Source organism: Canis lupus, chromosome 13 (assembly GCF_048164855.1).
Source record: "Canis lupus baileyi chromosome 13, mCanLup2.hap1, whole genome shotgun sequence".
Lineage (NCBI taxonomy): Eukaryota > Metazoa > Chordata > Mammalia > Carnivora > Canidae > Canis > Canis lupus.
The window spans coordinates 41,549,002-41,693,180 of record NC_132850.1 but is presented as its reverse complement, the minus strand read 5'-3'; the positions used below and the strand labels follow the sequence as shown (position 1 = coordinate 41,693,180).

Sequence of the window (144,179 nt, the reverse complement as noted above, 5' to 3'; positions counted from 1 at the left end):
CAGGCAGAGGGAGAAGCAGGCTCCCTGCCGGAAGCCTGATGTGGGACTGGATCCCAGGACCCTGGGGTCATGCCTGTCCTGAGCCAAAGGCAGACACTCAACCAGCCACTCAGGTGTCCCTATTCAATGAAATGTTATGTAGCTATTACAATGAGGTACTTTTTATATCAATATGGAATTCTAAGATATAAAATTAAAAGATGCACAATGCTGGTGTACATCAAAGAATTTGATAGTATTTAAAAGGCAATGTTAAATATTATATATGTTTACATACACATAGAATACCCTGGAAGGATGCATAGGATACATAAGAAAATATTAAAAAAAAATAAGTGTCTTGGGGAACTAACTAGGGGTTGGGCACCAGAGAAGGAAGACTTGCTTTTCACTATGTAGTGTTTGATACTCTTTGAATTTCTTTTTTATCATATATATCACCTAGTTAAAAAAATATAAAACCTTTTCAAAAATGAGAGGCTGGCATTTTTATCAGATAACACATGTTTAATATATATCTTCCTCCTTTATTCAGAAGAAATTTTTCACAATTTGTGATAAAAGAGGGGTTGGGTAAGAGTATACTTATTGTGATGAGCACTGAGTAATGGATAGAATTGCTGAATCACTATTGTACACCTGAAACTAATGCAGCACTATATTAACTATACTGGAATTTTTTAAAAAGGTACTGTGAAAAGAGGTAAGAATATTCCATTAACACATAGTCTCCATAGAATAGATACTCTTAGACGTTGACAAAACAAAAGAAAAATGAAAATCTTCTTTCTATATTCAAAAACTTGTTGGGTGTGGCCTTTAAAGGTTACATTTTTTAACAGAATTACCTCTTGCCCCAGGTTTATTGTTCGTATTCCAGAAGAGTATAGTTCTTTTGAAAAGGAGAGTTCAGTTGACAAAAGTTAAAATATAGCAAAAAATAAAAATAAAAAGTCTAAGAGACAAGAATCCATCAAAATCCTAGAGGAGAATAGAGGCAACACCCTTTTTGAACTTGGCCACAGCAACTTCTTGCAAGATACATCTATGAAGGCAAGGGAAACAAAAGCAAAAATGAACCATTGGGACTTAAGATAAGAAGCTTCTGCACAGCAAAAGAAACAGTCAACAAAACTAAAAGACAACCTACAGAATGGGAGGAGATATTTGCAAATGACCTATCAGATAAAGGGCTAGTATCCAAGATCTATAAAGAACTTATTAAACTCAACACCAAAGAAACAAACAATCCAATCATGAAATGGGCAAAAGACATGAAGAGAAATTTCACAGAGGAAGACATAGACATGACCAACACGCACATGAGAAAATGCTCCGCATCACTTGCCATCGGGGAAATACAAATCAAAACCACAATGAGATACCACCTCACACCTCACACCAGAATGGTGAAAATTAATAAGACAGGAAACAACAAATGTTGGAGAGGATGTGGAGAAAGGGGAACCCTCTTTCACTGTTGGTGGGAATGTGAACTGGTGCAGCCACTCTGGAAAACTGTGTGGAGGTTCCTCAAAGAGTTAAAAATAGTCCTGCCCTACGACCCAGCAATTGCACTGTTGGGGATTTACCCCAAACATACAGATGCAATGAAACGCCGGGACACCTGCACCCCGATGTTTATAGCAGCAATGGCCACAATAGCCAAACTGTGGAAGGAGCCTCAGTGTCCTTCAAAAGATGACTGGATAAAGATGTGGTTTATGTATACAATGGAATATTACTCAGCTATTAGAAACGACGAATACCCACCATTTACTTCAACGTGGATAGAACTGGAGGGTATTATGCTGAGTGAAGTAAGTCAATCGGAAAAAGACAAACATTATATGGTTTCATTCATAGGGGGAATATAAAAAATAGTGAAAGGGATTATAGGGGAAAGAATAGAAAATGAGTGGGAAATATCAGAGAGGGTGACAGAGCATGAGAGACTCCTAACTCTGGGAAATGAACAAAGGGTAGTAGAAGGGGAGGTGGGTGGTTGGGGTGACTGGGTGACGGGCACTTAGGGGGGTACTTGATGGGATGAGCACTGAGTGTTATACTATATGTTGGCAAATAGAACTCCAATAAAAAAATACAAAAAAATGTCTAAGAAACAGAACTAAAAACAAATTAGAAAGTTAAACTTTAAAAGAATCATGAGAGAAGCAATAGGGTGCAGGGCAAAGGCATAAACTTTGCAAATCCCTAGTATCAGCTGTCGAAATTTGGGTAATGTTTACCCATTGGTCCGTCTTCTCATCTGTAAAATAGATAAACTACCTGTCTTCCTTGGGTGTTATGGATCAACTGAGAACACACATCCCACAGAGTATTGAACAGGTGTTGATCTTCTCCTTTTTCCCTTGTCACATAGAAGGAAATATGGTGATAGAAATGCTGCTTTAATTTATTTTTAAAGTAGGTTCCACATCCACCCTGCAGCTCAATGCAAGGCTTGAACTCATGACCCTGATATCAAGACCTGAGCTGAGATCAAGAGCCTGACACTTAACTGACTGAGCTACCCAGGTGCCCCCATTTTTTTATAATTAGAAGAAAATGAGAAGATAATTTGCCCAAGCCATTTTATTTTATACTCTATATAACCGATTAAAATGCAAATGATTGTCAGGTGTTGTGAAAAGGAAACTAAATAATGTAAGAAGGGCTTAGTTGCCCTTTATTTCCCCCAATCTCTTTGCAGCAAGGCCAAGTTTATACAGTTGGTGGGAATGTGAACTGGTGTAGCCACTCTGGAAAACTGTGGAGGTTCCTCAAAGGGTTAAAAATAGATCTGCCCTACGACCCAGCAATTGCACTGCTGGGGATTTACCCCAAAGATACAGATGCAATGAAGCGCTGGGACAGCTGCACCCTGATGTTTATAGCAGCAATGGCCACAATAGCCAAACTGTGGAAGGAGGCTCGGTGTCCATCAAAACATGAATGGATAAAGAAGCTGTGGTTTATGTATACAATGGAATATTACTCAGCCATTAGAAATGACAAATACCCACCATTTGCTTCGATGTGGATGGAACTGGAGGGTATTATGCTGAGTGAAGTAAGTCAATCGGAGAAGGACAAACAGTGTATGTTCTCATTCATTTGGGGAATATAAACAATAGTGAAAGGGAATATAAGGGAAGGGAGAAGAAATGGGTAGGAAATATCAGAAAGGGAGACAGAACATGAGAGACTCCTAACTCTGGGAATGAACTAGGGGTGGTGGAAGGGGAGGAGGGCGGGGGGTGGGGGTGACTGGGTGGCGGGCACTTAGCGGGGGTACTTGATGGGATGAGCACTGGGTGTTATTCTGTATGTTGGCAAACTGAACACCAATAAAAAATAAATTTATTATTAAAAAAATAAAGTTGAAACTTCTAACATAGCGAGTGGGATTGCTATTGTTCTTAGTTCATAGTTCGAGGAAGCCAACTTTATTTTTACTTCTACACTCTGTAGACAATATATTAACAGAAAAAAAAATCATGTGCCAATGTGGTTTAGAAACCAAAAGTCAGGAACACCTGAGTGCTCAGCTGATTAAGCAGGGGACTCTTGGTTTCAGCTTAGATCATGATCTCAGGGGTCCTAAGATCAGCCTGGGGTCAGGCATTGTGCTCAGTGCGGGGCCTGCTTGAAGATTCTCTCCTGTCCCCCCCATCACAGATGCATATGCTCTCTAAAATAAATAAATAAATCTCTAAAAAACACAAAAGTCAGAATTTAATCTATATATTTAGGTAAATATTATGAAAGTATACACTTGGAGATTAAATTGCAGACACAATATTTTAAAGCAAATCAAGATATTAGCAACTTTCCAAAAAGATAAGTTTACCTGTATTAATAAAGAATAGGTTTTTAAAATCATTCTCAAGAACTCCTCATTTATTGCTCTAACCCCATTACAGACAGCTCCTTCAAACATTTTCTAAAGTGTCAGAAGTGAAATTACCTTAATTCTTTGTTATGCTTCCTATGCCACCATCATCAAATACTTTGAGAACCTTCAATGTTTTTTCTTTCATCTTTTTCAATCATTTTCACACTTAACACAGTAAGAAAAAATTTCCAAGTCAATTTTCCCAATAATTTCATTCTTCATTTTAGCCATCATTGTTTTCCTTTTATTATTTTTCCAGATCAAGATCAGGAATTGCAATTTTCAACTCTTTTTCATCTGTGATTCAATGCTTGTCACATAAAAAAAAGGCTTCTTTAGCTTTTGACTTTTGTGATACATTCAGTTCAATTTAAAAAAAAATCAGTGTTGGGGTTCCTGGCTTGCTCAGTAGATCATATGACTCTTGGTCTAGGGTTTGTGAGTTTGAGTCTCACCTTGAGCACAGAGCCTACTTCCAAAAAAAAACAAATCAGTGTTATTGAGATACAGATAAACTGAGGCACATTAAAGATTACAAGAGTCTATATGAGCAAATACTGATTTGAATTGGGCAGCACCAAATCAAAAGTGGTTAAAAGCACTCCCCTGACAGAAGCTGGGGGATAGGCCCTTAGGTTCCTATAGAGCAGATATAGGAGCAGAGCAAGGAAATGCTTTTAGTGGCTACAGCTTGAGCAGTTATTTTACATGAGGAAGTCTAGTTAGCTGTTTGTGATTGGTTGTTCTTAAATTTCATTCTCTTGGACATGAGTGTCTCTACAATTGACAATGTCTTAGGTTTTGGTTTGCTTATGTAGGTTATGAAGGCCTGAGAGTCACCTCAGTCCAATGGTCTCTTTGTTTAATTGCTTTAACAAATACAATTTACATACAATAAAATGTACCCACTTCAACTGTGTGCATTTCAAGTGTGTCCAATTGCCTCATTTAACTTTTTTTTTAGATTTTTTTAAAATTTTTATTATTCATGATAGTCACACAGAGAGAGAGAGAGAGAGAGAGGCAGAGACATAGGCAGAGGGAGAAGCAGGCTCCATGCACCTGGAGCCTGACGTGGGATTCGATCCCCGGTTTCCAGGATCGCGCCCTGGGCCAGAGGCAGGCGCTAAACCGCTGCGCCACCCAGGGATCCCGACTCATTAAATATTTTAACAGAGGTCTTAACCAGTGTAATAAGGCAAGAAAAAGGAATAATAAGTGTGCAGGCTGGAAAGGAAGCTGTAAAACTGTCTCTACTTAAAGATGATATGATTAGCTACATATGAAATACTAAGAAATCCATAAAAAGGCTACTGCTACTAATAGATGAATTTAGCAAGGTGGCAGGATATAAGGCTCATGTAAAAAAAATCAATTGTATTTCTATATATTGGCAATAAACCATTGGATATTGAAATTTGAAAATAGCATCATTTATAATAACAATTTAAAAATGCAAAATACTTAAAGATATGTAAGACCTGAACACTGTAAACATTGTTGAGAGATATTAAAGAGGATCTGATTAAGTGGAGAGTTATATAATGTTCATGAATTAGAAAGCTCATTACTGTTAAGAAGTCAAATTCTCTCAAATTTAATTACAGATTCTAAGCGATGCCAATCAAAACGTAGCACATAACTTATAGAAATTGACAAGCTGATCATAAAATTTATACAGAAGTTTAAAGAATGTAAAATAGCCAGTTACACAAAAGAAAAACAATGTTGGAGACATACTATAAAGTCTCAGTAATCAATATCATAGTGTTATATTAGCATAAGGATAGACATAGATCAGTGGAAAAGAATAGAGTCCAGAAATAGATTTACACACACATGATTGATATTTTTAAAAGTGAATCTGGATGAATTTTTGGATTTTTTAAAAAGTGAATCTGGATTGAATTTTTTAAAAGTGAATTTGACATACAGATGGAAAAAAATAAACTCTGACTTTTATTTTATAGCACATATATAAAAATTAATTCAAAATGACTCAAAGATTTAAACAGATAAAACTCAAAAACTGCAATATGAAAATATAAGATTTTATGCCCTTAGGTTTGGCAAAGGTTTCTAAAATAGGATGCAGTATACACAGAGCCTAAAACAGTAAGAACTGATAAGTTGAACTTCACATAAATTTATACCTTGGCTCTTCAAGAGATCTTGAGACAATAATTACAAGCCAAGCCACGAACTGGGAGAATGTATGTGTAAAACTTATTTTCGATAAAGGACTTGTATCAAGAATATTAAAAAAAAACTTTAAAACTCAATAATAGACTAAAGCCCAAGTTTCAAAAGGATACAGAAGATTTGAACACATACTTCACTAAAGAGAAAATACATGAACAATAAATACATTAAAAGATGTTCAGCATCATTCATCATTGGGGAAATTCAAATAAAAATCACAATGAGCTACATCTACACACATACTAGAATGGATGTAATTTAAAAGATTGATAATTACTAAGTGTTAGCAAGGATATGAAGTAATTGAAACTCTCATACATTGCTGGTGGGACTATGAAATGGTATAGCCATTGGGAAATAGTTTGTTAGTTTCTTATAAAGTTGAACATGCACCTACCATATGACCTAGGAGTCATTTCACTCCTAGATATTTGCTCAAGAGGAATGAAAACATGTTCACACAAAGACTTGTATGAAAATGATCATAGCAGCTTTATTCATTATATGCCCAAAGTGGATATAATCCAAATTTCCATCAACTCTTGAATGCATAAACAAATTGTGGTATGGCCATGCAATGGAATTTTACTGATGAGGAAAAGGAACAGACTATTTTACACGCCCACTTGACATGGATGAATTTCAAAAGCATTTTGCTAAGTAAAAGAATTCAGATACAAAAGACACCACACTGTAAGATTCAGTTCATATGAAATTCTAGAACAAGCAAAACTATAGTGTCACAGACCAGATCTACAGTCATGTAGGGTTGTCCTCAATTTAAGAAATCAAGAGAAATGGTTGAGAGCTCAGACTCTTAAGATTGGAGACAGACTCCTTGGGTTGAAATCCCAGCTCTGCTGTTTTCCAAATTCAATTTTTCCTATGCCTAATATCAATAACACTAACAATGGCATCATGGAAATTATTTATGGTATGGCACAGAGGGGTTCAATAACTTGCCCAGGGTCACATAACACTAACTAACTGAGGAAAAGCCTCATCTTTATGGTGACAGTGTGCAGAGACAAATTAATCCTGACCCTCCTCTTCAAAACTTGGGAGTTCAGCAAAATTCAGTTCAACCCATTGAGTGAGCCTCTACAGAAACAGGACAAGACTTCCGTCCTTTGGGCCCTGCAGATCTTTAGGGAGTTGTATGAGGAAACAGCCAGAGTAGTTGTGCAAGAAAAATAGACACAGGAAAAGAATTTTGAAAGCTCAGTTATGCATGGATATGAGGTGAAGGTCTGCATGAGTCAGGAGAAGCCAAGGGACCTTTAAAACATGGCATTCAGAACTGTCCTCAGAAGAAGTTCTAGGTCCCTATTGACACTGCAATGGGGCCTGATTTATTCCCATATAACCATGGTTTAGTGGGAGTCAATCTCAACTCTGGGCAGCTAGTAGTTTTTATCTCTTTTAAAAATTAAGTTATGGGGGAGGGGGGCATCTTGGTGGGTCAGTCGGTTAAGCATCTGCCTTTGTCTCAGGTCATGATCCCAGGGTCGGATCGAGCCCCAAATCAGACTCCCTGCTCAGTGAGGAGTCTGGCCCTCCCCCTGCTCATGCTTATGCTCTCCCTCTCTCTTTCTCTCTCTCTCTCTTTGTCTCTGTCTCTCTCTGAAATAAATAAATCTATAAATAAGTCTTAAAAAAAGGTATTGGGAATATAGTATGTACCTAGCATTGTTTTGCACACCTTGCCCATGTTAAATCATTTATTCTGTATTTCCTTTATTAATCAGAAGCATCTATGCAGAAAAAGAGACATTCAAAATCTTCTTATCCTCTTTCAGAAATGATGATGGCTGGTTAGATGGAACAAATCTGTGGGGAATTGAAAATATGCTTCAGTATTTCTCTTGTATATAAGTGATTTTGTTTTCTCACAGCTAATCTGCGCTTGGCAGTGTTCTGATTTATAACCTATTTGTATCCCTTTTAAACACAATTTTAGTCTTCCCAATTTGAGGTCCTCTACGGAACTGTTCTTGGTGATTCAGAAACTCTTCTGACCTGGTGGAAAGGAGATTTGGAAACTTTGCCATTTGTTTGCTTGTTTGTTTGGTTTTTTAAAGATTTTATTTATTCATTCATGAGGGACACAGAGAGAGGCAGAGACACAAGGCAGAGGGAGAAGCAGGCTCCATGCAGGGAGCCCAATGCGGGACTCGATCCCAGGACTCCAGGATCACGCCCTGGGCTGAAGGCAGACTCTCAACTACTGAGCCCCCAGGCATTCTGTTTGCTTGTTTTTCTCAGGTAGTTATATGCCCCCCATGCAAGGGAGGACGGAAAGCCTCCAGCATCTGTGGTTTTTGTTTAGTGTTTGATTTAGTGCATCTAATGCTTTGAGTGAGAGTGAATCTGAATGGCAGGCTTGGTTTTTTGGATTCTCACCCACTCCACCAGAGCCTTGGATTTCTGTTGCCATGATGCCTTTGCTCTCAAAGGAGACTTCCATTTCTCCTCGGTTTTTGTATTACCATGGAACTAGTGGTTACAAAAATTCAGAGGCCCTTCTGACTGCCTCACTCAGAAACTTTGTTTTTTCCTCCTTCAAAACCTCCAAGGAGGGAAAAAGCATAACTTTGCTTTGAAAAGCAGGCCTAGTGAATCAAAAGCCTTTATGATAAAGAAAAAGGCAATCACAGTTTGGATTCTATCAGTCTTATCTACAGTGAATTATATTTATAGCATTCTGCACATATCCTTGCCCAAAACTTACTTTTCTGTGGCCAGAGCAGTGCCTGGTACCACCCAGGCTATGAATAAATGCTTTTTTTTTTTTTTTTTTACTTTCTATTATGAAATAAGTCAAAGTTTAAAGAATTGTAGGATTAGTACAGATTCAGCCATTGTAAAGGACTTGCTATATTTGCTTATCTTTTTTGCTTGTATATTTATGGATCCTTTGAAAGCAAGTTTAGATATCATGCCCCTTCATGCCTGGGTAGCTCCACGTATATGTCCTAAAAACAAGGACATTCTCTTACGTAACTGTGAGATCCTAGGAAATACATATTGGTCTCTGCCAACAGTTCCGGACACGGAGCTCCTGATACTTTTGTACATTCCTAAGTGATAAGAGCAGTAGGAGCATCTTTTGTTCTATTGAGGTGACTCTGGATGGACTCCTGGGTGGCTCTTGGGTAAGGGTAGCTACCAGAAAGACCCAGCCTTGATTAGGAGCTTGGCACCTTCAGCCCCAACCCCCAATTCCACAGGCGGCGGCGAAGGGCTAGAAGTAGAGTTAATATTTGATTATGCCCACTAGTGTGAGGTTTGGTGAGCTTCCAGATTGGTGAACATATCCACACCAGGAGAGTGACACACCCAATGCCATGGGGACAGGAGTTCCTAAACTCAGGACCCACCCAGGCCTCTCCTTGACTACCTCTTCATCTGGCTATTCATCTGTATCCTTTATCATATTCTTGAGTGAATTCATAAATGTTAAGTGTCTCCCTGAGTTCTGGGGAGCCTCTCTAGCAAGTTAATCAAATCAAAGGAGGGGGTCACTAGAACGTCCAATGTGTAGCTGGTTGGCTAGGTAACAGTCTGGGCTTAAGACTGGCATCTGAATTGAAACTTCATATGTAGGATTGACACAAGCTCTGGAAAAATAATGTCAGAATTGACTTAAATTGTAGGACACTCAGCTGTTGTCACAAAGAGTTTTTGGTGTGGGGGAGAAAGTCTCCACAAGTCTGGTGGCCAGAAGTGTTTTGTGCAAGCAGTGAAGGAGATTCACAGGGAAGAAACACATAGGTGGAAAACAGGTTTCCCCCTTTTTAAAAACCATGGTATAATCGCTCCATTTGGAAGTTTATTATTGTTATAATACTCATCGAATACATTGTTCATATTTCAATTTCACTAGTTGCTCTTGAAATGTCCTTCATAGCTTTTTTAAAAATTAAAGGTTCCAACATGGGACTTGAACTTACGACCTCAATACTTGGGAGTCATGTGTTCTACTGGCTGTGCCGGCCAGGCATTCATGGCCTGTGTAGCATTTTTGACCCCTGCTTCCCAGGATTCAATTCAAGATCACTGGTTGCACTTTTGGGTTCTCTTAACCCCCGTATGTCTGGCGGGGTTCCTCAGTCTTTCTTCTTCTATCACAGTACCAACATTTTTGAAGAGTGCTGGCCAGTTATTTCATGGGCTGTCCCTCAACTCAGGTTTTCTCTCAAATTCGGATCTTGAACTTTGGGCAGGGATGCTGCACGTGCTGTGTTCTCAGTGTGTCTCCTCTGGTTACACATGGTCTCAGTTTTCTGTACTACTTATGACATTAACAAAAGACTCTTCTACCGAATGGCTAAGTTGAGGTTATTTATCATAACACAAATGAATTTTATTATTCTTATCCTCTATTCTTTTTTTTTTCCTCTATTCTTCTTATTAAAAACCAACCTGCTGTTCTTCAGAGCCTTACTCTGATGAATCACATAGGTGAGATTAAGTCCGAGTGGCTATGAGCTCAGGCTTTAGCACCTGACACATTGGCTCACATCTCTGATCCCACTTAGCCATCGTGACCTTGAGCAAATGAACCAATTCCTTAGTTTCTTCCTTTGGGAACTCATTACATCTCATTATGATGAGAGTATCTGCAGTTCATCTGGCTGTAATGAGGATTAAATGAAGCAGTGAATGTAATAATTAACCAGTGAATGTAATAAAGCACTTACTAACTTTTGACCTAGTACAAAGGAATTGCTCTATAAAAGTTAGTGATTGTTATTATTATCCTTAGCCCATACAATGGTAAGCACAGGCAGCCAGTTCTCCTTAAAACTTTCTCATCCTCTTTCATCATGGGCATGCGGCCATCTGATCAATTCTGGCCACAGGATTACAAGTGGAAGTGCCATATGCCACTCCTGGACTGAGGCTCATAGGACCTGCTGTGCTGCCTCCATCCCGCTTTCTCACTCTGCCGTCATGACCTTGGAGATTGCATGTTCCAGGTGGCGGGGGCGGGGGGGAACTATAAGGTGGAGATCAGTCACCTGGCACATATAGAATTTAAATGAATAAGAAGTAAACCCTTTTGCCTTAAGCCACTGAGATTTCAAAGTCTTTATTTTACTCTAGTAGAATCTAACATTTCCTTGATTAGTGTAAATAATGTCCACATAACATGTGAACAATGACTTGACAGTTATTCCAAGGACTACATATGTTTTCAATTCTATCTTTACTGATAGTTGATCTGTGTTACTGGTATTCAACAAATAGGTATTGAGCACTGACTCTGACTATAAGGCTGACTATTCTGGTAAGTGGCAAACGAACCCAGAGTTCTTCTAATCATGAAGGTAATAGTCTAGTGGGGAAGACAGGCATTAAATTGAATGATGACATAGGTAGTTGCAAATGCTCTGCTTGGAAGAAGGCAGAGTCCCCAGGTACTATGAGAGCCTGTAACTGAGAAATGTGGTCTGTCACTAGCTGGCTGAGCTCGGGTAACTTGGCCTGGCAGCTGTAGTTCTCTCTGTAGTGAGTACATTGGCCTTGCTTATCCTAAAGTTCCCTTGTGGCTCCATTATCATATATTTCTTGGTGAATTCTTCCTTTTTTTTTTTTTTTTCTTGTTTGTATGAGCACTTTAAAAAAAGAATTTATTTATTTGAGAGAGAGAAAGAGCAGCAGCAGGGGTAGTAACAGAGGAAGAAGGAGAGGCAGACTCCACACTGAGCAGGGGGCCCAATACAGGACTTATTCTGGGACCCTGAGATCATGATCTGAGCCAAAGTCAGCCAACTTAACCAACTTAGCCAGCCAGGTGCCTTGTGTGAGCACTTTTGAAGTGAGGGGAAAAAAAAAACAACAAATTTTGCAGAAATGCTGGCTAGCAGATAAGGCAGCACGACTTTTTTTCCAACCACTCATTTAAATCTAATATTGTTAGGCAGCCTCTCTCAATGTTTTTGCTGAAACTTTGGAATAATGCTTACTAATCATCCTCGGGAGAACTTTGTGAGCCATGAGTAAGCAAGTTTCATTGAGTTAGAAAGGCAGGAGGCTTACATTCATTTAGCAAAGATGATCCTTTCTGGGGTAGAATTTAAAAAGTATCCATAGAAAGCTCAGGAGGGGGAAATATTTCTCCCTCTAGCTGCCCAAAACCCCGTATTATTCATGACTTCAGAAAATGTTTAAATGACAATGAAAGTGTTTACTGGCGAGAACATTTACCAATAATTTTTTTAAAAATCTGATACTTGAGTGTGAATGTCTTATAGTTGCTGGAAGTCACTAAGGGATGAACAAGGGAAAGAGCTAAGATTTAGAACTTGAGAGACTTGGGTTTGAGTGGAGAGATAAGTGTGCTCTAGGAGGGCCCATGCTGCGAGGCAGGAAAGACAACCCAAATGAAGGATCAAGAACAATAACTTTGCTTGACAATGTTGCCAAGGGCCAATAATCAATACCTGGCATGTTCATTACCAAGTAAGTTCATTACCTGATACGAAGAACCACAATAATGTGGAATACTGCTCTTACATAGTCTAAGGAAAGAAATATAGTCTAAGGACTTTAAGCAAGAGAAGAAAGGGGTATGATTTTTGCCCCCGAAATGACTGGAGATCTTTGCTATGAATTTCATAACATCTGTATAACCTAGTAGGTGTCAAAGAGGAAAAGGACAGAAAGAAATTAGCACTAACTTCAATTCATGTGACTTTGTTTCCCACGTTGATGCCAGCGAAAAAGCCAATACATAACTGCAAAATAACTTAAAAAAATACATGACTAAGCAAAACTGGCATTAATAAGCCAGTTCTTCTTTTCTGTAAAGGACTCGAAACTTGCTAACATAATAGGAGCAGTTTTCTCATGCCCAAAGCACCATTTTCACATCCCACATCTTGCCAGTTTGTTATTTCCTTCCTTATTGCCTAAAAGATTATCAGAAATTTTGAAAGGAGGAAAGAATTCAATCAAAATGCATGCAGTTTGTCCTTTAAGAATTCTCAGAGGACAAGGAGAATTTTAAAAATCAGAAACAATGGGTGACGGGCACTGAGGGGGTCACTTGACGGGATGAGCACTGGGTGTTATTCTGTATGTTGGCAAATTGAACACCAATAAAAAAATAAATTTATTATTAAAAAAATCAGAAACAACTGAATATAAGAGTGTTTTGTTTTGTTTTGTTGTTTTTGTTTTTGTGTTTTGAGAAGGTGAGGGACTTCGGTTAATGTTTTGTATCCTTAGGAGAAAATGTTGTATTCGTGTTAAAAGTAAATACGATTTTTTTCATTCATTGAAGCATAGTAATTCACTTTATATCATATTATTCTTGAGTTGTCTCAAATGTAACATCAGCATGTAGCCTGTAAGGAATTTAAGGAAAAAGAAAAAAAATTCCCCATAATAATATTTGTCTAGTTTTACAGAATGGACTTTGGGGACCCAGTGATTTTCCAATCTTTTTTCTTTCTTTCTTTCTTTCTTTCTTTCTTTCTTTCTTTCTTTCTTTCTTTCTTTCTTTCTTTCTTTCTTTCTTCTTTCTTTTCTTTCTCTTTCTTTCTTTCTTTCTTTCTTTCTTTCTTTCTTTCTTTTTCTTTCTTTCTTTCTTCTTTCTTTCCTCCCTCCCTCTCTCCCTTCCTCCCTCCCTCCTTTTCTTTCTTTCTTTCTTTCTTTCTTTCTTTCTTTCTTTCTTTCTTTCTTTCTTTCTTTCTTTCTTTCTTTCTTTCTTCTTTCTTTCCCTCCCTCCCTCCCTCCCTCCCTCCCTCCCTTCCTTCCTTCCTTCTTTTCTTTTTTCTTTCTTTCTTTCCCAGTGGAACTGATTTCTATAATAAAACTCTCATTTGGAAGGTCAACATATAAAACACATGAAAACTAGCCTGATTAGAGAGGAGACTAAAGATCCCAACCCAGTGTCAATCCAGTACTCATTTCAAATGAACTTTCTTTGCTTCATTACTTTATCACCAGAGTTCAGCAGAGGATCTGGCATATAGTAGGGCCTTGATATATATTTGTTGAAGGAATATATTATGTTGCCTTAGTCAATATCAAATAGAGGCTTGTCATACAGATTAGAAAATTTATATAAAAATAAAGTATAATAGAAATTATTATTTAGTGTATTATCTTTAATAGCAATTGGCCAGTAATAGTTGGCCTTAAATATGTTTCAGTACTTGGCAAACCCATGTGAATTACTTTTCATTTGAGAGGTATATTTTGAGTTCAACAGTGTGTCGTGTTGAAGTGAACTGGAAGGATCAAGTAGCTGCTGTCCACTTTGCCCAGACACTGTTCCCCAGTCCTTGTATGACTGGCTCCTTCTCATCTTTCACCCTTCAGGCTTCAGCTGAAATGTCACCTTCTTCAAGACCTTCCCTGACCCTTCTATCTAAAATAGTCCCTTTTCCCTACTTAGTTACATTTTATCACACTACCCTACCCATTTCCTCCATAGCATTTATTGCAATCTATACATAGCTTGTTTATTTATTTGTTAACATGCTAAATGCAACATGTTCTTCTCCTTTGAAGGTAAGTCTCCAGGACTTAGCACAGTGGCTGGCCTATCACCAGGGATCAATGATATTTGTTCAATGAAGGGATCAATAAATAATCAAACATGTGTAGCACTCAAGAACACACACCTGCGTGTGATGAACTTAGAATTTAAAAGAAGGGGCATCTGGCTGGCTCAGTTGATACTCTTGATCTTGGGTCATGAGTTCAAGCCCCATGTTGGGTGTAGAGGTTACTTGGTAAAAGGAGGGAAAGAAAGAATTTAAAAGGAGTTTGTGTTCAGGTGATGCTTGAAATGGCTATGGATGGAGAGGTTCCCCAACCCTAGGGAGGCAATGTGGAGAAATACAAGACTTTTAGGTCAGTTAATATCAGCTCCCTGCTGGAACACCACAGACCTACTTTTTTTTCCATCTATGATACTTATCCTCACTTTTCTCAGCTATAAATGACAATAACATCATTTTTGAAGTCCAATTAATAAAAGTCAATTTTGGGGTGCTTGGCTGCTCCAGTTGGAAGAGCATGTATCTCTTGATCTCAGGGTTGTGAGTTTGAGCCCAAATTAGGTTTAGATTACCTTAAAAAATAAAGTTTAAAAACAGAATAAAAGGGGCACCTGGGTGGCTTACTTAATTAAGCATCTGACTCTTGATCTCAGCTCAAGTCTTGATCTCAGTGTTGAGTTCAAGCCCCGCATTGGGTTCCTTGCCCAGTGTGGAACCTACTTAAATAAACAAGCAAATAAATTAGAAAACAAAATAAAACAAAAAAGTCAACTTTGATGTCCATTATCTCATCCTGAGCTAATGAATATAGTTTCATTAAATGGAATGAGCCACCTGGGAATATTTGGACTTTAGGTGAAGAGGGTCTACTAGAGATTTCTGCATGAAAAACCCAGGACTTCATAGAAAGACTTATTCCAAGGGAATTACTGGAGAAAAAAGTGAATTTTGAGTGTTGCATGTTGTTTATCATTCAGATTTGAAGGGCTTGTGCATCATGTCAAAACCAAGAACTAGATAAGTTGCTCTGACAAAGTTCTAGTGAAACTTGGTAGGAGAAGAGATGTCATGGTGTCTTACGTTGTGCAGGATAGCATGGTATGAACTTCTCTGTGTGATGGCATCAGAGGGTTCACATATACCTCTCATCACGTGGAATCTGAGAGGACATATCCATGGGATTTGCAGGGTGAGGGGCTGGATATCTTCCAGTCACATCTACAGGATAGAGCCCAAGAAACACTGTTCATTGATGTTAGTGAATTTCTACCTTTTCATTTCACTTTTCTTCCCTATTCTTCCCCAATAGAACATTTTGCCACTGTTTAAAAAGAATAAGATAAATTTGTGTGTATTGATGTAGCACATTTGCCAAGATACATTATTGTTAAGTGTAAAAGGATATAGAACAGTGTGAATATTATGCTATCATGTAGATTAAAGGAAGCATATATATACGGGCATACCTCAGAGATATTGCAGGTTTAGTTCCAGACCACTACAATAAAGCAAATATCATAATAAGGCCAGCAAAATGAAGGTTTCGGTTACCCAGTGCATATAAAATTTACATTTAACTATACTATAATCTACTAAATGTGCAATAGCATATGTCCTAAAAAACAATGTATAGATTCCACAAACAAGGAGAGGCTTAGGGGCACCAACCTCCATATAGTCAAAAATCTGTGTATAACTTGACTCCTCTAAAATTTAACTCCTAATAATATATTATTGTCCAGAAACCTAAATGACAACAACAATCAATTAACACATATTTTTGAAAGTTATATCCATTATATACCCTATTCTTACAACAAAGTAAGCTACAGAAAAGAAAATGTTATTAAGAAAATCACAAGGAGGGGTTCCTGGGTGGCTCAGTTTGTTAAGTGTCAGCTCTTGATTTTGGCTTAGGTCATAATCTCAGGATTGTGAGATTCAGCTGTACATCAGGCTCACAGGCTGGGTATGGAGTCTGCTTAAGATCCTCTCTCTCTCTTTCTCAATAAATAAATAGATAATCACAAGGAAAAGAAAATACATTTACAGTACTATACTGTATTTATTGAAAAAATCCACATGTAGATGGACCTGTGTAGTTCAAATCCATGTTGTTCAAGGGCCAACTGTACATACCTTCATCAATAAATACTTTATTGCTAAAAAATATTAACCATCACCTGAGCTTTCAGCAAGTTGTAATCTTTTTCTTGCCTTGATATGGACTACTGACTGATCAGGCTGGTGGTTGTAGAAAGTTGGGGTGGCTGTGGCAATTTCTTAAAATAAGGTGACAATGAAGCTTGTCACATTGATTGACTCTTCCATTTACAAATGATTTCTCTGTAGCACATGATGCTGTTTGATAGCATTTTACTCACAGTAGAACTGCTTCCAAAATTGGAGTCAATCCTCTCAAACCCTGCCATTGCTTTCAACTAAGTTTATGTGATATTCTAAATCCTTTTCTATAATGTCAACAGCATCTTCACCAGGAGCTGATTACATTTCAAGAAACCACTTTCTTTACTCATATGTAAGAGGCAACTCCTCATCCATTAAAGTTTTACCATGAGATTGTAGCAATTTAATCAAATCTTCAGGCTCCACTTCTAATTCTAGTTCTCTTGCTATTCCTATTCTATTTGCAGTTACTTCCTCCACTGAAGTCTTGAACTCCTTGAAGTCATGCAGAGGGTTGCAGTCAACTTTTTCCAAGCACTAGTGTTCATATTTTTACCTCTTACCATGAATTCTAACTGTTCTTTTTTTTAAAAAAAGATTTTATTTATTTATCCCCAAGACACACACACACACGCAGAGGGAGAAGCCGGCTCCATGCAAAGATCCCAACATGGGACTCGATCCCAGGTCTCCAGGATCACACCCTGGGCTGCAGGCAGCGCTAAACCGCTGTGCCACCAGGGCTGCCTGAATTCTAACTGTTCTTAATGGCAACTAGAATGGTCAATTCTTTCTAGAGATTTCTCAATTTACTTTGCCTTGATCTATCAGAGGAATCACTATGGCAACTATAGCCTTGCAAAATTTATTTCTTAAATAATAAAACTTGAAACTCTAACTTATTACCTGATATACAGGCTGCAGAATGGATGTTAACAGGCATGAAAACATTAACCCCGTTGTCCATCCCCGTTAGTGATTTGGGGTGACCGGGTGCATGTCAATGAGCAGTACTATTTTGAAAGGAATCTTTTTCCGAGCAATAGGTCTCAACAGTGGGCTTAAAATATTCAGAAAACCATGCTCTAAACAGATAGACTGCTTTTCAGACATTGTTGTTCCACTGAGTACAGGCATAGCACATCTAGCATAATTGTTAAGAACCCTTGGCTCTTCAGAATAGTAAATGAGCATTGGCTTCAATCTAAAGTCACCAGCTGCATTAGTCCTGAGGAAGAGAATCAGCTTGTCTTTTGAAACATTGAAGCCAGACATTGACTCCTCCTAAGTATGAAAGTCCTAGATGCCATCTTCTTTCAATAGAAGACTTTTGTCTACATTGAAATTCTGTTGTTTAGTGTAGTCAACTTCATTAATTGTCATGGTTAAATCTTCTGGATAACTTGCTGCAGCTTCTACATTGGCACTTGCTGTTCACTTTGCAACTTTATGTTACGGAGATGGCTTCTTTCCTTAAATATCATGAACTAACTTCTAGCTTCAAACTATCTTCTGCAGAGCACTGGGTGTTCTACTATATGTTGGCAAATTGAATTTAAATAAAATATTAAAAATATTTTCCTTCTGCAGCTTCCTCACCTCTGCCGGGCTTCAGAGAATTGGAGAGAGTTAGGGCCTTGCTCTGGAGTAGGCTTTAGCTTTAGGGAATGTTGTGGCTGGTTGGATCCATTCAGATCAGTAAAACTTTCTCCATACCAGCAATAAGGCTTCTTCATTTTCTTATCATTTGTGTGTTCACTGGAGTAGCACTTTTCATTTCCTTTATGAACTTTTCTGTTGCATTCACAGCTTGGCGAACTATTTGGTGCAAGACGCTTCACTTTTGGCCTGTTGTGGCTTTCAATATGCCTTTCTCAAGAACCTTAATCAGTTCTAGTTTTTGATTTAAAGTGAGACACATACAACTCTTCCTTTAAATTGAATGCATAGAGACCTTTGTACGGTTATTAACCAGCCTAATTTCAATATTGTCTCAGGGTGTAGGAAGGCCCAAGAAGAGGAAAAGACATGCAGGTTGGTGGAGCAGTCGGAATGCACACATTTATCAATAAAGTTGGCTGTCTTGTAAGGGCACTGCTTATGGGGCCCCCAACAATGACAATAACAACATCAAAGATCACAGATCACCATAACAGATATAAGAATAATGGAAAAATGTGAAGTACTATGAGAAATACCAAAATGGGACACAGAAACACAGAGTGAGCAAACACTGTTGAGAAAATGGTGCTGGTAGACTTGCTCTATGCAGGGTTGCCACAAATCTCAAATTTATATAAAAAAATATCTGCCAAGTGCAGCAAAATGAAGCACAATAAAGTGAGCTATGCCTGTATATGCATTTTGGAGGATATACAGAAATAGGTATAGTGATTAATTCTGAGAAGGTAATGCTGGGTATGGAGGTCAGGGTAGGAGAGAAACTTTTCATTTTTTACCTTTTGGCACTGCTTGAATTTATTATTATTTTTTGGATATATAAATATATGTAACTTTAAAAAAACTATGCATTGCAAATAATAAAATTAAAATTGAAAATGACTGATAAATTGGTCAGAACTTCCTCATATTGACTATTACTATCTATCCCAAATAAAAGGAAAAGAACATCATTTAGAAAATAATATATATTTTCATATATATACATTTATTTATAAGTAATAAGGAAATTTACTTTAAGTAGATCAGTTTCTTTCCCAGAAGCAGAAAACAAGAATTCTGCTTAAGAAGTCTGATTCTAACACCAAAGAGCTTGGGATCCAATCTTAGCTCTGCCAAATACTACCTCTGTACCCTGGATAAATTACTTAATTTGTCTAAGCTTAATTTTTTTTGTCTTTAAAATGTTGGAAAATAACAGTATGTATTTTATAGGGTTGTTTATGAAAATGGAATGAAGTAAAGCAGTTGAAATGATCAGCACAGATCCAAAGTAAGCATTTGATAAATTGTATTAGAAAGTACATACGATGAAAATGAAGGGTAACAATAGGAAAAATTCATGGAGGAAGTCAATATTTGTTTCCCTTTTTGAAAAATATGGATATCCAGTGACAAATACAGATAATAAGATATCTTTAGAGAAGTTCCATTTGTGTAATTACTGTCTAGTCATTTCTAGCCAGTGGTTGTTGTTTGAGTCTCTTAAGGATAGCCGACCATTGAGAGCTAAGTGGAGTAATGGATAAAAAGGCAGGGCTCCCCAGCCAGCCTAGAAGAGACTGGGCCACCTCTTTCATCTACGTGTGTTTCTTGATGCTCTCACCATTTGTAGTTTTCCCATGTCTCACTTAAAAGGTGGAAAGGGCCATGGATTGAAGAGAAGGAGAAGAATTCAAGCCTGACTCCAACTACAAGCTGGGTAACCTCAGGGCTGCAATATCCTCACTTGTAAACAAGGAGACTGGCCCCAAAGATCTCCAATGGTCTTCCAGATTCTATAGAGATGACAATTTTTTTCCCCAAAGATTTCATTTTAAGTAATCTCTACACTCAACGTGGGGCTCGAACCCATAACCCCAAGATCAAGAGTTGCATGCTCTACTGACTGAGACAGCTAGGAACCCCAAGAGAGATGACAATTTTTAAGAGTAACAAAAGCTCATGCTTAGTCCTGTGGTCTCCATCAATTGTATATCCTGTGTTGCTCCATTCTGTTGAACTCAGATTGGGAGGTGACAGAGCATTGCAAAGTCCGAACTAAAAGTAACCTCTTCCCATAAATATTTTATCAGAGAGCAAGAGAACTAAATAGAATAAAGACAATTTTTTTTTAAAGTCTGCTTTCTGAGACTTTTCACTTTATTATTTATTTTGCAAGGAGAAGTTTCCATCAGAGTTGGGTAAACTAAATTAAGAATGGAGATTGGAGTTTAAATAAAACAAACTGACTTAGATCACTAAAACCTACTAAGAATGAGATTCATTGTGATTAACACCTCCATTCAAGTGATACAGTACTTTTACTAGGTGTACTCACTTAGTACATATTTTCCAGCATTTTGCAGAAATGTTATACCTTATACGTAATAATGATTAAAGTACTTTACATTTGTGGAGCTGGCACTTCACAGCCTACCAAGAAGATTTTACAGTTTGATAACTTACAACCAAAACATCTATCTGGTCAAGAATTTGATAATACATAATACATAATATGGCTCTTTTCTCTTGTTAAAAATAATAAATTGATATTTGAATTAAAGTCTATTTTACAAAGCAAATATTGCAAGTTAAAAAAGAAAACTTTAATAGAAATACAAAATAGGGTACTATGTTCTGAAATGCTTCTAACTTTTTTCCCATAATAGTGAGTTAAGCAATATTCAAAGAACTTCCTTATTTTAACTTTAAAATGTAAAACAACTTCTCTATATCAATAATAAAGACTTTGTTTTTCACCAGAGTTCACTTCATTATTTGATACGCAACATGGTATTGGGTGCAAGGCAGGTTATTTTACCAGGCTATTGAACTCATGATATAATTTCAATTCATATTCTCTAAGACCAATCTCTTATTCTATTTAATGCCAAGTTCTCACATTTATTATGCATATTTGGTTTTGGAAATTGGGACAGAAACAGTCGTAGCAAATTTCACAGAGAGAAATTTGAATTTTAATATAAACTCATTTTAGATATTTTAATATCATTTATTTTTGAAAAGATCAAATTGTTGTTTAGATTGAATTGCCTCATGTAAATAGACTGGGGAAGTTCTATACTGGATCTTTCCTCCATAATCTGGAAAACAACAATATAGTATAGTAAAATATGTGATTTCTCTATGTAGTAGTAATGCTAAAGTGATTCATTCATTCATTCATTCATTCATTCATTCATTCATTCATTTAACATGAATTTTTGAGTACTGCCTATAAAGAGGCATTGTGTTAAGCCTTATAGGAAAGAAAAAGAAGTATATAACTGGGTACTCGCATACACACAATAATAAACAATAATTATTTGTAGACTATGGGTCAAACACCAAGCACCAGCGATAGATACTTTACAGAGTGAAAAAAAGATTGAGTAGGGCACTAGAGCAGTCAGAGAAAGCATTGCCCAGGAGTAAGTGCCTAGAAAGATGTGTTGGGTTCATACAGGAGAAAATAAATGGAGAAAGTATCACTGGGAGGAGAAGCAATATCAATATATAAAATGTTATAGTATCAGTCACGCAGAAGGCATGTCCAGAAGATATAAAAGGTTGTAGAGGACAGCTTTATAATTCCCTGAAGGGCAGTCTGAGGACCAGTAGCATTAACATCCTGAGGAGCTTGTAGAAACACAGATCAGAATGATCCCACGTGTTCAAGGTCTTTGGGTGCTTTGTGTATGTACACACATAGAAGGCAGTGGGTGGCTTCCCTGATCATAGAGGTAAACTTCATTTCAGAACCGAAATAGTGAGTTTCCCCCCAATTCACAATGTTTGACTAACCTAGAGAGGGGTAGTACATTGATCTGACCACGGAAGTATTTGAATGCCAAGAAGCTCGGGCCTCATCCATTCATGAATTTAACAAACATTTACTGAACTCCAATGTAGTAGCATTGGGGATACAGAAAATAAAAAAGGCCTTGACCTTACAAGCCTCACAGTCTTCTGGAAAAGTAAGTAGCCAACAATTATAAACATCTTGTGCAATGAATTTTCAAGACTTATGATAGAGAAGTCAGTATGAGTTTTATTAACATCTATTGAGTACCTAGTACATGGTGGGCTTTTATTAAATGTAATTGGTGGTGTTCAGGGGTATTTGAGAGTGGGGAGAAAAAGATCAATCAGTTAAGTGGCTACTGTCTCAGAGTACTAAGTAAAGAATGAGTAGGGTTTGGCCACTGTGAGTTTTATTAATATCTATTGAGTACCTAGTACAGGTGGGCTTTTATTAGATGCAACTGGTGGTTTCAGGGGTATTTGAGAGTGGGGAGAAACAGATCAATCGGTTAAGTGGCTACTGTCTCAGAGTAGTAAGTAAAGAAGAATGAGTAGGGTTTGGTCACTGTGAGGCTGATGGAGGGCCAGAGAAAGAAGTAAGTCTGCATGGACCAGATGTGGTAAGGTGAGACAGAATTTGGATCACTAAGCAGAGAAACTGGGAAGCTGGGAGAGTGAACCAGATTTGGGGGGTTTTGTTTTACTTTTCTTTGAGAAGAAAATATAGGTGTAAATCTTCGTGAGCTTGGATTAGGCAATTGTTTTCTGAGACATGACACCAAAAGTACATGCTACAAAAGAAAAAAAAAATAGGTAAAAAGGATTTCATCAAAATTAAAAGCTGTGCATAAAAGGACATGATCAACAAAGTGGAAAGACAACTCACAGAATTGGAAAAGTATTTGTAATCATATACTTGATAAAGGTCTAGGATCCAGAATATATATAGAAAACTTTTACAACTTGACAATAAAAAGATAAATAACTCAATTTAAAAACAGGCAATAGGGTGCCTGGGTGGCTCAGTGGCTGAGCGTCTGCCTTTGGCTCAGGTTGTGATCCTGGGGTCCTGGGATCGAGTCCTGCATCAGGCTCCTTTGGGGAGCCTGCTTCTCCCTCTGTCTGCGTCTCTGCCTCTCTGTGTTTCTCGTGAATTAATAAATAAAATCTTTAAAAAACCCCAAGCAATATATTTGAGTAGATATCTCTGGAAAGAAAATATACATATAGCCAATAAGCAAATGAAAAAGTGCTAGCATTGTTAATTATCAGAAATATTAAAATCAAAACCACAATGAGAGACCACTCTACACCTACCATGTTGGCTAGAATTTAAAAAGTAGAAAATAAGTGTAGGTGAGTATGTGAGAAATAAGAATCCTTAAACATGAGTTGGTGCAAATGTAAAATGGTAGAAAACGGTTTCAGCAAACAACGCAGCTGGAAAACAGTTTGGCAGTTCCTCAAAAAGTTAAACATAGAAAAAAAAAGTTAAACATAAGAGTTACTATATGATTCAGCAATTCCATTCTTAGGTATATACCCCACAAATCTGAAAACACATATTCCTACAAAACTCTGTACACAAATGTTCATGACATCATTATTCAAATAGCCAAAAGTGAGAACCCAAATGTCCATCAACTGATGAATAAACAAAATATGGCATATCCATATAATAGAATATTATTCAGCCATAGAAAGGAATGAAGTATTTGATAAATGCTATAACATGAATGAACCCTGAAAACATTATGCTAAGTAAAATAAGCCAGACAAATATTGTATAGTCCCACTTAGATGAAATATCTAGAATAGTGATAGAAAATAAATTAGAGGTTATAAGAGGCTAAGGGACAGGTTGGCTGGGGGATTTTTGTTTAATGGGTACAGAGTTTTTGTTTGGGGTAATGAAAATGTTCTGAAATTGGGTTATTATTGCAAATCTTGTGAATATACTAAAAGTCACTTAATTGTACACTTAAAAATCATGAATTTTATTGTATGTGAATTACATCTCAATAAGAAAAAAATCCTCCATTTTTACTTACTTTTTAAAAAAGATTTATTTATTTTGAGAGAGCATGTAAGGTGGGGGGGGGAGTAGGGGGGGCAGAGGGAGAAGGAAAAAGAATCTTCAAGCAGGCTCCTCAATGAGCATAGAGCCCAACATGGGGCTCATTATATGACCCTGAGATCATGACCTGAGCCGAAATCAAGGGTCCGGCACTTAACTGAGCCACCCAGGCGCTCTAAGAAAAGAAAAACCTTTAAAGAGAAATTCTTCTCTGCAGGCTAAATGCATGTCATTGAAAGGAAACATACCTGAAGATGTGTTATTATACCTTGCTTTGTGAAAATCACACATCTAGTTATGATTTCGAAATGTTCCTTAGTTTAAAATTATAAATGCACACTATGATAAGTCTTTCCGAAGCTTATGTTTATTATTTATTTATATTATTGTTCATATATATTGTTTCATATATAAATACTGTTTCAATATTTAATATGAAATATATAAATATATTTATATTTCACAGGTTTCCACTTCATGGAATGCGATCTGAGCAAAAGAAGGTAACTTCTGCTAGGTAATGGAACATACAGAAATGTTAAGTTTCCAACTCAGATTCTTGAGTCATGGTCATGTACTTGAAAATCGATTTACCAAATGTATATAGATCCTGGGTCAGTCACAGAAAGCATTGTTATCTAGTTGCTCCAGGCCTGGAAGTCAAACGATCACAATTGCTGTCCTGGCTCTGTTTCTTAGCTTGTTTCTGTCTCTTCATCTATAATTGAGGTGGTTGGAATTAAGGTTCCTAAAAGGAACTCTAAAATTCTGAACTTATTTTATCTTATTGTGACTTTATAGTCAAAGAACTTGACTCAAGTTCTTTATAGTCAAAGAACTTGAACTTTTTTACTTGCTTGGCTACATTAAAACAATCATATTTTAAGATTTAGTAAATTTGTATTGAACCATGAGATTTGAAAAGGATTAAATTATCCACTCAGCTTTTTTCTCTTTATTTTTTAATTAATTAATTAATTAATTAATTAATTTTTTATTGGTGTTCAATTTGTCAACATACAGAATAATACCCAGTGCTCAACCCGTCAAGTGCCCACCTCAGTGACCACCACTCAGTCACCCCCACCCCCCGCCCACCTCCCCTTCCACCACCCGTAGTTCGTTTCCCAGAATTAGGAGTCTTCATGTTCTGTCTCCCTTTCTGATATTTCCCACTTATTTTTTCTCCTTTCTTCTTTATTTTTCCACTCAGCTTTTCATCGGACCAATTGAGCTCATTCTATGGACAATCAGCCTGAAGCAATGCCACCACCTGGTGGCCTCTCCTCAAATAAGACAACCTTGAAAATGATCGTTTGGCCTCTATCAAACTATGTATGACAGGTGGTTCAGACAGTACCTATTTAGGAAAGTTTAATAATGCTGCACAATATTTGTTTAAGTTAACTAATGCTTATGGAATCAGCCTTAAAAACTTATAATTCAACAAATTCTCTCAACAAATATTTTAGTGCCCAAGAACAAGAGTGAGCAAAATAAACAAAAATATTGGCATTCATAGACCATATATAGTAGGCATAACAAGTACACTATGGTACGTTTAGTGGCAAGTTCTAAAAAATCAAGATAATGATGATGTTGGGTAGGTTGTAGTCTTATTTTTTTTAAGATTTTATTTATTTATTCATGAGAGACACAGGCAGAGAAGGAGGCTCCATGTGGGGAGCCTGATGTGGGACTCGATCCTGGAACTCCAGGATCATGCTCTGGGCCGAAGGCCGATGCTCAACCACTGAGCCACCTAGGCATCCTGGGTAGGTTGCAATTTTAAATAGAATGACATTTGAGCAAAAACTTGAAAGGCGAGGTCAATTTTATGTGGTTGTCTGAATAATAAAATCCCACAGCTTTAATCCTAGCATGCTGCTATAATTCAGTTTCCTCAAGTACTTCTTTTTAGTAAGCAGGAACTGTAATACCAGGCCAATATTAATAGGAATGACTACATTTTGAAAAATGATATTGGCCTAAAGAATAGTATCTTTCCTATGTAATGACTGTTTTTAGTTAGTATCAGAAAAGACACAGGAAGTGGAGGTTTTGTTATCTTTCTTTTCACAACCTTAACATTACCTTTATACATTGAAAACTGTGTTCCTATGAAATTAGGAACTGTTCTGGTCTTAGGAATTGAGAATTGAAAGAAGGGAGAAGGAAGAGGTACAATGTTGTCACCAATAAAGATTAAGTTATTCTAAGCTGTTTATGGCTTTGCTATTTATAAATTTGTCTCAGCACCATTTAAATTTTTGTCTTAAACAGGCTTGGGTTAATGAGTGCCTCTAAAAGTTAGAACCTTGAGAGTAGAGATTGTTTTAGACTAATAGGCGTAGTGTAAGTGAACATAGTAAGTTGAACATAGTAAGTGGTCAGGAAAGTTACCTAAGTTGTCCTAAAACTACATTAGAAAAAACTTAGAGGTAATTTCTTAATATTTGGGGATTTTTCTTTAGATCAAGTTTTCTGAGAATGGAGAAGAGCTTTTGATGCAACCAGGAAATGAGATCAAATATGAATAAAGCAAAGAGTTAAATGAGTAAATTTAAAAAATAAAGTTTTGGGGGCACCTGGATGGCTCAGTCATGAAGCGTCTGACTCAATTTTGGCTCAGGTCATAATTTCATGGTCCCTGAGATCCAGCCCAGCCCTCGGCAAGGAGTTGACCTGGAGGACTCTCTCCGTCTGCCCCACCCACCCACTCAAATAAATAAATAAATCTTTAAAGAAAAAGTTTTTGATCAAATTGCCAACAGGGTTTTTATTTGTTTTTTTTTTATCACATTGTTTCCATAGGGACTTGTAATTAGGTGCTTAATACACATTATGAAAGGCTAAAATGCCATTTAATAGCATTAATAGTGCTTTTTAATCTGCATATAGCACTTCAGTTTACACCGCATCCTCGCACAGGTCTCATTTGCTTATTTCGCTCAGAACATTCAGTGCAAATATAAAATTTACAGCGTAAACTTTCCTTTTAGTTATCCCAAAGGGAATTTGTATTTTCAGAGAACTATGTGCATTATGCTGGCAACTTAAATCTGACATGGGCAAAATTTGAAGTGGCAACGGCCAAGATTTGCCAAGTGGCAGTAGCTAATTTTGGCGAAGATACGGACCTGGAGGCAGATGAAGAACAGGTGAAAAGGGTCCATGGAACCTGAGCCCACTTATGTCCAACACCTTGGGACGATGGAATACTTACAAAGCACAACCTTAAAAAAGTCCAGGTGTTTAAATACAGAGTCGCTCAACTGTCTCCTTCTAAACAACAACAACAAAGAACAAATAAAGCCAAACTTTTCCTTGCGAGTAAAGTTTCTGTGAATTTATGATTTAGAAGCGGGGAAGAGAGGCAAGGGCAATAGGCAAGTCTAGTTCAATGCCTAGGCAGCTGGAGAGGTTTAAAAATTGAAGTAAAAAAAAAAAAAAAAAAAACAAGTCAATGAACTTCTGTTGAATGGATGAAAAGCTCTGCTTTAAATAAAAACAAAATAGGTAAAAATTATATTTGTAAGGAGACCTAAGAAAGGGTTTACAATGGTGACTTCTACGGAGAACTGTGGGATCTGAGGCTAGGTATGGGTTTACTTTTCTGTGTACCTTTTCGAGTTTTTAAGATACGCACCCTCAACCTTTATAAAGATTAGGAGAATCCCTTCTTTCCATCGTCCAAGCGTCGCTTCCTTCCTCCCAAAACAGTTTCCTATCAAGAAAACTCTCAACAGACGCCCCTCGAGCGAGCGAACAGGTCCTCAGTCCCGTTGATCTGAATCAGGTCGTTCCTTACTGCCGACCCAGATACGAGGCCAGGTGCTCAGGTGGAAGACAGGGATGCAGGGCTCTCACGCTGACGCTACGACCCTACAGGCCACCGCGCCTCCAAAAACCTGCGGAAAGCCGAGGCGGCTCTAAGGCTGACTCGCATTGGCGGCGCGGGGCTGTTCCTACTATTATTACGCAGTCTCACTTCCGTGCGGGAGAAGGCACCCAGAGAAAGGTGCTTCGCCCCCGCAGGGCGCTGGACGACCTGCAACTCCTCGGCCGCTGCACCCGGTGTCTGCGTCCCGTTGGGCGGCTGCATCGAGGCCCAACTCGAATTCTTGGGTGGCAGATTCGCCACTATCGGGTGTCACAATTTAAAAGGAAAATTCGAATTTCCCCATGTTGGAAGCCCTTTCAGTACAAGAAAACAGAAACACGAGAGATTTGGGGTCCTTGAATATTTTTATCTTCTGGCTTCCACCCAGCGCGCCGCGGACTGTCGTCGAAAGCGACGACGCGGACGCTCAGGTCGCCGTTGCTGGCGCGTAGCCGCCGCGGCCCGTCGCTCCCGCCCCCGCCGGGAGTCCGACGTGGAAGTTGCTGGCGGAGCGGACTTCCAAGGGATCCGCCTGGAGCCGGAGCCGGAGCCGGAGGCCGGAGGCCGGGGCGAGCAGGGGCGGCGGCGCCGAGGCTCGAATAGCAGTCGCTGCCGAGGCCGGGGCCCGTCTCTGACCACCGACGAGGGCGGACAGGCGGTTCATCATGGGTGAGGGTCCGAGAAGGGCTTCCGGGAGCGCTCGAAGGGCTGCGGCTGAGGGCTGGGATCGCGGTCGGGGGGCGGGGGGGCGGCGGCCTGGGAAGCCCAGAGCAGCGAGCTTTTCAGGGGCGGATCCTTGAGGACTGAACTTGCCGCGGCTCTTCACCTGTGGCGCTGGACGCTGCCTTGAGTGTTCGCCCCTGCCCTCGCTCTTGTCCCCTTCACCTCGGAGGGGTCAGGGGGTACGGGCTCTGCTGCGGCCTGGGAACCCAGCCCCGAGTCCTTTCCCCTGAGCAGGAACTTCTCCGTCACCTCCTCCGACCCCCCTCGACTTGGGGCAGGGGGCAGAGTTGGCCTTGCGAGGCTTGGCGTTTGCCAGTCGCAGGTGCGCCGAGGGATCTTGCGTGACAGAGGAGGTCTGACCCCGCAGTGGAAGCCTGGTTCTCTCTTCTTGGACCCTGGGATTGCAGCAGTTAAAAAAATCCAAAGGGAATTGTTGCTCATATTTTATAGACCACTTGGCATTTGCCTGTTTTCTCTGTAGCTTTTCATGTAGATAACATAGTTGAGGTGGAAAAAGGGAATGGGGACGGTACTGGTCATTATGGGTCAGTGAATGAGATTTTTTTTTTTTTTTTGAGGATCTCACTTAATTTTATTAATTTATTTTTAATAATAAATTTATTTTTTCAATTTTTCAGTTTGCCAACATACAGAATAACACCCAGTGCTCATCCAATCAAGTGCCCACCTCCCAGTCACCCCCACCCCCTGCCCACCTCCCCTTCCACCACCCCTAGTTCTTTTCCCAGAGTTAGGAGTCTTCCATTTCTAATCTCAGTATTTGGAGTGCTGGCTGAGGGCACTCCCTTGTCATCACAAGTGCCAGCAGTACCTAGCTTCCCTCCCTGCTGCAGCCCGGACGAAGGTGCAGTGTTTTTAACTGGTTTACAACTAACTGGACACATGATGCAAATTCTTTGGCCTATTTTTAATTCCTTTACGATTTTCTGGGGGATTTACTTCCTGCCCTGGAATATCACAAGCACTTTACTTTTTTCATTTCTGTCTTCGGTATTTTGTTTTGTTTTGGTTTTCATCGAAGATTTTATTTTTAACTAATCTCTACACCCAAGATGGGGCTCGAATTCAATCAGCAGTTGCAACCTTTGCAGCTCCAGTCAGGCACCCCAAGTTCTTTTCTTTTTACGGTGTAAAAGGTAGAAAAGATTTTAAGTTATACACCTATTACACTTTCCCAAAGTTCTCTGGCCTGTGGTGTCTTCATTTCTCCAGACTTGGATTCCTTAATTGTGCCATTTCTTTGTCAGATAACCATGTATTGCATGTAGCATCATTTTTGTTGTCTGCTGTTTTTTTATATTGTTAATGTAACTTCCTTTTATTCTTCTCTAATGGCTTTTAGTGTGGAAGGGCCAAAGTGCTTTCTTCTGGCGATCATAAAGAAAAAATGTATTTTAAAAAAGCTTCTGGGGCGCCTGGGTGGCTCAGTTTGTTGAGCCTCTGACTCTTGATTTGGGCTCAGGCCATGATCTCGGGGGTCATGAGATTGAGCCTCACGTTGGCTCGTGCTGGGTGTGCAACCTGCTTGGGATTCTCTCTCTATCCCTCCCCCTTTGCCCCACACCACCCTTGGGCAAGCTCACTCTCTCTTACTCAAAAAAAAAAAAAAGCTGCTTTCTTTTGTTGTAAAAAGAATAATAAAGATTCTAAATCACTAACTCCCCTCTTAGGGATTTTTTATTTAAATACAACCCAAATGAGTCAACACATAAATCTGTTACCAAGAAGCCCTGCTGAAACAAAGGATAATTTTAATTTTTTTCCAGATTTCTTGAGGTATGAATGACAAAATTGCACGTATTTAAGGGGTACAATATGATGTTTTGATATACATTGTGGAAGGATTACCACAATCAAGCTAATTAATACATCTGCCACCTGAGCTTTTTTTGTATTTAGTGAGAACACTTTCAGACCTACTCTCTTAGAAAATTTCAAGAAAAAAAAAAAAAGGAAAATTTCAAATATACAGTATGTTGATTTTTTTTTTTTCTTTGTAGTTACCATGCTGTTCATTGGGTCTCCAGAACTTACTCATTTTATAAGGAAAGTCAGTTCCCTTGTTTGACATCTCTCTCCTTTTCCCCACTCCCCCAGCCTCTGAGAACCACCATTATATTCCACAATACCTTACGTATAGGAAACTTTTCTGGAAATATTTCATGATACATTGAGTGAAGCTTTATTATTTTTTTAAATGAGTTTTCTCTCAAAAATAGGTTTTGTTATTTTGGGCTTCTGTGTCTCAATTTCTTTTGCAAGTAGTATTACAGAGAAATCTCAGTGATTGAAGGTAGTTAGGATGTTGGTTGTACAGTGATAATAATTGCTTTTCACATGTGAGGACCTCATTGTTTCATTGTCCTTTCGATTTGTCGTATGGTGTTTGGGGGTTGTGAGATCACGCCAACGTATCCATATTCTCATGAGCTCATGAGGGCAGTGGTTCTGTTTCTCTTATTCTGGAATATATCTTCTGTGCCTTCCTGACACAGTATGCAGGACATGGTGACAATCAGTAATTATTTGTTTGATGTTGATTAATATATATCATTGAGAGCAAACTTATGTACCTAAGTTTTGAGGAAGATATTACAGCATTATTTAATTTGGTGTAGCTTTCAAAGGGCAAGATTAAATGTTTTGTGGGCTTAGTTTACAAAATGATGTTTTTCTTTTATTATTTTTTTCAGGTGGCTTTTTCTCAAGTATTTTTTCCAGTCTGTTTGGAACCCGGGAAATGAGGATTTTAATTTTGGGATTAGATGGAGCAGGAAAAACTACAATTTTGTACAGATTACAGGTTGGAGAAGTCGTTACTACTATTCCTAGTAAGTATTGGTATGATAAACTAATTGTAGGGTTTTTTTTTTTCCATCTAACATAACTTTATTTCTGATAAGTAGTTCATATAATGTAATTTTATTTTATTTATTTATTTTTTTTTTATATAATGTAATTTTAATATAGTAGAGTTTGTAAACTTCCAGTGTGGGCATAATATTAATTACATTATTTTTCATAAATTTAGAGGCAATTTGGAAACCCTGTGCATGGCTGGGTTTTGCTGTTTAGAGCTTTTTTTTTTTTTTTTTTTTTAGAAGGTTTTATTTATTTGACTGAGAGAGAGAGAGAGCCTGCAAGCGAGCCCGTGCACACACCAGCAGGGGCGTGACAGGCAGAGGAAAGGCCTAGGGACAAGCAGGCTCCCTGCTGAGCAGAGAGCCAGAGGTCAGGGTGGCGCTGGGCTGGATCCCTGGACCCTGGGGTCGTGACTTGGGCCAAAGGCAGCCACTTAACCAACTGAGCCACCCAGGAGCCCCTATTTAGAGCTATTTTTAAAGTTAGCTAGAGTTAAGCCACTTAATCTCATTGAGAGCCCATATCTTTATGGATAAAATGAAGGTAATACCCACTGACTTTAAGGGAGAAATAAGTATATAAAATACCTTATAAACCTGTTTTAAAGAATTATATGGATGTTAAGTGGCATTATTGCATCCGAAGTGCTTTTTTTCCCCTGTATTACTATTTTAATTAAGACTTGTTTCTCTTAATTTTATTGTTTGTTTGTCAAAGAACTGAGTTGAAGAGACTATTGAATTAAAATGGTACCTAAAAATATCAAGAGACACCTCAACTTTAAATCAGCTGTCGATATCTTAGAAGAATATTTTCAAACAGTCCTGTTTGACTACATGAGAATATTCTTTTTTATACTTTTTAATTTGTTGATCTGAATTTACTTAGAAATTATATATAAACTAAGTTTAACAGTTTGTAGAATTTGCTCAAGAGCGTTAAATTATGCCTCTAAAATCACTCTGTCATGCAAGGTATTTCTATATTTAGTAATATTTAAATTTCCAGATTAAAAGAAAAAAAGTCTAGTTGTTATGAAAGAAGAACTTTTTAAACACCGTGGCATCTAGTTATTTCTTTATGCCACCTTCAGTAAATTTCAGTTCCCTTGGTTTTTGCTTCTCGGAATCACCCATCTCTGCTGTGGTTGTCTAGGATCCTGCAGTGCACGCAGCCCAGTGTATTGCATTTCAGCGAATACACTTTATAGCATACTCTTGTCCTGTGCATGTTAAACAGTAATCGTAATTGAGATAAAGATGGCGATTACACTCCCACCTAATTCTAAGGGAGACATCATGAACTTGTGTTTTAGTTTTTCAGTCAGGTTTATTATAGCTATGTTTTAGTTGTGATAGGGAATACTTAACCATACACACATTAGCATCATTTACCAATATAGACTTAAATTTAAAACAAAAATCAATTGTCCAGTTATAACTGTAAGGCATTTCTTACTTGGATTTTTTTAAGTTTATAGAATCTTAGAAATAGTTTTTTCAGCATCTTCTCCACCCTCCCTAATGAAAATAAGTATCCTGCCTTAGTATAATGTGGTACTAGAGTTCTACCTAAAAAGGATAGGGAAAAGAGATGAGATACCTCCCCTTTGACCATCCAGCCATGACCTTAATACAAATGAGCTCTTTGAGGTAGTCTGCAGAGGGTCTGTGAGATTGCCACACTTGGAGAACCCAGTTTCCATCAAGGGGTATATAGCTATTGCTGAGTCCCTACCTGCTGAAGTTTAGAATTTAGGCTTTCTTGGTTTTATTTCCTGTTTACTTGCTGCCTATCAAAATTCCACTTTTTTTGTAATATGTCTACAGCTGTTCTTTCTAAACATAACTTTCTAAACACTTGTATGCCAGGATTGTATTATATGGGGAGTTTAACACGGTAGGTTTTCCATTGTGCTAAAAGTTCTATATTTGCAGATGTGACTGGGGATTCTTACACACCTGAAAGTGGTGCTGATCTTGCTAATTGATGGTGTGTATATGTAGCACAGAAACTGTTTTGTCTTAAATGAGATATTTCAATCAGTAATGTGATTCAGTAATAATTCATTAAGCGCTAAAAATTAGATTGGATACTTTGAAGCTAGAATGCATTAGTCTACATATACTACTGATTTTGATTTATCTTCTAGCTATTGGATTTAATGTTGAGACAGTAACATACAAGAACCTTAAATTCCAAGTCTGGGACTTAGGAGGACAGACAAGTATCAGGTATGGTACATCGACCAGATTACTTTGTAGTATTGAATATTTATTGGCCCTTTTAAGGTTAAGAGCAATTAACCCAAATATGTTTTCTTTCGTAATTTAAATGGGAGACACCTAGTTTAAAATGAGGTAAAACTCCTTATTCTCTCAATTGAATTAAAATTAAAAAAAATTTAAGGAAGCCAGTTCTTCGGATATCACCTAAATGAATTTTTTCAAGAAAATCTCAAGGTCTAATTACTTGAGTAGTTTTTAACTAAAAAGAGTCTTCCATTTAGTTCTTGTCAGTCACTTTGTGAGACAGACTGTTTTGGATTTTATAAATTAACTTTCAGCCTGCCATTTAGGGCTAATGTGAACATAGATGCCTTTCAGAACTTAGCTCTCCTGTCCAGTATTCTGTGCTTGGCATGGGACCTGTGAATATTTGGTGGGTGCTCACTATTGTACCTACCATCTTAAAACATAAGTGGTACATTCTCCAGACATCCTGCTACCTTTTAACCTACTTTTATTTTTGAACCACTTTTGAGTCCCTCTCTAAATTTAGCCATTTCTACTAAATGAAGTCTTCAGTAATCAGTTAAATGTCTGGTATATAAAAATCATATTAAAAGTATTAAAAGTTTTCTTTAAGGGACTCTTGGGTGGCTCAGCGGTTAAGCGCCTGCCTTCGACCCAGGTGTGATCCTGGAGTTCCAGGATCGAGTCCTACATCAGGCTTCCTGCATGGAGCCTGCTTCTCCCTTTGCCTGTGTCTCTGCCTTTCTCTCTGTGTCTCTCATAAATAAAATCTTTTTTTAAAAAAAAATTAAAAAAAAGATTTAAGAACCCATTCCTTATTTTTTATTTATTTCAAAGATTTTATTTATTTGCGAGAAAGTGTGTGAGCCAGAGAGCACAAGCAGGGGGAGTAGCTAAGGGAGAAGGAGAAGCAGATTCCCCACTGAGCAGGGAGCCCGACCTGGGGCTCAATCTCAGGACCCCGAGATTATGACCTGAGCTTAAAGGCAGTGTCTTAACCAACTGAGCCACCCAGACACCCCAAGAACCCATTCCTTAGGGTCCCTAGTTAGAGACTTATTAGATGTTAACAGTAAGGTCTGTGTATAACGTACATTTAGTGATTTTTGTAGATTGACTATAAACTATTTTCTTAAAGTCTGAACTCATTTGGAAACTTCTTGATCCTGTGATTTAATGTTTATCATTCCACCCTCATCACATCTGAAGGATATGATACATACCCATCAGAAAGAATGAATCATTATGGCATTGATTCTAACATGGAGGGGACAAGATTGGCATGTAAACCCCCCACCCCCCATCATTGCCAGGTCCTGGCTTATAAATTAACATAGCAGGTTCTTTTACTTTCAAATAATAATATATTTTCCCTTCCTGAACTTTCTTTAGGCCATACTGGAGATGTTATTATTCAAACACAGATGCAGTCATTTATGTAGTAGACAGTTGTGACCGAGACCGAATTGGCATTTCCAAATCAGAATTAGTTGCCATGTTGGAGGTAAGAAAACTTTATTCAACTGTGGGGAAATATTTTTTTTTTAAGAATTTATTTATTCATGAGAAGCAGAGACACAGGCAGAGGGAGAAGCAGACTCCATGCAGAGAGCCCGACGTGGGACTCGATCCCTGGTCTCCAGGATCATGCCCTGGGCGGAAGGCGGCGCTAAACCGCTGAGACACCAGGCTGCCCGAAATCTTTTATGTTTGCTTGCTGTTTCATTGTTACCACATGCAGGAATAATTAAAAGGAAAGCAGAGATTTTCCTTCCCAAGCCTTTAGTATCATTTTTTCTACGGATTACTTCCTCTTCCAGAAATTCTGTTGGGAAGAGGAATGGAGAAAAAAATATTCCAGCTGTGTAACTTTGTGTTTTAAGCTAGATTTCTTGGTTTCTAGGAAGCTCAGAGCTAAACTCTTTCCAAACTGAAAGAATTATTTTAAGTTACTCCTGTAAAGTGTTTTTTATAAAATGTCTTTATTTCTAGTTGTAGAAATTAGCTTATGAAAGCAGATAAGGATATAAACAATAAGGAGGTCTGTTTGTTTTAGAATTTCTGGGTTTCTGCCACACCTCTGGCCCTTGTTTATCTCGTCCAGCTTTTTTCATTCTTTACTCTTCCTTGTATTCACAGTCCTTCAGCCATACTAACCTTTCTGTTCTTTGGATACACCAAGCTTACACTGGACACTTGGCTTAGGGCTTCTTGCACTTGCTCATCTTTCTGCTTGAAACGCTCTTCCTCCAAATCTTTGCATGGCTACCTTCTTGACAGGTTTTACCTCATGTTTCTGCCCCAGAGAGCAGCCTCTTTTATTTTCTAACACCTTATCCTACTTTACTTTTTGTACCACTTAGTGTTTCCATTATTTTATGTGCTTGGTTCGGCAGCACATATACCATCTTTCCATTATTTTAAAATCTATTTCTTTGTATAAGAAAGGTCTTTCTAAATCAAAAGATTGGAAGGAATTATGAAAGAAAAGATACATTTAATTATATTAATACAAACAAAAACCCCACAAATACAAATTAGGGTGTAAAAACAGGAAATCTGGAGTTTTATAACCAGTGACTGAGGATTAGTGTTCTTAATTGTATCAAGACAGTTGATTCTTTTGCAAATAAATAGAAAACTGAGCATGAACTTATAGTGCAGAGGAGAAAACTCTTATTACTGTTAACATTTGCATTTTGAATACTTTGATAATAAGTATTTAATGAGATGCTTTGGAAAAATATGTAATTTCTAATTCTTCCAAGGTTGCACTGAAGAATGTTACTGTCAAACGTTGGTGGAGTTTAAATTGTTATAACCTTTCTGGAAAGCAGTTTATTAGTATATATAACAAGAACCCCCCAAAAGTTCATACTTTGATTCTATTTTTAGAGAATTTGTTAAGGAAATAAGAGATTCATACAGAGATTTCTGTGTAATGACTGTGTCCCTGTGGTTTCTGTTAATAGTCAAGTAAAAAGGATCTAGTAAGAGTCTAATACTGAAGAACAGTTAGTATACAGTATATTTAACTATTAAATTTTTTTGGAAAAAATTTTGATTGTTTGGAAAAATGGCCATGATTTAATATTTTTTAGAGCAGGATATAGGTCTGTATGTAAATGTGACTTTAAATGTGTAAATGGGGCAGCCTGAGAGGCTCAGCGGGTGGCTCAGTGGTTTAGGGCCGCCTTCAGCCCAGGGTATGATCCTGGAGACCCAGGATGGAATCCCACATCGTTGGTGCTGCCTGCATGGAGCCTGCTTCTCCCTCTGCCTGTGTCTCTGCCTCTCTGTGTGTGTGTGTGTGTCTCTCATGAATGAAGAAATAAAATCTTTTTAAAAAATGTGTAAATATATTTATTAATAAACAAGAAGTATCTGAATTATAAAGCAGTAGAAAATACCGAAAATGTTAACAGCGATCATGTTTGGGAGGTAGGACTATGGATGAAGCTTTCTTTTCTTCATACTTCTCTATAATTTCAAGTAATTTATAATGAACATTATAGACTCATAATTAAGAAATACACTTTTAAAATAATATATTTGTTGGCATTTCTTTCTAAACTTAAGGGAGCAAATTGACTAGAGAAAATTAAATACTTTCTCTTTTATTTAGGAAGAAGAGTTGAGAAAAGCCATTTTAGTGGTGTTTGCAAATAAGCAGGACATGGAACAGGCCATGACTCCCTCAGAGATGGCAAATTCACTTGGGTTACCTGCGTTAAAGGACCGAAAATGGCAGATATTCAAAACTTCAGCAACCAAAGGCACTGGCCTTGATGAGGCAATGGAATGGTTAAGTATTGTATTTCCAGAAGCCATCTGTGCATTGTTTTTGTGTGCTTCTATTTGCACACGTGTGGTTTCCCTTTAGTATTAAGGATGAAATTCAGATTACTTAGCAGCTTATCATATTAATAAGTTCCTCCAGTCTTCTCTGCCACTGGTCTTCATGTGCATTGGCTTTTATTTCAGTCACACTTACTGATTAAAGTTAGATAAGCCAAACCCCCCCCCCCCTTTTTTATACTTTTTCCCTTCCTTACTGCATCCTCCAATTCCTTATACTTCAGGACTTAGGTTAGGACTATCTTCTCAAGAACCTTCCCTTGCACGTCTCCGTGCCCACTGCCTTACCACACACATAGCTGGATGTCCCTGTCACAGAAGTGGCACAGTAGGGACGTGGCCCTGTAATTGATTTGTGCATCTACTCAGATTTTAAGCTCCATGAGGACCTTGACTAGTTTTCACCTGAGTTACCCACATCTGGCCATGCTGCAGAAGTTACAGCCTGGAAGGAAGATAAGCTGGTCTTTTTGATTATTCATTTAGAACATAGACAAAATTGAAAGCTAAAACGCCTTCATGGAAATTGAGTCCATAACATCATTCTTCAATATAACTGTCTTAGCCTTCATCATTTAAAAGGAATCTGCTTTGGAATCCACTTCCAGTATAAAACTTTTATACCTCAAAGTTTGAAGTTAATTTTGTGAAACTGTTCATTTTTTTCTTTGCAGGTTAGTTGAAACATTAAAGAGCAGACAGTAATTCAATCACTTCTGCCCCTGTGAAATGAAGCTACATCACATATTCCTTTGGAAGCAGTTAAGTATGCTTCATGCTACTAAATGTTAAAACTGTGTGATTGTTGGCATATGCTGAACTGACTACAATACTTGTAATAAATATAAAAAATAAGTATTTGGTTGGAAGGGTAGCTCACCCATGATTGAACCAACTGAATGTTCTGTGTAATGTAAAATCCTTCCTTGCTTTTTTGTGTTAAGTATATATTCTATTTGTATGGAATTCATATTCAAATAGATTCCTATTAAAGAATGTACTCTTATTGAGGAAAAACCCTCCTATTTTTGAATTAGTGGTTGCATCTTGTGTGTATAAACACTAATAAATATCTTAACAGATTTTTTCCCCCTAAAATGATTATGTTTTTCCAAAGATTAGACTCAGTAGAGGGGAACAAAGCGTGGGTAATATAGTCTTCATTTGCTAAATGACCATTTTATTTAAGCTGTTTTGTTGTTTGTTTTAAGCTTTTGGGAATAGGCATGAAGCTGAAAAATTATTTTGGTGGTTAACCTGATACCTGTAATTGTCATTTTATAGTACTTTATAGTTGTTGAAAAAATTTTACATATATACAGGAACCCAGTGATGTAGGTAGGACAGGTTGTAATGTCTTTATTTTATGGACATGGACCCAAGGTTCTGATAAGTTGGCTTGCTCAGGATCACCTGCCAGGTGGGAACAGGCTCAAAGTGAGATTTCAGGGTCAGAAGCTTATCCCATAAACTACACCATAAATTCCTGAATATGTCAACACTGGCAACACAGACAACCTTAAGTGCTTAAGTAAAATTATGCTAATTGAAGTAGATATAGTACATTCAAAATAATTTCTATAAATATGCTATACCAGTAGAGGTAGTAAAAACAATCCTAAATGGTTATATTTGATGGAATCCACAACATATTAAAGGAAATTTTAAAAATCTATTTTAAGAAGCATTGTAAAAGATGTCATTACTGTCTTTTCATTTTTTTTTTATTAACTGTAATTGGATTTATCAATTTGGTGAAAAGTCAAAACAATACTGGTCATACATGGAGAAATGGAACAATCCTGGTTTTAAAAAGCAGACGTACTGATAGGGTCAAAAACAATTATGTTCAAAGGAACTTTTCAAACTCTCCAGTCTACCACAGGATTGGCTGCAGTGGGGACAGAATATGATATGGTCCCTTGTATTTACTTACACTGGGGGGAAATCTTGAAGTTAAACAACCAGCAGTTAAAAAATGTGATGCCATCACTGGTGTTCCTGGGAACACTGTGGTCCACTTCCTGTCCTGCCACTGTCTTCGCAGACGTTGGCCTCTAGCTTCTTCCTTCATACCTTTGGTCAATCAGATCAAATGAATGTGGCTTTGTCTTTTCACCTGTGGGACTTCACTCTTTTTGCCCATACCCCAGCACCCATTCTTAGTTTGGTCTCTGAAGTCTTGTTTGGAGACCTTCTTCTAGGCCCAAGTGTTCTCAGTGCTGTACCTATAATATTACTTAGCATGTAATTATTGTTTCAGTTTCCAAATCACTCCTGAAGGACAGATTGTTTCATATTACTATCCTTAGAATCCAGTGTGGTGCCTGGCATCTTATGGCATCTTAGAGTAAGAGTGTGGTTGAGATAGTGGGTTGTGTTTGCCAGCAAGGAAAATAGTACCTCTTTGACCTAGGCTTTGGTCCCCTTGTCGTCAGTGGCTGGGTTTGTACTTCAGTAGCTAAGTGTCCCCCTGGCCCCACTGCAGCACTTTAGGAACACTGTGAAGCCTGGGGGAAGAGAAGCCCTGGCAGGCAGATGCTGCTCAGGACATAAAACTCTTGCCATCTTCAATACTGAGCACACATGAAGTCATAGCATACACTAGCACTTGAATGAGCATGGTCTCTGTTTTACCACAAAGACTAGAATGGGGTAAATAAAGCATTCACTTATTTTAATATACATAAATTATGAAGTCTTTGTCTAGTAGGAAACAACTATATAGGTAAGTTACAGGCATTTGAATGATACTTATAAAAATGTACTGAATATTGTTTTGGAGAACCTTGAAAATGGGAAAAGCTCCAAACTTAAAATCTGAACACATGAGTTCTAGGCCCAAGTGGCCATTCCTTCAGTTTATTTTTTTTTTTCCCCATAAAATAAGAGAATTGGACAAATCCTATCAAAGGTTTCTTTTAGCTCTAGTACTCTGTTTTATAACTCTGGTTCGTAAATGTGCTGTGTCATGTGTTCACATTAAAAAGAGAATGGTGGAAATTTGTTATTAGAATACTTGAGATACACTTTAAGTTGTGAAAATGTAAGTTCCTTGAGGGTAGGGACCATACCTTATTTACTGTTAGTATTCCTTGCATCTAGTGTGGTGCACTTGGCATACAGTAGGCACTCAATAAATATTTACTAAATTGTGCTCAATATCCCTGAGATATTTGTTCTTTCTGATTATTGCCTTAGTGTTAATTTCTGATTTTTTTATTTAAAAATTTTCATAAAGGCAGTACATGCACTTTAAATCACTTAGAATTAACTGAAATCAGCCTTCTGTGATGCGCACCACATTTATGCTTTAGGCACATTACAAACCCCTTGGAAGTATGAGAACTCTTGTCTGAGACCAACTACATCAAAACACAGATACTAAAGTTCAAGAATATTTGAACATTTGATTTCTATGCCATATGCTATATTCTGACTCCATAATTAGAACTGATAAAAAGCATGGGCTTTTTCAGTCCTTGCTGTGAATCCTGATTATGCCACATGCAACCCGTTACCCTTAGGTAAATTATTTAACTGGAGTTTTAGTTTCTTTATCTGTAAAATAAGAACCAATTTTAGGCAGCTCTCAGGATACTATGAGGACTAAATAAAATGTCAGCAAAGTGCCCGGCATATAGTATGGATTCTTCTCCCCGCTCCCCCTTCAAAATATATTGAGCACTAAAGAATATTGCTTCCACATCAGGTGTAGATGGAGACAAAGATACCATATGTATGAAGGAGATAACGCCAAACTGTCTTTCAAAGTTGTTTATAGGAGTTCCCTTTGTTTACCAAGCTAGTGAGCATCTAGCCTTATCAACCTTACCAGCCACTTACCAGGTTCAAAGTGGAATTTCATTCTGATGTTAATTTTCATTTTCATAATTACTGAGGTTGAATACAGGAGTGATTGAGAATATTTAACAGCCAGACGTAGCTGATGCAGGAGGACCCCCACTAGTCCAGGTGTTGATCCTGTGATTTTGGTGTGGGGAGGTAGGGAATCTAGGGACTCACATAGCCAGGGTGGCACTTGCGTGTCTCAAGGCAGTGACTGCTTACCACCTAGTACATTAAGTACATTTTAATATTTAAGAACTGGTATCGCCATATCAGGTAAGTATTAATGTTTAAGGGCCATTTATTTTTCTTCTGTGCAATGCCTATTTCTCTCTTTCGACACTTTTTTCTACTGGACTGTCTGTTGATTCATAGTTATCCTATAGCGTGGGCACTGTTAGGTTGATTATCTGTAATGCTGTACACCATACCCCAGCTGTATGTGCACAAATTAACTTTCATGTAGAACTTAACCCATGTTCACTATAGATAGCACTTTTTGTGACTTACTTCTGGTATCTGACAGGGAAAACTCCTCACCCTTTTAAAAACTCATTTTTAAGAGCATCATGACTTGTTTTCAATTAATCTTCAATATAAATTTTAGGATCAGCCTGTTAGGATTATATGAAGAGCTCTTGGGATTTTACACAGATAGGTCTTTAACAAGTGGGATCCAACTTCTTAAAATACTAGATCTTCCTGTCCAAATAACATGGTTATTTTTCCATTTGTGCAGATTTCTTTTAATGCCTTTCAATAAAGTTTTCTAGTTTTCTCCATAAAAGTATTATAAATCACTTATTTCTAACTTCTACATTCTGTCTTGCTATTTTAATGTCTTAATTTTTTATCACTACTGTCACGTTTTTTAGACAGTGAAGATACAGTAGAATTATGAAAATGTTTTAATTTAAAAAATCTGAGCATGATTCTATTAAACTGTATAATATACAATATATGCCAGTTTAACTTAAATAATAAAACCTGCTATGATTTCAGACCAGCAGATATCCTGAGAAATTCATGCTTTGGGGTAAATTGAGATACTTTATCAGTAGAGGGGGCACATCATTCCACAATTGCTAAATCTTTCAGGCTGTAGCTCTTTTGTCTCTTGGTCTTACAGCTTGGACGCAAGAACTCTATTTTTCTCTTCTTGGCTTCACTTTTATTTTTGTGTTTCTTGAGCTTTTTCTTGGCAGCAATATCAGGATTTGTTACAAACTTGAAAAAAATAGAAATTTTATATTACTTTTAAAGTAAATGTTAAACCAATAAAAATCAAATGCAGAAATGGGCCACTTAAATATCACATGCACACAATCCCATTAAGGAGAATGTGGAGCCCTAGCTGTAAGGTCCCATCTCAAACATAGCCAATCCCTCCTCCTTCCCTGGGTAAGCGTGACACACATGCATGCATGCACACATGATTCAAAATACTGGTTCAAAATACTTAAGTCTAATGAACACACCACATTTTCAAATGGCAAACGTACCTCTAAAGCCTTCCTCTTTTTCCGGAGTGCCCTTTTCTCATTAGCCTGTTTCTGTACAGAGGCAAAGGCTAAGGAAAAGCTCTCAAGCCCAACCAGCTTTTTGAGTAACTCTATGATTTCCTGGGATAGATTCTTCAGCAAAGGATCTAATCACAGAGAGTAATAATCAGAGATAATCACGAGGAAAGGACACATTTAAACATTGCTAAAATCAACAACATGCAAAATTTAAATTCCTGCAGAATTATCACTTTTATTACTTGAGCATTAAACACTGACCTCAAAGCAAGCTCTACGTTTCTGAGATGGGAGAACAGAGTGTTGGGCATGACCCTCCCAGCCAGCACCCCTCTGGATGTGCCAGGAGACCACAGTCTGTGAAGCCTGTTTTCCAGAGAAATCCTGGCTCAGAAGATGCTAATTTGAGAACCAGACAGAAACATTTTGGGTTTCTTTATTAACCTGCTCAACTCTGTGCAGACAGGGGAAAGGTAAGTGTGACTCTAGGCCGTCTCTAATTCACAGGTCACAGGTGTTTAGCTGTGTCCATAACCTTTTTTTCTTGAGGGGGCGGTGGGGAGCAAAGACTTCTCAGAGACAAAAATCTTTGTTTTCCCACTCTTCCCTGCCTTCTGTCTCCCAAATGCAAATAACCCACTGATTTTTGTACTCAATTTCAGGAGCTGTTCTAGATCACAAATTTCTTGAAAATGGCGACTAGGTCCTTTGTACCACTGAACCACCAGTTGCTCAATAAATGCTAGGTGATGAGAACCAAAGCCGACCCGGACTGGACCACTGCTTTCTCAGGGTTGTAAGACTAAAATAGCTGCTGCTTTGACATTCAGTTCATTTTATTTTAAAACTTAATATCTACTTTACCCCCTCTCTTTCCAATCCCCAATTCTCTCTTTTCCTATTATCAAAAGAGACCATTTAGGATCAGGGAAGGAAAGACATCAAACACCCAGGCAAGAAAAATGAAAAAACAGGAAAAGTAAAAAGATTTTAAAAATACTTTACACTTTTTTTATGTTGGCAAATCAAATTTAAAAAAAAAAAATTGTAGCTGTCTTCTCCCCCCCCAACCAAAAAAAAGAAAAGAAAAAGAAAATATCTCACACTTTTGCCTTATAATTCACAGAGAATATTCTGACATATTGTTCATTATTGTCCACAGACCAAGGTTCAGAACTACCTCCACTCCAGGTACAGTTTTCTTTGCTTAGGAGTAAAGCATCTTTTAGGAGAGAAACATTTACTCTTAAACATGAAGAAGCACACAGAAGGCAGTCAAACAGAAAAAATATGCCTCATTTGCTATTGATTGTTTTGATCTCTAGCAAGTTTTCTTAAAATGAACTCTGGCAGAGAGGGTGGACAGAAAGGAAAAAGAAAGCACGGAGGAGAAAAGTGAGGGTTCCTAAGGTGCACGTCTTCAAAGACAGGCTGTAGTTACCCTGGTCCGAATAGGTGCTGTTCAGCTCTCGGAACAGAGGAGCTAGGATCACGGGGAGGTACGGCTTCACCTTGTCCGCGCCAAGATCCATGGCTAGAGCGCCAAGAAACTTAAAGATGCACGTTCTCTGAAAGTACAGATCATTCATGGTCCTTTGAGGCGCTTCTCTTACTGCGGCCATACAAACAATTTAGAAAACAAGGTCTCCTTTTGGGTTAAAACTTCTGAGAGACTCAGGAGGATTGCTCTTACACGCCTAGAATGCTTTTATAAAGAAACCAGCGCCTGGAGTCACGAGGCACTCACTGTACCTTTAAGGGGTTTCTAGGTGAATAGGCAGCCTCCAGCTTCGCGATCCGGGACAACCTCTGCACCAACCACAGCAGCGTGGCCGGCCTGCTGTGCTCATCCTTTGCCGCCTCGGTCTCCTTTTTGTCAGGGTCCAGCGTCTCCTCGGCACAGGACCCTCTGGCCACACCATCTCCTAAAGCTGCTTGTTCCTCCCTCTCACCTTGCTGATCCTCAGATTCAGGTTCCAGTAAATATAAGACTTTGGCTACAAATAACAAATTCTTAACAACCTTTAGAAAAGGGGAGAGAAAGGAGGAATTGGGACTTTGATTTTGAAATAAATATGGCTTAGGAAAAAATAGGTTCTACAATTAGAGAAAAAACCCCATAACTGGGCATTGCACTATTAAACTGATGATTGTCCTATATTTTGATCATCTTCAGTTCTACCTCATACTGTATCCAAACCCATTTCCATGTAACTCATCTACTGGGTCTAGATCTACCTTCAATGTACCAGTAAGTACATGATTTTATTCCAGACTATCCATTACATTTTTTAAAATTTTATTTATTTATGCATGAGAGACCCGCAGAGACACAGGCAGAGGGAGAAGTAGGCTCCCTGCAGGGAGCCGGACATGGGATTTGATCCTGGGTCTCCAGGATCAGGCCCTGGGCTGAAGGCACTTGACCACTAGGCCACCCAGACATCCCCCTATACGTTACAATTTTTAAGAGGACTTTTCATCCCTCCTCTATTAAAGCTCTTCATTTATTGAGCAATGACTGTATATACAACATTCTAATTTAATTCTAAAATATCACTATTAAATACTATTATCAAGAGAGAAAACCAAGATTCAGAGTTATTAAATGACTCACCCAAAGACAAGTGGTCAGTCAGGATTGAAGGGTCTTTAGAATTTAATCCTAAATTCTTTTTTTTTTTTTTTTTTTTTTTATTTACTTATGATAGTCACAGAGAGAGAGAGAGGCAGAGACACAGGCAGAGGGAGAAGCAGGCTCCATGCACTGGGAGCCCAACGTGGGATTCGATCCCGGATCTCCAGAATCACGCCCTGGGCCAAAGGCAGGCGCCAAACCGCTGCACCACCCAGGGATCCCTAATCCTAAATTCTTAAAAACAGATCTCAAATTCCATCTAATCCAGTTAAACAGCCCAGGGACCAATTTTAGACTTATAATAACAGGCCCCAATACTGGGTCCCTAACTCTGACATCCATGAAATCTTGGACATAGGTATTTCACACTAATTATGAGAAGGAGGAAGCCACGTTGGTTTTGAGTTCCTTTACTATCGTGGATGCTTTGTTAGAGGTGCTGTGTGCCCAGAGTTTCCCCCAAATGTAGGACACAACCCTGCACATTATCTGAGGCTAGCCTGTCAGGAATTCATGTGAAGATTATAATTTCCTTCTCCTGGAACCTTGGCCTTCCTGAAGACAGTCCCAGTTTTGGAGGCCTTGTTCCCTATGGCAGCCACTGCACCCTAAGACTGGAGTGAACCACATTCTATAATTTCTTTCTTCCTAGGTCAGTACTAGTAAATCCCTTCCTGTCCTGAATTTCTATGGTTGTATCTGTCAACCTCTATCAAGACTGATACTATGTGAGACCTCACCTGCTACTACTCAGGCAGGGTTTCTTTGGTCTCACTTCGCTATCCACTGAACAGCTTTCCGTTCTTTCTCTGATCCAGCCATATAATGAAGCAGGCTGTATTTTCATGTAAAAAGTGATGGCAGTATTAGGGTTAATGTTAATGGCATGCTACTTGTGATCACTCTTTGGATACAGCATCCACTTAGTTCCCATTCCATCTTGTCCATAATGACAAGAGTCACAATCAAGTGCATTGCTCATAACTAGGCACTGCATCTGTGTCATCTCTACCAACAGCTTTATCAAAGGAGGAAAAAAATAAAGGGAACGGTAGACCCTATTCAAAGGTAATTTACATTTACTGAACATTTATAAATGCTTCTATTTACATTTTACTTATAGTTACATTTTATAATATAAAATACATGGAACTTTTTAGTGATTTATCTGCCTTCTGTTCACCACAGACAATTCTCAGACCACCCTGTAACATGACCTTTATTACCTTCTCTTCAAGCTCCAGGGGTAAGAGAAAGAAATGTAGTAATAGAGTTTAATATAGGATCACAATCAATCGGTCAAGCAACTAATGCCCTTCAAAGCTTTGGTCACAATGTGGGATAGATGTTAAAACTGAACATGAGAAGATTAACAGCCTCTCACTGGGAATTTTAAATGGAGCCAAGAGTAACCTCAACAGGGACCCAAGTGCTGATGAGATTTATGTCACAAGTGAACATGTATTTCAGTGTATGTCTGTATTTCATTTAATTCCCCAAGCATTAGAATAGGAAAAGCATACACAAATACCAAATGTAAGCCTATTCCTAGACTTGGGAGACTAGATCCTTTCTATTCAACCAGGAGGATGCTACTCACCTGCTCTCCTAGAGACTGATCTAAGAATTTGGAATGCAACTGATGGCAAGAGGCTAGGGAGATACTTTTCATCTGTGAAAACAAAGTGGACATTGGCAGACACAATGCAGGCATTTCTCATTGTTCTTAAAAACTCCAAGTCACTAACCATTATAGTAAACTAGGTGCTAGATTTTGACTTGTATAGGTCTGGAGAAGGGAGTTCCACGACCAGAAAGAAACTGTCACTGTTTCCTTCTACCTGCCCCAAGTACATTAGCCCCACCCGCCCCCAAAAGGGGGAATACTTTCAAGCTCTGGGGCAATACAGATAATCCCTCAGGTTATCAGTAGAAAACTTGACAACATCCTAATATATTTTTTTCCTTCTTTACTTCCCTTCCATCTTCTCATTCAGTGTTTACGGAGTTGCCACTATGAGTCACGCATTGTTTTAGGCCCCAGGAAATCCAAGATGGATATAACATGGTCTCTAACATTTCCATGAACATGATCTCATTTACAAGGCAGGACAGACAATATCAATTTCATTTAAAAATATGTATTTTTTTTAGTACTGATAATCTGAAGCGGTAAAAAAAAACAAAAACAAAAAAACAAAAAACAAATCATAGAAGATGAATGTTCTAAATAAGACTGACAGTTTACAAATTCTCTTTGGAAAGCCTTGGCCTTGAGGCCCACCCTTCTCTAGTGCCCACTACTCCTATAGGATCCATGTGCAACAAGTCAGATGTAAGAGTTTCTGCCGAGGGCCAACCCCAAGACGGTTACAAGAAGCAGAATGAACATCCCACACCGACCTCAAAGAAAGGTAAAAGTTTTAGGGAAACCTTACCTTTTGTTCAAGGTCATTTGTTAGAAATCTTACTGCTACGGGTACTGAGAGTTTCTTTTTAGTTTTTTTGGTCTTCTGTTTTCTAATAAGTTCCTCTGGTTGGCAAGAGGCGAAGAGTAATCCAAAAATCTGGGCCGCAGTGAGCCACACCCAGCTGTGTGGATGTCTCAGGTGACAGTGCACATAACCTAAGGGAACCAAGATGCACCTTCAGTATCTTAGCTCTCCTGACTCTTTGGTGGTAAACATGATTAGCGTAGGCATTATCTATTATCTGCTTGGAGCTAGGGAGAGGTGAGGTGGTGAGAAACCGAAAACCACCAGATAAGCAGCTCCTAACATGGTGAGTGACAGAAGTATGAGTAAGCCTAAAAACACCAGTTCCATCAGAATTAGTTTCAGGCCCAAGGGAGATAAGGTGGCTGTGACATTTATGAGTTCTAAATTAAGTAATATAAATACGTATGAAGGCACACGCTTGTTTCTAGTAATTATTGAAATCGGGGGGAAGTCATCATTTCTTGAGGCTTTCTCTGTGCCAAGCACGGGGCTAAGTGTGCTACATACATTATTTTGTTTAGACCCCACACCAGTTCTGTAACATTAGACTTATCCAGTCCATTTCTCAGGTAAGGAATCTTAGACAATGGGCCAGGTGAGGTGCCGTGCTTTAACAGGCAGAACCAGGCCTGGGCCCCAGCTTGACCTGGCTGGCCCCAAGCTTGTACTCCTGTGTTACGTGGCCACTTTGAAAACCTTGTGGGTTTTAGGGAACATGATTAAAATTCTGGAAAACTATGGCATATCTGAGTTTTAGTCTATGCTGCTTTATTTCATTAACAGGGTTTTACTTTTGTTCTTTGTGTATTTTGTAATAATGTGGCCATGGCTCGGTGGAGTCATACCCACAGTAGGCTTACTATAGTAACTTAGTAACTGTAGGACTTCTCAATGAACCCTGAATTCTCTTAAAACAGCTGGGTACTTAAAGCATTCATTCCAAAGTCTATTTCCTACTGACTAATCAAAATTGAATATGTTAAGTTAAAAATATTAGGATCTTATTTTTCATTTAAAGAGTGATATTAATAATTTAAATGTCACATAGAGGTTAAACGGTTTACTAATCACGGCACATTTGCATGGGAGGCTATTTATAGCCATTTTAAGAAAACTACCTACTAAGTGTGTTACGGTACGATGATATTCTTATTTAGGTACAAACAATATATGAGAGTTTATGTGGAATTATGTAGCCTGTTTACAGAACCCTATGTCTATTTAACAAAAGACAGACTGGATGGAAATAAATACCAAATTATTACCAAGCAGCAAGGAGGACTCTTGAGAAACTTTTTTCCTCTTTTACTTTCCCATAATTAATATTCCTTCTTTTATAAATGAAATATATTACTTGTGTAGTCAAGAAACATTTTCACTGTAATTAATTTGAAAGAGTCTTTTAAATCTTTCTCTTATGGACTTTTCCCTTGACATTATATACTTTCTAAATATTCATATGCTAATTTATCAAAACTGTTTTCAATAATTCTATCACAACTAGTATGTTTTTATATTTAAGTTAAAAAGGAAACACTTACTCCAGATTTTATTCAACGTCTCAGAGGGCTTGGTAAACTGAATAATATTACATTCCTTGATGAGTTTACTAATCAATGTAAGAAAACTAAACAGAAGGCGATCTGCAGCTTTTTCTTCAGTCTCCTCCATGATCTAAAAACAGGATGGACAGAAATCAATCAAGACAATTTCAAAGTCTATGATGGCTGTTTTTACTCCAGCATGTAAATTTATACCAAAGTGTCTCAACATCAATGGACATTTTGGGTCAGATAATTCTTTGTTGTGCTGTGGGGACCTGCCCTGTGCACTGTGGGATGATCTGCAGCATCCTGGCCTCTGCCCCACTAGATGCTAACGGCACCTTCTACCCTCCATTTGTGACAAACAAAAATGTCTCCAGATGCTACTAAATGTTCAGAGTGGGTGGTGGTAGGCTGTGAAATCACCATGCTGCAGAAATTTCGATCTTCATGTACTACAGAAGATAACTTAACTTAAACCTCATTTAAAATGAAGACCCAACTGTACTATAAATTCTTGGCTTCGTTAGTAAATATTTTTTGAACACAAATATTTATTAGCTAAGTCACCTTAGGTTAAACTATAAAAATAAGCAAAAGTTTTATTCTCTGGCAAATTACTTACATCTTTAAAGTTTTCAGGATCAATTTCCTTTTCAATCATGGGAAGAACAGTTCCAAGTCTTCTCTCAAAAGAGACTCCTTCACTTTCCACAAACAAGCCACAGATGAGGGCAGCCAGCTGTCTATTTAAGCTCTACCAAAAATAAACCACCAGAAGACAATGTTAATACAACTTGAGAGGCCATTTACAGAAAGTACAAAATGAAGGTGGGCATGACTCTGTCCTCAATATTATGGGTCATCGGTGGCCAACATGAAAAATATGGAGAAATACTCATACCCAAGATTATAATTAAAAAAAATGGAACTCACCATTATCCATAATTAACATTCCCTCCCCCCCAAAAATCATTGTGAGTACCAAGTAATGTACAGAATTGCTGAATCATTATATTGTATACCTGAACTAATATAACATTGTATGTCAATTATACCTCAATAATAAAATTTTAATTAAAAAAATGGAAATAAATTTCATACAGTACCCCCACTCCCATTCTAAATTTATTACTGTATATAATCATTAATAGAATGATATTTCATTACCTGAATAAGCAAAATTGAAAACAAAAATATTCATGATCCACTCATGTAGCCGTGTAATTGGCTGACGATCATGGACTATATCATGAGATTTTTGTTACTCTATATAACTTATATGTCCTGGAATTTTACTATAAGAATATACATATATATATTTTAATTAAGTTTTTTACTTTAATTCCAGTACAGTTAACACACAGTGTTTTTAGTTTTAAGTGTACAATACAGAGTTGATTCATCAATTCTATATATTACTCAGTGCTCATCTAAGTGTACTCTTTACTCTCCACCTATTTTACCTATTCCCCCCACCCAGCAAGAATATATTAACATAATCAACTAAAAATAAAATTGAAAAAATTCAACAATGTATAATATGTATTCTTATTTAAAGTGAACACCAAAAGCTAAGACTTTTCATTGTAATATGACTAAAAGCAACCTTTACCTTTTTTGCTCCAAACCAGGTGATAACCATATCAAAGAGCCAGTCTTTTTTCTCAAGGTTGATTTTCCTGAGTAAAGATTTGATTGTCATGGATGCCATCTTTTTGCACATGGCAGAGTCATCGTTCACCACCATTAGACAAAGAGGAATAAAGAACATTCCACAGTTCTCATGGAGCAGCCCCTAAAAGAAAGCAAAAGCAGGAAGTTATGAGCACACTCAGACTGGAATTCTCAGAGATGCCCAAATGGGAGGCCTGCAGGCACCCAGGGAACACAGCTACCGTTTGTGATTCAAGTTACCTGAGGGAATGTGTCAAAGAGGTAGGAGATCATTTCCAAAGCAGACTCTCTCCCGGTCTCATGTTCATAACTAGGGCAAGAACATGAGACAGACTTGTTAGTATCTTAAATTTACCAGTAATTCTTGAAAAACTTTTAAACATTGTTTCAGGGCATCCATCTATTTCTTAAAAAGTGGAAAAAACTCCCATTTTCCCAATTTTAATGCTTTTATATACATATCATGCTACTACGAAGCTTTGAATGTAAATGTTAGATTTTTTTTTTACCATTCTCTTTAAGTAGACTCTAATGAAAATCAGTGCTCAGACTGAATTTGAAAAGCAACCTACAGAATTGTCATATGAAGTCATGCATATTATTGGACAATCAAGTCAATGACGCACATCGTAATACCCTTAGAGAAGGTGCCATTATGTTTAGGATTGATTTGTCACTTTCAAATGGCTGCCACGTTAAAATGAGAGAGGTTACTAACCCTCTGCCTGGGTGTAGTTTATGGCTTAAACTTACTTCAGTTGAGCAAGCATGAATTCCAAGTTTGGTCTCAATTTGTCACCCAGGGGATAGTCAAGAATGTATTTCAGAAAAACCTAGAAACAGAAGTCACACAGATGATTACTTGGCTCTTGTCTGTCTCCAGGATTCCTGCTTCCTAACCTGCTTTGAGACACACTTCCCTAGAGTGATCAACCAGGTGAAGCTTGCCTTCTGAGTCAACTGTGCACTTCTCCTTTCTCCTCTGACCTCACTTACTCAGGTCCTGCCCCACATGCCTGCTTAAGACTAAATGCTGGCCTACCACTGGCATGGTTGTTTTGGGCTCCAAAACTTAGCTCACATGTAGGAAACACCTCTCTCCCATAGGGTATCGTGTGGTGGACTCAGTGTGGACTACGGTTTAACCCTGCATTTCCCCTTGAATGACAATGGGGGTAAAGTTAATACTGAGAATAGTAACTATTTCATTAATTAAATATCTTCTATATGCCAAGCACTGTGCTAAGTGTTTCTCAGTTAATGGTCATCACTCCACTGGAAGACAGGGGATATTAACCCCATTTTACAGACCAAGAGAACGATGCTTGCGCAGAGAGGTAAGTAACTCGCTCAGGTGACAATGCCAGAATTCCATGCCTAGTCCAAAGTCTCTGCTTTCAAGCCATCATACTAGTCAGCCTCCTCTATTAATAAACTGCAAGAACTGAGGCACATCATGAAACTTTAAGGCCTGTTTCTTCCCAGCCATAAAATGGGGATACCATTTCTTCGGAAGGTAACTACAAACAGAAGTCATGTATATAAAGTGCTGGGCACACAGCTAGTGCTTAGTAAGTGCTAGCTGGCCCTCACTCTTCCTAACATTATTCAAGGAGACTTTCTCTAGAGACATGCTCCTCCCTTTCCAACGTGGCTTCCTTGGGAGCCCACACCTTCCTTCAATCCCAAGTTCATATTTCCCATTCAGACCTTTCCACCTCCTGGGTGTGATGTGCACTCATATAATCATAGGTGAACAAATGTAAAAATACACATCTGCTCATGTCACTCTCCTCCCTCAATTTTAGGGATTGCTATCAGAATAAAGCCCCAAAATATTTAACAAGACCATAAGGGCTCCCTTCCCCACCTTCATTTAGCTCCTCCAATAAGTGAGACCCTGATCGATCTCAAGTTTTATCCTCCTTAGGCATTGGCTACCCCCTTCCCCTAGAGAGCTAAGCCTTAATCTTCCTTACAGGCCAGTCCTCAGGAAAGCCCTCCCCGATTCTAACACTAAGGTGGTCCTCAACCATCATATGTGCTCCCATATTTTCTCAATTCTGAGCACAGTTTTTCACATTTTAATATATCTGAAATTAGAAAATGTCTTAAAACTGATGGCATCTTACCACTAAGTCATAGATTTTTTTCTTTCTCTAAATAATGGTGTGTCTTGTAAAAGATGAAATATGACAGTGCTTTCCCCCTCCGGGCACTTAGGATGTCTGTAATTTTAACTGTGGACTTTTTGCTTTGTGCTTGTCTCTTGTAAAAATTTCACTGATAGAGACTATAGGAATCTTTTTGACTGCTTTTCCAGCAGCACCTGGCACACAGTTATATGCACAATTAGTTGGTTACTGGACCCACAGATGGAAAACCTTTGGTGCAGGCTACTGTGCTGCAAAGGGGAAACAAATGTCTTCACCCATTTAAGACATCTCATGTGTGATAGGCTATACTCAAAATGCTCTTTGTTAACTGAAAATGCCCTGTGGACAAAGCAGAGTTGCTGCTCACACTGGGTAAGTAAATGGGTTCCTGAGTCTCAGAATAAAGCAACAATGTGACATAAAATCATCTGCAGAATTCAGGCAGTGTTGACATGTCTCTTTCTAAAAACCAGAGAAGACAGGACCCAGCCCTTCCTATGGGAATAAGGTCTCTCCACAAACCTGTCTGCACTGGACTCTGACAGGTTCACTTTGTGCAGAAATTGCCAACTTGGATACTTTCCGAATGACATCATCGATTTCCGGGACCAATAACTTTCTGGATAAAATGGCCTAAAATACAAAAGGAAAAGACATCTCATTTCCTGTTCTACTGCAGATGGGTGTAAGCCAGCCTGATGTTAAGGCAGTCATAGGCAGCTTCAAAAATAATGAAAGTAATCTCCAAAAGAAAAATAACATATCCTTAAAAATATTTAAGATCATTGAATTTTAGGTTTTATATATATTTTACAATAAAAAAGGGAAAAAAAAACTTAAATGTCCAATACAATAACTACAAACATGAAATATTTTTTAACCTCTATTTATTTTCCTATATTTTTGTATAAGTCTCTGGAAGTGTTAATAGAGAGTTCATGTTCAGTTTAATAATTAGATATACTAGCTTATAATTAAAATCCACCAAAATCATAACAATGTTTATAAGTTAAGTTTGGGAATCTAAAGCTAGTCAAAACACTGTGTCCCACATTATTCTAAGTATCTACCCTGAGACTCATAAACATTCTGCTGACACCATACCTTAAGAAGACCAAATGCAGTGGCCTGCCTTGAAGAATCATAAATGTCTTCCTCAGCATATGCTAGTAGAACTTGAAGCTGCTTTTCGGTTATCTGGTAAGATTTCACTTTCTTGACAAGTATGGTCACACACTGCAAATTACAATAGTGAGGTTAATAGCCAGGACATCCTACAAATGAAGATCCATTGAAATGGTATGGACTTAATACAACATCAGTGTTTTGTTTTTTTTGTTTTTTTTACACAGGATACCAACCTTCTGCCCTTAGCAAATTAATCTGGAAAAAATTTTGACTTAGACCACAAAGGACAATGGGGACAACTATGACTCTGATGGTAATTCTCGTCCTGGCTATTTTATGCACAATTGAAAATACCTCACCTTGAAACAATTTACTACCAGGTGGAAGTTCTGGCCCCTGGCAGCTCCCAGTTTTGCATAGTCCTTCAGCAACAGGAAAAGGTGTTTGGTCAGCTGTTCTGCTTTTGTTTCTATGGAAGGCAGAGGGAACCTCATGACCCAGATCAGGCATTGTAAAGCACCTGTGATCACCTGAAAAACAAAAATAAAACCAATCAACTTATGTAGTGACCAAACCCAATAACCCAACACCCGAACCCAAGGCTGTGTAGATTCTAAAAGTGATCAAGTTGAAAGAGTAAAATACTTTGCCCAACGCAGGCTGGAAGAACTGTACCAAACATGTAAGAGGATAAGGAGGTTTTCTAGTCTCTGTGATAGAACTTATTGCTTCTCCATAGCAAGGAAAGATATATTGCAAGCAAATAAGAAAAAGTGGTCACTGTATTCTTACTCTTAGGAGTAAATGACTGGCTGGGTTGGTCAATTTTATCAACTTTGTTTTGTGTGTGGAAAATACATTATAAAGGACTTTTCTTTTTCTAGAATGGCACTGTAACCATTCTAAACATATGCATGTAAGACATTCTAAGTATTAAAAATATAAAGATAGAATCTCATCTCCCTATTTTTTTTTTAATTTTTAAAATTTTATTAAGTAGGCTCCACACCCAATGTGGAGCTTGAAACCAAGACCTGGAGATCAAGAGTTGCATGCTCTACCAATGGAAGACAGGTGCCCTATACCATTCCACTATTTAAGGAGCAGAGAGCTGGCTCTGAAATCAAGCAGAGGAATAATACACTGCGGAATTCCAAATAGCTAAGTGCTGTGCAAAAAATATGAAAAACATATGCTGGGACCTTAGAGATTGCTGAGATCAGCTAGTTCACCTAGTTCAGCTCTACCTAACAGACTCATGCTGCTCTGGTGGCTGTAACGGTCTTGGGCTGAATCAGATGAAAACACAGAGGAAAGGCTTTAGGAGTCACAAAGGCCAGGGCTCAAATCCAAGCTCTGCAGTTTCTTCCCTATTTGACTACAGAGATGTTACTTAACCTCCTGGCATCTTCACTGTAAGACAGGCAATCAGGAAATGGGAGTTGTGCAGGCTCTGGAGTCTGGCTCATGTACCAGATCTGTCATCTAGGCCAAGTCACTTAGCCTAAAGCCTAGTTTTCATGTTGAAAAAACAGAAACCTTCATAATATGTGCCTCATGGGTCGTTACAAGGATTCACAGCTGTGGCGGGTAGCAGCATCAAGGATGATAAAAAGAATTAGTGCTGACAGGGGGACCCCACTACTCACCTTCATAACACTACCGTGAGGATTAAATGGAGTAAATAATGTACATTCCAGGGCTGGTAAAACTGTTAAAGACTATCCAAATATATTGGATTATTACAATGGGAAGGAATGTAATGCAGGGAATAATCTCTAAAAACTCAATCATCTTGTGAAGCACAAGCCTAGAAGTTCTGGAGATTTTGCACAACATAGCTCTTGTCAAAGAACAGAAGCTCACCTTCACATCCACGGAGACAAGGCAGTCTATGAGAAGAGAGACAAAAGGATCCAACATTTCCAGAACAGGTTCACTTGAAGACTTGATCTTGGAAGTCTTCAGACTCAGATGCAGCAGCTAAAAGATTCAAAACAATATTTTATGCCAGGAGACCAAATGGAGTTGGGTACAAGTGAAATGATTTGAAGAGACCCACGTAACATGTTAAGATGCTTCTGTATGAGGTGACAAAAATTTTGAAGGTATTGGGAAAGGACCTGGGAGACTGTCAGTAAATGAAGAAAGAGGGAGCTCACAGTGGAGCTGAGATGCCAAGTTCATTTACCAAGTGATTCCTCAGCATTTACTTAGGCACTGGCTCCGCAATATAGGACACAGCAGCGATCAAGATGAGCAGGGCCCCTGCTGATGGAGCTCAGCCAGGAAGACAGACTAGCTAACTGTTAGTTGTAAAGGCAGTGAGCTTGGGGACCTGTGGAATCCAGGTGGAGGGAGGAGCAGGTGGTAAGGTCTCGGAGTCGGAGGAGATGGGGACCACAGACCTGAAATGAAGCCAGTGTGGCAGGGATGGGTGTTGCAGTGGTATGACAGGAGGCTACGCCCTTACAGACCGGATGAAAGTCTGGGTTCTCGGGAAAAATGGGAGCCAGTGAAGGGTTTTAAAGGAAAGAAATGATCAAATTTGTGTTTTTAGAAGCTCACATATTTTTAAAAAAAAAATTAAAATCAATTTAGAGAAGTCCATGAGCAAAACAGTAGTGAACCCATAAATGTTAGGTCAGAATCATTAATTCTGAGACAGGTAGAGCATCAAAGGAAGTATTAGAAAGAAGGAATGGTAAATGGATCGACACACCTTTTTAAATAAAAAAATCCTATGATTTATTTATAGTAAGGCAATTAGAGTGGAAATGAACGGGACTGGAAATTTAGCAGAGGATTAAAAGGCACTCCCCCATGGGCAGCAAATTGCACCTTAGGGTTAATTCTTACCCGAAGCCCAGACTCAATAAATATGTGCATGTTGGTTTTCCTGCTCACAACAGCTTTCTGCCCACCTCGCGCTGGAGTTGGGGGCAGCAGAAGACAGCTCTGGGGTGGAAGGCGTGGGTCCGCTGTAGGGGCTGCTGGGTTTCTGTCAACCACAAAGGAAAGATAGGGAGAGGAATCCTGTAGCTGCGTTCCAACAAGTCCCCGCTGCCCTGTCTGCTGACTGCAGCCCAGCACTAAGTAACGTGCTGTGCACTGTGGGCTTTTTCTCTCCTTTAACCATGAAACACAGAGATTATCAGGTTGTTCATCAAGGGCGTAGAACAACTCCAGAAAGAGATCATACTGATGAGCATGCATTTAAATTAAGATGAACAGTGAGGGGATACTTCCTTTGGTTTTTGAAAACATAAGCCAACCCAGAAGCAAAATCCAAAGGAAGGTATTTTAAAAACCTTTGAAGGTCTAAATATCTGTTTAATCAGAGCAAAAGGTGTATATTTAAAATCTATCCTAACTTTGATTCAATAAATAAAACAAAAAGGTCTCAAGATGAAATTTATCACTTAGAAGGACTTTAGCCCAAACACCAGAAAGCAGTACCATCTTAAAACTCAGATATGCAACTAAGGTGAATTACTAAATTCATCCACTTACGAGTAAATAAGAACTGAATGGTTTATCAGAAGCAAGTACTTAAGGATAACTTTTTTTTTCTTTCAAACTTACTTTTCTTTCTCTGTTAACAGGGGGAGATTTTCACTGACCAAACCATAACTGAGCAACAGGATGGATTCTGCTGTCATTTCTTGATTCACAATTAATCCTGCGATGATTCGGCGCAAGGTTTCATGAACCTTCCGGGCCAGTTTTAAACTTGTGGTATTTTGTAAGACCTAAAGGCAAACATAAAAATCAGGCTGAGGTGATACAGAACTGCATTTTCATTTGTTGTAATGGTAGTTTTTAAAACAGACATTTGCTTTTTAATATTTTTTCCTAATTAAAAAAGAAACATTCTTAATAAGAAATTTCAAACAGAGCATACAAAGTATTAATCTACATGTAACATCAATCCCAGAGACAACCACTGTCTACAGCCTGGGGATTTCTTGCACTCCCTCCTATGCTCTCTGCTGGAGACACCTGAGGATCTAGGGCTGGAGATCTGATGTGACACTTGGAAGATGTCACTCTCCTCATGCATCACAGGCAAACACACACACATATACGACAGTGACAAGATTCAGTCACTACTCCTCTGAAACCATGCTAATAAAGTGCTGAAATGGCCACGCCTCAGGGTTGGATATTAGTAATTGGGCCAAATCAGAGGAACTCAATGGCAATCTAGGACCATCAACCCCAAAAGAAACCTCAGCACTTTATTTGCTTCCCACAGGACACAGTATTACTTACTTTCATTACCTTGGAGGGATTTGATAATATACACAGAAGATTCATATGCTCTGTTGACTCTTTTTCATCCTCAAAACATAGCTAACATTCTTAGGTTTAGTAAGATTAATGCATTCTAGGAACAATTATGGAGTTAATCTCACACCAAAACATTTGGAATTATGGCTAATTTATGTCATTAAATAGTGCTAGTTTTAGTACATAAAATTGTAATAAAAGGAATTAATAACATTTATTGAATGACCACCCCTGCATCAGGCAGAGAACATTATGAAGGTAAGTAAACTATAGTCTCCACCCAATAGGAGGCAGAATGAAAACAGTGCAGAACTTTGGAACAGAAAGATCTACGACTAAATCCTTACCTTCCTACTTATCCACGAATCTTCTATCTTTCTGAACCCGTATTTTCTTATCTGTTAGTTAGATGGATATACTACTGATCTCAGAGTGGTTGTGTGGATTAGAAGTGATAATGAAACACAGTGCTCAGAACATAATACATGTTCAACCAATGTCAAGAGGGAGAAGATCTGGCATTGACAGCAACCTGGGAGTAGCAATGTGACTCCACCAAAAGCTGTGTTCTAGCTGCTGACTTGACTCAGCTATAAAATTCACCTGGATTTCAATTTTTTTTTTCGCTTCTGCATCACATGGTTTATACCCAGAACTCTGGTTCATGGTTTAGAATGCCCAACTAAGACAGCCAGCTAGTGGCTATGTGGTACAGGTGTCCTTAGCACCAGAAAAGATCCTGGTTGTCAAGTGCAGCATTAAGGTTTATCCTGCATGGCTCTTTTTAAGAACTCATGATAGTGTAACATGAAGATCACCTGCACTGCACTTAAGTCCTTACCTCTTTTAATGGAAGGATAAGTTTTGTAACCTGATCTTTCCCTACAAACTTGCCCAGGATTTCATAAGAATCATAACTCTTGCTTCTTCGTGCCTCCATGACTTTGGAGAGGATCTGCTTCACTTCCTTCTCTTCAGCGATGGCACCAAACAACTCATGGTTAAAAATCTTTGAGAGAAAAAAGCCAAATGGCAATTGTCTGCAATTAGCAAGGTATGTCAACAGAAGCAGTCTCTGATACATCCAGATCAGGGGAAAGAAGTTGATAGGACTGAAATCAGATGGTGGAGTTCTATTAGATTACACTTTTTCAAGGTATTTCAGGGACCAATTACTGAAAGACAACCAAATACAGAAACACCTAAAGGTTTGTACTAAGGGGAAACAAAACAAGAATACTACACAGATTTACATATATAATCCTATAATATACAGACACTTTTTCTTTGATATTACCAAAGAGTAGCTTAATTTCTCTTTAAAAAACTCATATGATATTTCCAACTTAATTATCACAACTGATGTGTTTAATTTAAAATGTTTAAGTGTCTACATTTTTTTATGAATGAACAAAGGCTGTGTGGCAAATTTAGTTTCTTCTTAATCCTACCCCCCCCCAAATGATCACATTATCCAATTTTAAAAGTTGACTGTTCATTGTTTTTCATTATTATAAGTAAGGCTTTATACTTTAATATAAACCCCAGACTAAATATATCTGTGATTCTTTAAAACAGATTCTTGGAAGTCATTGAAATTTTGCTTATTTTAAAGCCCTTAACACACAACATCAACTTTCTTTCTAGAAAGGTTATACTAAAACTCATAACCTACTAGCAATAGCAGAATGCCCATCTCATGTCACTTGAATCAGCTTTTAAACCTCTGCTGATCTAAGAGATGAGACAGTACATTATTTTCATTTCTATAGGCTATAATTATTTCTAAGTTTGTGAACTGATTTTCTGTCCTTTGCCCACTTAGACAGTGAAACTCCCCTTTTCCAAATCTTACCTCAATCATTATATCTAAACAAGAGTCCAAATCCCCAACTTGTAGCTTGTGGGTGAGGCCTTGTAGCAACATGTACACAGTGAAAGTTAGCACATGGACCTAAAATGAAATGTACAGTAAAAGTATGAGTGGTTTTTTTTTTTTTTAAGATTTTATTTATTCATTTGAGAGAGAGCGAGAGAAAGAAAGAGTGCGTATGAGTGGGCAGGAGGGGCAGAGGGAGCAGCAGACCTCCGCCCCGCTGAGCAGGAATCCCGATGCAGGGCTTGGTCCCAGGACCCTGGGATCATGACCTGAATGAGTCAAAGGCAGATGCTTAACTGACTGAGCCACCCAGGCACCCCCAGAATATGAATAGTTAAGAATACCACACTAGAAAAAAGAAATAAGGTCTAAGTATTGTAGAGAGCACTCAAAGTTTATATCTGTCATTACTGTACGGAGAAGCTTTGACAAATACTACCATCTAAAAGATTTTAACCAATTGATCACTTTGTACAAAAGATGCTCAGAAACACATTACAGTGCTTGAATCTATTACTGTGACTAAAACGGGCCACTGATTTATAAAGAAAGGCATGAGAACCTTGAGCCAACCTGTGAATTAAGGAGCCTACCAATGCTGAGTGTAATCAAAGCTGTCATGAAGGAAACAGACCAGTTTTTGCCCTTAATAGTAACCACAGCTAACTTTACTAAGAGCTTACTCTGGGGCCTCAGGAACCAGTGGGATGAAAACAGAAACTCTAATACTCATTTCACTGGAGTTTCAGGAAAGGACAGAGTATAATGCAGAAAAAGTATCTGGAGAAATAATAGCTCAAAACTCCCCAAATTTGGTGAAACTCAGCAAATTTCAAATAGGGTAAGCAAGCTCAGACACATCATAATCCAACTACTGAAAAATAAAGGCAAAGAAAAAGTCCTTAAAGCCGCCAGAGGACAACAATGCATTACTTAGTTTGGACAGTGATTCGACTAATTGTGGAGTATTCATCAGAAAGTCTGGAAGGAAGTGATACAACATTTTTAAAGTGCTGAAAGAAAAGTACTGTCAATGAGGACAGAGGACTAAAATCATTTGCTGCCACCATACCTGCCCTACAAGATTGCTGATGGAAGTCCTTTAGACCAAAGGAAAGTAATCACCAGAAAGAAACATGGAAATTGAGAAATGAAAGAATAGCAGAACTGATAAATATCTGGGCAAACACTATTTTTCCCTCTTGAGTTCTTTAAAATATGTCTGGCAATTACAAGCAAAAACTACTATTGCCTGACGAAATTTTCAATATACAGATCTGTAATAGACAAACTACTATAAAGCAAAAGAAAGGTGAAGGGATCCATATGGTGGTAAGGTTTCTATATCCCACTCGAAGTCATAAAACATGACTTCTAAGTACGCATGTATATGGTAATTCCTAAAGCAACCATTAAAAAAAGAAAACTTTTCAGAGAGACTGTTAAATTGAATACTGATATTTTGTGTTAGATTTATAACCTATAGTTAGAAGCTTACCTTTGAGCAAATCTAGATACAGAAAGGAAAGCTACCTCCCAGGAGTCTTGACTGGGTGCTTGAAAAGAATAAGCTACAGTGTTTCTCAAACTTGAGATCACTCAGGCATCTTACTGAAATGCAGATGGTGTAGGGCAAGTGTAGGGCCCTAAGCTGTACATTTCTAACAAGCTCCCAGGTGTTGCTTATGGCACTTGTCCAAGAGCCACTCCTGGAGTTAGTGAGGAGCTAGCCAGCTATGTCACTACTCAAAGAGTTTTGTATTCCACCTGGAGATCCTATTATTATTACTTATGTCATATCATTTAACTCCTAAAAAATGTTTATGTTCTTTATTATTCACGTTTGTGGTAATACATTCGGTATGCATTCAACAAGGATATTTTTAAGAATTCAGAAAATATAAACCTTCGTATCAAATGGTCTGGGAAAAAAAAGAGGTTATATAACCAAGGCCTAGAAGCATCTTTATAAAAATCAAATATAAGAATTTTTTTAAAATATATTTTTATTGTTTTTTAAAGATTTTGACAGACAGAGCAAGTGAGCAAGCACAAGCAGTGGAAGTGGCAGGCAGAAGGAGGGAGAAGCACACTCCCTGTGGAGCAGGGAGCCGGATGCGGGACTGGATCCTAGGACTCTGGGATCATGACCTGAGCCGAAGGAGATGTTTAACCAACTGAGCCACCCTGGTGTCCCTAAAAAATAGGTTTTTACAATGCTGATTAGAAACTTGTGAATATTCTTGATTGCTATCTTGGTGGATCAACTTTACTGAAGATAGACCCAAATCACCATCACTTAGTGCTCAAATTGCAAATACTTGAACTTCAATTCAACTTGAATGACTGCAAGGCACATAATGCAATTTACCTGATATCCACGGACAAGGGTAGTCTGTAATTCTTTTAAAATGTATTGTAGGTAGCGCACACCCAGATCTTCTATTATTTTTGCTAGAGTGCTGCGTGCAATATCTCTGATTTCCTGTGCTCTGTTCTTGAGGAGGGCACATACTTTCAGCAAAATACTAGAAAATGAAAAATTGAAAAGCACTAATCAAAAAGCAAGCAAATAAAATTACAAACATCCTTTTGTCTCTTATTCAGTACCCCAATTTCCCAATTGGGATTCTAAATCACAGCAAATTGTGACAGTACTTCTCTTCCTCACAAGAGTTTCAATAGTCAGAAAGAAAGAAACACTTTTTGAGTTTCACTGAACTTTTCTAATTTGTCACACAATATACCTTGGCAGATTAGCCTCCATAACTTCTTGAGGAAGGGACTGCATCAGTTTAACCATGGCAAAAGCTAAAGGAACTCGAACTACTTCCTCATCATTCACAACCTTAGATTTTATGAGCTTGTGTTCTTCTTCCCTTTTAGTCTGTAAGAAAAATTTAGGTTAAAGTAAAACAAAAATAAATGGATGGGGGACCTAGAAACACTTGTGCAACCTTGCAGTTGAAAGATAAGCTCTTTTGATACATCTTATGACCATTTCTAAGTTTATCATCTGAAAAAAATAAATTATGCAGTTTGAGAATAACCTTTTAAAATTATAAAAATAGTAGGAATAAGGTTTTTTCCCCAAAGAAGCAACCAGAAAAAAATAAAGCCACATTTTCACCGACACAGATTAACACTGCTGTGAAATATATAAAAATCCTAAGAGATTTGTATCAATTGGGATTTTTCAAGAGTTTACATGACACTTGTTGGTATATAAGAAATACAGCACCTCAAATAAGTTATATCTACAAATATACAAAATGATCATGTCAATATTTTATACTAGGTGCTGGTAAACTTCTGTAGAGGGTCAGATAGTTAATATTTTTGGCTTTATGGTCTTGGATGAAGCTATTCAACTTTGCTGTGGTAATGCAAAAGCAGAATTAGACAATATATAAAACAGTAAGTGAAACTGTGTTCAATAAAACTTTATTTACAACAGGCTGCTGGACAGATCCAGTCCATGGACCACAGTTTGCCAATCCATGTTTTACAACTGAAGGAAAGGCTCTGACTTCATGAGAATCCACTGTTAACCAGGAAGAAGATGAATTTTGAACATCAGAGAAGTGCCCAAGATGTTGATAAGGGAAACATACTCTAATTTTTAAAAATTTTCTTTTCTTTGGAAATGAGATTCATCTAATTAACTGCTTTGGAGATACAGAGCATTTATCTACCACATGAAAATCATAATGAAGGAACACTGATGCTTAGCTGCAACAGGAGAGGAACCCAAACATGATGAGACAAATCAAGGGAGGTAAATTCTTAAAGGTTGAGGTAAAAGAAAATCCAAAAGCTGAAATCAATTAATGGTTAGGAGTCTCAGTCTGACAGGATCCCACAAACATCCTGGTTCACACAGACCTCCTGAACCCCAAGCAGAATGATTACCGTAGATACGAGGCATTTGTGGAGTCTGGGTAGGATATCCCCAGTTATCGTTCCTTGGATATTTTTAATTGTTCTCTCCAATTCTTCCTTATTCCGAGGAAGGAAAGAGATAGACTCCATGATACACTCAGGTTCTTTAGCTGATGTCTCTTCACGACTAGCTGGATCAGGGTTTTCTAATTCCTTGTTGTCGTCTGACAAAGTTTTACATTCGTTTTCCTTCTCTTCCTCATCCATTTGCTCTAATTCCATGGTTTCATGTTCTGGCAACTCAATCACTTCTATTGTGTCTATGTTTAGTAAACAACAAAAGTCACTTTAAATCAAATAAGGAAACAACACAGTTGTGTTACATAGTCTTTCCCACCAATATCTAATAAAAACTATCTAGTTATCAGTATGGGTAGGTAGGCCGGGTAAGTGATGAGGAAACAGCACTAAATGAAAGGGTTATGGTTTTTTGCTTTCTTACAGTTTGGAGCCTAGTGAGGAACAGAGACAGGTAAATCAACAATTATGAGTGTAGGACAGCAAGTACAGGGTACTTTGGGAACACACCAGGAGACTAGGCCGGAAGGAGATTCTTAACCAAAAGAAAGCTTCCAGGGATGCCTGGGTGGCTCAGTGGTTGAGCCTTTGGCTCAGGGCATGATCCCAGGGTCCAAAATCAAGTCCCGCCATCAGTCTCCCTCTGCCTATGTCTCTACCTCTCTGTGTCTCTCATGAATAAATAAGTAAAATATTAAAAAAAAAAAAAAAAGAAAAAAAGCTTCCAAAGTACTGTGGGTGGAGGTTTCCAAAAACAAAAACCTATATTTATGAGCATGAAAAACATAATGACGACCAACAATTCTCATGCAGAAATGTCCCTTACTATATAGGGTTCAGTTTACTAAAGAAAATTAGGCAGTGCAGTACTATGGGGCAAGTCTAGGCTTGGCTCTGCTAATAATCCATGTGACCACAGTCAATTAACCTAAGCCTAGTAGGCTTTGGCTTCTTTATCAATAAGATGGAGATGGCACCTACCTTGCAAGGCTATTGTGAGGATTAATTGAGATAAAGTTTATAATGCACCCAAAATATGTTTGACAATGCACCGACTTTCAAAAATGGTAGCTTTTAGTCTTTATTTTGTTTACTGGCCATGTAGCTTTAGGAAAGTTACTTTACATTTTTGAACTGTAATTTCTCATATCAAAAATAATGGGGTAACTAACAACTAAGGTTCTTATAAGATTTTTATGAGAACAAATGAGATAATATCTATAAAAGGCCCAGGTCATAGTAGGTACTCAATAAATGTTTCAAACTTCAGTCATATCTAAGAAGAAAGAGACAGTTAAGCAAATTAAGTATTTTAATTTTTAATGTTTCTTTTTATGCAAAATTGCAAAATGTAGATCCGACTGCCTGAAGATAAACCATTGAGGGGCTTTAGTACATCAGTGGTTTAAAAAACAAAATAGTTCCTATAAATTCAAACCAGTCTTTGTTATTAATTAGCGTGGCTCTATAGTAATTTTACTGTGAACCAAAGAATTAGAAAATTTTGAATAGGAAGGAATGTTGGGAGTAGTGCAAACTGAAGGCCAGAATATTTCAATGTCTTTAGCAAAAACAATCTATTCACCCATTTAAGTGTTCATTTTTTTCTTTTAACAGGTTAAGGAAATTTCTAATTATTCCTTATTTGATATCATGGATACTGAATTTAATCAAATGTTTCCCTTTTGTCTCTTCAGATGACCACATTTTTGAATGCGTTCAATTCCACTAACCAGTTATAACAACTTCGTGAGTTTGTGGAGGCTTCCTCTATCAATCGTCTCAAATAGCAGGCATAACATTGAAATTATCCATTCCTTAAATATTTATAGAATTTGCCTATAAAACTGTGAACCTGGTATGTTCATCAGGAGAAGTCTTTTAATTATAGAGTCAATTTCTTTAGTGGTTAGAGAGAGATACACCCAGATTTTCTATTTCCTCTAAAGCCACCTTTTGTATTTTATTTTTCTAAGAATTTGTATGTCTAACTCAAGTTTTCAAATTTGTAAGTACTGGGACACCTGGGTGGCTCAGCAGTTGGGCGCCTGCCTTCGGCCCAGGGCGCAATCCTGGGGTCCCAGAATCGAGTCCCACATCTGGCTCCCTGCATGGAGCCTGCTTCTCTCTTTCCCTGTGTCTCTGCCTCTCTCTCTCTGTCTCTCATGAATACATAAATAAAATCTTAAAAAAAAATTTTAAGTACAAAGATCATAACATTATTTTACCTTTCATTTAATTGTGACCTTTTAAAGTTTCTAATGTTGTTTATTGTGCCTTCTATTTTCACTGACCAATCTTGACAGAGCTTTGCCAACTTATAATCTTTCAAATATCTATTTTTAGATCTGATGATCCTTTCTTATTATATCTACTTTATATTTCATTAACTGTTGCTCCAATTTTTAATTCTTTTAAATTTTGCATTCATTGCTTAATGTGCTTTCCATACATGCAGGTGTAAAACTGTATTTCTACATAAGTAATCTACAGCTCAGATTTTTTGGACCAGCCTTTTCTACTGCTAAATAAGTTTTTACACAAATTTTCAAACCCTCTGCTTTAACTTTCCCCTGACTCATTCACTGGTCACTGCTTATAGGAGCAGAAAAAGATGGTAAGCTCAATTCTGTCATCTTTAATTAATTATCATCAATTATCCAAAAATAGAATGGAAATTTAGTTTAAGAAAGTTTTAAAAACTTACTTTCCTCATTCTGAATTTTTCTCATTTGTTCTTCAAGAGTTCTGTGGTCAAAGTGGAATGCTTCTAACACAATTACTAGCAAACTGTTAAAAAAAGGTACAAAGAAATGTTTGATTCACAATATCATTTGACGATTACAAGGAAACATTTAAAGACTTACAGACATTAAAATTATTTTTATCAGCTTTAGTTATTTTTGACTTTAACAAACATTAGCATAACTTCATTAACAGAAGGTAAAAGTAAACCGAGATTAAAGAGATTGCTTTAGGAAATAATCCAAAATTGATTATTTTCTTTTTCTTTTTTAAAGATTTTCTTTATTTGATAGAGAAAGCAGGCACACACAAGCAGGGGGGAAGCAGGCAGAGGGAAAGGGAGAGCCTGCCAAGCAGAGAGCCTGATGCAGGGCTTGATCCCAGGACTCTAGGATCATGATCTTTGCCAAAGGCAGACGCTTAACTGATGGAGCCACTTAGGTGCCCCCAAAGTTGACATTTTAAAAATAAAACAAAAATAAGTTTGACCATACATACCTGACACCCAACTTTTGATTGATCTGTCCTGTCTGTAAAACATGAATGAAATGTTTCAAGTAATATACATATGCTGACCAAGAGAGATGTCTGCAAATAGCTCCAATAACTTCTGTGGCAGCAATGGTTATATTTTCATGCTGTAAAACAAATCCAGAGCATCAATACAAAATAAACATTTCCTAACAAAATATAGGGCTCATTTCATGTCTAAGCTACTGTCTAGCTTAGACAGTAGGTGATCAGCAATTACAGCAGAGTGCCCTAACTATACTCCATTTCCCCTCTTAGCTGTAGGAAAAGATGCCTATTAAATTAAAGGAGTGACACTGTACTTTAATATGCTTAAGCCTACAGGCTGTGTATGAAATTAAATTCATGTGTAAAAAGTTGACAAATGCTAAAGTTAACTTTAATGCACAGCTCAGCATTCAAGAGTACACTGCCTTGGAGACAGCTCTTTCATACCATCATAGAGAATAGGGACTGGATTTATCCTCATACCTTAAAACAGAAAGATAGACAAAAATATATGAAACAGCAGTTTTCAGATTTTGGACATCAAGCAGTACAGTTCAGTGTTCCCTGAGAGAAAGGCAAATGAAGTGTGTCTTATAATTGCCCTAATTCACTGTGTGAGAAGAACTGTCAGGTTCTTTCATAGGAGGAGAAACACACAAAGGGCTCAGTGGTCTCCCTGATGTACGGAGGCAGAGTTGAGGATGTGGCCAACTAGTGTCCAAAGGGCAGAGCACCAGAGAGGAGAGAGCTACACAGAGAGGAAAGCTGCACAGGCATACCAAGAAGCAGCAAAATACCTCTCACAAGAAGAAAAACCAACCAGTTGAAACAGATCCCCAAATGACACAGATGACAGACCTATACTAGACAAAGGCAGTAAGACAAATGATGAAATTACATTCTATAAGATCAAGAAGGGAGAGGAAAGTAAGAACATATTAAGCAGAGAGAGATAAGAAATAAAAAAAAAAGGCCCAAACTTAATGTCTAGAAATGAAAAAGACAGTTCTGGGAGGGAAGACACACTGGATGGGATTAAAAGCAAATTAGAATCTGCAGAAGAAAAGATTAGTGAACTTGGAGATATAGTGATACAGAAATGAAACAAAATGAAACCCAGAAAACTAATTTAAAAAAAAAAAAAAAAAGAGCCTCAGTGTATTTAGAACAAGTCTGAATGACCTAATATTCTGGGGTCTCCAAAGGCAAGAAGGGGACCCAAAAGTATCTTTGTAGAAATAATATCCAAAATTTATGTTTGAAAAACATTACAACTCAGTAGATCCAAGAAACTCAACAAACCCCAAGCACAAGAAACAAGGAAACTACACTAAGGCACACTGTAATCAAATGATTTAAAACTAGTGTTAAAGAGAACATTTTCAAGGCAGCCAGGAAAAAAAAAAAAAGATACACTCAGAGGAACAAAGACAGGAATGACTTCTTGTTGGAAATTATATAAGCCAGAAGGTAGTAGAGCAATTATCTTTAAAAAACAGAAAGAAAAAAAAAAAACTTGTCAATCTAGAATTGCATACCTAGAAACAGTCTGTAAAAGCAAAAATGAGAAAAGATAAATAAAAATTGAAAGAATTCATCAACAATAGACCTGTGCTACAAAAAAATTTAAAGGAAGTTTTCCTGTAAGAGTAAAATGATACAAGATTATGTCTGGATCTACCCAAAGGAATGAATGGAAAATTGTAAATAATTGGAAGAGACCAGAAATTATAAATAAGTAAGCAGATATAAAAGATCTTTCCTTATTTTGAAAATCTCTTTAAAAGATAATTGACTGTTTAAAGCAAAAATACTAACAATGTATGGTATGGTTTAAAACTGATACAGAGGTAAAACCTACAAAAAAACAGCTCAATGATAACTAATAAGCCAAGAGAGATAAAATGAAATCATTTTAAAAAGCCAACTAATCCAAGGAAAAAAAAAAGAGACAAGCGGGAAATAAATAAAATCAACAATTTAAACCCAACCATATTAATAATATTAAATGTAAATGGCCGGGGATCCCTGGGTGGCTCAGCAGTTTAGTGCCTGCCTTTGGCCCAGGGCGCGATCCTGGAGTCCCGGGATCGAGTCCCACATTGGGCTCCTGGCATGGAGCCTGCTTCTCCCTCTGCCTGTGTCTCTGCCTCTCTCTATGTCTATCATAAATAAATAAATAAATCTTTAAATAAATCTTTAAAAATAAATAAATAAATAAATAAATAAATAAATAAATAAATAAATAAATAAATAAATGTAAATGGCCTAAGACCAATGAGAAGGCAGAGATTGTCAGATTTGATAAAACCAAGACCCAGTTATACACTATATACTAGAAACCAACTGTAAATATAAAGTGATAAATGTTAAAAATAAAACACTAAAAAGATACATCATGTTAACATCAATCAAAATAAATATAATTTATGTTTTCCATCTACACCTTTTCCTATTTTGCTGCCATCAAAGTATAAGTTGGTTGTGCTTACTGACTTTAAACTGGAATTTAGGGGAGTACTTTTTATTTAGGTAATTCTTTAAAAATTTTTGAAACAAGAGGAAATCTAACTTTGCACAACACCATGTGATCAACACAGTGTAAATTCAAGTCACAAATCCTGATATCACCTCAAATACACTTAAATTTCTGGGTACTGCTTTTCATTAACCTAATCAATAAATATCTATCAAGGCCTTACAACATGCCAGGCAGTTTTTGGTACTATGTAGTAAAATAGTGAAGACAATCCTTAGTTCAAATACTGATTCTCATTCTGTACATCTTTGAGAAAGTTAAATATCTCACTTATTCCCAGTTTACTTTCCTATAAAAGAGTAACAAGAGTCCCCGCAGGGTTAAGCTGTGGTGAGGATGAAGTAGGATTATTCCTTTAACTGGTATAGTGCTAAAGAAAAGGTAGCTATTGTTTAATTCATTTCTTATGAGCCATTTGGAAAAATAATGATTGTTAATGCTGATTAATGGCATTTACCATAATTAAGTCTTATGATACAAAAATAAAAGTATGCTATGTTGTAATGTGATCATTTATTTCTAAGAGGGGAAATATTTTGTGGTTGGCCTTTCTGAGCTAATAATAGTTAAAATAAAAATTATAGCTATCATTTATAGAGCATTTACAATGTGCCAAGTACCATTCTGAGGGCTTCAGAAATATTTTAAATCTCTAATTATGGTGACAACATCAATATGTATGTTACCAACTCCATATGCATTTTGGAAAAGTGTGTCCTGGTATGGGTAGAGGTTTAATGGTTTCTAGATCTCATGTCCTACCTTGAGCATTTTCTCATCAAAAATTGGAGTCATGGCATAAGGCATGATGTAATTCTGAAGAGTTTTAGAAGATAGTACAACTTTGCCTTCCATTAGTTGTTTTGCCAATTTCTTCAAGGCTCTTGCTCTTCTGTGAATCTGTGAGTTAAATAAAGTAAGAATTAGTTACTGAACACACTTACCTACAACTAGCTCCATTTCAGCATGTTCCTTTTCCATGAAAAGATTAAAGGAATGAAATACAGGCCATGTGTTATGTAAGCCTGTAACACCTGTGCCTTGATTCGCTTCCAGAGATAGAATCCATGGCATTTGCTTAATGATAGATCCTAAAGTATTTATACATATATTAGAAAATGGCAGAGAAATATGACGCTATTGTTTTGGTTTGTAAACCAAAAAAGAAAACAGACCCTAAGAAAATGATCATTTCCTGCACTAATTTGACTGACAATCGAAGACCAAGGAATGAGAAGCTCAAAACTTTTTGGAAAATTGTATCTTTTTAAATCTTTTTAAATGAGCAGAACAGTTTGAAATTCTTATTTTATACACAGAAAAAAAACAACACAGAAGTGTCTTCTACCTGAATGTGTTTCATATTCTCAAAGAAGTCCATTTCTGGATCATGGCAATCAGTAAGCTGCACCAAGTCTTTAAATTCTGGTTGATATGGAAAGGTTTGAATTAAACAGGAAAGCACTGTGGTATAATCCTGTTGAATATTCTGTAAATGCCAAGTTAAGAAAAAAATTTTTTAAGAATTTGCTATCTAGGTAATACTAAGAAACACAGGAAAAAAGCTACTATAATTTTTTTTGTACATTTTTTTTTAAGTAAAACATTCCCACTGTAAACACAGAGGGGGTCACTCTCCTTCCTATTCCCACTCTCAAGAGTTTGAAAGTATTGATGCAATGAAGTATTTTAATTAAACGTACTAACCCTGACTGCTTTTCAACAACAGCATAAGTAGGGAAAAATAAAAACAAAACTAAAACCCATAACAGAAGTACGTAAGAGACAAAGATACAACTGCAAACCCAAATACCTCTATCTGGTTCTTTAATCCTTTCCTTAACTTCTCCAGGAGTGAACGATGAATGATTTCCCTGTATTCTTTCTCTGTGACATTCAAGGCAGCTAGCTTTTTGATGATACTCATTAGGCACATGCTGGCATTATCACTTAAAGACATGTCTCCTAACTGGAAACAGGAAAAAAAACCCAAATTATTCTGTGTAATAACTATAATATGGCATATTACTTTCCAATGGAAGAGTTTACAAAATGTTGCCTCTCTTCTATGTAAACTCTCTCCTAAGAAATGTCCCCCAAGTACATCATACCTAAGGAAGAACCCGATGTAGGGCTAGGCAGGCATACCTCAGAGGTACTGTGAGTTCGGTTCCAGACCACCACAGCAAGGTGAAAATCACAATAAAGTGGGTGAAATGAATATTTTGGTTTCCCAGTGCATATAAAAGTTATGTTTACACTATACTGTAATCTATTAAGTGTGCAATAGCATTATGTTTAAAAACACAAGGTACATACCTTAATTAAAAAATACTTATCATGATCTGTGATTTCAGTATGTAATAATCACTGATCACAGATCACCATGACAAATATAATAATAATGAAAAAGTTTGAAATAACTTGAGAATTGCCAAAATATGACACAGAGATATAAAATAAGCAAATGCTGTTGGGAAAATGGCACTGATAAGACTTGTTCAAAGCAGGCTTGCCACAAACCTTCAATTTGTAAAAAACAAAAACAAAAAACCCCCAACAGTATCTGCAAAGTGTGATAAAATGAGGTATGCCTATAGTAAATAACTTTGAAAAATCATGCTTACTGAAAAATAAAACTCTGATTTGGAAAATATGATGAAGTAGACTTTTCAGTTAGTTTTATTTCTCAAAGCAAAAAGAACAAAAGCACTAAGCCAGTTTTCAATATTCAATATCACATGATCACTGAAAATAACAAAGTTGGCTGATATAATTCTGGTTAGTTGTGTTCCAGTTTCTGGTTTGAGCAATGTAGGTAGTGAACGTGGAAAAAGTATTGCCAGCTCAGCCAACCAGGCAGTGATGTGGAATTCTCTGTGCTGGAATTTGACATGAAATATGAAGAATTAGCCCCAGATGGGGAGATTACTTTTTCATATATTACATAATTATATAATACCAGAAAATAACTATAAAATGCCACCAAGAGATTACGGATACCCTTACATAGTTAACAATAAACCAAGGGTTTTATTTTCTCCAGTTTAGGTTTTAATTGAGTGACAAAAACATAGTACTTAATATCGTCCAAACCCTTTATATTTATCAATAAAAGAGGGCACATTGTCAAATAATATAGAAATGAAACTTCAAAAAACTGATATAATTGAAATACTATAAAACTCATCCTTTTAAAGTGTACAATTCAGTGCTTTTTTAGTATATTCACAAGGCTATGTAACCATCACTGCTATCCAACTTCAGAACATTTTCATCAGCCTCAAAACAAAACCCTGTACCAATCAGAGGTCTTCCCTCCCCAAGCAGCCCTTGGTAACTACTAACTTACTTTCTATCTCTATCAATTTCCCTATTTTTCTTTTTAAATTTCCTGATTTTACTACACAGCTTTCAGATTTTTCAAGGTGCTTCCACATGCATTATTTTATTCGAGATATTGGTCTTTTAAATCATGAGAATGTAAAATCAATCAATCAATCAATCAATCATGAGAATGTTATTCTCATATGGTCTTCACCAAACAAAATAGCCTGCAACTAAAAGAAAATTTAGTTATACTATATGTTGGCAAATTGAAATTTTTTTTTTGTAAATTGAATTTAAATTAAAAAATATTTAAAAAATTTTACACAAGAACTCTTGTCTTGCTCAAAACACAAATTAAGAAATCAGGTCACATAGTTGTGTTATCAAAACAACGAGAAACAATTCATAAATTTTTTGCTATAAAAACCTACCTCCATATTATAGAAACAATTATGCATAACTGGAATTAGGTAGTTAACATCCACAGTTTGCATCTCTTTAATGTAAGAGGTGATCGTCTGGAATGCTGAGAAGCGAACATCAAAGTTGATATCATCAAGATGTCTTTGATCAAAAGCGTTAAGCTACAAGAAATGAAAACATTGAAATACAGAAAACAGATGAAGGTATATAAATCTTAAGCAAACAAAAATGATAATACTTTTGAAGCAAAAGAGAAATAAGACTTTCTCTCTTACCTTGACAACATCAGTAATATATTTTAATCCATTCTCAAAATCAGAAAGTGTCTAAAAGGAATCAAAATAGTATATTATTACTGAATAAAATCTTAACTTTTCTGCCCCCCTCTCTTCAACTCCCTCTTTCCACTTAAATTTATATGAAACATCATATTGGCACCAAGAAAGCTGTTAATATGTGTTATATGTCAGATATCTTTTTTAAAAGGGGTTTGGGGTAAAAATGAGTATTACAGACCTGGAAAACTGTACAAAGCAACTGTCTTGACAACTTATTCTTAATAACCGAGAAGAGTTTTGCTAGAGGCTTGAGGAAGCTTGTAGGCTCCAGACAATGTTTTAACAGGTTTTGTACTGTCACCAAAATATCAACCTCTGTATCCTTAAGAAGAAATATTAAGAGAAATCACATTTCAGTAATTTAGAAAACTGGTCAACTTGACTTTGTTATATACCACAGACACTCTGTCTCAAATAAATAAATAAATTCTTAAAAAGTGGGGGGTGGGGCCCTCGGTGGTTCAGTTGGTTGGGCATCTGCCTTTTGGCTCTGGTCATGATCTCAGGCTCCTGGGATCAAGCCCTGTGCATCAGGCTCCTTGCTCATTGGGGAGTCTGCTTCTCCCTCTGCCTCTGCCCCTTCCCACCCTTCATGGTCTTTCTCTCTTTCTGTCTCAAATAAATAAAATTTTTAAATATGTATTACTGCATAGAAAACAATCATGAATAAGAAGCACAAGTAGTAATTATAAAAGTTGTTTCACAGGCCTTTAAAAGTTCTTAGCATCTTAACATAAAATCCACAATAATGTCCATTAAAAATTTCTTCCTTTAATTCTAATAGAAAATAGAATAAAACTGTCTACTGTCTAGTCCAAAGAAAAATCCACACTTCCGGTTGTCTATAGATTTGTGGTCTCCCTACTCCTGAATTACTGTGTGGTAAGAGATAGTGTAGCTACTAAAGCTTCATTAAATTTGAGCCACAGGAAGACTTTTTTACTCGAGATTGAACTAAGGTTTGAAAACCATCTTAGAAACTCAGCTACAAGTGATATTAATATAGTCTGACTTTTCATTCAGTTCTACAACTGTGATCCATATATACGATGCACTTCTTGGGATCCAGATTTTTTACTGATCAAAGTGAGAGAGGGAAAAGAATCGTGAAATGCATTGGAAGCTAAAGAAAGGATTGATGATGAATGCTTCCACCCTTTTGCTTGCCCCCATTCCTACTTCTGTTCCAATGTTTCTCCTCTGTTTTTAATTTTATATCTCTGTGTAAAGTCTTTTCACAAATACATCACAGAATCTAACCACCGAAGTTACTGCTCGCTGATTAATCTTAATAACAAAGTGCCACTTTAAAGACAAAGCCAGGGTGTCCCTGGGTGGCTTAGTGGTTTAGCGCCTGCCTTCGGCCCAGGGTGTGATCCGGGAGTCCCGGGATCGAGTCCCACGTCGGGCTCCCGGCATGGAGCCTGCTTCTCCCTCTGCCTATGTCTCTGCCTCTCTCTCTATGTCTATCATAAATAAATGAATAAATCTTTAAAAAAAAAAAAAAAAAGACAAAGCCAATGTCCTGTGAATTTATACCTGAGCAATATTGCCACGCTGGAGGAAAGGAAGGAGAAGTGTAATGAGTAGAGAACTTTGTTCTTTGTCTCTCATGAACTTGCTGATCCTAGAGAAGGGGAAAAACTGATATGTAAGGAAGACATACAAGTTAAGAATACTTCTCTAAGAAATTAAACATTTTGTAGAAAAACATGTAACAGACACAGACGGTTTTTATGTGTTCATGTAGGAACAGTTTAACACACTTACTCAGCAGTATCCACTTTCCAACTTCAGGTTCACGGCTACTAATCTATTTCTCTTATAATGTCTGATTTTATAGGTGGGTCAGAGTAAACATCGATGCTATACTTTGACGCTATTTCTTTTACAAAGAAAATGACATTAAATGCCACTTTTTAAAGGCTTTATGTGCAGTATTTCAATTTAACTCCCACAATACCCTTCAATGTAGGAATTATATTTAGCCCCATTTTGTCCAAAAAATCCTGAGACTTAGAGAAGCTGATGTCACATGGCTAAGAAGCAGTAGAGCAGGCCTTTCAAACGTTGGTCTTCCTGGTGTCTAATCTCTTAGCCTCTTTTCACTAGCATACAGCCTGCGATAAAATTTAATGAGTGTATTTTGTGTGGTTTCCCATTCTGAATAACTTAGAAATGCAATAGTATAAATAAAACATTTCAAAGAAGTTCTTGAAAGACTCTAATATATCATTTTTGTCATTGTTGGGGTAACAGAAATAAACTGTAACAATTTAGAGCTTGAAATAGAAACATTTTCTGCACTCTTGTTTACCAACCTTGCTACAGAAATCACAATTCTATATTATTAGGTCTACTGCCAAAGAGTATCATTAAAAATCTTTGGAAGATCTCCACTCTTAAAAAACAAAACAACCACAACCTGCTCTTTTAAATGAATTATTTTTATCAATTAAACTTAAAAAAATATGAAAACCAAGTGATCTCATGTAATTCAAAATTCTAACTGAACAAAATACACAAATCTATTAGTCTACTTTAGAATTTTGAAGACTGTTCTTTTGTAATAAGATGAAGATGCCATAAAAGTTTTCTAATGAATATTCCAGGAGAGAAAGGAATTCTACATTAACTTAAAAAGGGAGGGCATTTAAAAATACTGAAAACCTTTTCAACTTGTTATTAAAATAATTGAAAAACTAGATAAAATTCAGCAAAAATTAAAACCACGGATGGTAATGTTATCTTTTAAGGACCAGTGTATCACTTACTTTGATAGAATGCCAAGTTCCTTACTGACTTGTGCCCTATTCTTTTTCTTTTTCACCTTTTCTGCACTTATTGTGGTTTTGCTGAGATACTGGAGAATTACAGGTACATGAGGCAGAATTAATCGTCCTCCCATCGTGATAGATTCTGAAAAAAACAAAACAAAACAAAACAAAAAAACAAAAAAAACAACAGTGATGTTTTGATTTTAATTAACTATTCTCTTAAAAGATAATCACACACTATCTTCATAATGACAAAGCACTCAAATTTTTATAAATATTTAACAAATTTAAACTCCAAAGATTAAATTACTTATTTTCTTAGTCATAATAGATGTATTATTAGCTAAATTAAAAATTATGTAAGAGATCCCTGAGGTTTTATTTAAACCATTTTTGGTAGTAGTAAAAGAACTGTTAGGATAATATGACAGGAAGAATTCAGAGACACAGCAGTGGAAGTCCTTTAATAATTTCCTGATGGATAGTTGAGTGTTCTGGAGCATAAGTAATCTAAATTTCTACTACTGCAAAGAAAATTCAGTTTATATAAATTGGCATTAATTCCTATTATCAAAAGAAACTCTTTTGATAATATAAGTAATTAAAAGAGTCAAATTGCATGGACTTTTTCCTTTCTGAGGGCACAAACGCTACTTCAAAAACCTAGGACTCATTTGCTTTGTACAGCACACATACCATCTGCACTTTCTGTGTATACGCATCCAGTTACTGGCAAGCTCAAAAGTGTTTCTGTGGGTTCAAAATCTGGAAGGTTAAGAAGGTCATCGGCTATATCCATCACCATAGAGGCTGTGGCTTCAGAGAGATTCTTTGCTGAGAGAATTGCAAAAACGTTGGTTAGGATATCATACTCTGGGTACCCAGGTTTCTGTTTAGCCAGGAAAGGGAAGTATCTGCAAAGAAAAACATTGAAATTGTCATCTTATTTCTCAATACATTTATTTCTGAAAACATATTCCATATGAATTTTCATATTGAGTTTTTATATATATATATATATATATATATGAACACTAATAAGATTATTCAAAAGGGAAATTACTTTAAAATCTAAAATTGGATGGATAATTTTAGGCACCTCACGAACATTACAGTATTTAGGCACTTTATGTATATCTCTCATTTAATCGTCATAACATCTCTATAATGTGGTAACACTGTACCCACATTACAGATAAAAACCTGAGACTTGTCTAAAGCCACTGAGCTAGAAGTAGTAAAGCTGAGATGTGAGCCACAGTCTAACTCCAAAATCTAAGCCTTTTCTAAAAGAAATGTATTGAAGACAGGCTATTTTTTTTTTATTTATAAATAAGCCTTCTAGAACATGAATGTTCATACACTCACATAAAAACCAGTGCTTCAAACATGAGAATCAGGAGTACAGACCAAAGAAACATTTGCTGTATCAGGATATGCAACATTCAGAGATCAGGATCATTTTTTGGGAGAGGTGGGTGAATCCATTCCCAATTATCAAAGATGAAAGACTCACATAAATGATAGGAGCATCCTACCCAGAGGAAACACACACCAACAGGGTAAAGAGCACAAAGGCTTTCCACCAGTGGAAAACCAGCAATTGTTTTACGTTAAGGATGTAGTCCTCTTAACAATCAACAGGAAGGTAAAACCAAAAAGACTCAGAGTATGGCTTCACCAATTTATCACTGTTGGAAAAACAGCTCAAGCACTTATAATATACTTAGTAGTAACAAACTGAGGAAAAGTTCTAGGTGGTTGTATTCATACATCTTTGTCCAACAGGTATTACGCAGAGCGTGCGCAGGAACCAAGCAGGGTCCTTTACATGTTATCATCTCTATTATCAGTAAGGTAGGTACTGCTATTATTTCTATTCTACAGATGGTGAAACTGAGGCTCAGAGAGGCCAAATTTGTCAAACAACCTGCAGTGGTGCTAGGATTTGAAGCTAGGTTTGTGTGGCGTTGGAGACTGTTCTCTTAACAGTATGCAGTACACTGTCTTAACATTTTTTCAAGCACAAAAGGTGAGAGGATTGCTTTGATTGCTGCCAAGGTCCTAGCAAGAACCCATTTAAACTCAATGCAACTTCTAAGTGACCGTACTGTGTTTACTAAACAGCAGTATAACCAGATGCCAAGGTACACTAGACATGCTCCGTGTACAGCGCTGTCAGAAATTTCAGTCACTCTTTCAAAATGTAATGAATACCGGGCAGCCCAGGTGGCTCAACGGTATAGAGCCGCCTTCAGCCCAGGGTGTGTGTGATCCTGGAGTCCTGGGATCGAGTCCCACATCAGGCTCCCTGCATGAAGCCTGCTTCTCCCTCTGCTTGTGTCTCTGCGCCTCTCTATGTATCTCTCATGAATAAATAAAATCTTAAAAAAAAAATGTAATGAATATTGACTAACCACGGATTAAGAGGGGCACAAAATCCCCTGTGGAGGGAGATGCGGTAATAAATATTGAACAGTCTCTGCCCTCAGGCAGCTTTAGGTAGGTCAGCTATTAAGAGATGAGTGTACTAATGGTGGCATGTGATCATAGGCCCTTCCAGGGGTGGAAAGCTCAGAGGAAGGAGAGATGGAGCCTCATGGAGGCCATGGCAGTCAGAACCAGAGCAGCTATTAGTGGCCAGGGACACTCCTGGTCTATGCTGGTTGTTCTGGCTTAATTATTTATAGCATCTCTTTTCGCCCTCAGGCATACAGTTGGGATTATATAATCACTCTAGTTAGGGAGCAAGTTTTTGTTGTCCTGAGTTCACTTCACTTCTGAGACAATTTAACCTTAGTTATAAGCTTGAAGATACTGGCTATAGTTCAGCTCTACTTGCATCTGTCCAAATACAAGGTAAAATGCTCAACTTCTCTGTAGATGAAAACCTGCTTAAATGTCTGGCACTATGTAAACTGTAACCATCCTTCAAAATGGATTTTTTTTTTTAACTTAAGAATCACATTCCAATGAAGGGGTTCTGAAATATTCTTTCTTCAATTCTCCCACACACAACAATATATGCACATCAGCTGTTGGAGATTTCAAAGAAAGTCAATCCATCCAAAGATTTCTTTCACGTATGAAAACATTTTTTCACATACAGAAAAATTTTTAAAAAGTTCTGCAGCATACCTCCTCTATTGCTCTGTGGCTTCTATTTTTCTCTGACCTATAATGAGAGAGAAACTGCAGAACATATGATGAGGTAGCATCCAGTGATGAAGGTCTGTACCCTAAGTAATGAACGATCCAACTAATATAAAAGGGAGTTACTATTGCCAAGTCTTCTTGGATGAAATGTCCTTCATGGGTCATTTGCATACAAATTATACAACTATAAAACATTCCTCAAGCATGCCTATGAAGTGCTGCTTATAAATGTCCAATTACAAGACAAGATAGGAAACTACTTTCTCAAGTTGGGAAATAAGAGAGTCCTTACTACCAGTAAAAATATTTTAAACAGGTTTTCCTGAGGAAGATGATGTCAAGGTCTTTGGTTTGTTTCTGAGGACTATTTAATGACGTGGGGAAATGTTCATGATATAAAGGTACATAAAAAATAAAATCAAAAGCTGGTTATATAGTATGATACCAATTTTGTAAAAAGTGATGCCCAAGATATTAAAATGTTGGAATTTACTGAATCAACAGTAATTTTTTTTTTTAATTCTACCTTTCATTCTTCAAGACAGATGAGGGCAAACTTAAGTCTGTTTCCATCACTGAGATAAACAACATATGTTTCTACACTCTTCAGGAAATGTGCATTAGGTCTGTGACACAAGCATCTCTGAACCATCTATGGAGGAAGGTCCTGTGAACAGCTCATAATGTCCTCAAAAGGATGTTGACTTATGACCACGAAAGCTCTCTATATATTTGGATGTAGTTTCATAAGAACAGGAGACATCTAGGAAATCTAAATGGCCTGTGAAAATTTTCTGATTTTAAGTGGTAACTGGGAAAAAGACATAGAATGCCAATTACAAATCAGTTTTTATTTTTAAGCAAGGTTCCAAAAAATAGTAATATTTATATGCTGGCATAAATACAGGTATCCCTGGCTTTTCAAAAATTCATGTTATAACCACTTTGCTTTTATGAAAGAAGGTGGTAAGCTAAAACAGACTTCACCATTCGTTTTGCAGCAAGCCGTTACAGGGACAGCATGCACCTCTTGAGCAGTGACAGTGGCCCCTGTCAGGTTCCTTGCCTAGAAACTACACTCAGTGTGTCTGCATTCAGCCACCAGAGCTGTGAACTGTGTCTGGGAGCATCTGTGCTTTATCTAGATTTATTTTGTGCATCCCTTAGCAAGATGTGACCTAAGGTATTGGAAAAGCTTAAGAGAAGTAATTTTTTGGATCTAGGAACACTAAAACATTCTTCCATTTAAATTAGTAGTAATTACCTCTTTGTTTGATGCCATTTCAGCTTATGAAAGGTCTCATAGGAATGCTCTACTTTCAGAGAGCAATGGGAACCTGTATCTGCCATGTTTTACGTTCTGTTTTTCCCTTTTCTGGGCCAAATCAAACTACTGAAACAATTACTACACATTAGAAGAACATCCGTATCAATTCCAATACTTTTGATTTTTAATGAAACTGTAAAACTAGTAAAAATGTATAAGTTTTGCTATAATATATACCCTACAATCTTTAACTTAAGTTGTAAAATGTTATTTTACCTATATTTTCTGTTTTTTAAAATTATAAATGAACACCCCAAAGATATATCATAAAAAGTACCTCTTCCCTGCTCTGGGGTACCCAAACCTCCACACTTAACATTAGTAGTTTCTCACGTATTCTTCTAGACATTTTCTACTTCATTTTATATTTATATGCATGCACAGGTATATTTCTTGGATTACATTGTTTGGCAACTCGTATTTTTCTTTAAACTGCATATTTTGAAATTCAGCTGCCTTATTCTCTTTAACTGCATCTTTGGTATATCACCACAAATTACATTATTAGTAACCTTGACTCATTTTGGTCAAACCTAGTCCTTTAAAGTCCTTTAAAACACTGTCCTGTTCAAAGGTGGGAGAAAAACGGTCATACCTTGCATTTCTGCTCCAGATACTAATTAGTTTCAGCAGAGGAGTAGGAAAATACTGACTCTCAGATCCAAGCCTTCTGATCTAAGACAAAATTAAAAACAGAATACAAAATAAAAACATATACAGAATTGTTGGGAAAATACAACTGAAAAGCATGACCAGTATAGAAACCACACCAGAGGGGACGCCAGGGTGGCTCAGCAGTTGAGCGTCTACCTTCAGCTCAGGGCATGATCCCAGTCTGAGGATCGAGTCCCACAATGGGCTCCCTGCGAGGACCCTGCTTCTCTCTCTGCTTGTGTCTCTGCCTCTCTCTCTAAATAAATAAATAAAATCTAAAAAAAAAAAAAAAAAAAGAAAGAAAAAAAAGAAACCACACCAGAGGATAAAGAGCCAAGGGGCAGAGATTAACATTTAAAGGAAAAAAAAATAAAGGAATCCAAAATAATATCTACAGGGGAAAAACAGCAAAGATGAGCAAGAAGTGCTAGACATTTAAAAGGAAGGAGGTACTATAGGTTTCAACTGGTTAGAAATGACAGAGCTAAAGCAGCTAGAATTCCTAAAATCAAGTCTCCTCTAAACTCTTTTTAGCTATAGTTTCATCACAAAATGGTTACAAACAAGGAAATATGTAACAAGAATATCTGTATTTTATCTTCTCAAAATCCAGAGACACATCATTGAGGTGCTACAACAGTTACATTCCATTTGCTTAAGAGACACAACCATATTCAAATTGACCTTAAGTATAAATGTCATGGTATTACAGAAACCAGCTCTTGAGCTTTAGGTGACAGTGGAGGCAAGAAAACAGTTCTAAAACTTCCAGAAGCAAAGAAAGACTCGCCGTAAAAGAAAAGACCAGGACAGGCACTAGTGTCTGGGTGTGGACTGCCCTGGTTAAATAACACAATAATAAAGGAAGAAGCAGAAGGTATCCATGCAGAGTGTAGTAACAAAGCTCACCTGGGGCCAAACTGCGCCGTGAAAGACAGCATCAATTTCTTCTGTTTTGAATTGGTAAGACTCCCAATCCAAAAAGATGTCAGTTACCATTTTGATTCCAAGACGTCTTAAATTTTTCAGTGGGTTAATAAACCTGAGTTGTATCTGTAAAACAAAGATCTTCCCTTAAAAAAAAAAAGTTATTTCATTTTTTATCTTTGATTCCTTAAAGAGGCACTATTGCTCAGATGACTAAAAATCAAACTGGAAATCCTATTATTAAGTCTTGTGACTCTGGCTCTGAATCACATGGAAATTCCACTGAGCATCATAGTATTGCTGTTCTCATTGAACAAAATGGGAAAGGAGAGACTTAAAAAGATCAAATGGTGAGATGTGCTCCATTATCATGTTAAAGTGTCTGTGAGGAGGGGGGATCACAAGTCAAACAGCTGTCTTGTGTCCTACATTGTTGTATTTCTTTCTTTTTTTTTTTAATTTTTATTTATTTATGATAGTCACAGAGAGAGAGAGAGGCGTAGAGACATAGGCAGAGGGAGAAGCAGGCTCCATACACCGGGAACCTGATGTGGGATTCGATCCTGGGTCTCCAGGATCGCGCCCTGGGCCAAAGGCAGGCGCCAAACCGCTGCGCCACCCAGGGATCCCCATTGTTGTATTTCTTTATCCAACTAATTGTCTCAAATAAAATCCTGATTTCTTCCTATGAACAGAACATTCTAAATAAAACAAATTTTTTTTTTTTTAGTTTTTGACATCACAATGCTTTAGATTAGGGGGAAAAACGAAACGTTTATATCAAATGAAAGTCACTTTCTTTTTTGTTTTCATAACTTGTATTATTATTTTTTACTTTTTCTAAAGCTAGGAGTTTTCAATTATTCTTGTAATTTAGTCTAGGAGACTAGTTAAAAGAATTTATGGTCTTTCTATATATTAAATACTTCATACAGTATAAGAGAATGAGGTGCCTGAATCAAGGCATGGGAAGATCTCAAAATATATAAAGAAAAATATAATTTGAAAAAAATCAAAATTTGTCTGTTTAGAGGCACAAAGGCTGGATGGAGTGGGTGGGAGTCTGAATTAACAGCAAACCTCTTTCATAACATAACTACTTCTAGTGGCACCCCCCTTCCCTATGAGTTACAAAATCATAAATATGTGGTCAGTTTGTTCAGGCTCTGAGTAGAATAATTTACTCAGGCCCCACCAATGACCCCAATGGCATGACAGCCATAGTTCTGACTTCAGCTTAAAATCTCACTGAAGGAAAATGTATTAAATTATGTGACAGACTAAAAATGACAAAGATACCCAATAGGAGAGGAATTATAAATTTGAATAAAGGAAAAGCTTCATGAAAGAGGTAGAATTTCTAGTGGATCTTAAAGGAATGTTGTAAAAACCAAATATATGGGGAAAGGTGCAACTTCTGATTGTTTTTCCATTTGATTAATATACTGTGGGCTCTGGATATATAAGTGGCAACTTATTTTTACATGGGACTTAATTATCTACACCAAAATCTAAACACCACCCTGAAATTTATGAAGACAACACAATAATATAATGAACATCAAGTTTTATGGCCATAATATCATGAAAAAAATGAATAGGGAAGTTATACTGTCAGGAAAACTGGATACTTTGATCAATGGAAGTATCTGAATCTAGGACAACACATTTTAAAGGCAAGTGAAAAGGAATAAAAATGTTATTAATATGCCATGCAAGGTCTCAGGTATCATCATATTTCATGTACCCATCAGGCTTCTACCATCTACTTTTGGCTAATTATCTCTTTATGCAAGTTACAAAGACAGGAGATAACAGGCAAGCCCCAGGGGATACAGCTGCAGGTCACTGTGCTTTGCTTCATTTCTAGGGCAGGATTTTCATTATCAGCTCTGTCATGTTCACTGAAAGATAAAAATTATTACTGCTTTTGAAAAAAAAACATGGTATCATGATCCCCTGGAACAAGTTTAAGAAACTAACCTTAGTAAAAATATGATATCAAGTCAGACACCCCCACCTTCTCCCTCTTCCCACTGCCCTGTGTAGGATCCACATCTGTTACTATGGTGCCAGCTGCCCAGTTTAATCAATAATTTTCAGTAAACTTGAGAAAAGCCCAGGAAGCAATTGTAGACTCTAGTTCCAGAGGAATAGTCCATATGCCTGAGTTATTCCATTGTTTAAATGTTCCAAAATAATGAAAGCAAAACCAAAACAACCCCTGTGATATACACTTCAGTGTCAGTCCATGACTTGGAGGAACTAGAAGAAAATGTAAATGTGTAACTTAGCTCAAACCCACCACAAAGTTTAACTTACTTAAGCAGTATTACTATACAGTAATTCATTACGGTACCTCAAGGAATTCTTTGAACTTGTCCAATATTTTTTTTTTAAAGCTCCAAACTGTCAAAAAGTTTAGCACCTCACTAACTAATGATCTATGAAATTGCATAAATGACTTTTTGAGTTACTGACTGTTGACTCAGGAGTAAAGCTGCATTACTGAGTAACATCTTCTAAGTTAACCAACAAGTCAGAGAACTTACATGGTTTATAAAATCTCTAACCTTTCATGATTTAATATATCCATGTATAGATAAAGTCATTGTCACTCACTAGTTGGCACAAAATGAAAATTCTCAGAGTTCTTCCTGTGGCCATGAAGCTCTTAAATAACAGAGAGAAAGAATTTCCCAAAACTTCTTTTCAGTTTCCACTGTTGCCTGCCCCCCCGAGCCTCTTTCCCACAGAGTAATCAGAGTGAAATTTTAAAAACATCAGAGAGACCTTATCCTGGCCTCAAACCTTTTCAGGTTTTCCAGTACACTTTGGAGTCAATCCATGTGGAACCCATAAGCCCATGAGGCCCCACCTACCTCTCGACCTTATCTGATAGGCTTCTTCTCGCTCCTTGTGCTCTAGCTATCTTGCCCTCTGTTCTTAGAATGTGCCAAAGCGGTTCTACCTCCACAACTTGGCACCACTAGTCATTTTTCTCTGCTTGAAATGTTCTTCCCATAGCTGGGTAAATACATGAGTTCAAATACCACCTCCTCAGACACGACACTGACCATCCATTCCCAGTTTGGTCATTTCCTATCACATCCTCTCATTTTATTTTAAATTCTTCACATCCTCATGTCTCTCCTCAACATGCTCATGTTTTCCTTTACTTTTGTGAATCTATGGAGTATACTCCAAGTATACTACCTTTTTTAAGTTTTTGGCTAATTATATCATCTGTGCCACTGCTGGCTGATTTTTCTCCTCAGTATGAGGAAAATTTTCATCCTTCTTAGCATGCCTGGTAAAACTTGACTGGATGTCAGACATTGTGAATTTTGTTTTCATTTACATCATCTGAAAGCTTTTGAGTTTTGTTCTCAGATGCAATTAATTTGCTTGGGAAAAGTCTGATCTTTGTCAGCTCTGTAAGGTGTTGCCAGGGGAGCCTTTACTCCAGAGCTAATCTGGTTCCCCTACTGAGGCAATCCCCTGCCTAGGAATCTTCCTGGTGCCTTGGGTATTAGGAGGATTCTGCTCTAGCTGTTGAGAACATGAGCTGTTCCTAGCTTGTGTGAGTCAGAGGACTGTGGCTGCTCCTCTCTCATGGTTTCTCCATATCTCTTCAAGGTGGATCAACAGGGACTAGATTTGGCCTTCCCTCTCAAGCAACTAAAAACTAAAGGGAATACATGAGACAATGATTTTCAGCTACTAGACAGCAGGCAGCAAAGGACAGTCAGTCCTGAGATGGTAAACAGATGAGGTAGAGTCCTGTACGTCCCCCAGATTCCTGCGGGGAGTTTCAGGCATCAGTGTGAGAAGGAAGAGTCCAGGCACAGGTCAGTCAATGGATATAAACCTGTCTCATTCCCCACCTAGAATGATGTCTGGTAGATAGGAGGTGTGAAATAATATTTATTGAATAAATGGACAGGAATTTTTGTTTGCTTTGTTCACTATTCCATTTCCAGTGCTTAGAACAGTGCCTGTCACATAACAGGGGCTCAATTAATATTTGTTGGAGGAATGAATGAAAGAATAAAGAAAACAAAATGGTGTCTAACAAAACAGAAGATGTATTCTAAATCCCTGGAGCATGGTAATCAGAGATTATTTACCACTAAAGCAGATTTGTAACCGTGTGTGGCCCAAAAAACAGCCTAAAATTTTGGCTGTCAATTTTCAGTTATCATGACCATATCTGAAAGGCAGTTGACCAGGCATATCCATAAATCAAATGAAAATATTTTATCCCAATTAAAACCATGCCTATTTATCATTAACTGAGAATTTACAGTAAAATCTGAGTCTAGATCTTCAAGTCCCACTAAGAAGCCTTTAGTCCATAAGGACATTAAATTTCCCTAAGCTCTCCAGAGAGTATACTTATGTCCACATACTTCTTCCAACAGAATATAAATATATTGCCTTTAATGCAATTCAGAAAATATTTACTGAGCACTAACTTGTGAGGCCTCTGGCAATTAGCTGGCTGCCAGGTCTTGCTGCTTCTCTTTCTTTATTCAAAACGTTGCACTTATACCAGGCAAGCATTTACTTTTAAAAGACCTCTGGGCAACTCTTATTTCAAAATAACAAGAATGATATTATTAACAGTATTTTGTTCATTCTCCAACCATTCTGGATAGAGCTGGAAGATATCCTATACCTCTAAGCTCTTGAAATTAAAATAAGAAATATCAGCTCAACTATCCCTGACTTTAGCTTCTGAGATGTGTACAGAACTAACTCACATCCTATTATTTGAATCTCTTTAAAATATACAAGTGATACACAGCTGACCCTTGAACAATGCAGGGGTCAGGGGCACTAATCCCCTACACTGTAAAAAAATCCATGCATAACTTTTTATTCCTCCAAAACTTAACTACTAATAGCTTACTGTTGCCTGGAAGCCTTACTAACACCATAAATGGTTAACACATACTTTGTATGTTATATGTACTACATACTGTACTCTTACTTTATAATAAAGTCAACTAGAGAAATGGTTATTAAGAAAATAATTAGGAAGAGAATGTATACTTATGGTACTGTGCTGTGTTTATTGGGGAAAAAATCCCATTTATAAGTGGACTCACAGTTTAAACCCATGTTGCTCAAGGGTCACCAATAATTTGCATTCTCCAACTACACATAAATATTTAGAACAGTGAAGACTGCAAGATATTCAGCTCCCAACCAATTTTCCAAGTGAAATGCAGACTCTTACTGGCCCAAGAAGAAAGCAACTGCAATGAATCTCTCTCACCTTTTCTCGTTGGTCGAGGACGTGTGATGCAGTTGCTGTCAAGCATAGCAGTATCTGCAAAATCTTTGGTAAATATGCACTGATCAGATGACTAATGTTCTTCAATACTATTTCAAGGCTATTTAGGATACCATGCTGACGACCTAAAGGCAGAACTTTAGACAAATCCAAGTCTTCTACTGCTTGAATGACAGCAGAATGGCATTCTCCTAGATAGCATGTAAAAGGAAATATTAGTTACTCTCTAATTACAGCTTCCTTTTAACTTCCCTCAATGATACAGTATTTTCTGTTCTAATGATTTATAGATGATAATATACTTTCCTAATGTATTTGCTCCTGATTCTCTTACCAAATATTCAATGAGCTAGGCATGTTGGGTTTTAGTATTAGCACTTTGTAGATGAGGAAACTGAGAATAAAGGAGAAACTTGTGCCAGAACTAAGTCTCTAAGCCCCATTCTCATCCTATTTAGATTACTTCCCCAAACCTGAGTTATCAATAGTCTTTTGTTCTACCTAGGGACTTCCTATACATTTTTCTCATTCTCAGCTTTCACTATGTTGACTTGAGCAGTTTCAGAGAAAATGTCCTGTCTGCTACATTAGAAGCTTCTCGAGTGCTGAGAATCAAATGTTTTCTCTTGCCGCCCCTGGTGAATGAATAAAACAATAGTCCTTTATAAACAGGTACCAAATTGATTCTATAATTTACTTAAAAGACTTGAATTGTTATTGCTTGAGCTTTACTTGAAACCAACCAGTATGGAATCATGAGCTTGCTAATTAATACACCTAAATAATCTAGCCAATAAAGAGTATCATTTATAGCTGCCCTCTTACAATGGAAGTTGTTTCACTGAGCAAAAAGCCTTTGTCTTCATCAGGGCCAACTTCCTTCACAAGGCAGTATTACACTGAACAAAAACATTTTAACAGCTGAACCCATTATCACAGAAAAAATACAAAACTTCATCCAACACATTAATGTACAAATACCTGTGTTTGCCCAAGGCAAAGCAATTTTGGGATAAGAGTAGAGATTCTGTAGTCAGAAAGATCTGCCTTTTTTTTTTTTTTTTTAAGATTTTATTTATTTATTCATGAGAGATACAGGGAGAGAGAGAGGCAGAGGCACAGGCAGAGGGAGAAGCAGGCTCCATGCAAGGAGCCCAACGCGGGACTCGATCCCTGGAGCCTCCAGGATCATACCCTGGGCTGAGGTGGTTCTAAACTGCAGAGCCACTGGGGCTGCCAGATTTGCCATTTTCTAGCTGAATAGTCATAAGCAAAATACTAAACTCTTTAAGGCTCAGTTTCCTCATTGGTAAAATGGGATCGGTCAGGTAATGATACCTCAGGAGGCTGTCTTAAGGATCAACGGAGTTGTACGCAAAAGGGCCCATTATAACATCTGGCATGAAGTAAGCACTCAATAAATGTGAGCTATTATTATTGTTAATTACTAACACTGCATACCAGAGAACAGACCATAGAGCTGTTGGTCTATGGCATTCTCCTAGATATGGAGAATCAGCTCACTGTACCTACTTATTACACCTACTTTGTTTAGATGGTGAGGTTGAGAGCATCAATTCTTACTTTTCTGCTTTCAAAAGTGAAAAGTGTACAGGAGGTATTCAACAAATCATTACTCCATAGATAAATGACTTTGTGAATGGATAAATATTAAGACAATTAAACATGTTCTAAGTTTCTAAGGAAAAATCTATTCATTATATTTGGGTAAGTAACATTTTTCAAATGCCTAAATGCACAACAACAATACATGTTCCTTTTCTTTCCTTTTTAGTTTTCTTTCTTTTTTTTTTTTTTTTTTAAAGTAATCACTATAATCAGCATGGGCCTCAAACTTACAACCTCATGATCGAGTCACATGCTCCACCAACTGAGCCAACCAGGTGCCTTCCAAAATACACATTTTCTAATTAGGGGCTTATTGATCCATGGATGATGGTAATCTCCAGGATCAACTGTGAGCTCCATCTAATTTAATCAAAATTTAAAATGATTACACTTTAGCCAAAAGGCCGCCAATGAGATTGGGAAGAATAATCCTATTAGAAGATGTCCAAGAGCATGGGAAATCTACCCTGAGACATTCAAAGTCTACAGCAGACAACACACATTCAGAGTAGCAGGAAGTTGATAGCTACCATTCTTGAAGTGCTTCACAGGTTCAAACAGCAAGTCTAAGAACATCTGGATCTCCTCTGGTTGGGTCCCAGCGAGGAACCTCAGAACAATGGACATACGAGTGCCTGAAGCAGATTTCCCCTGAGTTTTACTGCCAGTCTTATTCTTCATTCGGCCATACAAAATTCTAAAAAGTCAAAGAACATTATTTTGTTTGCACATTAATCCTAAAACATAATGCTAGTCATTTTGTTTTCCTAAGAGGTTAGAATAGCAATTCAAAAGACTTAAAATATAAAACAAGGAAGGATGAAAATAGAAATTAGATATTGAACATACAAAATTTAGAAAAACAATGACAACAACAAAAACTATGGCTTAGGGAAACAGGAAGAAGAAAATAATAAAAATAAAGGCCAAAAGGTGGTTCTTTGTAGAAGGAAAAAAGTAGTAAAATAGGCAAGCCAAATGAAAATGAAAAAAAAAGGAAAAAGAAAAAAGAAAAGAATATGTAGATTAAAAGGAAATAAGTGAATACAACTAAGTAAAATAAGGAAACTGGAAAGTCTTAAGTGGGTAATTTTCTGAAAAAGAAAAAAACAAAACAAAACAAATAAGGAAAAGGAACTTAAGAAGGAAACCTGAACAGAAGAGTAATCATGAGTAAACATGGAACTCAGATGAATTTTTTAAATTTTTAAGGAAAACTAATTCCCATACTATGAAGTTTCATAGCTAAGAGAAAGAAGGAACAGTCCTTTTCCATTTATGAAGGTGGTATAACTGTGATACTGAGATGAGATGATGAACGAAAATAAAATTATATACCATTCTTGCTTATAAACATAAAACCCATTTCTAAATACAAAATCCAGTGCTGCATTAAAACAATATTAAAGCCAAGTAAGGATTTACCCCAGGAATGCAAGAAACAATCACTAGCAAAGTCTAATGAGTTGATATAGATCAATGGCTCATTGGAAAAATTAATATTATCATTTTAATCCATGCTTAATAGACATTCTAATAAGATTCAACATCCATCCCTGATAAAATACTAAACCCCCTAGTCATAGGACTTACTTTCTTAGTACAAGTGTTAATTTATAACAAATGTTATTGCTTTAACATTCAAAATTTAAACACCGTGGTTTTTAAACTTTTCAATATTAGAACCCCTTTATACTCATCAGCATTTTTGAGGTCCCCAAAGGGCTTTTGTGTGAGTTTTATTTACTGATATTTATCTTGGTAGAAGTTATTTTTTAAAAATATTTTATTTATTTGAGAAAGAGAGCATAAGAGACAGTGTGTGTGAAGACATGTGTGAGCATGCACAAGCAGGAAGGAGGGGCAGAGGGAGAAGCAGGGAGTCTGACGTGGGACTGGATCTCAGGATCCAAGGATCATGACCCAAGCTGAAGGCAGACACTTAACCTACTAAGCCACCTAGGTGCCCTATCTTGGTAGAAATTAAAATGAGTTAATGTAAGTAACATTTTTAATGAAAAATTTTATCTTCCAAACCTCTCCCCACCAAAAATTAGTAAGTCTAAAGGCATACTTTAATTTTTCCTCCCCACCTTTTTTATTGTCTTATTAGAAAATAACTGGATTTTCCTATCTGTTTCTGCATTTAATCAGCTGCATTATGTTATAGCTGCAGAAAAGCCAGCCGTAAGCAAATATGCAGTTGGAGAAGGGAAAAATATTTCATAAACTTTCAGATAATTCTGGATATTTCACTTTGATACTATACCAGACCTCAACAAGTGGTAGTTTCTTAAAGGCTAGTTGCAAGGCAGATTCCGGTCTTATTAATAAGCTTTGTGATCTCTGTTACATTAAAACCTATCTATCTTGCACTTTGAATTGATCTTTAGCTGTGAATGATTCTGTAGCACGCATTGGTTATTTGGAAAACATGCCAATCAATGGGTAACTAATATTCAGAAGTGCTTTATGCGCACTTCCCATTTTGTCATATAAATCAATACAAAGACAAGCACTCAAGGCTTAAGATTCACCAAGAACATGAAATGAAACTAGCGTTTGTTTTGTCTTCTTAAACACCAGCTGTGTGACAATGAAGACTGACTTGTATAGTTTGGAGCCACTGTCGTGATTAGTGCTAAGGCACTGGCAGTTTTACACTGTTGTTTTTGCGTTGTCAGCAAAAATGTTGGCAGAGTGGGAAAAGGTGTCTGAGTAGTACTTTTTTAAAATTTTTTTTAATTGGAGTTAAATTTGACAACATATAGCATAACACCCAGTGCTCACTGCACCAAGCGCCCCCTCAGTGCCCACCACCCAGTCACCCCAACCCCCTGCCCACCTCCTCTTCCACTACCCCTTGTTCATTTTCCAGAGTTAGGTGTCTCTCATGTTTTGTCACCCTCACTGATATTTTCATTCATTTTCTCTCCTTTCCCATTATTCCCTTACACTAATGTTTATATATTCCCCAAATGAATAAGACCATATAAAGTTCGTCCTTCTCCGATTGACTTATTTCACTCAGCATAATACCCTCCAGGTCCCTCCAAGTTGAAGCAAATGGTGGGTATTTGTCGTTTCTAATGGCTGAGTAATATTCCACTGTATACATAGACCACATCATCTTTATCCATTCATCTTTCAATGGACACCAAGGCTCCTTCCACAGTTTGGCTATTGTGGACATTGCTGCTAGAAACATCGGAGTGCACATGTCCTGGCATTTCACTGCATCTGTATCTTGGGGTAAATCCCCAGCAGTGCAATTGCTGGGTCGTAGGGCAGATCTATTTTTAACTCTTTGAGGAACCTCCACACAGTTTTCCTGAGTGGCTGTACCAGTTCACATTCCCACCAACAGTGCAAGAGGGTTCCCCTGTCTCCACATCCTCTCCAACATTTGTTGTTTCCTGCCTTGTTAATTTTCCCCATTCTCACTGGGGTGAGGTGGTATCTCATTGTGGTTTTGATTTGTATTTCCCTGATGGCCAGTGATGCGGAGCATTTTCTCATGTGCTTGTTGGCCATGTCTATGTCTTCCTCTGTGAAATTAATGTTCGTGTCTTTTGCCCATTTCACGATTGGATTCTTTGTTTCTTGGCTGTTGAGTTTAATAAGTTCTTTACAGATCTTGGATACTAGCCCTTTATCTGATAGGTCATTTGCAAATATCTTCTCCCATTCTGTAGGTTGTCTTTGAGTTTTGTTGACTGTTTTGGTGTGCAAAAGCTTCTTATCTTGATGAAATCCCAATAATTCATTTTTGCCTTTGTTTCTCTTGCCTTCATGGATGTATCTTGCAAGAAGTTGGTGTGGCCAAGTTCAAAAAGGGTGTTGCCTGTGTTCTCCTCTAAGATTTTGATGGATTCCTGTATCACATTTAGATCTTTCATCCATTTTGAGTTTATCTTTGTGTATGGTGTCACATGACTGTCCAATTTTCCCAGCACCATTTATTGAAGAGACTGTCTTTTTCCAGTGGATAATCTTCCCTGTTTTGTTGAATATTACTTTATCATAAAGTTGAGGGTCCACTTCTGGATTCTCTATTCTGTTCCACTGATCTATGTCTGTTTTTGTGCCAGTACCAGACTGCCTTGATGATCACAGCTTTGTAGTACAACTTGAAATCCAGCATTGTGATGCCCCCGGCTCTGGTTTTCTTTTTTAATATTCCCCTGGCTAAAAAAATAAAAAATAAAAAGAATAAAAAAAAATAAAAATTAAAAAATCCCCTGGCTATTCAGGGTCTTTTCAGATTCCACAGAAATCTTAAGATGATTTGTTACACCTCTCTGAAGAAAGTCCATGGTATTTTGATAGGGATTGCATTAAATATGTACATTGCCCTGGGTAACATTGACATTTTCACAATATTAATTCTGCCAATCCATGAGCATGGAATATTTTTCTATCTCTTTGTGTCTTCCTCAATTTCTTTCAGAAGTGTTCTATAGTTTTTAGGGTATAGATCCTTTACCTCTTTGGTTAGGTTTATTCCTAGGTATCTTATGCTTTTGGGTGCAATTGTAAGTGGGATTGACTCCGTAATTTCTCTTTCTTCAGTCTCATTGTTCGTGTATAGAAATGCCATTGTAAAATCAATGCCCAATGATTTCTGGGCATTGATTTTGTATCCTGCCACACTGCCGAATTGCTGTATGAGTTCTAGCAATCTTGGGGTGGGGTCTTTTGGGTTTTCTATGTACAGTATCATGTCATCTGCGAAGAGGGAGAGTTTGACTTCTTCTTTGTCAATTTGAATGCCTTTTATTTCTTTTTGTTGCCTGATTGCTGAGGCTAGGACTTCCAGTACTATGCTGAATAGCAGTGGTGAGAGTGGACATCCCTGTTTTGTTCCTGGTCTTAGGGGAAAGGTTCCCAGTGTTTCCCCATTAGAATGAGATTTGCTGTGGGCCTTTCGTAGATGGCTTTTAAGATACTGAGAAATGTTCACTCTATCCCTACACTCTGAAGAGTTTTGATCAGGAATGGATGCAGTATTTTGTCAAATGCTTTCTCTGCATCTATTGAGAGGATCATATGGTTCTTGTTTTTTCTCTTGTTGATATGATCAATCACATTGATTGCTTAACGAGTGTTGAACCAGCCTTGCATCCTGGGGATAAATCCCACTTGGTCATGAATAATCTTCTTAATGTATTATTGGATCCTATTGGCTAGTATCTTGTTGAGAACTTTTGCATCTGTGTTCATCAGGGATACTGGTCTATAATTCTCCTTTTTGGTGGGGTCTTTGTCTGGTTTTGGAATTAAGGTGATGCTGGCCTTATAGAACATGTTTGGAAGTACTCCATCTCTTTCTATCTTTCCAAACAGCTTTAGTAGAATCGGTATGGTTTCTTCTTTAAACGTTTGATAGAATTCCCCTGGGAAGCCATCTGGCCCTGGACTTTTGTGTCTTGGGAGTTTTTTGATGACTGCTTCAATTTCCTCTTGGTTATTGGCCTGTTCAGGTTTTCTATTTCTTCCTGTTCCAGTTTTAGTAGTTTGTGGTTTTCCAGAAATGAGTCCATTTCTTCTAGATTGTCTAGAAGACAATTGGCATATAACTGCTCATAAGTTTTTAAAATCGTTTGTATTTCCTTGGTATTGGTGGTGATCTCTCCTTTCTCATTCATGATTTTATTAATTTGAGTCTTTTCTCTCTTCTTTTTAATAAGGCTGGCTAATGGTTTATGTATCTTATTAATTCTTTCAAACAACCAACTCCTGGTTTTGTTGATCTGTTCCACAGTTCTTCTGGTCTCTATTTCATTGAGTTCTGCTCGAATCATTATTAATTCTCCTCTTCTGCTGGGTGTAGGATCTATTTGCTGTTTTTTCTCCAGCTCCTTTAGGTGCAAGGTTAGCTTTTGTATTTGAGTTCTTTCCAGTTTTTGGATGGATGCTTGTACTGCAATGTATTTCCCCCTCAGAACGGCTTTTGTTGTATCCCAAAGACTTTGAATGGTTGTATCTTCATTCTCATTAGTGTCCATGAATCTTTTTAATTCTTCCCTAATTTCCTGGTTGACCCTTTCATCTTTGAGCAGGATGGTCCTTAACCTCCACATGTTTGAAATCCTTTCAAACTTCTTGTGATTTAGTTCTAGTTTCAAAGCATTATGGTCTGAAAATATGCAGGGGACGATCCCAATCTTTTGGTACCGGTTAAGACCCAATTTGTGACCCAGTATGTGGTCTCTTCTGGAGAAAGTTCCATGTGCACTTGAGGAAAATGTGTATTCAGTTGCATTTGGTGTAAAGTTCTGTAAATATCTGTGAAATCCATCTGGTCCAGTGTATCATTTCTTTGGACATGTTGTGCTTAGAAGATCTGTCGATTGTAGAAAGCACTATATTTAAGTCACCAAGTATAAGTGTTATTATCTAAGTATGTCTTAACTTTAGTTATTAATTGATTGATATACTTGGCAGCTCCCACATTCGGGGCATAAATATTCATGACTGTTAGGTCCTCTTGTTGGATAGATCCTTTAAGCATGATATAGTGTCCCTCTTCATCTCTTACTAGTCTTTGGGATAGACTTTAATTTATCTGATATGAGGATGGCTACCCCTGCTTTCTTTTGAGGACCATCTGAATGGTAAATGCTTCTCCAACCTTTTATTTTCAGGCTGTAGGTGTTCTTATATCTAAAATGAGCTCCCCCTTGGATGCTTTTTTCCATCTGTATTTTTTTTTTCCATCTTCCTACCTTGATAGAAGCACAAACTCTTCTCACTGTAGCATTCCAGCTGTTCTCTCTTTAAATCTTAGACCGAATTCGTAGGTTTTCAGGATGATTTGAAAGTTATCTAGGTAAGTTGGTGGGGACAGGTGACTTGGGGACCCCACTCTTCTGCCATCTTGCCCCGCCTCCCTGGGTAGTATTTTGAAAAAAGCTTTATTTAACCTTGTGGGCCCCTGAAAGCATCTCAGTGACAGCCCCCGCCAAGAAGGAGCAAAACAAATTTTAAGAAGGGCTGCAACAGAAACATTACTGTTAAATCCAGCAGCAAGACAAGGACAACCACAAACACTACCACCACAGTCAATTCTCAATTCTTCTATACTATACTGTGTGGGTAATATGCAAATTAAAAAAAAAAAAAAAACAGAAAAAAGAGGTTTTAAAAAAATCTTTATGATTAAAAATTAATTAAATTAGATTAATTAGGCTTAGATTCACTATAGGCCATGGAGTTTACCTTCTGGCAGGGGAAACAAATGATAAACAAGAGGCTATGTCAGACAATTGTGAAGAAAAATAAAGCAAGGTTAAGGGACTAAAAGGTGATTAAAGGAAGGTGGGACTTTACACAAGGTGGTGAAGGGAGGCAACCTGACAATGACATTTGAGAGGAGACTGAATGCAAAAGAAGAGCTAGTGCTCACGTGTTCCAAGCACAGGGACCAGCAGGTCCACTGACTTTGAGGTGGACTCCAAGGGGGCCAGGGAATGGAAGCGGTGTGGTTGGACAAGAAGTCTGCAGCTAGGTCATACCAAGCCCTCAAAGAAGGAGCAAGGATTCCCTACTTTATTTTCAGTAAAATGTAACCTCAAAGGGTTTTTTAGAATAGGAGACTAACGATTTGATGACTGTTACTGACTATTGCTTTTTCAACCACGAAAATTCAATGAAAACAATTAAAGCTAATAACAAAGGTTTGTAATGTGAATGTTTAAATAATCAATACCAAAAATCAACAGCTTTTATACCTCATAATTAGTTATACACCAAATGAATGAATTATTTTTACTATTTCTCAATAATAATACTTAAGAGGAATACAGGATTTAATTTTAACATTATTATTAAAATAACTGCATGGCAAGATCTCTCCTTATGTTACAGACAAAATATTTTAAAATAAGTCTCTGTAACAATTTGACTTTGTTAAAAAAAAGCAAAATAAAATAAAAAATGGAATATTCCATTATAATCACTGAATGAATCATAATACCATATTCACAATTACTTTTGTAATTAACTTTTAAAAAAATTCAGTTTTAAACAGGGTAAATACCTCATCAGAACAGGAAACAGAGCTGCTCGGTGGGCCGTTTTCACTACCGTATTATCTTCAGAAATGCTAAAATGTACTATCTCTTCCTTAAAGCTTCTGTCTTCAAGCAATCTTTGCAAGTTTTCCCTTTAAAAACGGAATATAGAACAAATCATCAGTTAATAATCAATGGTATTTTTTAAAAATGCAATATAGTAGTACAGTGATATGTATAATAGAAATATGAATTAATATATTATAGTTGACATTCATAAAGGAAAATTTTCAGGAAATGACAGGTTTTCAAATTTTAAAAAGTAAAGGTGATTATGAGGAATTAAAACTTAGTCAACAATTCAGCCATTTAAAAAAGATTAATACAAAAGCTTTCTTCAGTTCTTATAGAGAGTGATCATGATTCCCTAAGTAATCACAAAGATTCTGACATCACTGAAGCAACAAGAAATGATATAGCCTTCTCTTTTCTACCTTATCTTTGGAGAAGCACTCTTAATACACAAATATACTTTGAGTTTTCATTTTTTACCTGAAAATAGCCTTACGATTATAGTCAAAAAGGGAAATTTCCCAGGCCTTCACAAAATTATTTTAGAAGAGGTGCTCAGGTAGAAAGGTAAAAATCAGCCAAAGAAATAGCATTTCTTTAGCTTCAAATAACTTACCTGTAAGGGAGGATATGTGGATGTTTATATGTCATTATACAATCCAGGGCTATTTTTTGCACTGTTTGATCTTGATGTAGCAACAACTAAGAATAATATTTTATAGAATAAATTAATGAAGTCACATATACACATATCATGGAATAGTAATTTACTTGGGTTAATGTAAATTAGATTTCTTAGAATCTAAATTTTTTAGACGTGGGTTAAAGGTGATCCCTGACAACAGCCTTACATTTTCCCAGAAGTGCAGCATGAACAGAATATGTGCAATGAACTAAGTGGAAACAAAACTCTGACCCCTGAATCCTACATGCCAGACTCTCGGGTTTATCAGTCTTCTGGTCAAGGCCAATTCCCTACATAAATTTGGGTTCATACCAGCTGGGCTGGTCCCATGATGACAGAAAGCTCCCATAATGCCGTGAAAGTAATGGCAGTCAGTAAGATGCCAGGAAAGAGGGCCTAGTACAGAGCCTCTCAGATCAGATGGTTTAGAATTTAGCTTCCTACAGATTTGAGCTCTGGCTTTATAAACAAACTGTATCTGAATTATGGGCATAATGAGGATAAATTCTGCTGAAATCATATAAGTTCCATCTAAAAAAATCCAAATGAGGGGATCCCTGGGTGGCTCAATGGTTTAGCGCTGCATTTGGAACAGGGCCTGATCCTGGAGACCCGGGATCAAGTCCCACATTGGGTTCCCTGCATGGAGCCTGCTTCTCCCTCTGCCTGCATCTCTCTCTCTCTCTCTCTCTCTCTCTCTCTGTCTATCATGAATAAATAAAACCTTTAAAAAAATAATAAAAGACATCCAAATGAAAAAAGGAAATCTTGTTTCCCCAGATGGCTTAGAATGACATCCAATGCTTACTCTGTTTCTGATATTAAATTTTTTTCTGCAATCTTTTCTATAACTGAAGATTATACATGTGACTGCAAAAGATACTTACTCCAACTATCAGCTTTTACTCAGTGTAATAGATCCTGAAATCCCAGCACTCTGTAACGTTACCTTACCTAGAAGTGAAAAGTAGCTAGCTTCTTTTGACACAGCCTCCACTGTTAATACAGCTGATCAAGGTTTAGACACCTGAAATGTGTTTATAATCAACAAAATAGCTAAAGTCTAAAACTGTTTATCAAGATACAGAAAATAGTTATTAATTTTTACAACACAGTACTTAAAATGTAGACATGGGCCCTATTCATCAACAATTATTAAAAGCCTAAAAGTTATTTTGGTAAACAACAGAGAAAAGTCACAAAGAACTGCAGTGGCAAAAATTTATTTTACTTACCTGAAGATATAGCTCATATAATCTGGATTCCAGATATAGGGCGCGTGGATTTGAAAACTTAGAGAAAACTTGCAAATGAGCAATTAACTGCCTAAAAAAGAAAAACCAAAAACCATAGGGTAATACAGAATTAAAGAAAAGAGATTTTCTTTTTTTTGGAGGGGGGGGGGAGAGAACACACATGTTGGGGGTAGAGGGTGGTGAGCAGAGGGAGAGGGAGATGGAGAATCCCAAGCAGGCTCCACTCCTAGCATGGAGCCCAACATGGGGCTCGCTCTCATGACCCTATGATTATGACCTGAGCCAAAATCAACAGCTGGATACTGAACCAGCTGAGCCACTCAGGCACCCTCAGAGATTTTCTTAAGATGATAGTACCCACCAATTTTAGTCTCTCTGACAAGTATGCCAAATGCCCTGACTATAGTTTCACTGTTAATTAAACAAACAAGTTTTAACTATTTGCATTTAGGAACTTATTCTCCAGAATTCTAAATCTTAGGCAGGACTTCCTCTGAAATCCAGGCTTCCCTACCCCAGAGAGTCATTCAGGATGTGCTTAGAATGGTTTAAATTAAACCAGACACAGGAAGAAAGTAATCAAAACAACGAAATATTGCAAACCTGAACACAGATAATTTTTGGAATGATTCCTTTTCTAGGTTCTATGCAGGAGAAAGGAAGATTGGTACATTGTACAAAAAGGTACATTCTTCCTCACTTTCATATGACATAAACACTGATGTCAGGAGCCAGAGGTCCATATGTAGATAACCATAGCTCTTGCTTAAACCAAGAAGGAAAATGAAAGAACAACATTCTGTGGTCAAAAGTTAAACACAGAGATGAGACAGCAAGCCAATTACATCACCCACTGAAAGAGGTCGAGAAGAGAGCTTCTACAATAGCTACTCACTCGACTTCTTAATCCACAGGCTCCAGGAAGCTTTAAAAATATTTGGGAAACAAACTGTTTTATCTCTACATATAATTGATAAGAAGTATTAAGGCTTAAAAAAAAACAAACAAACCTTGAATGAATAAACAGTCACAATTTGGGGGGATTTTATTTGCCTATCTCAAGAACAAAAGTGGGGAGAAGTGAGGAGACAGAAAAAACAAGCTGTGTGTGTAGTACTGACTCAGGGGGATGGGACTGAGTGCTTCAGAGCCTCATCTTCCTCATCTGGACAAAGACAAGACCCCCTGGACTTTGTGCAAAGACTGAACAACAACAACAAAAAAAGTTGTGGGGCCTCTGCTCCACAAAATAAATTGCTCCTGGGCACAAAAATGCAAAACTGTAAAAGTCCTACTAGTTAATACAGACAAAATAACCTGGCCATTATGACCTTCTTATATATGATAGAGAAATACGGTAGCACTTTTGCTTATATTTAGCTTATGTGCCAACCTGTCTACATTATGTGTTTGGTTTTGTTATCAAACACTAATTTATGTGATGCAATGAAAGTATTTTGTAGATGTTCGTATTTATAATCAGCTGACTTTAAAGGGGATTGCCCTCAATAATGTGCACTGGCCTCATCCATGAAGCCCTAAGCGCAAAACTGGGTGTCTCCCAGAAAGATGGAACTCTACCACAAGACCAGGACACAGAAATCCTACTCTGTGAATTTTGAATTCAAGGCTACAATAAAATCCTGCCTAATTTTCCAGCCTGCTGTCTTGCCCTACAAACTGTGCACCTACTGGGTGCCATAATCGTGTGAGCCAATTCCTTACAATAAACCTGTTTAGTCATACATATGTACACCCTCATCGTATTGGTCTGCTTCTCTGGAGAGCTCTTATATAATTATCACCAAGCCCTTGCAGTTTTACAAAGTAACTTAAAATTTTCTTTTGAAACATCCATTCTTTTCCAACATTTATTATTATTATTTTTATGAGCTATGTAGCCTTCAAGACCCAGAGAGGGGCGCCTGGGTAGCTCTGTCAGTTAAGCATCCGACTCATAGCTCACTCAGTTAAGATCTTGATCTCAGGGTCGTGAGTTCAAACCCTGTGGGGGGCTCCATGCCCAGGGTGGGGCCTACTTAACAACAAAATAAAAAAAGAGTCAAAGAGAACAGAAGCCAATTTACATGTTTTCAATAAATACTCGTCATCAAGGAGCATGTTCTATGAAGGATTATGAATGTATTGAGGGGACACTAGGAATGTGATTACCCATTTACTCACATTTTCAATGGTGTATGTTAGCAGTATTCTAATTTTGGCTACAGGGGGCAGAAAAATTAAGATGCAGACCTTATCTTTGGACTTTCTGATTTACCCGGCAAATCTGTAAAAAAGTAACTAACATCCAAGGTAAGGAGAAGCACCATGCTAGAGGTGTGGACACCTGTTCTGACAGTCTGAAGCTGAGTTACTTGAACCTGCAGTCTAGAAGACAGGAGAAACGTTGGTGAAGAAGTAGCACAGGAACTGTTTCTGGAAATAGGAGCAGAATTTCAGTCAGCAGAAATGAGGCAGGGCCACAGAAGGAGGGGAGGACATAGCAAAGGTCCAGGGGTGAGAAAGGAAGAGACATGACTGGTTAAATAGCTTATTCAATTATTCAGCAAAGAAAGATGAGGACTAATCTTCTGCTAGCTATCTGCTGAGAAAGCAGAAAACAGCAATCTTTCTCTGAAAGGAAGCAGCAGGGGATAGTTCGTTCGCTCAGGGTTCTATCAGGTAGAAACAGGACGGAGCTACAGCATGAGGAAGCGTGGCCATGCTCCTTCGTGCCCCTGTGCTTTGCACACTGCTTCTACGAGCTGGCAGGGGCCTTCCCTGCCCAGCTGCCCTTTGCCTTTCAGCCTCAATGGGGCCCTTCCCTTGTAACAGTCTTCTCGTTATGGTGGAGTTAAGTCATCTTTTAGTATGCTCCTAGAACTCCTCGGTGTTTTGGTTGTTTCTCTATTTGTCCTCTCCTAGAACTCCTTTAAAAACACTTCTTCTATAAAAATATTCAACCAGGCGTTAGACTGTGCTTCCTGTATAGCAGAGGCTAAGTAAGTACCCTTCATCTTTGTAGCCCGATACTTAGCAAAAGGCACCCAATACAGCTGCTGATTGGATGGACTAGTAAGTGGCTCGCGGGAAGACTGGACAGGTAGGTGTATCAGATTGAGATCTAAAGTGTTAAAATAACACAGTAGGACGGATACACGGGTCCTTGTTGCCCTTAATTCAGTCTTCAAGGAAGCTGCAGTAACTTTTGAAAGCCTGATCACTCCTACTTTCTCTAAGGTTTCTTAACAACTTAGGTAAATGAACAACCCAGAGAACAGGAAAGAGAATGTAAAAACATGGAAACAAAAAAGGCAACCAGACAGAAGTCAAACGGCAAAGTGAAAGTGCTGATGCATGCATTTGTTTTAAGAGAAGGGATATTCCATTACGTGTTCCCCTAGAACACAACCTTAACACATGGTGCCATGAAAGTGACGGGCAAAGGCCAAAGAGTATTCAATCATTCCAGGCCCAATGCTCTATTTGTAAAGAGAACTTACGATGAGAGAATCCTAAAAGTCCCAACTCTGAGTCTGAGACCAAATAAAAAACAAGTAACAACAAGCAAGCAACCAAACAGCTCTGAAGGTAGGATGTTTTCTTTGGGCTATAAAACAAAATCCCAGGGGGATGCAGCACTTCAATTAACTATCTGAAGCCTTGTCCAAGGCCTTGTCACACATAGGCCATCAGAGGTCTCCCCATTTCTCCTAGAGCCCTGTATCTGTGCGCTTTCAGCAACACTGAATTTACTTTGCTGCAGCTCTTCTGGTCTTTTTCTTCTGTGAGGGTTCATCTACGGGCACCGCCTCCTCCTCCAGCTCTTCATCATCTCCAGCAGCAGGTTCCTCTTCTACTTCCTCTGCTGCCACCCCCTTGGCTTTCCTTCGCAGATCCTGGGTCGGAGCAACTTGCAGGTCTGCTGGGTAATACTCATTGCTACAGTGAAAAGAGATGAAGGTGAAATGTCCTCATTCTGTTTATGACAGATGTGTGACCATGGTTCATAGAGTCACATGCTGAAAAGTCATCAATGGCACCTTAGCCAAGCCTCCTCACATTCTTTTTTATTCAGCCCAGCTTAAGTACCCTACTTGACAAATCTATTGCTAACTGCAGTTATGCTTTTAAAATCCCACTGTTACACTGCCATGAAAAGTCCCTTTTGGACTGAATTGAAATCAGTGTCCCTGTTTCTGGAACCATAATTGGAGGAGGGTGGGTGTCGGACTGGATTATGTTAAATAATTAAAGCATAGCATTAAGACCATGCTGGTCACTCTGCACCAGCCGCTTTCTACTTTGCCAGTGTTCTTTTGCAAATACAGTGCCACAACAGAATTCCGTCCTCTGGACGTGGTCTAAGACAGACGGACTGTCAACTCCGTGGCTATGGGGACAGTCATGACATAACACAGACTCAAACTGGATGTCCAGGCAATGAAAATCAGTCAGTCTTTATCTTCTGTCTCTTTAAACTAAGCTTGTATACTTGGTGTTCACATTTATTTCATGACATTCAATCCCTTTGTGACCCACTATTCTAAGGAACTACTATCATCTTGAAGGCTGTCACAGAGTGCACTGGTTTTGTGTTCCTTTAATTCATTCATCCAACAGTTATTCATTTGTTGTCTGTTTTGTGCATGGCACTGGGCTATGGATATAAGGAAACTGATCAGATGGACTTTAAAGTCTGCATCCAAAAACATACTGGTGAAACATGTTTGCGGATAGCACCCTACCAACCTGGAAGTAACCCCAGGTTAATTATGTTAAACTCCTGGTAAATATACTAAACTGCACCTGGAGAGCTGGGAAGCTACACCTCATTCACCTTCGTATTCTCACCCAGCACGGTCTAATGCTTAACACATAAAAAATGGATGAATGAATAAAATGAGCAAAGTTGCTGTGTCAGTTAACAACCATACCATCATCCATTTAATGACGTCTCTGCTGTATTCTCAACACTCAGTTAACCATATAGGACATATTTGTTTAAACCTTTTCTCCATGCTCAGCATGTTCCCTCATGTTTATTAAGTAAGATAATTCAGAGCATTTACAAGCATGCTCCCAATACGCAGCAAGTACTCCTTAGATGTCACCTATTTCACAGTATTGTTGCCATTGTTGGTCATTCCAGCTTCTGGTTTGCTCCTCTCAAAGAATGCTTACAACAGATTCACGAATTAGTTCTAATATTGAATTGTTTGAAACATATTTAGAAATGCAAACTTCTAGTCAAAAAATAAAAAATAAAATAAAATAAAATAAAAAGCCTAAAATATATTTTGAAGATGGAATTAAAGGTGATATTTAAGTTTTCCATTAGCTTGGATCATCTATAAAAGTATTTGCTTTAAAAACTGTGTATCTTTAGTTTCTAAGTCTTCTTAAATGCAGAAACCACTTCTTTTTCAGGCTCCTTTCCCCATCTCCAGTAATCCATTTGTAACCTACTTCTTTTTTTAGGGAAAAATTTGGAAACTCAACATAGTGAGAAACTGATTTCCTATTAACACCGTTAGTCCTAGCTTGCATATGTATAGCTCTTTGAAATTCACAAAACAACTGATAAACATTATTTTGCCTTCAAAACAAGGCAAGGAAACTAAATATCACTGTCTTCATTCTATAAATACAATTAAGCCTGAAGAGTTACGTGAAAAAAATCACTACTCTTCTACCACAGTATCGACTGACCTGCCTGAATCTTTGCTTCAATTAGTCACATAAACTTTTCTACTTATGCACTGGATCCTATCTTCTTTTAACTATTCAAAGACAGCACTCCAACAATTTTATTCCCTTTCTTGCATTACGAATTTTCCCTCCCTTCTGGATCATTCATACCAGCATGATACAGATTTATGCTGTTTAAATCTTAAATAGCAACCTAGCAACAGCAGCTCTCTCTGCTCTCACATCTCCCTCCACCTGTCTGCTTCCTTTTTCACAAGAAGTGTCCATACTTGTTTTTGTTTTACATTTCCTTTTAAGCTCATTTTAATCAAGCTTTATCCCCTACCCAGTTAACCAAAACAACTCTTGTTAAGGTTACTTCTAAAGCCAATGGTCAAGTCTTATGCTTCATCTGACTGGTGTCTCAGATACGTCTGATCCAAGTCATTACTCCATTTTGAAATACTTTTTTAACTTAGCTCCTGGGATACTACGAGGTCTTGGTTCTTCCTCTGTCACTCTGTCCTGGCTTCCTTTGCTGGTTCCTTATCTCCAATCTCTAAATATCATTATTAGTCCTTGGAAGTCTTCTCTCTCTACATATGCATTTAGGCATGGCCTCATTCCCCATCTCCTAATTTAAGAAATCATCTGTATACTAATGATTTTCCAATTTATAATCTTTAGGCCAATATTCCCCTTGAGTCTATACTCCAAATCCAACTGTCTACTTATTACCCCTACTTAGATGTCTATTCAGTATCCCAAACTGAACACGTCTAAAAATGAACTATCTTCCCTCACAAATCTGCGAACCTCTGCAATCCTCCAATCTCAGTAAATGGTGACTCTTCTTCCAGTTGCTCAGATCAAAACCTTAGGGACATCCCCAGTTGCTCCTTTTCACCTTCCTCTACCACTCCCCAGCCCCCCCAAGACCCAGACATCTGATCTGTTGGCTGACCAAACCCCACAGAGGCTGATCTGGTTGCAATCCTTCAAAAATATTTTTTACTGAGTTGAAATCCAAGAATATCCAGAATTCAACCACCTCTCATCAGTTGCACTATGTACAAGGTATAACTAGTACCTAGTACCTTGGTACCTTGGTCAAGTAACCATCATTTCTTGCCTGGACTTTTATAATCTCTGAAACTGGTAGGTCTCTCCGCTTTGGCCAACCTACAGTCTATTCTCAACATGACAGCTAGAAAAATCCTCAGGAAAATTTAAGTCATGTCCTGACTGTTGAAATCTTCTAATGGCTTTCCATTTCACTAACAGAAAAAAACAAAGTCCCTTACTATTACTTAAAGACCTCACACAATTTGTCCTGTAAGTTTTTGCCCTCATCTTCAACTACTTTCTCCAAGGGTCACTGCTGCAGCCACTCAAATCTCCTGGCTGTTCCTCAAACAAACCAAGCATGCTGTGGTTTGTAGCCTGCTTACTACACCAAGAATATTTTCCCATATGATGAAACACTAATGGAAAATATATATTTTTATTGAATAATTAGTACTGCTCTTTACAATACATCCCTTATCTTTAGTTTTAAAGCAATCCAACTATCACACAACCTATCTAGTCAAAACAAAACAATGCTCCAGAAAGTTCTTGTTATCCTTTGAGAATACATTCCATCAGCATCCTGGGAAACATTGGGAGGCTCACAAAAGAGTGTCAGGGGTTGTGTTACTGGAAAGTACTTTAAAGCCTCAGGCAGGCAATAAAATGACAAACAGGGCAAGAAATAACAAGGGCTTTATACATTGATCTAATATGATGGCCTTTTTTGTTTTGTAACCTGGAATTTTAGATTTTTTAATTTAACCTGGAATTTCTATTAACAGCATTTATAGGCTGGTAAAATCCTGACTCATATAAAATCAAGTGGTGAATAAAACCAGTTGTTCTCTGAGAGAGCCAGTGCTTTATAGAGGTGTCAATGATCTGAAAACGTGACAGACATATAAAAACACTGAGGCTACTTGGGAGCTTAAGACTTTGCATCTTCTCTTCCTCACACCCTACCAGGATGTTCCTAGAAAGGAAGACTTACTTGATAAATCTCAAGAAAAGTGGGGAGAGTTCCCTGGACCGTGGCTCTATCCTCTCTGGGAATTTTGCCAGAGCTCGCCAGAGCAAAAATCGAAAGTTGGTGTGGTCCAATCTTTCCCGACAGTCAGTTTTCGACACTAACTGCTCATGATAAAGAGCTCCAACATCTCCTTCCTGAGTCTGCTCCCAACTTTCATCTCCAATGGACTTCTCATCTCTGACATCATTTTGTAGCTCCTTCTCTGCAAGGAAAAGGTCAGAACCGTTAGAGAAATGTAAACATCTGTCCTATGTGTTTCTTCAAGTGGGTGCATTTCTTTCTCTAGTAATATGAGGAAACAATAAACTATATCCAAAGATCATCAAAATAATAAATTTCTCATTTGTTTTCCCATTCATGTGCAATTAAGCAGGAAAAAAATTAAACAATCTCTTTTCTTCCCAGTCCCCCCTCCACTTCCGCTTACATACCAGCATGTACAGCTGCTTTTTCTAGATGTTCATAGTAGACCTTCCAAAATTGTTTATTTTCCATTTCGTGTGCATGAGAACTAAGAGAAAAGATCACAAAACAAAGTATGTGGAATAATCCTTTTTAAAAGATCTCTTGCAGGAAAAAAAAAAAGGTGAAAAGATATAACTAAAATTTAATTAGGTTATCCCCAAATATGGGGCTTAAAAATTTTGTACTTCTTTATATTTTTTAAAATGCCTGAACTGAGCAGGAATTATTATTACTACTATTATGATTATTGAGTATAGTTGACACACACTATTAGTTTAGGTGTACAACTTAATGATTTGACAAATTTATTACATTGTGCTATGCTCACCACATGTGTAGCTACCACCCGCTCCATTGCATTGCTATTACAATGTCACTGACTATATTCCTTAAACTCTGTCTTTTATTCTCATGACTCACTCCGTAACTGGAAGCTTGTATCTCCCACTCCCCTTCCCATTCTGCCCAACCCCTTCACCTCTTCCCCTCTGGCAACCATCAGTTTGTTCTTTGTACTTGTAGGACTGATTCTGCTTTTTGTTTATTTTTTTTTTAAGATTCCATTCATAAGTGGAATCACATGATACTGGTCTTTCTCAGTATGACTTATTTCACTTAGCATGATATCCTCTAGGTCCACCCATGTTGTTTCAAACGGCCTGATCTCATCCTTTTCTATGGCTGCATAATATTCCGCAGTATACCACACCACATCTTTCTTAACCATTCATTTATTGATGGACATTTAGGTTGCTTCCTTATCTTAGCTATTATAAACAATGCTGCAGTAAACATATGTCTTTTCAAATTAGTGTTTTTGTTCTTTGGTAAATACCCAGTAGTTGAATTACTGAATCATGTGGTATTTTTATTTTTAATTTTTTGAAGAGGAATTATTTTTAGAGTCATAAAATACTAAATAACATTTTTGAAAGCCTATAGATCCCTGTAAGAACACTTTTAAAGGTACAATAATGGGAACAGAGCATCAAGTATGAAGCATGGCACATTAAAGAAAGGAGAGAACTGGAGAGAGAACTTAGTTTGTTCAAAACTAATGTTAAATATTGGTTTTTCTTCACCGAATTAATATACTTATCATTAACAAAAAGGCAAAATAAATAATTACATGAAACATCTTTCAGAATTTGAAGCAATGAATCATTTAAGTGTTTATATAATCTGGTATCATAAAAACGATAGTCTCAAAATGTTTATAATCTTTCTGCCATTAATTTTCTAAGAATACTTTTTTTCCCCCTGTTCCTAATATCTTACTGGTCACCTCTAGCTCTGTGCCTGACCAGACAGGCTCCAGAGAGAGGATCAACAATTACCAGGACCCAGATGGAGCATGAGAAGGCCTTAGCCTAGCTCTTGGGGATCACTGACTATGGAGTTTGAAGGAGCAGGTCTGGCCCCTCCCGATCAACACAAGGCACCAAACCAGGGGCACAGGTAAGGACCAAGAACCTTCTTTTTCACATTTGGAGATTGGATATCATCTTTAATAGTAATCCCCCAGCTCAACACTCTTTTTACTGCCATAGAAGGTTGTGATTAAGTGTGTGTGTGTTGAGTGTGTGTCTGTGTTCCCGGACAGATGAGGGGCCAGTAGAGACTCTCAAGCAGGTCTCAGCCAATAGCTCTACTGAGGAGCAGCTGGAAGACAGTCTCCATAGAGACACAGGCTGGATTCCTGCCTCCCTTTTCCCTGAGCTGCTTTTCATGCATTCTGAGCCCCATGCCAGCCCAGATTAAAGGGCTTCTTAGTAAAGATCAGTCTCCAGTTCCCAGGCGTCACTTCTCTGACCACAGGGATGTCCCTGGGCAAAGTACAGACTGCTAGGCAAAGGTGGATAACCATTATACAAGACATGAACTATGTATGTTGTTGACTATACGTGACAAATAAATGTACTTAACTATACATGACAGATAGATGTACCCAGCAAGAGGACAGCCTACCAGCAATGGAGAACCATTAAAGGCATTCAATAACTGAGAAACCAACATTTTTGATAATGGGCTATTAGAAACACATATATCAGATTCTTCCCCCTAAGCACAATAAAGAAAATTATGAAGTTGATGTTAGAAGGCCTTGTCGTCATCATAATGGTCTAATGGTTCTAAAGGGCAGTAAAAAGAAGACAAATTAGTTCCAAATAGGAAAGAGATTGGTTTATTCTACTTCTGTCAGATAAAAACTGATGGTTAGGGTTTTGAGAGGTCACCCATGTTTCTAATCTGACAAAAAGCCAGATCAGACCATCTGAAGGCAAATGCCTGCAAAAGGACAGACTACATATAAGGCATAATATATGTATTTTCTATGTGATTATTAAGGTCCTTTTTAGAGCTATAAGGGAATTTTGGACACTGGACAACTAGGATTTTAAAAAGTCCTTATTTTTATTTTTTTAATTAATTTATTTTGTTTTTTTTTTAAGATTTTATTTATTTATTCATAGAAACAGAGAGAGAGAGGCAGAGACACAGGCAGAGGGAGAAGCAGGCTCCATGCAGGGAGCCCGACGTGGGACTCGATCCTGGGTCTCCAAGGATCATGCCCCAGGCCGAAGGTGGCGCTAAACTGCTAAGCCCCTGGGATTGCCCAAAAAGTCCTTATTTTTAAACTAAAGTTTGGCTCACTGACTCACTATATAATAAAATTTTGCAATTATTATACAATATCCTATTACTCTAAAAAATAATTCAGCAATAAAAAATGTTTCATAAAAAGTAAAAAGACAAAGTCCTCCAAAGTTATTTCGAAGCACAAAGAAACATACACAGAACAGTCAAACTGTTGAAAAACTTGGTATTAGAGAGTTAAGTGATGTTTACTTTTTCTTCACTTTGTCCAAAGGACTGGAGCTACAGATACTATACCTACCCATTCATTTAAATCACACCTAGATGGAGTATAATACTGGCCTGATCATTCTACAGTAGTTAAAACATAATAGTGTCATCATTGTAACCCATGTTTACCTTATTAGTTCAATAACAGGATCCCAGAGGGCACTGAAGTTAACATACAACATTCCTAATAAATAACGAAGTGGCACCTGCAATTATAGGAGACTAGTTTAGTAAATGGGTAATAAAGCAGAATAGAAGGCGTAAAGATACAAATATCCCAACTCAAGACAACTGGAGGTTGGAAAGAAGCCTGTGCTTTAAAGGAAAAAGCTGTAGGTACCACTCCAAACTTCAGTATATAATAATTTTCCAACTCTACCCCAAACGTCACTCGCTATTTAACAGAGAAGAATCCCTAAAGCAAACGTACTCAACACTTGCTCCAGATGTTCACAAAAGATGTAGAATTTGAAAAGACTTGTGATTAAATTCCCACCTAGCAAACACGTTCTTCCTGTCCCCTTGTAAGACAAAACCTAAAGGGTAAGCAGTAAGGCACAGATCCCCAAGAACCCAAGATAGTACACTGTAAATGGCAGCGAGGGTTTTATAAGCAGATGGCCGAGTTTTCAAACTCTAATGCATTACAGGCATTCAGTTCCAAAGGTCTAAAGTTTTCTCAGTTGCCTTGAGAACAATTGTCATTACTCACATCCCCATGTGTTAGGGAGGCATTATACACAATGGTAGCTTTATTATAATTGGGGGCGAGGTGTTTGTGACTATTTTAGCAGCAGAGCCCTTTTTCCAAACGAAACGTAGCAAAGGACGATAATATATAAAACAGGTTAAGGGCGGAACTGCTCTGATCTAAAGGGAATTCCTCTACTTGGCCTTCCTCCCAAAGGCATCTCTGATCCACATTCAACGGTCATGGATGAAAAATACCATACAAAAGGTAGGTGTGCCTGACATCCTGCGGTAGTGAACAGACCTGGAGAAGAGCATCAGGTTTTAAGCCTGATGTTGAGTGCTCCTGTTGCCATGTACTTCCTCCCTTCACGTATTATGTACATACTCAGGAGAATGGAGGAGGGTAAATTATTTCCACTGTTGAATAGGCTGGCAGAGCCATTTAATTCAAAGCATCTAAAAAAACTGTGGAGATTTACATAGCTTAAAAATTTTTAACTACTTGGTAGGTTTCTCTTTCCAAAAGCCAGCAAAACAGATCATAAAGCATAATTAAGTTCAAAAAACATGGACACTTTTTTATACCTCCTGCAATGGCCCATCAGGGACTGTTGCCTGCACCACATCATGTCTTAGTTTTCTCAAGTGAAGAAGTTTCTCTCTGTAATCACTCACAGTTGCTGGAACGAGTTCTGCCTGTCGTAACACAGCAAAGGCAGACTGACGCTCTGAAAGCCCATCATCCTGAGTGAATGGAGAAAACCAAGGAGGCAGGTCAGTACTTTGATTTCCCAAAAAAGACCATGAAATGGAGCCAAAGTTCTAAAAAAAGAAAAACTGGGATATGTTAATGTTTGAAATTAAATAAGCAACACTTTTTTGAGTAAATGATTAATTTTTCCTCATATCATTTTTTTCAAGAGATAATTTAAGATTAATGTTTAGCACAGAAATGACAAGTAAAAAATGGAAGACTAATTCTCAAAATGACTCAAATTGATTGGCCAAATTTGTTGAAATAAAAATGTGTATATATACTTCACTCTACAGTTCTGCTTTTAGAAGTAGTAATCTGCATTATGGGAATATTTCCCTATTCAAATACATCAGCATAAGGATGTTCACTACCCTTTTATTGGAAATGCTGAAAAACTACAAACAACCCATGTTAGAATCCGTCAGCAGAGAACTGGTTATGCAAGATATCTTCAACTGTGGTATAATGTTGAAGCTTCAAAAGAAATGAAGTAAGCCTACAGGTACTGATACGGAAAAACCTTCCATGAGGCCATTTGTTTAAATTATACATGTGGATACAAAAAATCTGAAAGAATATTCACCAATTACCAGTGAATTTTCAGTGTGGGCAGAAGTAAAAATTACAACAAAGAATTTCAGTTTTTAAGATAGACATTTGTACAACAGTGTTTGAACTTTCTGCACAAGTGTCCTTTTGGAAATAAAAAAAACTGAGTAATGTTTTTAACAAGTTATTCAAATTAACAGTGAAAATACCTCCATCATTTCTGGAAGTCGAACCTCAAAATGGTTTAGGATCCTTATTGTCAAGAGCCGAATCTAGACAAGGTAAAAGGCATGTTTCAAATTCCAAAGTTTACACAGAAGAAACTGATTTATAGACAGTGAGATTCCATGTTATATAGGACTAAGGAAAATAAACCACTTGTCAGAGAAATACATGTTATTCTATCCCTTATTTCATATTGGACACCAACCAAGACCTCATTCAAATAGTACATGGATCAGTTTAATGACCAGACTAGACTGAGAAGATAAAGTTTCCCAGAGAAGCACGTTTTCCTTTCAACTATGACACTATGAGCATCTCTGTAAATAAGTACAAAGAATCTCAATAAACTTACAATCCTGTTGCAATTAGTGATTTTTATTTGTATGTATTTGTGTATTTACGTACACTTGACCAAACAGCAGAATCACATAGGGGGCTTTAAAAAACTATGCAGATTTTTCTGTTTCAGCCCTATTGAGTCAGAATTCTGGCCTATGAGGATCTAGAATTCATATTTGTATTTAGCTTCCCAATTAATCCTGCTGCAATCAGCTTGTAGGTCAGTGTTCACGAATCACTGTTTTAAACAGAAATCACCCCACAGCAGCACTTTCTGATTAAGGGGCTCTGATAATGATGGGCAATACATACATATCAAAAGATGAGAGACCGAGAACATGTCACAAAACACCATTACCTTGGATAGACCAGTTGAAATGTTTGCTTGTAACTTGGGAAATAATTCCATTAAGGCTTCCTCAGAAAGTGGCCCTTTGCAGCCACATAATGATAACCTCTGATAATAGAGATCAGCTAACAGCAACACAGATGGCTCCAAGGGAAATGTTCTGCAACAAGATATTTATTAGACCCAACCTGCACCATACAGCCGACTATTTAGACTATAACAAAAACCACAGAAAATCATCACTGGTGAAGGGAATGTACAAGGAACCAAGTTAAAGCTTTATGTAGACATTTAGCATCATTTTAGAATCTGAGGCCTTGCAACAATGAGTGATGTGCTCAAGGACATACAGCTTAAGCGGAAGCATTCACATATATCCTATCCCTGTGGGAACTGCAGGGGGATGTCTCCTCAGAGGAAGAACACAGAAGCTGTGGCACCTGCCATAAGCTAACACGCTCCATTCGTAAGTCATTCTTATCATGACATACTTCAAGGATTTGAGATGGCTGAGGTGGCCTCACACACACCAAGAAAACAGCTCTTCCCCGCGGCTCAGAATCATAGTTTTGACTACATGCAAGGACTGTGCCTGCTGGAAGTTGGCTTGGTGTTGCAATCAAGAGAAAAGTTCCACAATGGCTCCTTGCTGGGCAGCCCCTCCCAGTGGCAACGCTCAGGTCTTCTGGGACAGGAACGCAGGGAGCCTCAGATCCCAGATCCCCCGATTTACTTCCTTGATGCTTCTCCGTTTCTGCTCAAATGTCTCCTTCTTGGTGAGGCCTTCCCTATTTGAAAGTGTCCTTGTTTCTAGCCCTTCAGACTCTCCCTATCCCGCCTCTGCTTTAATTTTCTTACCACTGTCTAATGTGCTATACAGTGTATGTATTATTTTGCTCAGTATTTCTTCTTGCTAGAACAGCAACTCCATGAAGGCAGAGTACTGTGTGTGTCTCACTCACTGAACGTGTCTCCCAGTGCCACGGCCTGCTACATGAGAAAAGCGAGTGAATATTTACTGAATGAAGGAAATGAATAAACCTGTTTTAAAATGCATAAAATGGATTAGAGTCTAGAAAAAGAAGTCAACTACTTTACCAGGTTTTACTTTAAGAAGGGGTACTGGGCTGAGTAGAAAACAGCTCCCCAGTAACAGCTCAGGGCTACTACCAAAGTCGGGAACAGGGTGACATCAACTTGCAAACAAACAATGCACTGGGCTATGTTTGTATGCAGTAAAAGGACCACAGGAAAGTATTCTGAAACGGTGAACGTGTGGAGATGAGACTAAGTGTAGTAGAAATATGTATGCTGGAAGTACTCGGGAAGTTACAGAAGGTCAACATGGGGAGATGCTAGGGTTGGGGACAATCTACAACACTAGTTTACACACATGGTAAAATACCTCTCCACAGAGATGGATCTGCATTTAAAGACCGTGTAAAGGATGGACTTATTTTAAGGATTCAGATCGATAACAAATTTCTAATATGAACACAACTAACGTATAAATAGATCAAACCAAGGACTTTCATTATGCCCAAGTTTTCACAAGAACAGAAGCTTTTATATTTTATTTGTGAGTAAGATAAACCGGGGGTGTATTTACTTACATTACTAAATTCTTCACGCGTTCCACAGGAACCAAATGAAGGAGTTCAGAAGATTCTTCCAAACTTAGCAGAGTATTTACAGCTTGACAAAGAACAAATAAGTTTCCTGAGGGCAGAAAAACAGGACTAACCATATAACTTATTCCTTTGACAGATTAACTACTAGACATCTCATTTATCTAATACTTGCTATTTATAGAAGTTGTTAAAGTGAATTTGTGCCTTCTAAAGAATCATCTGTCCAATATTCAGAATGTAACAAGAAGGAACTAAAAAGACAAGGTTTCCAAGTCATGTATTTTAGCTTTTTTAAGAAAAAAATATTCAAAAACAAAGAATACATGTTCCATTAATTAAGATGAGGAGGAAGTTCGATGGTCCCACACAATGGCATTACCCAAACTAGAAGTTTTAAGGAGATGCACTTGTACTTTTCAAAAGCTAATAAATTATTTTCCTTTAATTCGACATTCATTTATTCCTAGACCAGAGGCTGGCAAACTTTGGTCCACAAGTCAGACTTTTTGTAGCCTTCTTTCTATATGGCCCACAAGCTAAGAATGCTTTTTACATTTTTAAAGGGATGTTTGAAACAATAACCAAACAATAAAGAATATGCCACAGGGACTGAATATGAAAACCTATTTACTCTCTGGTCCTTTACATAAAAACTTTGCCAACCCCTGCTCCAGAGATGAGGAAAGTGCTGTCCAATACAGCTTTCTCCAAGGACAGCAGTGTTCTGTACTTGTGCCAATACGCAGCTGCAGTCCAAGCCACATGTGGCTATTGAGCACTTGAACTTGTGCTGAGTCTGCAGGGTCTGCTTAGTATCTAACAGAGAACCTAGCACAGTAAATAAACGAACTGCTATACATGATGTTCAAAAAGAAATAACTGCGCTAGGATGAAACAAAATACCTACTTTCAAACTGCTGTCCTAGGCTAGTGAGAGGAGATGTTCAAGTATGTAACTGGGAAGGGTGCTCCGGGCAGGGCAGGCTAATACTGCCAAGAAAGTCACGTAGGCCTTCCCAGAGGAGGCGTGCTTGAAGTGAGTTTTGAAAGAAAATCTGTAATCCAGAAAGGATTCCGGCAGAAGAAAGAGTCATGAGGGTAGTCAGAGGGCTGTAAGAGATAGTATCTCGCTCAGGGTAAGCAAATGGAAGTGCCTGGAGTCCAAGGTGTATATAGGGATGGCATGCGCATGGGACATTTCAAGGTGTGGCTTGAAAATGAGGCATCCTGGGTACCGGAGTGTCATACCCTCTGATGCTCCATCTTCAGATTCGGCTTGCCCTCATGCCACCCTGACCCAGTCACCCTGTGATGAGGCCCAAACGCAGCACCTCCAACCTTACTGTCTTTCTTCTGGATTTACCATAAAGGGGGGGTGTGTCAGAGCACAGTGTGAGCCCAGTCACTCTGGGTGTGCCAGACAGGAAAGAGAAGAAAACAAAGGGAGATTGTAACTGACCTTTTCCAAAGCTGCCTCTGTCAACATTCACGAAGAGTGACTCTATGAAGCATGTGACTAGTGGTATCACTTTCTCCTTCTCTAGAGGTCTGTACAAGAAGTTGAGAGACAAAGGGAAAAGTTCAAATTGGCATTCAGTGGCTTTGTCAGGGAATGGCAAGGAATGGCTAACAAATACTTAAATCAGCACACTAAGTGCCTCTTTCAAATCTAACCATAGTTTATTTTCTCACCTAATATGAGGTAACACGACAAGGGCTGCCCAAGACTGTGAGAGGTAAGTAATATCTTTATCTGGGGGTAGCTGAATTATAGACAAGAGATGGTCCAATACTGGGATCTGTTCTTTTCCTCCCTTGGGTCTAGTCTTCTTCTGCCTTAAATAGGATCTGAAGGAAAAGAAAAACGAATGTTTGAAAGAGGAGACAATATAATCGCTCTTGCCCTCTGAAGTTTGAAATAAACCTGGTTCCTCTCCATGCATGGAACATTTGTCCGGGGGAGGGAAGCAGTGCGTGAACATAAATAACTAAACAAATGGGACTCATTTACTGATTTTCAGTGAGAGGCTTTTTCGATGGCTTTGGTTCTACTTTCTTCTAATTTTCTATTTTAATTTGCTTTGTAACTTAAAGCCAAGTCTCTTCTGGTTTTAGCTGCTATTTCTGAATTTTCTGATTCATTCTGATTCGGTCTTTTCTGTTCACTCTGCTGATGGACATGTTTTTTGAACACTGGAGAGGTAATATGTTGTAATTAACAGACTTCCTCTAGTCCCTCCTTCCTTCCTGACACAAATTTTACTACTTTACAAATGTCACTGAAGTGATTACGATGGAGAAGTAACTTTCTCCACTTCTTAAATCTCATAGATGTTTACTCAATGACATTTTCTGACATGACATTTGGCTTTAGGTATCTGTGACTTTGGCACTATTCTTTGTTTGCCTCTTTTCCTTTTTGCCAATGAACTGCACCTAGGTTCTATTTGAAAGACAGAAATCTAATTGAAAGAAAAGCCAAAGAAACAGTACGTAAAATGATTTGTTCTGATTAATTTATCCCCCATGTCCAGTTTGGTTAGCTTGTGACACATGAGAAGTGGAAGATCAGGTTTCTATTCTTGTGTCTTTGTGATCATGAAAATTAACTTAAAAAGTTCTATTCTTTTTTGTTTCAGACTTACCAAGACATTGAATGTTTGGAAATTATAATTGTTTAGTTAATTTCACTGATAATTTCTGATAGTCATTATACTTTGATATAGTCTTTCTAGTAGTAAAGACTCAACAATCTACAAAAATCCTACGAGAAAACAGACGCTTTGAAAAAAAAAAAAAAGTGGGTCATTGCCCTGCTTCATCACACCTGCCAATGAGCTCCTCCAATAAAATCCACACTCTGAATCTCACCTTACAACGCCCCATGTGATCTGATACTGGCCTGCATCTCATTCTACTTTCCTCCTTGCTCAATGCTCTGTACCCACACAGGCTTTCTTTTTGTTCCTCAAACATACTGGACTTATTCATATCCTAGAACTTTTACACTAAGTCTTCCCTCCACCTGGAAAGCCTTTTGCCTAGATCTCTGCAAGGCTGCATCCTTCCCATCATTACAATTAGTCCAAAGGTTCCTTCCCCCAAGAGAAGTCATGTTGCCTTCCCATTCATTCCCCCTCTCAACACCTTAGTTTTATTTTTCTTTTTATTATTAAAATTTCCTTGCTTATTTATCTCACATCCCAAGAATGTCATCTCCTCAAAAAAAGGTAAACTCTTATTCATTACTATATCCCAATGCCTAGAACACTGCCTGATATAATTAGCGTTTGTCAATTGATAAAATAAACGTATCTTCTAAAGAATCTTTTTCATATCCATTATCTCTTTCTAGTCTCACAACAAATCTGTGAGATAGGTGAATGGAGTATTACTAAGAATTACTGAGAATATTCAGACAAAGGTGACCATTCACACATATCCTATCTCTGTGGGAGTTGCAGAGGGATGTTTTCCCAGAGGAAGAACACAGAAGCTGTGCAAATGCCTTAAGATAACATGCCTCCATTTATTTATTTATTCTGATCATGACATACTTCAAGGAGGACCTGAGATGGCTGAGGTGGCCTCACACACGCCAACAAAGCAGCTTCATTTCCACTGCTCAGAAGCCACAGTATGGGCTGCATGCAAGGAATGTGCCTGTTAGAAGCTGGCTTGGTGTTGCAATCAAGATAAAAGTTCCAAGAGAATAATTCTACAGGAGTTACTAATTATTCACTCCTCAGGAATCAAAGCTCAGTAAACTGAAAAACCAACAAGATTCTATCAGCATGTTTTGATACAGAAGCTACTTTTAAGGTCAGTAGAAGAGCAACATGTGAAGAAGATGAGTTCTTCCAGAATCTCAAGCTGATCCAGAATCATAAAGTAACTCTGCATGTGTGACTGTGGGGACAATAACATCCATCTCAAAGAATACTGTGATGCTTGAAAGCTGAGTACTCAGCAAAAACTCAAGGAATGTTCATCTATTCCTACTGCCCCAAAGCACACCACAAATGCAGCAAGTCTAACAAATCCCAGAGAAAAAAAGAAACTTAAGCATAAACATATAGGAATTTGATAAGGGAACTGATTTCCTAACCTGTAACTTCTAAAAACACAACCACAATTACTGGAAAAGTGATAAGCAGAATCCTCTCACATATTTATATAAGTCTTCTTTTCAACATCTAAGGGTACAATTTATTTTTAATGCAATTAAGAAAGTAATCCATGGCTCTTTTAACAATTCAAACAATGCAAAGGTATATAATCTAAAAGTTAACAGTCACTTCTTTCTTCCCCTTCCCAGCCTCCTAACATAAACAAAGTTAAAAGTTTTGTGTATCCTTAGGGAGATGCCAATTCTCCCCCAAATTGATCTGCAGGTTTAAGGTAATTACAAATAAAATCCTAGCAAGTTTTTTTTTGTAGACATAGAGAAGATTCTTCTAAAATTTATATAGAACAGCAAACGACCAGGAAAAGCTGAAACAATCCCCCCCTCACCCCCCACCCCCCCAAAAAAAACCAGAATCGGAGGAATGAGGATTTTTTTTTTTTTTCTTCAGGATTTCAAGACTTACCTTACAGTTATTGTAGTAAGACAGTATGGTATTAGAGGAAGAGAATACATGGATTGATGGAAGAGAATAGAGAACCCAGAAACAGAACCACACATTCATGCCCAACTGATCTGACAAAGGTGCAGAAGAAGTTCAATGAAGAATAGTCTTTTCAACAAATGTTGCCAGAACAGTGGGCATCCACAGGCAAAAACAAAACTTGACCTGAACCTCACACCTTATATAAAAATTAACTCAAAATGGATCATGGACTTAAATGTAAGACATAAAACTATGAAACTTTTAGAAAAGTAGGAGAAAATATCTAGGACCTACAGCTAGGCAGAGTTCTTGGAATTGACATCAAAAGCCTGATCCATTAAAGAACAGTTGGTCAACTGAACCTCATCAAAATCTAAAATGGTGGTCTGTGAAAAATCTTAAGTGAACAAAGACAAGCTATCAACTAAAACAATAAATCTGCAAACCATTTATCTGACAAAAAAAAAACCTTTGTCTAGAATATACGTGTCCTCAGAATCAACAGTAAAGAAACAAACAATCCAGTTAGAAAACCGGCCAAGGAAATGAATAGATATTTCACTAAAGAGGATATACACATAACATAACACACACATAAACCCAGGAAAAGATGGTCAACATCATTAGCCATTAAAGAGATGCAATTTATTATTTTTCTTTTTTTTAATTTTTATTTATTTATGATAGTCACACAGAGAGAGAGAAAGAGAGGCAGAGACCTAGGCAGAGGGAGAAGCAGGCTCCATGCACCGGGAGCCCGACGTGGGATTCGATCTTGGGTCTCCAGGATCGCGCCCTGGGCCAAAGGCAGGCGCTAAACCGCTGCACCACCCAGGGATCCCAAAGAGATGCAATTTAAAATCACAGTGAGGGGATCCCTGGGTGGCTCAGTGGTTTAGCACCTGCCTTTGGCCCGGGGCATGATCCTGGAGCCCCAGGATCAAGTCCCACGTCGGGCTCCCTGCATGGAGCCTGCTTCTCCTTCCGCCTCTGTCTCTGCCCCCCCCCCCTTCTATGTCCATCATAAATGAATAAATAAAATATTAAAATAAAATAAAAGCACAGTGAGATTTCACTATATCTTATTGGACTGGCAAAAAATAAAGCCAGTGATAATAACAAATGCTGGAGAGGATGCAGAGAAACTTGATCATCCACACTGCTGGAGGCATATAAAATGGCATAAGCACTCTGGAAAACTGCTGGCAGCTTCTCATCAAACGGAGACGTACTTATGATGTATAACTTAATTCCACTTTTGGGCATTTATCTCAGAGCAACAAAAAGTTATGTACATGAATGTTTGTAACAGCCTTTTTCATACTAGCCAAAAACTAGAAGTGACCTAAATATCTTTCAACAAGTCCATCATTACATGGACTATGCTACATCCATGCCACTGTTCTGGGCTGCTACTCCAGAACAAGCACATGAAAAGATGTTCAACAAAGGGATGGACTCTTGATATACACAACCTGGATGGGTCTCAAGGGAACTGCATGACTGAAAGACAATCTCAAAGGTCTACTCTTACATTCTATTTATATAATATTCTTAAAATGACACAATCATAAAAATAGAGAACAGATCAGTAATTGCCAGGGGTTAAGAATGGAGAGTGGAGTGTCAGAGTGACTGTGGCTATCAAAAGGTTGCATAAGAGATCCTTGTGATGATGGAACAGTTCTATATCTTGACTCTGGCAGTGGTTATGAATCTACACGTGATAAAACTGCATAGCACCATACCGCCATATACACACAAACCCAGAGATGAGTGTGCATGTAAAATTGATGAAATTTGAAAACTGTCAATTTTATGGTTGTGATATCACAGCTAACTTATGCAAGATGTTACCACTGGGAGAAGCTGGATAAAGACTACACAGGACCTTTCTACACTATTTCTTTCAATAGCATATGAATGTACAATTATTTTAAAATAAAAGATTTAAAAAATTAATAATCATCTCTTTCTTTCACATACCATCCTCCTGACATTAACTAGGTTAATCTGTTTGTGTATCCTTCCACATCTTTTCCTTTTAAAAAAAAAAAAATTTAAAGATTTTATTTATTTATTCATGAGAGACACAGAGAAAGAGGCAAAGACATAGGCAGAGGGAGAAGCAGACTCCATGCTGAGAGCCTGATGCGGGACTCAATCCCGGGACTCCATGACCATGCCCTGAGCCGAAGGCAGACAGACGCTCAACCGCTGAGCCACCCAGGCATCCCTTCCACATCTTTTCCTTTGTTTATTTACACTTTTTGTTTTAACTCTGAAAAATGAATTCATACTCAACAACCATTCTACAACTTGCTTTTTTCACAGAACAATATATCATGGATATCTTCCCAGTTAATATGTAGAGATCCTCATTTTTTACAGTATTCTTAATGCATTATAAAATGGGTAATCCTACTAATATTACAGGGAATAAACACTTAGAACTTACCCCACCGTCTGATGTGAAAAAACCAGAGGGTACTTCTCAATTGCCATCGAGCCAGCAGTGGGAGGTGCTGCTTTGTTCAGAATGAGCTTAGCCAAAATGGCCAGAGCTTCATCTTTGGCAGTAGCCTCATCAGTCAAGAAGCAATTTTCAATATACAAGAGAAAGCTGGGTAGAAAAAGCTAAAAATAAGAAAGGAAATCACATTTATTAACAGATATACATTGCATAACACTAAGAAAGAGAAGATTCTAACACGTCCACAGAGGGAAAAAAAGATTATAAACACAGGATCAGAAATCATAAAGGCATTAGACCTCTCCACAGAAACAATGAAAGCTAGAAGACCATGGAACAATACGTAAAAAAAAACTGAAGGAGAATGACAAAATCTATAATTCTATAACTCATTCTACTAGCAATATGAATAAAGACATTTTCCAAGGTAATAAGTCTCAAATTTTTATTTCTATTTGTCCTTTCTCTAGAACCTCCAGAAAATGTCTATCATCAAAATAAGAGAGCAAACTAAAACAAGGGAAAGGTTTGAGAACCAGAAAATAGGAGAAAAGCAAAAGAAGTCCTGTTATGACATCTGTGCCATGGGTTGAGAAAGCAACCCATTCAGACTTGCACTGCTCCAGGAGGAATGATTCCAGGAAAGGAAAGAAAAACAAAAACTTGAGCTGATAAGTTTTCTGACATGTGAAAAGCATTTTAGAATGCTGTTGACAGACAGACTCATTGACCAGCTATTCAGGGAAAATCATTTCTAGTTTTTAAAGGATGAGGTAATCTATAACTTCAGGAAAAGTGAAAATGTATACCAAAAAAAAAAAAAAAAAGAAAGAAAGAAAAGAAAAGAAACATAAAATACTCCTTGTTTTTAGAAAGGTTAACTTTATGGTGATTAAGAATCCAACCAAAATTTGTGATGTAACTCTATTGAACGAGAGGTATAAAAGAACCAGAACACATCCACCATAGGAGGAAGTCTACAGAAGAGTACTAGAACTAATGGATCAAGGAAAAGCAGTGCATTAGAAAACATAAAGGAACAGAAAAATATAGACAAAACCCAAGAAGAGATGTGGTTGTTCTCAGTGAGGAAGAAGTTAATAGAAATCAAGTGACTAACTTTGTGCCTCTGACTTTTAAAACTCTATACAAAGGGTACTCTGACAAAAATAAGATGTTTATAAAAAGACCAGAGTGAACAGGAGTGAAGGAGAAGATGTAGTTGGTAAGAAAACCAGAGCAAGGTAAAGGGCTCTCACCAGATAGTACAGAACAGGGCTAGGATATGCATGAAGAATGTTTTTCTTGAAGCAAATCAGAATATATTAATGACTACAGGGAAAATCAGAGAACAGACATAGAGACAGGCTTCAATGAGGTATGCAATGGATGATCAGTTACAAGAAGTGGCAAATATTTAATGGAAGGGAAGGGAAAGGGATAAAATAAACTCAAGATTTAATGGGAAGAATTTCTACCTCATTACATCAGGTATTTACTCAGTAGCAATGAAGTGCATTAGCAACCTTCCTGGAGTCCAAATGTTTCAGAAACAATTTTCTATGCTTCAAATTCACATGAAAATTCCTTAATGTCTTTTTTCAATTTTACCACATGATTCTATTAACTTCCTAAAGGATTATTTAAAAATAAGTTGATTATCTAATGTCATTTTAAATGCCCTAGCATCGGGATCCCTGGGTGGCGCAGCGGTTTGGCGCCTGCCTTTGGCCCAGGGCGCGATCCTGGAGACCCGGGATCGAATCCCACATCAGGCTCCCGGTGCATGGAGCCTGCTTCTCCCTCTGCCTATGTCTCTGCCTCTCTCTCTCTCTGTGACTATCATAAATAAATAAAAATTAAAAAAAAAAAAAGATAAATGCCCTAGCATCTGGAATAAAGTTTTACTTATAAACTAAAATTGAAACATAACTGCATTAAAAAATATGGACTAAAATATCAAGTACTTACTCTATTCCTCTCAAAAATCATAGCATTTTAAGTTTATTTTATCATGACAGATTCATAACAAAACAAATTCAAAACTTGAGTTGCTCACCTGCTCAAACTGCTTCATGACAAACATAACTTCAGAAAATTCCAAAATTAAACGTCTTTCAAATCTGCTCTCAAAAGTCTGTAGACCACAGGTAAAAAACAGTAAGTGCACAGAGAATACTTTCCCTATTCTTGAAAATAAAAAACATCCCACACCTTCAAGGTCCTCTAACTTGCAAGCAGGAAGTAGTGGGATGCTTGATACAAGTTAGTAAGAGTCATGGGAGGCAAAAAGAACTTGATGACTGAATTTGCCACCACGCAGAGGGGCACATCAGGGATGAGGTACAGGCACTGAACCCTTCTCCTTCGGAAAGCAGCTGGAGTAAGGGAGGGGCAGGCACACTTCAACCAGTTTTCTGTATAAATGCTCTGCCCTTCAGCTGAAAGAACTTATAGACATTAGGGGCACTGGGTTTTTAGAGATCATGGAGGGCTCTGCCTAAGAGCTGCTTGGTCACTTCACAAAGAGAATTAGGAAAGGGCGAGCAGCACTGTTTTACACCTTTCTCCATACTGCTTACTGCTGCACTGCAGGAACCTAGGATGAATCTAACTGGTTTTTCTATTTTCAATCCCACTTCCTTATAAGCCATTTTCTAAACTCATCAAAATGCAAATCTTATCAAATCATTACCCTGCTTAAAATTTCTCCAGGGCTTTTCAATACTTGCAGGATAAAACTCAACCTAACTTTTCAAAGTCAAGCAGAGCCTCGCTAATACACACCACACTTCCTTATGTACCCATGTGCTCAGCAGGCATACATTTTTGGACTCCAGGTATATTTAACCCCTTCACTGACTGGCAGATACTATTTAACCTTCAAGGACTATCCCAAATATAAGTCCTTTGAAAAGTATTCTCTGCCCTTCAACCTCACGCAGAATTAATCATTATGTTTCAATATGACATCAATAGATTAATTCAACAGATTATAACAGCTCACTCCCAGGGCCCCACTTCCCTAACAGTCAAAAACCACAGGCACTATAATGTCCATCCTGAATACCTAGTCCATACCCAGCACATGGTAAGTGATACACATTTGTTGAATACTTGCTGAACATTTATTTTATCACACTTTGCTTTGCCTCTTCCTATTACAGCGTGCAACTCACTCCTTAAAAAGATTATAAATTTCCTGAAGGCAGAGCCTTGCTACACTTCATTTGTATTCCTGAGGAAGCTTACTCAATGCTAAATATCTAATTAACTACTCAATATTTGTTGAAGTAAATTACTTTTTGAATGGTTTCTCTGATAAGGGTCTCTGGCAAGGAAACATTTTCACCCAGGATTAAGGCAGAAATTACAGCCAAGAGGGTTTCCCGGCAAGTTGTAGAAAGATTGGCTATTTGTAACGTCTGAGATAACACCTGTAAAATAAAAGAAGAAACAATGCACACTTAGAATAGCTTTTAATGAACAAACTCAAAGCAAATGAAGTTGGGAACTCACCTTACAAACATCAACAGGTTTGGTTATCTTTGATCCATTCCCATGTTTCACAAGTATCAGATATGTTTCTAACAACCTTTTTATCTGTTCAGAACTTTCCTCACAGTTAGCTGTGGTTACTTTTGTATGTAGATCTAAGAGTGATTCCTGCCAATGAAGAAATTAACAGAAAGAATAACTATAAGATATCAAACTCATCTGTTAACCTAATAATGAAAGTATTGGGTGAAGCAGTTCAAATTTTCACATTCTTTTATTTTGAAAGAAAGACATATTTACCAGGAGTCACTAAGGATACTAATAGCTAACATATCTGAGTGCACGGCTGTAAAGTGCTTTGTAAGTATTTACTCACAACCCTCATAGCAACCACGATGTATTGAATATTACTGACCCATAGTCTCACCAGATGAAAAAACTGGGGAATAGAGATTTAAGTAACTTTCCCAGGTCAGTGACAAAGCCAAGATTCAAAGGGAGGCTGTCTGGCTCCAAAGGCTGTGCTCTTAACCATTATGCTCTACTCATCTCAAAATATCAAAAAAATACAGAAGATGGGGGGCTGGGAGGAAGGGGTAAAGTACAAAGAAAACAATTATAAAATATAATCTCCAGGAGTGGTCTGCTAACCTGAGAGCAAGAAGAATCAACTCTTAGGCCCCCAGTTACATACAAATCCTTAAAAATTAGAACTCACTTGCAAACATTCAAAAAATGTACCAAAATGTTCTTTGTAGATGTAGAACACAGTGGATTTGACCATGTTTTTGAGTGTTTCTCCAACTAAAATCCATGGTAGTTGAGTTTCTGTTTCAGTAACAGGTCCTAGTTTTTGCAAAATTAGTTTCACTGCCTGTGGGAATCCAATAATTATTAAAATGGACATGTACACTCTTATTTTTAAGTAATACACTGTTATTTCCCACTCTGATTACTCCCCGCTCTGATTAAGCTATATTGAAATCTGATCTGGACTAATCAAAGATACGGCAGCTTTGACGGTTGAGCTAACTACATGTCCCAAAAGGAATTTCTAAACTAGCATGGAGAATTTTACCATCCAACTGTTCACTCTTTAACTCATTAATAAATTTATGTTACCTTCTAGGATCCAGAATAAAGAAAACAGCAATGATTCTATAAGTAAATATGCCTAATTACTTACAGCCTACATTAGGTAATAAGCATTCTTATTAAAGCTCTAATGCTCCCCATTTAGTGCTTTTTATTTATCCCACACTATGCTCTCTCTACACCATTTACATAAACCTCATCTATTTTTTTTTTTTTTTAATTTCTTTCACACAGACTCAAAACATCCTCCCGGTCATTTACCTTCCCTGTACAGGAATGAAACATGTTTCTAACTCCTTTGCACATTTCAAAGAGCAACTGTCCAACTCCTTCTACCTTTTCTGGATGTCCATCAAGATCAACAAACATTAAATTGAAAAGTGCATTTTTATCAGAAACCTAAAACACAAAATACAAATGGAAAATTGTATTTAAAACACAACAAATCCAAATGAAGACATATCTACTATTCCACAGGTTCACAGTTAAATGTAATTGGGATAAAATTCTAAAAGGAAGAGACACAGAGATTTCAAACTACTATAATGATATATACCACTTCTAATTTCACACACAACACTGATTCAGGAAATAATATGAAGGTCTGTGCCAAGAAAAACTATAGAAGACAACATTTTATCTTTTAAAGTAAATCATATACTTATGAGTACAAAAGAAATGAACACCAGTGTTTCTGTTTCATTACAAGAACCTTCTAAAATCTACTATGGAAACACATGCAACATTATGGTATCAATTTCTTCCAGGAAATTATTATAAAAGTTTCTATTACTCTCACCATTTATTTACTGACTTGAATCAGAGGGCACTTCTGATATGCATACAATGAAAGCTACCAAAAACCTAAATAACAATAAAAGAATGACTCAAAATTTTTCCCATTAGTGAGCAAAGATAACCTAATGATGAGATAAACTCAAAATAGTAATAGGTTTCTTCATATATATATATATATATATATATGTATATATATACACACGCACACATATATACACATATGTATTTATATATATACATATAAAAAATATATACATATATAAAAACGTTAGTCCATAATAACAACTTGATAAAAGATATCTGCTTCTCTTCATCAGATTCTTGATTAATGAACAATAAATAAATAAGATCTCAAAAATAAGTAAATAAATAAATAAGATATCAGACTAACCTTTCTCATCAAAAAAGTAAAACTTTCAGCAGCAAAATTTCTTATATGTAGTTTTTTATGAGCCAGGAGTGTACTGTACATGCTATAAATGAGAAAATAAGACATGTTTAATTTAATCACATTTTAATAAGTATAGACTCCATGTCAACGATATGCCCCACACTGTGCTAGGTATGCAAGGAACACGCTGCAAGTATAAAGCAAGTGGTTTAAAATCTCATTCAGTTACAAGACAGAAGATGAAGGTAACAGACATGAAAAATCCTAGAATTGGTGGTGCAGGCCTTACAAAAGACTCCACGAATAGCTAAAACTTGTAGTGATTCCTGAATGATGAGAAAAATCCAGGTGGGTACTGGAAGGCCTATGACTAGAGATAAAAGTGAAAGCAGACAGGCAGGGCAGAAATGATCACAGCCAAAGGACAAGGAGGCTAGAGTCCATCTGAAGGAGAAAAGGTGATGTGGTTGGGGAGGGCTACTGCAGACAAAGCTGCCCAGGTAAACAGGTGGCTCTGAACACAACACAGAGGAAACTAGACGTTGACATACACCTATGTCGCCTCCTCTAACCAACAAAATCCCCTGGAGTATAGATATTGTCACTCTGGCTTCACAGATAACAAGCCAGAAAGGCCAAGCAACCTGCTCAAGGTCACAGAGCCACATAGCTATAACTAATTACTTGTATAATCACGTTGTTTAAACTGGTCTCCCAAATGACAGGAGAGCACAGATTAGATCGCTCCTATTTTTACCATATCCCCAGTAGCTTACACTTCCTTGCCCACAGCAGGTACTAATAAATATTGGCTTAATAAAAACTGAGTATTTCAGAGAGATTAATTTACTAATAGTATGCAGGATGAAATAAACGAAGAAGCTGGCAGTCCAACTAGAAAGCTGCTCAAGTCATGGGAGCGTGGGCAAACATGGGCATGAAAGAGGCTTGTGGCAGAGGGAAATGCTGAAAGATGGACCCAAGAGACATTTTAGAAGCCCTTGCAGTGGCAGCAGGCCGTATAGTACCCACAAAGCGCTCATGATTTGGACCCTACTAATAAGACACGGCACTGTCTAATTACTCTCCCCTTATACACACTGCGGCACGACCCAGGACTTGCTGTTCCTCGCACATACCAGGTATGCACCTAACATGTTCTCTTGCTAAAGTATAAACTTTGGACAAAGAGGGATTTTCATCCATTTTATTTGCAATTTTACTACAAATGCTGTATGCACAGACAGTGCTCAATAAATACTTACTGAACTGAGTGAGCACATGAATAACAGAAACAAGAGTCCTTGAAGACAATGGCATCAAAAACACCTCTAAGACACCAAGCCTCAGGTGACAGGAAGAAAAATGGAATCACTGTTGGAAAATGGGCAACTAAACAGGGCCTAGCATAGAGTGTATATTTACTGAACACATGAATGAATGAAGAGTTAGTTTGAGTAGGAATGCATTGACTTTGGTTTCACTAAGACTTTAAGAGAAAATATCCAGGCTATTGAAGATGTCACACCAAGAGCAGATAAATTTAGAAGTGGAAAGTCTGACTCAGGAGATAGGATATAAAAGAAACAACAGAAGTCATGAAACCAAAAAAGCTATACAAGGGTCCCCACCCCCTTATCTGTGGTTTCACTATCCATGGTCTCAGTCACCTGTGGTCAGCTGCAGTCTCGAATCAGATGCTGCTCCTACTCATCATCGTCAGAAGGTCCCTAGGAGCCCAGCATTAAGCCGTAAGGCCTACGTCACTGTTCACCTCACTTGATCTCATCATGTAGGCATTTTATCATCTCGCATCAATATGAGAATCGCGAAGACGGTACAATAAGGTATTTTCAAAGAGAGACCACATTCATAAAACTTTTATTACAGTGTGGTGTCATAATTGTTCTGGTTGTTGTTAATTTCTTGCTGTGCATTTATAAATTATACTTTACCATACGTATGTATGCATAGGTAAAAACCACATATAGAGCTCAGTACTGTCTGTGCTTTCAGGCATCTACTAGGGGTTGCAGAACAAACCTCACACATGATGGGGTACTGCTGTGTTACCTAAGTAGTCTCGGTTTCTAATACATTTTACCAAAAGCTTCACAGAGAGCTAGTAAAGGCTGGAAAAATATTTCTTTCTCATTCTTTGTTCAAAGGAGGGTAAAGGGCAAGGTTCAACAAAGGGTAGAGTGAAGGGGGAGTTGATACAAAAACAAAATCTATAGCCCTATCCCATACCCATACCTATGTTTGGGAGGAGGGTGGTAATCTTACACATTCCTGTGGCAATGAAAGTATGTAGAAATAATCAGTAAACCAAGTGGGAAATTCCAGCAAGCCCCAGACTGAAATCAATCGTAAACAACCTTTCTCTTAAACAGAAAGCAACCATGGAATTCGTCCTCTTTCCCTGTCTATATCTGCTCACAATGTTCCCTAAGTGTCTCTTTGGGCTTATTAAATAAGTTAGAGGCTGGGTCAATGCAGATATCTAAGACTGGATTCTTTAAGAGTTCACAGGTTTGTAAAGGACATCGTTATGTTGTGAACAAACAATCATTAACAGAGGTTGTGTGATATAAGTGTAGAGAATGCCAGAGGGGTTCAGAGTTCAAAGGTTATACCTCTGGCTAAGGTGCCCAGAAATATTTGTGGAGGTTATGAAAACCAAGCTTGGCTTTGACGGTGAGAGGCAGTATTTTGGTAGCTGGAGATAAGAGAGGATCAGGTCACTGTACACTAATAGAATAGACCATAGACCCTTTTGGCCAGAGAACCAACTTCGTAGGATGAGAGACTAAGCTGGAAAGGCAGTATAGAGTCAGACAGAACCCAAGGAAAAAATCATCAAAAGGCCATGTCAGAGTCAGGCAGCTATGTCGGCAGGTTTGCATGATGGATACTGTGCATATGGGATGGGAGTGAGAAATCCTGGTTCTCAGTATTGATAAAGACTGCACTTGACTGAAAAATAAAAAGTTGAAATGTAAATGCTGGAAAATTTCATTACTGTGGGGGACTGTTCTAGTTAGAAGCCTCAAGCACACACTGTGTTCACAAAGGCTATCTTGAATATTTAACAGGTGTATATTGCTTTTGCTCTCAAAACTGATGCAGATTGGGAGCGGGACTGATCATAGACAGACTTTAGAAATCTTTTTGGGATTATGGAAATGTTCTTAAAATGGATTATGGTGAGATTTGCACAACTTCATAAAATTACTAAACAGCACTGGATTGTAGATAAGATAAAATAAAACTCAAAAGCAACAAAACAAACTGAAACCCATCTTAGAGAGAGGAAGAGTCACCTGTATATATTGGACATGTCCTTCACCATTTGCCTCCACAGGTACTTGTAAAGATAGGACAATGAGGTGAAAGCCCATTCTAGTAACTCCGTGTCCTGAGTCTCCAGGATTGAGGTGATAGTCAGGAAAAAGTCCTGAAAATGTGGATAGAAGTCCATCTGCAGATCTCGTGCCAACTGTACAACCAAACTGGATTAAAAATAAGTAGAAGTAACTGATTGAGACACATATGTCAAAAAACAAAGACTGCAAATCTATTTCACAAATGATAGCAGACTGAAACCTTCCAAACCAAGTCTAAAGAGACATGAAAAATATTTCACATTTTAAGGGTTTAGCAAAGAAATCAGGCTGGAACAAGAAGGTGCACTTTATCACAAGTTATGCTCAGCCATTCCTGCAGTGTGAAAGAAAAATGGGGTTTTCTTAAATGTATAAAACAAAACCAAAAAAAAGAGGATACCTCTAAGATTCTGTTTTTTGGCAAGGTACTAATGTTCTGATCTAGCGGAAAAGGTAAAATTCTTGTTTTAAATTCAAACACCAGATCTGAGGCAAATGTAGCAATAAAACAACTTTTTTTTCTTTCTAAAGATTATTTATTTGAGAGAGGGAGACAGAAAGAGCAAGCATGAGCTAGGGAGGGGCAGAAGGGGTGGGAGAAGCATTCTCCACTGAGCAGGGAGTTTGATGTGGGGCTTGATTCCAGGACCTCAGGATCATGACCTGAGCCAAAGTCAGATGCTTAACCGACTGAGCCACCCAGGTGCCCCATAAAATACAACCTTTCTTAAAAGTGAGATAAATGTCATTGAGCTTTCTCTCAACATACTTACTCCAAAAGGGGCTGATAGGCAAAACTGTTCTTGATTTGCAGGTGAGTCTTCAAACTCTGAACTATCTCATTTTGATGATAGACCAACTGATTGAAGGACTGGCATTTGTCAATAACTTCTTTGTAAAATTTGCCTGGGGGTGGGGAAGGAGGGAAAATAGAGAATAGGTTCTGCTTTTCTATCATACCACTATTTAGTGAATTTGAACACAACAAGTACAAATGTTGGGAGAATAAAATAGAAACAAAATAGAAAATACCAAAGTGTTCTGTAAGGTTCAATTCTCTCCATTTCAGCAGACCCTCAAAAAAGTAGGTTTCAACTTCCTGCCAAGATTAAAGCAGACCATTAATCAGGCAACTCAAACATTATGATCAAAGTAAACAGGAATTTTGATATATTAATACCTCAAGACAATGATAATAATCAAGAGTTTAAAAACATTTCTTTTAAAGAGCATTAACACACTTAAAAAGCAATCAGGTATACAGTATGGGCATACGGTTCATAAAAATAATATTTTATTGATTTGGTTGCAACAAATAATTCTCTAATACCTATGTAATAATCACACTAACGAGAAAAATTTTTTTTTGTTTTCTACAATTTTAGGCCCAGAAAAAAAATATGCTGACCCCTACAATTTTTTTTGGAAATACGAATTACAACTCTGTGAAGTACTCTGGCAATTATTAAAATGAAAAACAATCAGGTATGTCTTCTGACTTATCAATTCCTCTTTGGAGATATTTCTTATAATATTTACAAACACACCAGTATAAAGATGTTTATTCAGCTTTCTTGTAGTGGGGGGAAAACATAAAACAGCTTCAATATCTAACAATAGGAAAGTGCTTGATGTAACTTATGGTCCATACATACTAAGGTATATTATGTGGCTATTAAAAATAGTTCTATCTTATATTGAATTAGAATGATGCTGATGATAAACCCCTAAAGTGATAAAAGCAAGTTATACAGTGAAGGATATAAGAGGAACCATTCTTAAAAAAAAAAAAGACCTCTATAAATCACACATTTGTACATATTTGTCTAAGAAAAAAGTACAGAAGAATACATATATACAAAATTGTCAGTATTAGTTTCCTTGACAATAAGGAGTGGGAAGGGTGAGATAACAGGTTTTTCTAAGTTCACAAATATGCTGTCATGTTATTTAGCTTATTATCACAGTGTATTTTACTTTGTACTTTGAAAACTAAAATCAATAAATTATTACCCTGTGTGTGTGCGTGTGTGACAGAGAGGGAGTATGGAGAGAGAGAGTACAAATTAGTACACACACCACACACAAGCATGTCAAATCTTCCATACTCTCAAAAAAAAAGGGCAAACCTTTAAACTGTGCTGTGCAATTCTTGAAAAAATAAGTGAAGGAAAATCAATAGGCAGAATAGAGGGAAAGAGAGGATCCCATTAAATTTTGTTGTCTCTTAAGGCAGTAGGGAAATATGTCTCAGTTTAAAACCTAAATGTAGAAGACATTCCCAGACTAGCAGAGTAACTGGGACCTATCAGCCGTTTGTCCCTGTCCCCTTGCAGTGTGAATCAGGGCTCCCACCACAAAGGGATGGAGGCTATTTCCTCACTCCTTGAATCTGGCCTAGCTTTCTGACTTGCTCTGACCATAATGCACAATAGAAATGATCTCGTAACTGCCAAAGTTAGGCTCCAGAGGCTTTGTAGCTTCTGCTTTCCCACTCTCAAAAAAGATTCTGCCATCATGAAAGAAGCCTAGTCTACCTTGCCGGAGAATAAGACGCCATGAGGACAACCACAACTAACAAGAAGGTGACTGAGACCAATGTGGACCATCTAGCCCAAGATCCTCTCCTAGACTTTCTTCTCTACTAACGTGACATTCTACCTCTTACCCATCTACCTCACCTGTGGCTTAACCTATAAACCATACACTGAATGCTAAATCTGTAATTCCACGTCCAAAGTCATCTGTACTTCTCCAGATCCATATATCCAAATATCTTCTGGACACCATCACATAGACAGCCGTAGGTATATCAAATTCAACAAGCTCCAAATGGAACGAACCCTGTGCTTCTCTTCCTATAAATCTATCTTGATAAGTAACATCCTCAACCACCCAGTTGTTAGAACCAAAAACCTTAACCCCCTACCAGCAGATCACAAGTCCTATCCACCCTACTTTTTTAGTATTTTTGGAATCCTTCCTTCTCTCCATCTTGACTCCTGCTACTACAATAATTTCTTACTTAGATGACTACCATACCCTCACACCTGGCTGTCCTGACTCCAATTCCATTCTTTCTTTCACAGTAAAGCCAAAAAGATCTAAAACTTAAACTTGATCATGTCACTCACTCGTTTGCCTCAAAACCCCCGAAGGACATCCCATAGCTTCAGGATAAAATGCACACTTAGCTTGCATACGAAGTCCTTTATGCTCCTTGACTATTTCTTCAGCTTTATCTCAGCTTTATCCCTCCCCTATCCCAGTCATCATCAACACAGACAAACACCATACATACAATTATAACCACATTGAAATGTTTTGGTTTCCCAGTTTCTTGAATGTGACATGTATTTTCTAGCCTCTGTTTATAAGGCTTTTCTCTCAGTTTGAAACATCTCCTGTCTTCTTTGCCATGCTGCATCCTATACAAATAACAAGACTCAATTCAGCTATCATCTTGTCTACATTACCTTTTCAACACCCTACCATAAACTCACAAGGAATTTAGGTTAGCCTCCTTTGGGATGAGTTGCCAAAGCATTATGTGTTTACCCAGATCGTATCACTTAATATGCTACATTGACACACAGGAGATAAGGCATCCAAAAGGACAATGAGCAAAGTCTGACCAGAGCCAAGTGAAGAACTAAAAACCAAGTGAAGTTGAATCCCTAAGTGAAAGGCACGATATACAGGACCTTAAAAGGCAAACAAAGAAATAATGACTTGATGTGGGAAAACAAGATTTTTAAGTAGAGGTGTGACTGAGTTAAGAGCACGGTTAGAACTAGAAAAAATTATCTTGTGTAGCCCCTTTCTTTTTATAAAGGAGGAAACTAAGCCCCAGGAAAGTGATGTGCTCAAAATCTCTTTAAAATGGTAGCTTCAGGGGACGCCTGGGTGGCTCAGTGGTTGAGCATCTGCTTTTAGCTCGGGGCATGATCCTGGGGTCCTGGGATCGAGTCCTGCATCGGGCTCCCCATAGGGAGCCTGCTTCTCCCTCTGCCTGTGTCTCTGCCTGTCTGTGTGTCTCTCATAAATAAATAAATAAAATCTTAAAAAAAAAAAGGCAGCTTCAGGAATATGAATCTGCAGCAGAGCTCAGAATGCCCATGGGAAAGGGAGAGGCTGGAATCACAGAAGCCATCTAAGCATCAAGTTAACTGTCTAACACAGCATTACCCGATAGAACTTTTTGCAGTGATGGAAATATTCTGTATCTGCACTTGTGCAACATTGTAGTAACAAGCCAAGTATGGCTATTGAGCCTTTGGATTTTAATTTCCTTTAATTTACATCTAATTTACCATGTGTAGTAGCTACTGTATAAAAATCACATAGGTCTAATGCATTTCATTTTCCAAAAGGAGTGGCCTGAAACACAATTCATTTCTACTAAGAGGAGAGACTAAAAAACCCAACTATGAATATTTGAAGATTGGCTAATACAACATTCTCTTACCTCATCATAGTTTGTAGTTCTATCAATCCGGTGAATAATATCAATATTCACATTCCCCAGTCGTTCAGCAAATGTAAGAAACTGTGGGAGGGGGATAATAAACATACAATCATCATTCAATACATATGCCATCTTGAATACCCATTTTGAGTGCACTGTATACTAATCACATGTTGACCATTTCCTTGTGAAAACAAAGTTTAAAGTTTCAATAAACCTCCTCGTGTCCTGTCATTACAAATAAGGGTATGGTGTACTTGCAATGTCAGATTTGTATTTTTCAACCAATCATAAAATATAATTGTGTTTTGAAACTCGAAGTAGACATCACTGATGAGCCACAAAAGTGTAAAAACAAAAAGACAGTCTTAGATGCCCTGCACAACTTAATGAAAATAATTAAATACTTCCATGAGTGTATTTGCAAAAGTTCAGTTATGTCTTTTCAAATAAAATTTCCATGCTAGACTGTGATAGGACCCAGGTGAAAGTTGGCGGTGTGGCCTCACCAGACCTACTGCTAGGTTTCAAGACCCGCTGCAAGCACAGGGATCTGGTTAAGTTGCTGCAACAGCAGTGTCATCAGACAATGCAGACACACGGTTGCACAGTAACAGAAATTCTCAGGGAACCGGCTGAAAGTGAGGTCACAGCCCATTAGCTGGAAATCATTCACCTCCTCTCGCCGGCTCGCTTCCCAATCTAGTCTTTAAGAATAAAGGCGATGGAGAGCATCTCCTAAGCAGTCGGTGATCAGGAATTTAATTCTGGGCCAATGGAATCCCAGACAGGCCTGACCCCACAAACCAGCGGCGGTCTACTGCCCGGACGTCGTTCCTCACCACATGTTTACTAAGCCTGGCAAGTCTCCCTCTTGGGCCCGATAAGGGACTCAAGCTGGGCCCAGACACCGCAGCCAGGCCCAGGCGGCAGACACCCACACCACGGTTCCGGGCCCAGGTTCCTTCGCTCACCCTGTACGTGTTCTCGGTCTTGTGGGAGACGGGCTTTGTCTTCATGGCTGCAGAGAGGCGGGGGCACGCAAGGACCTAAGTGGGGGTGACGGAATGCAATCCACGGTACGGAGGGAACCCCGCTGACTGTTCTGCACACTCCGGCTCCCACGAGCTCAGACCTCATCACATGCGGCTCGTACCCCTGGGCGCCGCCATGTTGGGGGACGGGGAGGAGCCTGGGAGGATCACGTGGACGGAAGCAGCGCCAGGGCCGGCGCAGCCTACGGGGACCCGCGGGGCCTCGCGCGGTTCTGCGGCTGAGGGCTTGGGTTTATTTTTCTCCTTTCAGGAAAGCGCTAGAATAAAAATGTGTGTTTTTATTATAAAAGAACACTTGCCCGTCGGCATTGTCAGCTAGCAGCCTTACCCTTCACTATGCACCCTGCAAAACTCTTTACGTCAATAATTTCAATTAAGCACATCGTGAACGCTCCGTGAACATAAAGAGCATTTTTTTCTTATTTATTTACATTTTTAAAAATTTAAATTCAATTTCCAACGTACAATATAACACCCAGTGCATATTTTTAAACCCATTTGGCATACGAAGAAAGCGGGAATGCGCCCTGGTATGTGGCAGTCTAGCAGAGGTCTCCCAGCATCAGTCTGATACTCTTAGTAATTACCATCTAAATAAAGTTGAAAAACAATAAAGGGTTTTTAGGGGAAGAAAAGTCTTAGAATTTCACGTGCAGTTAATATTTCAGTGTTTTTCCTCCCTCTCTTATGTTGTGAAACATTAATTGTAAAAATAGTTGTGTGTGTGCATTTTTGTCACTCATTCAACAAGTATTTCTTGAGACTCTACTATGGGCCATGCCCTGTTCTGTGAACCGAACAAGACAAACATAATAATAATTCTGTTTGGAAGTATTTAATACGAGATGTTTACCTCTTAGGTAAGAAGAGATGTTGAGTAGAGGACTGAATGCATTCCTGTCCAGATGGCAACGTAGGGGTCAGAGCTGGAGGTGTGACTTAAATGCCTGAAATACTCTTCACTGCTGAACCATGTGGAGAATTTAAAGCCATGGAACTGGTTGTGATCATTTAGGGAGAGAGTGATGAAAAGGATGAAGAAGAGAAGAGGATCCAGTTGGACCTTGGGGTGCTCCAACACTTAGCAGTAGACTGGAAGGGAAATGGGGTGGATAGAGCCAGTGACATAGATAGGGACCAGTCTTGGCATGGAAGAAGAACCAGGGGTCAACTATGCTGGAAGCTGAGGATAGGAAAACAGCTGCCAAATCTGACAAGGTGAAGGTCACTGGTGACCTTGACAGGTACAGTCCTGTGTTGAAGAAAGAAAGAAAAACACACGTGGATTGTGGAGGAAATCGGGTAAGGAAGTGAAGTAGGTATAACACTTTCGTATTATCGATTGCATTACGACATGAGTATTTTCTATGTCATCACGGAGTTGTTTTAAGTATTTTTAATGACTCCATAGCATGTATGGATTTTTTAATGATAAAATATAGAAGTGCCCAATATTTGGCTGGCTTCCAGTAAGCTAATTGCTTTGTTTGTTTGTTTTTTAGGTAGATCTTCACCTTAATGCATCACAGCTCTCTTAAGGAAATCTGTGAAAGCGGTAGATCTTCTCCTCAGAATAAAGTAAATAAGCTCATTCACACTAAAGTGTGTAGATGATTTCAGAAAATTAGAAGTCTGCAGTCATCTGAAGGTAAGAGCCTCCACTCTAAGCAATATTCCCAACCTGTTGCTAAAATCATCCCCACATAATTGTGTCCTTCTCATTCTCTGTCATTGGTTTTTGGTATTAGAGTTAATGGAACAATGAGGAATAGAGAGTACAATGAAGATCAAGGACAGTAAATGAACTGATACTTGCAAGTTACATATAGCATTGTTACTCCTTATATGATCCTCATATACAGGCATAGCTCACTTTATTGTGTTTCACTTTATTGCGCTTCACAGACACTGTGTTTTTTACAAACTGAAGGTTTGTGGCAACCTTGTGTTGAGCAAATGTATCAGTACCATTTTCTCAGCAGCATTTACTCCCTGCCTCTGTGTCACATTTTGGTAATTTTTGCAATTTTTCAAACTGTTTTGTTACTATGATATTTGTTATGGTTATCTCTGATCAGAGATTACAACATGCTGAAACCTTGGATGATGGTTAGCATTTTTTATCAATAAACTATTTTTTAAAGTTTTTATTTAAATTCCAGTTAGTTGACATACAGTCTAATATTAGTTTCAGGTTCACAATATGGAGATTCAACACTTTTATACAACATCTTTCATCCCCTCCTTGCCCCCAGCTTTTTCCTTCTGTGCCAAGGCCTTGAGTGGTCCATACCATCCTCTTTCCCCCACTGTTTGTTTTTCTTGATCCACTTATTCCAGTCAGGAATCAGAGTTCCGTCATTCCTTTCATCTTAAACTTGATTGCGAACTCCTGGAAGTTTTCCCTTTTAATTTTTGTTTCCTTATTGCCTAGCATGCTGCAATTTCAAGCCCATGGGACTATATGATCACATAAGTTTACTCAGCCTAGACTCGGAAGTAGAGTCCAAAGAAGGCTTCTGGGTAGAGGTAGCAACTAAACTGAGTCCTGGAAGATGACTAGAAGTTAGCCAGGCAAGGGAGGAACATGGACATGAATGATGCTGTCTAGATAAATGGAACAGTATATGAAAAGGTTCAAAGTGGTTGAGTATAAATTTGGTTATTTTTAATGCCTCATCCTAAGCCACACCCTGTCTAGTCAGCACTGAGCCTTGGCATTACCCCATCATCCTTGGGCTAATGGAAGGAAAACCTAAAGGACAGGGTGAAAATGAGAGGTGGAGCGAACCTCAGTTTCCTGATCTATAAAGTGGGGACAACAGTCATACATGGTTGCTGAAAGATTAGCTAAGCTATTATATGTGATGGCCTGGAAGGGGGCGGGTCTGCCTGGTGGCATGGTCTTGTTTAGAAAGGGGACCCAGGGGTGCAATATGTCAAGCCAGAGGTGACCTCCATTCAACAAGGGACTAAGGAGGTAAGGTCTCAAATGAACAGAGGCGAGTGAAGTGAATGAGATGGTTGTTTTCCATCATAGTTGCTTCTTTGAATGAGAGCTGGAGTGAGCTTGGATTCCACTGCTGGGCCTCCCAGGCTCCCTTGCTCTGCCACTACTGTGTAGGTCTCAGTTTACTGAGTCAATTCAAGTGTCCCTCATGGGGTTGTTATGAAGAATAACTGACCTACTAGGTTGATTTTTAAAGTGTGATCCCCCTACTGGCAGCATCAGTGCCCTATGGGAACTCGTTAGAAATACAAGTTCTCAGGCCCCACCGCAAATCCAAATGAATCAGAAACTCTGGACATGGGGCTCCTGTAATCAGTGTTTTCACAAGCCTGCCAGATGATTCTGAAGCAGGCTTAAATTTGGAAATCATTGATTTAATGTATATTGAAGCACTTAGAACATTGGCACACACCTCACTGTCGGTTTCTGAGGTTCAGGTTAGGTATCAGGCAGGGCCTGTGTCCTAGGCTGTATTTCTTTGGCCAAGTAATTGGTTCAGAGATGAGCATGTGTCCCAAGCTGGGCTAAGAGCCTTATCTGGAACTTTGGATATAGCTGTAGGGAAAGAGATGCTTCTCTTTTTTGGATATGTCAAGATAATAGGAGCCTGAAGCTGTTGGTGGCCATTGTTGTCACTATGAGGAGAAGTTGGCCTGAAAATGAAAGTTTATGCAAAGTAAAATAGAGCTGAGAGAAAAATAGGGAGAGGAGGAGGAGGGAGGAGACAGAAAGGGAGAGGAGAGGGACAGAGAGATGGAGAGGTCAGAGATTGAGATTAAGTACTTTGAGCCACTGGATCCATCCAGTCTTTGGAGTTTTCAGTTACTGTACTTCATTAATTCCCCCTTTTGTGACTAAGCCCATTTTAATTTGTTGTATTTTATTTTGTTTTTAAATATTTTATTTATTCATGATACACACAGAGAAGCGGAGAAACAGGCAGAGGGAGGAGCAGGCTCCCTGCAGGGAGCCCTATCTGGGACTGGATCCTGGGACCCCGGGGTCACGCCCTAAGCCAAAGGCAGACACTCAACCACTGAGCCTCCCAGGCGTCCCACTAAATCCATTTTAATTGGGTTCTGTCGCTTGTAACAAAAATAATACCTACACAGCTAGTATAAAATATTTGTGTTGCTGATAAACAAGGCTGGAAACTTAAACTTTCTTCTGAACATAAATATATATATGAGAAGTAAGAATCAAAAAAGTCAAATACAAAATCTTGATGAAAGGAGTCAGTGTGTAGGATTGGAAAGAACATCAGGCCAGGAGTCAGAGAATCTGGGTTCTAATCTTGGGAGGTTCACTCTGCTGTATGTACTTTGTAAAATTAACCCTACATCTAAAGAAGTAAAGTATGTATTCGTGATTTAAATGTTGCATTACGTGAAGTCAAAAAATTAATAGAGCTGTTTCTAGAACTCCTTATATGTATAAAGTGGTAAGTTTGCAATATTAGTAAAGAGATGTAGAGGTAGGGACACTTCTTAGTTTTTCATATACCACTCTTTGATCCATGATAGAATATTTTAAAAGATACACTTAAACATGCATCTGAAGAGGGTAAAAGACCAAGCCACAGGATGCAAAAAAATATTAGACAACACATACCTGAATAAAGACTTGTACTCCAAATAGGCAAAGAACTTTTAAAATTCAACAATAAAAAGCTCAATTAAAAAATGGGCAAAAGAACTGAATAGCACTTCCCTAAAGAGGATATACAGATGGCAAATAAACATATGAAAAGATGCTTAATGTTGGGGTGCCTAGTGGCTCAGTTGGTTAAGCATCTGCCTTCAGCTCAGGTCATGATCCCAGGGTCCTGGGACGGAGTCCCATGTCTTGGTTGGGCTCTCTGCTCCAAAGGGAGCTTGCTCCTCCCTCTCCTTTTGCCTGCCACTCCTTTTGCCTGTTTGTGCGAGCTCACTCTCTCTCTGTCAAATAAATAAATAAAGTATTTTTTTAAAAAGGAAAAGATGCTCAATGTTATATGTAATTAAAGAATTACAAATTAAAATAAGAGTTAGATACCCCTACACTCCTATAGAATGTCTAAATTCCAAAATAGTGACACCACCACATGCTGGAGAGGGTCTGGAGCAATAGGAACCCTCATCCATTGCTAGTAGGAATGCAAAATCAGTTAGCCATTTTGGAGATTTTTAATTTATTATTTTTTAAAAAAATCTCTACATCCAATATGGGGCTCAAACTCACAGCCCTGAGATCGAGATTCACATGTTCTACAAACTCAGCCAGTCACATGCCCTGGGATAGCCATTCTGTGAGACAGTTACCTGCTTCTTACAAAGCTAAACAAAGGCTGATCATATGGTCAAGCAATCACTCCCCTAGGTAAGCCAATGAGTTGAAAACTTACGTTCATACAAAAATCAGCACATGGATATTTATAGCAGCTTTATTCATGATTGCCAAAACTTGGAAGAATTAAGATGTCCTTCAATAGGTGAATGGGTAGATAAACCATGGTATATCAGTGTAATATGATGTTAGTCATCAGTAAAAAGAAATGAACCACCAGGTTACAGGAAAACATGGAAGAAGCATAAATGCGTATTCCTTAGTGAAAGAAGCCCATTTGAAAAGGCAACATACTGTATGACTCCAACTATGTGACATTCTGGAAAAGGCAAAATTACAAAGACAGTAAAAGGATCAGTGGTTGACAAGGGCTTGGGGAAAGATGGAGAGGGAGAGATGAAACCAATGAAACACAGGGGATTTTTAGGGCAGTGAAACTATTCTGTGTTATGCTTTAATGATGACTACATGACATTATACCCATAGAACTACATAACACAAACACTGAACCCTTAGGTAAACTTAGACTTTAATTAATAATGGTAGTATTAATATTGGGACATTCACTGTGACAAATATACCCTATAAATGTAAGGTTATTTATAATAGGAG

The 144,179-nt window shown here is 37.8% G+C and overlaps 2 protein-coding genes and 1 long non-coding RNA gene across 4 annotated transcripts; 2 read left to right on the top strand and 1 right to left on the bottom strand.

Annotated features, from left to right (window-relative positions):
• The first annotated feature begins 28,648 nt into the window (after window positions 1-28,648).
• Window positions 28,649-39,049, top strand: ARL1 (ARF like GTPase 1). 2 transcript variants are annotated; one of them, XM_072773300.1, is made up of 6 exons: window positions 28,649-28,901; window positions 31,670-31,807; window positions 33,991-34,072; window positions 35,486-35,597; window positions 37,719-37,902; window positions 38,631-39,049. In XM_072773300.1, the coding sequence occupies exons 1-6, from the start codon at window positions 28,898-28,900 to the stop codon at window positions 38,654-38,656; spliced, it is 546 nt and encodes a 181-aa protein (XP_072629401.1). In that variant the 5' UTR covers window positions 28,649-28,897; the 3' UTR covers window positions 38,657-39,049. The 2 variants fall into 2 exon arrangements, with proteins under 2 accessions (XP_072629401.1, XP_072629400.1); XM_072773299.1 differs by having other exon boundaries at window positions 28,667-28,901; window positions 37,719-37,897; window positions 38,626-38,820.
• A 3,641-nt stretch (window positions 39,050-42,690) lies between these two features.
• On the bottom strand, window positions 42,691-138,365 carry UTP20 (UTP20 small subunit processome component). The gene is made up of 62 exons (XM_072773298.1): window positions 138,152-138,365; window positions 137,178-137,258; window positions 133,742-133,808; window positions 133,483-133,615; window positions 132,647-132,835; window positions 129,324-129,405; window positions 128,396-128,533; window positions 127,758-127,913; window positions 127,061-127,207; window positions 126,844-126,978; window positions 125,601-125,678; window positions 123,527-123,705; window positions 118,148-118,303; window positions 117,915-118,003; window positions 116,438-116,543; window positions 114,834-114,984; window positions 114,121-114,183; window positions 113,191-113,349; window positions 112,042-112,118; window positions 109,011-109,090; window positions 108,541-108,781; window positions 104,544-104,729; window positions 100,767-100,857; window positions 99,463-99,548; window positions 98,801-98,926; window positions 91,290-91,456; window positions 89,113-89,321; window positions 83,811-83,954; window positions 82,843-82,922; window positions 78,461-78,678; window positions 77,762-77,906; window positions 76,527-76,614; window positions 75,166-75,309; window positions 74,925-74,975; window positions 74,658-74,810; window positions 72,710-72,865; window positions 72,245-72,385; window positions 71,659-71,796; window positions 68,337-68,476; window positions 67,801-67,883; window positions 65,046-65,335; window positions 63,881-64,020; window positions 63,505-63,661; window positions 61,110-61,208; window positions 60,096-60,263; window positions 58,547-58,713; window positions 57,821-57,962; window positions 56,828-56,944; window positions 55,321-55,491; window positions 54,938-55,069; window positions 54,356-54,466; window positions 52,431-52,510; window positions 51,918-51,987; window positions 51,616-51,798; window positions 50,626-50,757; window positions 49,998-50,130; window positions 48,397-48,584; window positions 47,559-47,630; window positions 45,073-45,342; window positions 44,762-44,888; window positions 43,303-43,448; window positions 42,691-43,027 (listed from the first exon to the last, which is right to left on the bottom strand). The coding sequence occupies exons 1-62, from the start codon at window positions 138,194-138,196 to the stop codon at window positions 42,872-42,874; spliced, it is 8,349 nt and encodes a 2,782-aa protein (XP_072629399.1). The 5' UTR covers window positions 138,197-138,365; the 3' UTR covers window positions 42,691-42,871.
• LOC140602967 (uncharacterized) lies at window positions 48,244-58,832 on the top strand. Its single transcript, XR_012005976.1, has 3 exons — window positions 48,244-48,372; window positions 55,186-55,274; window positions 58,567-58,832. It is a non-coding gene; the product is annotated as an uncharacterized lncRNA (long non-coding RNA).
• Window positions 138,366-144,179: the final 5,814 nt, after the last annotated feature.

Excerpts from the sequence above, each read along its gene's own strand:
- ARL1 (XM_072773300.1), top strand. Across the intron at positions 31,808-33,990 it reads AGTCGTTACTACTATTCCTA|CTATTGGATTTAATGTTGAG; the intron begins GTAAGTATTGGT and ends TTTATCTTCTAG. Across the intron at positions 34,073-35,485 it reads GGAGGACAGACAAGTATCAG|GCCATACTGGAGATGTTATT; the intron begins GTATGGTACATC and ends AACTTTCTTTAG.
- UTP20 (XM_072773298.1), bottom strand. The coding sequence starts at position 138,196 with ATGAAGACAAAGCCCGTCTCCCACAAGACCGAGAACACGTACAGG. Across the intron at positions 113,350-114,120 it reads GACTTCCAGAAATGATGGAG|GATGATGGGCTTTCAGAGCG; the intron begins GTATTTTCACTG and ends CCATTCACTCAG. Across the intron at positions 55,070-55,320 it reads TGGTAGTAAATTGTTTCAAG|TGTGTGACCATACTTGTCAA; the intron begins GTGAGGTATTTT and ends TGTAATTTGCAG.